At 37.9% G+C, this 143,593-nt stretch overlaps 9 protein-coding genes across 18 annotated transcripts in view; 6 read left to right on the forward strand and 3 right to left on the reverse strand.

Moving 5' to 3' along the window:
- ccdc28b (coiled-coil domain containing 28B) overlaps positions 1-4,637 on the forward strand; it is an 8,408-nt gene extending 3,771 nt beyond the window's left edge. The window contains exons 4-6 of the mRNA XM_067421165.1: positions 186-340; positions 2,668-2,690; positions 3,066-4,637. Coding sequence (XP_067277266.1) covers positions 186-340; positions 2,668-2,690; positions 3,066-3,120 — 233 coding nt within the window. The 3' untranslated portion in view covers positions 3,121-4,637. The remainder of the gene's footprint in view (positions 1-185; positions 341-2,667; positions 2,691-3,065) is intronic.
- Positions 4,638-4,780: 143 nt separating this feature from the next.
- Positions 4,781-7,976, forward strand: iqcc (IQ motif containing C). 2 transcript variants are annotated; one of them, XM_067421166.1, is made up of 5 exons: positions 4,781-5,164; positions 5,465-5,608; positions 5,812-6,097; positions 6,192-6,313; positions 7,765-7,976. In XM_067421166.1, exons 1-5 carry the CDS (start codon positions 5,123-5,125, stop codon positions 7,801-7,803), a joined length of 633 nt encoding a protein of 210 aa, XP_067277267.1. In that variant the 5' UTR covers positions 4,781-5,122; the 3' UTR covers positions 7,804-7,976. The 2 variants fall into 2 exon arrangements, with proteins under 2 accessions (XP_067277267.1, XP_067277268.1); XM_067421167.1 differs by lacking the exon at positions 4,781-5,164 and adding an exon at positions 5,275-5,329.
- A 1,199-nt stretch (positions 7,977-9,175) lies between these two features.
- dcdc2b (doublecortin domain containing 2B) lies at positions 9,176-15,436 on the forward strand. Of its 4 annotated transcripts, none has more exons than XM_067421155.1 (15): positions 9,176-9,311; positions 9,508-9,615; positions 10,210-10,408; positions 10,970-11,027; positions 12,031-12,101; positions 12,211-12,342; positions 12,452-12,598; positions 13,500-13,539; positions 13,792-13,830; positions 14,023-14,200; positions 14,301-14,410; positions 14,479-14,550; positions 14,626-14,802; positions 14,946-15,035; positions 15,297-15,436. In XM_067421155.1, exons 2-14 carry the CDS (start codon positions 9,537-9,539, stop codon positions 15,030-15,032), a joined length of 1,389 nt encoding a protein of 462 aa, XP_067277256.1. In that variant the 5' UTR covers positions 9,176-9,311; positions 9,508-9,536; the 3' UTR covers positions 15,033-15,035; positions 15,297-15,436. The 4 variants fall into 4 exon arrangements, with proteins under 4 accessions (XP_067277256.1, XP_067277258.1, XP_067277257.1 ...); XM_067421157.1 differs by having other exon boundaries at positions 14,629-14,802; XM_067421156.1 differs by having other exon boundaries at positions 14,946-15,012; positions 15,297-15,428.
- tmem234 (transmembrane protein 234) lies at positions 14,859-17,098 on the reverse strand. 2 transcript variants are annotated; one of them, XM_067421171.1, is made up of 6 exons: positions 16,855-17,098; positions 16,472-16,623; positions 16,293-16,359; positions 16,096-16,188; positions 15,892-16,019; positions 14,859-14,994 (listed from the first exon to the last, which is right to left on the reverse strand). In XM_067421171.1, exons 1-5 carry the CDS (start codon positions 16,904-16,906, stop codon positions 15,913-15,915), a joined length of 471 nt encoding a protein of 156 aa, XP_067277272.1. In that variant the 5' UTR covers positions 16,907-17,098; the 3' UTR covers positions 14,859-14,994; positions 15,892-15,912. The 2 variants fall into 2 exon arrangements, with proteins under 2 accessions (XP_067277272.1, XP_067277271.1); XM_067421170.1 differs by lacking the exon at positions 14,859-14,994 and having other exon boundaries at positions 15,491-16,019; positions 16,855-17,092.
- Positions 17,099-17,173: 75 nt separating this feature from the next.
- On the forward strand, positions 17,174-25,305 carry LOC137044839 (V-set domain-containing T-cell activation inhibitor 1-like). 2 transcript variants are annotated; one of them, XM_067421163.1, is made up of 4 exons: positions 17,174-17,496; positions 17,884-18,225; positions 18,557-18,832; positions 25,173-25,305. In XM_067421163.1, the coding sequence occupies exons 1-4, from the start codon at positions 17,460-17,462 to the stop codon at positions 25,295-25,297; spliced, it is 780 nt and encodes a 259-aa protein (XP_067277264.1). In that variant the 5' UTR covers positions 17,174-17,459; the 3' UTR covers positions 25,298-25,305. The 2 variants fall into 2 exon arrangements, with proteins under 2 accessions (XP_067277264.1, XP_067277265.1); XM_067421164.1 differs by having other exon boundaries at positions 17,884-18,156.
- Positions 25,306-28,730: 3,425 nt separating this feature from the next.
- On the reverse strand, positions 28,731-38,630 carry LOC137044838 (V-set domain-containing T-cell activation inhibitor 1-like). The gene is made up of 4 exons (XM_067421162.1): positions 38,283-38,630; positions 34,143-34,490; positions 31,737-32,009; positions 28,731-30,378 (listed from the first exon to the last, which is right to left on the reverse strand). The coding sequence occupies exons 1-4, from the start codon at positions 38,320-38,322 to the stop codon at positions 30,245-30,247; spliced, it is 795 nt and encodes a 264-aa protein (XP_067277263.1). The 5' UTR covers positions 38,323-38,630; the 3' UTR covers positions 28,731-30,244.
- A 16,423-nt stretch (positions 38,631-55,053) lies between these two features.
- Positions 55,054-109,438, forward strand: brf1a (BRF1 RNA polymerase III transcription initiation factor subunit a). Of its 2 annotated transcripts, none has more exons than XM_067421147.1 (19): positions 55,054-55,306; positions 57,365-57,582; positions 60,444-60,524; positions 63,174-63,347; positions 68,036-68,067; positions 69,106-69,178; positions 76,616-76,765; positions 79,546-79,639; positions 79,837-79,963; positions 80,227-80,266; positions 80,351-80,443; positions 81,669-81,929; positions 94,289-94,350; positions 94,553-94,634; positions 94,728-94,783; positions 94,877-95,142; positions 105,985-106,036; positions 107,025-107,184; positions 107,829-109,438. In XM_067421147.1, exons 2-19 carry the CDS (start codon positions 57,405-57,407, stop codon positions 107,864-107,866), a joined length of 2,019 nt encoding a protein of 672 aa, XP_067277248.1. In that variant the 5' UTR covers positions 55,054-55,306; positions 57,365-57,404; the 3' UTR covers positions 107,867-109,438. The 2 variants fall into 2 exon arrangements, with proteins under 2 accessions (XP_067277248.1, XP_067277249.1); XM_067421148.1 differs by lacking the exon at positions 55,054-55,306 and adding an exon at positions 55,681-55,766.
- On the reverse strand, positions 71,149-75,557 carry btbd6a (BTB (POZ) domain containing 6a). 2 transcript variants are annotated; one of them, XM_067421152.1, is made up of 5 exons: positions 75,351-75,557; positions 73,829-74,043; positions 73,557-73,647; positions 73,230-73,348; positions 71,149-72,541 (listed from the first exon to the last, which is right to left on the reverse strand). In XM_067421152.1, exons 2-5 carry the CDS (start codon positions 74,035-74,037, stop codon positions 71,509-71,511), a joined length of 1,452 nt encoding a protein of 483 aa, XP_067277253.1. In that variant the 5' UTR covers positions 74,038-74,043; positions 75,351-75,557; the 3' UTR covers positions 71,149-71,508. The 2 variants fall into 2 exon arrangements, with proteins under 2 accessions (XP_067277253.1, XP_067277252.1); XM_067421151.1 differs by lacking the exon at positions 75,351-75,557 and having other exon boundaries at positions 73,829-74,652.
- A 1,456-nt stretch (positions 109,439-110,894) lies between the features above and the next one.
- Positions 110,895-114,862, forward strand: ftr81 (finTRIM family, member 81). 2 transcript variants are annotated; one of them, XM_067421150.1, is made up of 8 exons: positions 110,895-111,016; positions 111,622-112,216; positions 112,669-112,770; positions 113,081-113,314; positions 113,406-113,562; positions 113,791-113,832; positions 113,912-113,953; positions 114,030-114,862. In XM_067421150.1, the coding sequence occupies exons 2-8, from the start codon at positions 111,626-111,628 to the stop codon at positions 114,533-114,535; spliced, it is 1,674 nt and encodes a 557-aa protein (XP_067277251.1). In that variant the 5' UTR covers positions 110,895-111,016; positions 111,622-111,625; the 3' UTR covers positions 114,536-114,862. The 2 variants fall into 2 exon arrangements, with proteins under 2 accessions (XP_067277251.1, XP_067277250.1); XM_067421149.1 differs by lacking the exon at positions 110,895-111,016 and adding an exon at positions 111,023-111,179.
- The last annotated feature ends 28,731 nt before the right edge of the window (positions 114,863-143,593 follow it).

Raw genomic sequence — 143,593 nt, forward strand, 5'->3', positions numbered from 1 at the left:
TGTAATTAGAATCAGTTGGCAGGCGTTGCAGTCTTATTTGTAGGGACATTTTTGACAAATGCAAAGGTGTGTAAGGGCGGAACATTTACCCCACCTAATTCATTAGTGAGTTAATATAGATTTCCTTTACGAATCTAGTAAGGTAATATCTCAGTTTCTATGTGTGTAACACGGTGTGTTTGCAGGTAAGGTGTGCTCCTTTGAGCAACTAGAGCATGTGAGGGAGATGCAGGAACGTCTGGCCCGCTTGCATTTCAGTCTGGACAGTCATGTGGAGGAGCTGTCTGAAGACCAGAGAAAAAACGCTTCGGACCGCAATCTCGAACACCTGCTTTCTAACGTGAGACATTATTTCAACTCATTTTATTATGCAGTCCTTTTACACATCAGCAAAAAGCTCAAGCATTTTTAGTGTCTTTTCAGTAAATTCTACTCCATTCGAACTCATCTCTGCAGCCACTGTGAGTTTGGGTCACAACCTGCATTTAGGAACGCCACATGCGCTAACCATCATCGCAAAAAAAGACGATTTTCAAAAAAGGAGAAGCATTAATGTCTTAGTAGTAATACAAATATAATAATGATGATGATGATGATGATTGATAGACAATGACAACATTTTAGCCAAATTTGGCAGACCTACAAACAAGCACACCCTCCCTTTGAACTTTTTTAAAATCTTATTTTAAATTCTAATCAAAATTTTAATCCGAAAATCACAATTTCATTGGTTTCCCCAAATCATACAGCCCTACTTTCTAATACATTCATACCAAAGCTTAAACCACAGACATTCTTCTCTTTTCACATACAAATTTAAATTTACAGTAGACACGCGCACACACACACACACACACACACATTAGTGGAATCTGGATCTAATGGATATGGAACACCAGTCTACTTGTTCTTTCTTCACTATTCAAGCACTCTGAGTGTCTCTCACACAAATAATCAAGGACTGGACACAATCATTTCCTGTATCTCAATAGAGGCCTGTAGCTGAATCTTCTATTATCCAAATCCAAGTGTTGCTGTCTGACTGAATTCTTTCATCAGCCTGTGAAGGGCTGGACAGTTACTATTGATAGTATTTGCCTTCTAGCTGTCAGCTCAGAGAGCCCAGTGTGTGTGAGAGAGAATACTGTATGTGTGAACTCTTTGATAATGGGTGGTTCACTCAGTATAACATAGAGTTATATAACTAAATCTTATAAAAAATAGTTCAGGTTACTTTTTACCTCACTTTTTTTCATTAAGCTAAGCTTGTTTTAGGACTATGAAGTCTTTTGCATTATGACCAACATTTTTTTTAAGCACATCACATCTCGCCTTCATTCTCCATAGTGCAATGTTTACATTTTTCTACAAATCCCGTTATTGATTCTCATTACTGTACTACTAGTCTTTTTTAATCTATTATTTTTTAATCAGCAATATTTAAAAGCAGTGTAACAAATACTACCATGGTAATATTTTACAATTTAAATAATACATATTTTAGTGATGCACAATATATCGGTATCGAGCGTTACATACAATGTTATCATTATGGGCCCGATAAGAAAATTTGGTTGATATATTAAAGCCAATAAATATGCATTATTCAGCTGAGACACTTTAGATCCGTACTGTTCGCCATGATGTTTATGAATTGCTTGAAACAGGATTGGAATCACTTCAAAAAAGATATGGGCTACATTAAATTATAATGAGATCATAATGGATTTTAATGGTGGGACTTTTGTTTTTGTCATTTTTTGTTTGTTTTGTTTTGTATATTTTTTTCAGGCCCTCAAAAATGATATAAAATTTTGGATTTACATTTATTGGCTAATATATTGTTTATCGGCTTTCAAATATAAAGAATTAATGACATCTGCCATAATTTTCATATCGATGCATCCTAACATTTATTTATTTACGATGTCAAATTAATACAATATTTATCTATTAATTCATCTATTATTATGTAAATGAAAATGGGAGACAAAACATCTTAATAATATTAAAAATAATGCCAAAGGGGAAAAAACTGAATGGTCCTTGGACAGACTTGGACATTTTTCTGAGATTCACCCATTTATTATAAAATTGATGTCCAGGAATTTACATAATTTTATAGGTGTTTATAACAAGAAAAAATAAAAGCAGAAATAAAATATTTAGGATTTATCAAATTCGTATACTGTTGGATATATTAGTCTTTACATGTTGTAACGGTGAAAGTATTTTCTGCTTTGCAGTTTGTTGTTCTTTTTAATTTTTTAAAAAGAACAACATGTACTTCACAAATTAGTTTTGCGCCTCATTTCGAAGGCTGCACACGAGGCGATCTCATTTAAGAAAAGTTATATTGCAAAGAAAGAAATTACCGTATTTTATACCTCACGAGGAATAATGGTCAATTTTATTAGGGTTACTTATCTGAAATAAGACATCCTTTATTATGTATTCAGCCTTTAAACATAACCTCCGGAGAAAACAGCCTTCGAAATGAAAAGCCGCGAAAGGCTGAATTCCTAAAGAACCCATCAGGATTTGCAATAGGTTGAAGTCTGCTGCTTTACTGATTCTGTCAGCTCAACATTATAGATTGGTCTTTTCAAAGCAGCAGCAATTATATAGATTTTTTTTAATGCATCTCTGTTTTTTTCCCTCTAATAGCTGGAAGAATTGAGCAGCTCCATGTATCCTTACACAGATCCACACTATGGTTTGTATGTATTGTATCTTGCAAAAGTAATAAAATGCAATGTTTAATGACTTTAAATCTTAATCAACTCTTGTCAAGTAAAATTATTTGTGAAAAATGATAAATTATGGTGTTTATCCAGAGAGGGTGTTCTCAGCTAAGCACTTAGTTTTAGTTTTAGTAAGAGCATGGATTGTGTTTCTCAAAACACCTTAGATCAGATGTGTCCTAATGGAAGCTAAATAGATTCATGCATTTCTATGTGCAGAAAGAATATTGGAGTCAGTATTCTTATATGTAATAGGACCTCCAGAGCTTGTGCATTAGATGTACATTAGCAGCGCATATCTCCTTAATGTTATTTAACCAGACAGAAACTCCATCTGGCAGAAAATCAAGACTTACCGAAGACCTCCAGCACCTGAAGCAGGAAACCAAACACAGCCGACCATCAAATCACTGTGCAAGCCCAAGTTGCCATGGCTACAACTCAACTGCAAGTTAATGAGCGCCATTATCGTGATCCGTGGCTAATGCAATGCTAAGGGACGGCAGCGACATCAAAGCACGTTCTCCATGTGAATGAAATTCAACAGCAAAACTATTCAAGTCTTAGCGTTTAAAAATGTCAATGATATTAAGCTAGAAAGCCATTTTTGTTTAATGTTTAATTTGGGATAAATAGGTTTTGAATTAGTTGATTTCACAGGTTCATTAATCACTGGTAAAGACTGACTTGGTTAAACAAGAACAGACTTCAAAAACCAGAGATCTAGAATTATTAGATCAACAGTAACAGAAGTGAAGGAGAAGATTAACATTACATGAAGGAGAATAGATTAACATTATTTATTAACGACATATACGTTATCAGTCAATCAGCACATACACAATGGATTTTCATTTTGTAGTTAGTCGGTGTTCTCTGGAATGATGTTGTAAATGGCTGTGGAGTAGCTATAAACTCACTCAGGACTGCTTGAGATCATTGATCTTAGTGCCTCTTCTCAGTGTCTAGATTACATTGATTGTTTTACTGTAAGGTCTTCATGGGACTCCAAATGATGGAACTGAGTCTTTTTGTAGATGCTTGTACATTAAAATTGAAGTACAGTTATTTCGAATAATGTTACATGCCATGTTTGTAAAGTAGACTTTTAAATAGCTATGTTGATATAAGAACATTTAGTATGTTGTTATTCTATATGGAACTGATGGAAATGTATAGTATTTGTGTGTTTGTTATCTTTGTATAAACTACACTGAAAACAATATGATCAGGCATGTCGAATTTCAGGTTTTAGAAAAATTGAGATTCTAGAATTAGAGAGGAGTTGGGAATTCCTCCATTTCTTCAAGATTGTATTTAAAACTTGTAGATTTGCAGTCTCCAAAGCACAAAACTGCTGTGAAAAATGTTACATAGTACATAATGTAGTACAAGCTCACTAACTATAACCCCGGATAAAAAGCCAGTCTTCCCATTTAACACCAGTTTCTTCTAAAACATCAGCACTACAAATGAACAGGTTTAGGGAAAAGTAAAAGATACACCTGTTTGATTTTTATACATATTTCATAATGCAGTAACTTCACTTCACAGCTGACCTCTGCTATGCCTACCTCCAACTATTTCAATAGAGAATCAATACTGTTGCAACTGAGGATAAGTATGTTTAAATTGATGTAAGGTTTGATTCATGGCAGGAATCTGATCCTGCATCAGCATGTAAAGGCTGTTTTCTCTTCCCTCATTGCCTGAGTCTAAAGCATTTTAAATAATCATTTAAAAATTACATTTGTATTATTTCTGTGAATTTCAATTATTTCCAAAAGAAAAATATGCGTGTGCTTCACTTTTTTTTTGCCAATGTCTTATCAATGCATAGAAAATATTTTCTATTTGTGTGCTTTAAGTAATAAAACTTAATGCAACAATTAACTCACTTTGACTTTGGACTTACTTGTGCAATTATGGGATCATCAAGTAATAGGTAGTGCAAGCAGTTTAATGAATTAAAACAAATACAAGACATGCAGTAGAGAGAGATTGTAGAGAAAGGGGAAAAACTCGAGAAACACCTAAACTATTTATTAATAATTAGCAAAATGGCATTATTTGCACAAACTGAAGTGTTGTGTTTCTTATTCACCTCTATTTTCACTAAATTGTGCTAAAGGGAAAAAAATATATTAAATTGGGAGTTCAATATTTTATCCAATATATTAAAAACGTATACATGTTGGGGTATTGGGACAGTAATGTACTGCAAAACAGGAATGACCAAAAAATAAATAAAACAGGAATGACCCTATTAACGAACCCTTCCAAACAGCGGGTGGCGATCGTGAGCTGCAATCGAGCCTGATCCTCGGTGTCTCTGTAGGGGAAGAAATACACACTTAGCCGTTCAAACAGTCGGCGCTATGAACGAACAGAAATTGATTCAGATATTAACTCATTTTCAGGTATTATTATTATTATTTTGATTCAGTTTGTAAAGTTACTGTGCACGTGTTCAATCATTTATTTAATTGTCTGTTGGATGAGTATCCAGGCTAGTTCATTTTTGTTTACAGTCGTTAATCGACATTTTTGGAGCAGGAGTGTAGACACTTGCCCTTTTTTCTCCAGTCAGTACATTAAAAACTATAAGATTACAAATTAAGCAAACATTTGTGCTTCATAAATAAACATGAGTATAGCTGATCTTAGTTTAGTCCCATAATGAGGAAAGTAAAGCTGAAATTGTGTTTCGTGTTTTCCAGGCTCAGTGTCGCGGTTATGTGATGAGGCAGGGTCTGAGTTTGGTTCAGACTCAGTTTGAGGACATCGTGCGAGAGATTGACGGAGGACTGGATCACCTGCAGTGGAGAGGACACATCATTCCCAAACCTCACTTTACTGACACTGTGAGCTTGTGTGTCATTAATTAATAATTTCTCTTACAGTTTAAAAACAACATGCCTTCGTTTTCACTTTTAATATTTTTCAATATCTTCTTGTGTAATTTACTATCAAAAACACCTCATCTGATGATTGATTGATTCCATGTATATCAGTTATGATCAATATTTACGTCATTGCATAATGATATGTATAATGTGATCTATAGGAAAGCCTATTGCTCCAGTATGAACGCACCAGGTTTCAGTGCCATGGCTTCCAGGATGACGCTGAAAGTGAACGGAAGATAGAAAATGAGGACAGTGAGAAATATCTCCCACAGTCTGAAATCCCGGTACCAGAGAGAGACGAAGCTCCTGAAATGGCCAGCAGAGACAGTTCTACACCTATGGAGGGTATTGTGGACAAGAGAGGAGAGAACCTGACAGATGATTCTACTACACTTTGCAGTGCTGTGAATTCAGATGTTAGTCACAGCATCTTATTTCAGACAGGTGCTGTGAGAAGAGAATTGGCAAAAAAGGATACAAAGATTTATTTTTTATTTTTTTACCACTTGAATTTGTGTTTGCGTTTTGTTTTTGGCAGGTCCAACTATGCGTTCAGTTTTGAAAGACACCGGACTCACTCCTGACTCTCTGAAGCAGCAGCGGAGCACTTTGGCCATGGAGCTGCTGTGGATCCAGCAAGCCATCAGTAGCAGAAAGAAAGTGAGAAAAGTTTTAAAAACTTAAACTTTAATTATATATATATATATATATATATATATATATATATATATATATATATATATATATATATATATATATATATATATATATATATATATATATATATATAAATATAAATTGTTGGTACCCCTGGTAAATATGATCAAACATGTCTGTAAAAAATTGATCTGCATTGTTTATCCTTTTGATCTTTTATTTTTTTGAAAATCACAAAAATCTTTCATTGAAAATCTACCAGATGTGTTTGGTGCACACTGGGATAAAAAGTACCCATGCCCACAGCTAAAAATACAGCTGGATCTTTTAATGTTGAGGGCCTATTTTTTTGCTGGAGGTCCTGGACATATTGTTCAGACACGTGGTATAATGGATTCTAGCAAATACCAACAGATAAAAAAATCAACCTGACCACCTCTCCTAGAAATCATATAATAGACCCTGATTGGATCTTCCATCAGGACAGCGATCCAAAACAAACATCAAAATCAACACACAAATGTGTTACTGACTCACTGAGCACAAAATGAAGCTTCTGCCATGGCTGTCCCAGTTCCCTGACCTGAACCCTATAGAGAATGAATGTGGTGAACTGAAGATGGGTGCTTGTGGTGAATGGGGTGCTTCTTCATTCAAATGCGCTACAACATTGTTTTTCTATACACTAGTCTGACGCGCAAAACCGTTTTGCTTGCTACTGCTAAAGTTTAGTTGCATACAGTAGTCCATAAACCAAATTATGTCCTCATAAACCACGAGTAAACACTCACAAATGTTGACAAGCCACTAAATATAGTACATACCTCAGAGACGGACGTCCTGCTGTTGCTGTTTCTCCTGTTCAATTTATTTCAGCCTCCAGATCCAATTCTGGATCATATATGTATTAACTGAATCTGATTGATAGCCATGGTTTATTTAGGGTAACGTTTTTTCTTTTCCACACTTGAGAATGTCACAGCTTTCTGACGCTATCATGCAATAGCTGCGCGTACTCGTGATTCTTTAGCTCCGCCCACACGATACGCCTCCATCCACTTGTCCTCGGATAGGACTCGGTACCGCCTATCTTTTATAAATATAATAAAACTAAAGACTTTTCGGCGATATGAAGGATACAGTACTATACTATAGGTACTCAAGACTGACATGAGATTGACCGAATCCCCCCCCCCCCCCCCCCCCCCCCTTTAATAAAAGGGTGCCAACAATTATGGCCAACGGGTTTTGGAGAAAAGCAATTTTGACCACGTGTTTTCAACAATTTTGATATATATATATATATATATATATATATATATATATATATATATATATATATATATATATATATATATATATATTTATTTATATATATATAATATTTACACATACATTTATAATTTGTGTGTTTTAGTCTACTAAGAAAATGTATCTGCTCTGCTCCTTTGCAGTATCTCACCCTCAAACAGAAAATGAATGTGTCCCACTGAAAGCCTGAAGTGGACCAACATTTTAAGAGAAGTTTTCTAATTTCTTTGTAAAATTTACAGCACAGGATGTTTAAGAATTGTTTTAAATCATGTTTATTTATTTTTTTTTGTACATAAATTTGTCTGCGTTAAAAAGAGATTGTATTTTTGTACAAATTACATTTCAGAAATAAATATAAATAAATATAATTTGCACTTGGTATTGATATTTATTTTTCTGTATCACAGTAAGCCACTACTGTTAAATTAATGGAAGATTATCTGTTATCCAAGTTTTTGGATGAAACTTGTACACCAAAGTTGTAAATATGTACAATATGCTATAAGAAGTATTATGTCATTTATTTTAAACTGAGTTTAGCTGCTTTCTTAAATTGTTGTGATATGAATTTTAACTCTGACAATTATTTTTTCCATCTATTATACAGATTCTTGATATCATTGTATTCCATATATCGCAATATAATCTCTCTCTCTCTCTCTCTCTCTCTCTCTCTCTCTCTCTCTGTCTCTCTCTCTCTCTCTCTGTCTCTCTCTCTCTCTCTCTAAATATATATATATATATATATATATATATATACACACACACACACAGATACATACATATATATATATATATATATATATATATATATATATATATATATATATATATATATATATATATTATAAATACATTTGGGAGAAAAATTCAATTATATATAAATAAGGAAATAAAAGTATAAAGACTTAATTTTTCAATAGATATATAATATAGATAAATATATTGTATATATGTCTTTATAATTATGTCAGCTTTGGAATTCCATAATAAATGCTAATTTCATGATTTGTTTTTTAATTTTATACAAATAAAATTGACTTGGCAACAGACTGAATTTCTATTTAATTACATTGCAACATAATGTTTTATCTGATGTGGCAGTTTACTCCAATAAGGCTTGCTCAGCTGTTTTATATTTATTGCAAATAATAAACGAAAGGTATTTTTTTCTTCATTATCTCTCCACAGAGGTTCTTTACGTCCCTGTGTTTAAAGGTTTCTGGTCTGTAGGTGATAATATAAGAGGCATAATTCTCCAAGGACAACACGTCACACTAATATTTTCGCGCAACCCTAGAGATGCCCTGTTATAAACTTATTTATTCGGGTAGAATAAAGCGATTCATTTTAACTTTTGAGAAATATAAGTAAAATGGTCTTGGTTGTGTAATTAATAAATTGAAGTAGTATTTCTGCTGCCCTCTCTCTTCCCCCTCCCTCGTCCTCTTCGTCTGTTGTTGATTGTAAAGCCCCACAAAGGCCGCCGCCATAGTTAGTAATGCTGTCATGGCAACCAGGAAACATTTTATTCTGTGTGCGAAAGGGAGGGATTCTGATGTGTTTGACTCTCTCACACTCAGAGCTTTACTAGAAATAAATAAAAAAACGAGCGCCACTGGAAGTAACAGACCACCAAATGATCTTGGCTGTGTTTTCCTCCAACTGGATAATATAAGTTTCCTTTGTAAGTATTTTTGTGAGTATGTGGATTTGCATGAGGATGCGAGTGCATCTCTGAGCTGTCAATTTTTTTCAGATCAAGTTTTTCTGTAAGGTTTGGATCCGTATTTCAGCAGTTTTGTTAACAAATGTATTTACATTTTGATCGCATGTGTAAATTATCCTATTGAGGGGTTAATCTCTATTTGTTTATTTTACAGGTGTGTTTTAATGTATCTAGTTTAGGATCATGGCATCCACTGGTGTTAGTCACCTGCCTCCAGTCAAGAGTGTGAAGGTCTACAGAAATGGAGACCCCTTCTTTTCAGGTTAGAACAGGTTCTAGAACAGATATTTTTTATTTATTTTTGTATAATTGCAGTATTCCACTGTCAAAGCACACACACACACACACACACACACACACACAGTTGTGTTTTTGTGAATTGTGGGGACATTCCATAGACGTAATGGATTTTACACTGTAGATTCTATCCCCTACACTGCCCCTGCCCCTAAACCTACCCATCAAAGGAAACATTTTGCATTTTTACATTTAAAAAAAACAAAACATAATTTAGTTTGTTATAAATTAATTTACATTATGGGGACCACTGGCTGGTCCCCACAATGTAGGTGATCTCAGGTTTTACTATCCTTGTTGGGATATTTGGGCAAATGCGAGTAAAAATCTATTCTATATTCACCAGTATATCACTAATTGCTCTTTACTGAAGGATTCATTTATAATTTCATGGCTGGTAACAAATATGTATGGTTGAAGTTTTCTAAAGAAAAAAAGAATATATATATATATATATATATATATATATATATATATATATATATATATATATATATATAATATATATAAGTATGTGTCATTTCATATATGTGTGTATATGGATGTCTTTCTGGATCAGGAAGGAGATTTGTGGTCAACCAAAGGCAAATCTCTTCCATGGATGCATTCCTTAATGATATCACTCTCAGTATCGGAGCTCCATTGGCTGTTCGAACTCTCTATACGCCACGCTACGGCCACCGGGTCACGGACCTCACTGACCTAGAACAAGGGGCACAATATGTGGCTGCAGGGTCTGAGCGCTTTAAGAAACTGGAGTAAGTGTGAATTCATTTAGAATGAAAATATTCTGAATTATTCTGTCCTTTACTTTGAGGGAACCATTTGGTCTGATCCACATTTAACTACTTCAGCCACATTTATCAATGTATTTTATTACATTAAATATCAAAACTTCAAAGACAGTGTTGTCATTATCTAAAACTAAAATGAAAAATAATTTTCAATAATTGAAACAAAGCTGAAAATTAAATAAAAGTTTTAGATGAAAAGCTAAAACTTAAGTATTGAAATAGAATATATATATATATATATAATAACTTGTGAAAATGACAAAAAGCACATAACAATTATTAAAACTACAATAAATATGAAAATATCTAAAATTACATTTATATATATTTAATACATGTATGTTTTAATATATTAGCTAATATATTAATAAATCTAAATATTCATAAATACTATATGTTAATGGGATTAATATAGGATAATGCATCAATAAACTAGATACTAGATTTATTGTGGAGAAAGCTTAATATTATGATAAATGGCTAAAACATGCATCATATTTGTTTGTCTTTTCTGTATGTTTTTAGTTATCTGAGTGCCGGACTGAAGAAAGGTCCAATGTTGAGAGCTGTGGAATCAACACAGGTACATCAATTCAGTTCTTATTACTGATTTGTTGCTTTTTAAATTTAATTAAGCTATATATCACATTTGCACATTCTAAAGTTGATATATGTTATTACGTGTCAAAAATCATGTTTGTCTGTGTACTGGTGTGTTATGTTGTGTTTTATGTTGCTGTGGATGTTTAGCTAAAGTGTGTCATAAAGAGGAGGAGAGGGAGAAAGGGGTGTTATTGTCCCTTCCAACAATAGAAGGCCAGGGGAGACACGCTGTTAGTGTTATCAGATTAGAAAGCTTGTTAGGACATGTTTAAGTGCCTGACCCCTTAATGCTGCACATAGAACTGCTAAAACCACTGTTAAATATAGCCTTGAGAGCAGGGGACACTGACTCAGCGTCAACATATTTGATTTACATTGGAAAATCACTGACTGCACATTATCCTGCTTATTACACTACTTCCCAAATAAAGAATTGGACATGAAATATTGATGTGCACATTTTTTATAATCAATCATCATCTTTTTTTCACCCTCATGTTGTTTAAAACCGGTATGAGTTTCTTTCTTCTGTTAAACACAAAAGATATTTCAAGGAATGTTGTTAACCAGACAGTTGATGGTAGCCATTGACTTCCATAGTATATATTTTTTTGACTTCCTACAATGGAAGTCAATGGCTACTTTTAACTGTTTGATTACCAACATTCCTTGAAATATCTTCTTTTGTGTCTAACAGAAGAAAGAAATTCATACCGGTTTTGAACAACATGGGTGAGTAAATGATGACAGAATTTTCATTTTGGGTTAAATGATCCCTTTAAGAGGATCCAAAGTGATATGAAAGAAATGATTGAAACTGTGTGGGAAATTAGTTTCCTGAGAATTAATTTACAGTTTAATGGTCACTATACAAATATATTTGACCTTAGAATGCTGCGATTGATTAATCAGAATCAAGTATTCTCATTGTTATAGACAAAAATAATATAATTGTCAATTAATAATAAATACTCTTTTCACAGAATAAAGCACTTGTCAGACCTAATGTATCTGCTAAATGGAGGAAGGTCATCACTCTGCCCTGCATCATACAGTGAGAACTCAGACATTTAAATGCTTTGCCTTTTCTCTGTTAATCCAGTTTTTCTCATGTTTTCAGAGAAATCCTAACTTATTCTTCATTCTCCATCTCATATATTCAGTGTATTTAGGAACGGGGACCTCCTCAGTCCTGCCATGCGTCTGATCATTCCCAGACACATGAAGAAAAATCTAGAGCAGATCCTGAGCCTAATTTCGGAAAAAGCCATGCTTCGCACAGGAGCTGTTCGCAGGTGATCAAAACAGACATGCTGTATGTTTTACGATGAGCGTATAAAGCAAGTCTTCATACATGGTGAGGTTGTTTTGATTCCCACAATCATTTCACCTCTGATCTCTCAGGCTCTGTACTCTGGAGGGCTTCACTGTGACCTCCACAGAGGAGCTGGAGTCTGGGCAAAGCTATGTTGCTGTTGGAACAGAGAGATTCAAGAAACTCCCATATGTAGAGGTCCTGCTAAACAAAGCAACAGGCAGCAGCGCGGACAGGTGATGATGAGGGTGGATAATTAAGATAACAATACTCTTATTCTTTTGCACATACACTACTGTTTAAAAGCTTGGGGACGGTAAGATTTTAAAAATAATAATTATATAATATTTTTTTGAAAGAAGTCCCTTAAGCTCATCAAGATTGCATCTATTTGATCAAAAATTTAGTAAACTAATATTTTGAACTATTATTACAATTTTAAATGCATTTTTTCTGTGATGGCAATGCTACTCCAGTTTTCAGTGATTCTTCAGAAATCTTTTTAGTATGCTGATTTAGTGTATCAGGAAACATTTCTCATTATGAATGTTGAAAACAGCTAGACTGGGTAAACCCAGGCTGATCTGCTGGCGATTTGATTTTGCTGCAGCTCAGGTTGGAAATCTATACATTCATTTCTACTGCTTCTCTTACAATTTTCCGGGAACCGATCAGACTGGCTTATCCACCTGGCGTGCTATTGGTGGGTTTAACACAATGACGAATAGAGAACAGCCTGTTGATCACACCTCTTGTGGTCTGTTTGGTTGAAGGACTATCCAATTGCATGTTATTTGAATTATGCCCATTGATGCCACACCTCTTGTGCAGAAGAAAATATAGAGCAGACTCCCCAGACCAATGTTCAGTCTTAAAAGATTGAGCTTGGTCTGGTGATAGCCAGACAAGAAAACAGTTGTACTGCTTAACATCTTGTTACAATTCTTTGAAATAAAACATTTAAAAGAGCAGTATAAATGTTTGTCTACTGTCACTTTTGATCAATTTAATGCAATCTTACTGAATAAAAGTATTGTTTTCTTTGTTATTATTTTTTACTGAGCCCACACTTTCGAATTGTAGTGTTAAGTTTAAATGAAACCATGTTAAATAGGATCTGTCTGTCTTTCACTGTAGACATTTTGCAGGAGACAGAGGATTACAGAGAAGAATTGAGGTAATATTTACACTTAATACAGTGGGTTGGGGGGGTATATTACAAATCATTATAAATATATGATTTTTTCCCTCCAAAGTTTATTCCCAGGTTTCAATTAGATCGATTTTGACTTTTTAATGTGATACTTGTGGACCGACGCTGGATATTTCAGACTAATGATTAACATTTTCATAAGACAATTTGGTCTATTGAAGTTCGTTATTGTTCTCTTATGACGATCCGACTGAGAGTAGAAAGATTTTTCCCCAGGACAGCCACAGTGACTCCACCCTCCTGAATTCACCTGAGGTAAAAAAAACAAAAAAACAATCGGTTTTCTTTTTCTTTGTGTTTCCCTTTTATACAATGTACTTTTTTAAATCCACAAATCTTTATCCGTGCTTTAAACTAGAGCATCATTCAACCGAACCCAAAAGGGCTTCAGATCGTTGACCCGCATTATTGAAAATAGCGTATCTTGTGTGAATGGTGTCTGCTTAGAGGGAAGGCAGGCGTGTAAAGTCCACGGGAGATGAGGTGGAGCGAGAAAGCGCCCCTCAGCTGGTTAAGAGGAGAGGAAGGAGAGGAGAAAGAGAGGAGAACTCTATTTTCTACGCCAGACCTGTGAGAGTTCGCAGACACCCACCCACACACAGACCCCCACCTAAAGCCACAGCAGGTGAATGTTGAACAAAAAAATACTTACTGAATAAAATGTAACTCCCTTGTTTATTTACCTGTTGCGGCCTCTTTTGTGCAATATTTTTTAATTGTGTCAGATGAGCAGAGTGTGTTTAAGGCCTCTAAGAGAAGTATGAGGGAGGAGGTTAGAGGTGCTGAGGAGGTCGCAGAGGATGAAAACACAGCTGTAGAGCTTCCCATTGACCAGGTACACCTCTCACTTGTTTTGCCCCATCTCATCTCATCTAGTCTTTTCTAAAATTGTTACAATTTCAGAGAGAAGCAGATATTGTGGAGGAAGAAGAGCTTCATGAAAGAAATCAGTTTGACCCAGACAGTACAAATCATGTAAGTGTGTGATATGCACGTGAAAGTAGTGACAACTTGATAAGTCATAAAATAACACTATTTGTTCCAATTAAGAAGCATTCAGGTGAACTACACAGTCCATCCGCTGATCTCTCCAATGAGAACAGAGAGGAAGAGTTTGTAGTGTCTGAGAGGGAGGCATGGGATGACACGTCAGCTTTGCAGAGAGAAACACAGCGGGGATACATGTCCAGCAAAGAGTCCCACCACGATGCAAACAAACATGGCGCTGTAAGACAATGTGCATTGAACATCTTAAAAGTGTTTTCCCTTAGGCTCGTGTGGATCTAAATCAGCTTTGAGGGATTATCATGTAGTCTCATTAAATTATGCAGTTTTTCTTCAGGTCTGCATAATTCTTTGTTCTTGTTTAGGAGTCCGACACACGGCATTCCAGATCTTCATCATCATCACTCAGGGTGTCTGAACATTCCCCACGAAGTAAAGAAACACAGAAATAACCAGTCAGTTTAAGAGTTGTAAACAATATATTTAATGCATTTAATGTAGTGAAGTGGTGCCATGTCTATTGGCCTGATGTCCAATTGCTGGTGGTAGCCAATAATACTTAATGTATACTTTTGTATAGTCTAATATCGATTACATATGGTGTAGTTTTTTTGTTGCAACCATACCATACATATTTAGTCATTATTAGAATTATGTGTAAACATTGATTACTTTAACCATAAAAAATTGTCTTGCTCTCTCTGTGTGTGTATCAGACTTGGGGTTCCCATGAGGAACAGACAGACCGGGATGCTGAGCACCCTCTCCAAGCTGAAGAGGATGATACACCTTCCCAATCCATACATATGCTCTGAACATGAAGGTCGCTATGAAATTGACATTATTTTGGTGAAATGATGGCATTTAAAATAATGTACCCTGCAAAGTAACAGTGATCACAGCATGCAGATTCACTAAAAAAATATGCTTTTTTTATTTCTTATTTTTAACAAAATATGACCTCTGAATGTAAAAGACATTTAAAATAAAGGTATTTAAACACTGGTCACTTTCACATTACTAATAAAAATCCATATAAACTTACGTTAATAAAAGAATATGTAGGCTACAAGTATGTTCCACAACCCACATACACTTAAGTCTTTTGTCTTTCCACGGTGGCAATTAAAGTGCAAAACATTTGGATTTCACCAAACATATTTCAGGTACAGATATAAATTCATACATCTTTTTCTCCTGTAATACAATTCTCCTGTAAAAGTTCACAAAACAGACTACACAGAAAAAGAAGCAGCACAGATATCGTTCCGGCTGGAACAGATCATTGGTCCAAGCTTTCTCCTCATTCACCTTCCAGTCCTGTGGCATGTTTTAGTGGTCACTTGTGTTGCGGAGCCCTGTGCCGTTCGTCTCGGAGACAGAACTTAGGACGCACACAGTCACTCCAGACATGATGAGTAACATTCCCAGCAGAGCTCCTGCATTGAGAGAGACAGAGTGAAAGACCTGTGTGACTATAGAAAGAGAGAGAGTGATGTTATTAAAGCTACTTACTCTTTCCTCCAAACTCTTCTCCAAGAAATTTACCCATTAGTAATGTGAACATAAATGTGAGGGAATTCACCATGGGCACAGCCAGAGATAAATCTACAACACAAAAACACCCATATCAACACTATTTACTCTCACCATGATTAAGACATAAAAAATTCTGAACACAAGTAGTCAATACCAAGACATGTATGTCTCACCTGTAGAAGCGAGAGTGAAATAGAACACTACTGATCCACTTTGGTTTAACAAGAATGGCACCAGATACTATACACAAATAATATATATATTAAAAAAATGTAATTAAATATACAGAAATGATCCAATTATAAGCAACATATATTGATACACACTATACATGCATAAAATAATCACACACATTGAGATTAAGAAAAAGGAATTTGATCTCAGTCAAAAACTGGAGCAGTTTGTTTTCCCTCTGAACCTCTTCAATGCCCTCTGTGCCTTTTTTCAGGAACGGGTTTGTTCCTCCCCACAAGATCGCGACCAACAACAGACAAAGCACTTCACCTGGAGAGAACGTTTATGAGATAAACATACAATTCAACACATAAATACATTTATTTAAAAACAGGACAGCTAAGCAGACACACTTGTGGAAGACACTGGCTATTGCTGAATTCAGAACCATACTGTAATAGAAAATATGGTAAACGTAGCTACGAGTAGTATACTAAAATGTGGCTCCGAGTTCAACTCATCTAAACCTTTGTAAAACAACAACATACATGACCGTCTTACCTGCTGACACCATTATACTCTTCTCCAAGTAAAAGAAACTACCTCTGCGCATGCGCGCATTGTCGCTGTCACAAAACCTTTAAAATAAAAGACCTTAGTTAACATTGCATTTCATTAAAACCTGTGCAATGTGTTTTTCTTCTTTTGTAAAGGTATATTTTTGATAGTTTCTGAAAAAGTTTCGTTTAGTTTTATAAAGTTTCGTTCAGTTTTATTGAGACAAAGGTAATTCCGTACGCAGCAGCTCTTCTGCCACCCAGCCCCGGCTGAGGGGGCGTGCCGCGCTCGGTGACGGACGTGCAGTGTGCAGTGTGGGACATAGCTTACTGTACAACACACTGAGTTAATATTTTATAGTAGCTAATATAAATACACGCTAGGTAACTTTTTTTCAAAAGACTATTTCATGTTGATTTTTACAGGTCCGTAGCACGCTGAAGACTAGATTGGAAATACTGATATATATATACTCATTAAACCCCTTTTAATGAAAAAATGGATATGAATTTAAGCATGCATGCCAAGGTATCTCTGCAATAACAGCAACGTTTAACGAAAAAAACGGTCGTGCTGTTGCTACAAAAAACAAAAGCCTCACCTCAAAGATGTTTCTTTTGTGTTTGCTGTGGATCATAGGTGCTGGTAAGAAAAAAAAAACAATTTATAATCTAATGTTTTTACATGTATATTATGAACCTTACAACCATTAGTTTTAAGCAGTTGCATCTGGCAGCATAGAAATTAAAATAATAGTAATCCGTGGATTAATTATTTTTCATTGTAGGATGCATTACAATATTTGTCAAAAATATGTTTTATGTTTATTTATTAACTAGCCTACTTTGTTAAAGTGAATCTCTCGAGTGAGATCTCATTAAGTGCCATGCTGTTGTTGGTGTTTTTATTTTAGCCTATAGTGGTCAAAATAATGATTCAACCCTGAAAACGAGCTACAAAATCTTTGTTTTTAGTTTTTGTAAATAACAACATATCTTACATTAAACTTAAAGCCAGACCACATTCTTTTAGTCTCTTTTAGGGTGAATGTTCCTGACAGGGGTTTGGTGGCAATCCGGGGTTGTCCAGCTGTACTGGTCTGTGAGTTCACACCTGATCCTGACCTGTCCAGCCTGGTTGTTACCTGGCAACGGGGTTCACGTGTCGTTCACAGCTTTTATTATCAACAGGACCAGTTGGACCGCCAGAGTCCAGAATACCATAATCGGACATCGTTGTTTATTTCAGAGCTTGGTAAAGGAAAGGCCTCTCTTAGAATAAATTCAGTTGGACCTAAGGATGTGGGTCAGTACCTGTGCCATGTGAGCAGTGCTAAAGGGACTGGAAAAGCTCAGATAGAGCTGAAATATGGGGGTATGCTGGATTATAACAAAGACTATAGAATATATTTACCTTAAAGGACTTTATGCCTTGTTATTATTATAGCTTGGCAATCAAAAGAATGTTTCTGAACGTTACAATATAGTGACTTCAGTAACTGACATTTAATTATCTGTAGCCTTATTTGAATGTGTGCCAATTTGTGTAGTCAAATGCCTGTAATATAATGTCCAACAAATTCAGTCCAGAGTCATGGAGAAAAGGACATTCTTTAGGACGTTTTAAAAAATGACTAAAAGTTACTATTGGTGCATCTTTGCTTTCTGGGGATACTAAACTTAATCTCCGATTGTGTATTTCTCAGCTCTTTACTCTGAACCTAGGTTGAACATTCATGTGAACTCCTCAACTGTGACGGTGCAGTTTGAGACAGACGGATTCCCCAAACCTGAGGTGATCTGGCTGGGAGAACACGGCCAGAACCTCAGCTATCATCTGGAGCTCCATGACCAGACAGAAGATGGGCTTTATTTCGTTAAGAGCAGCTATAAGGCGCAGAAGCCAGTGGGTAATGTCACATTTACATTGAAGAACCCCCTCCTGAACCAGAACCTTCAGAGACCGGTGACCTTCAGCTATGGTAAAGACCCTCTTTCACGCTGAACTAAGAGTATGCCAGAAGGTTATCACTTTAAATAAATAAATAAATAAATAAGCATATGAAATAAATTCTTCTATTAGAATTTATGCTTTTATTTCCTAATTTACTGTTGTGGTCAGAATTATTGGCACCCCTGGTAAATATGATCAAAGATGGCTGTAAAAAATAATTCTAAAATAAAATAAAAAATCTAACCTTTCATTGAAGTAAAAGAATGGAAAGTTGGGGGAAAATTACACTATGAATTTTTTTTTCTCCAAAACACATTGGCCATAATTATTGGCACAACAGGATTTTCCATTTTTATGAGTAAAATATATCTGAAGTATATTCCAATTAATATTTTTTTTTAAAAAATTAGCACACCAGGTGACTGTCTAGCTATGGTGTCTTATTTCACAGTTTAAATATGAGGAAACACAAAGGCCAAATTCCCTTAATCATTCATCAAAATGAGTGAAACCAAAGAATATAGGAGGGTTTCAAGAAAAAAAACAACGTACTCATTCATTTAAAAAACTCCAGTTGTTTATATTCAGTTATCAGATAAGACTGGAACTTCAAAAGTGACCTGGTTCTATTGTCAGATAAAACTATTAAAAGAGCTTTTTTGGCAGCAAACCCATTAGATATGCTTGGTGCAAACAGAGATAAAAGTACCCCACGCCCACAGTCGAATATACTGCTGGATCTTTAATGTGGTGGGCATAGTTTTTTTTTCATTTTTTCTGGAGGTTCTGGACATCTTGTTCAGATACATGATATCATGGATTCTAGCAAATACCAACAAATAAAGAATCAAAACCTGACGGCCTCTGCTAGAAATCTTATAATGGGCCGTGGTTGGATCTTCCATCAGAACAGCGATCCAAAACAAACATCAAAACTAACATGTGTCATTGAGCACAAAATGAAGCTTCTGTCATGACCATCCCTGTTCCCTGACCCGATACCTATAGAAAATGAGATGAGGAAACTGGAGCGAAGCACCAACATGGAGCTGTGAATCTGAAGGATCTGGAGAGATTCTGTATGAAGGAATGGTCTCTGGTCTCTTGTCAGGCGTTCTCTAAACTCACCAGGCATTATAGAAGAAGACTCAGAGCTGTTATCTTGGGAAAAGGAGGTTACAAAAAGTATTTAATAAAAGGGTGCCAATAATAATGGCCAACGTGATTTAGAGAAAAGCATTTATTTCATAATGCGATTTACCTATACATAATTGTATTTCACATTTATATATTTCCACATTTGTTTATGTATATATGAAATTATGTCTACATTTCTTTGTCCGTATGGTAATGGGGGGGGGGGGGGGGGGTTACCTCAGGAAAAGCAATCAAGCTCAGAGTGGCAGTGCTGAAGGCAGTGCTTTGTGGATTCAATTCCACAAAAAGTGGAAGTATATCAGCCAAAATAGCTATGAATGTCCATAATTAATGTAGTAGGCTGTATATAATATGTTCACAGTCTCTATGAAAGTGACATTGAATAAGTGCTGTATGAATGGATTTAAACACAGTGAAATGAACAGTGGCGGTATTATCAAATTTAATTTGTGAATTTGGAGCTTTATGAATTCATTCCAATTCTGCAGGCTATGTCCGTCCGTGTGCATGAGATCATGTTTATTTTATTTTTTTATTGAAGGAGTTAGTCAACATACAGTAAATCAATGAAAGTTACATTTTTCTTCCTCCTATTTTTACTATGACAATCCCCCACCCCAAGTCCCAAACATTTCTTCCCCATGCAGTGTAGGTACAACAAAATACTATCTGGTTACAAAGGCTAAATAGAATTTTTTTTATTTAAAAGTTATTTTACTTTGAAATGAAAATAACATTGGAACAAAACTAATTAAACAACATTGAGGGGGTAATTTATTTAAATCAATCATTATCTGTATTTTAGAACAAAATGTTTGCAGGGTTGAAGGGTGACAGTGTAAAAAATGAATCATGGGTCTTGTAATTTTCACACAAAAAATTAAGGTGATAATTAAAAATGGTGTGCATTTTTTTCTTAAGAAATATGGTTCAGTGTTGTAAAGAAATAAAATCAAGAGATACACTCTCCTAATTTTTTTAAGGAAATGTAAGCAATTTTAAGGCTTGAATTGAGGAACCGATTAAGCTAATAAAATTAAAGGTCCACTGAAATCAAAATTTAAGTTTTTTAGCTTTTAGTATGACTGTGTTAGCCTTAAAGTTATAGCTGGTATGTTCCAAAACTATGACAAAATTTGCATTTAGGAGATATTCAAAATTTGCAGTCTCCCACTTCCATTTAAATGAATCTCAGATTTTGGTGACATCATCGCAGACTTCACTTTCTCGTCAAGTCTTCTGTCCAATCAAAATGCTCTCTAGAATTTAAAGCCCGCCCCCTTTACTGCAGAAGCGGCGGCTGAAATCGGTCAGTTGTTAACACACATTTAGTAATTTCTACATTGTGAAAGGCACATAGATAGCACACTTTTTATGATAGGAAACGATTCAGTGTAAATATGCTTTCATTTGAGGCGTATAAAGTCTGTTTTTCAAAGCGATATGAAGGAGATTATGATGGTAAACAGTGTTAGAGGAAACTGGCTTTACCAAACAGAAAGGTCCGCTCTTGCGCTCAAAAAAGTGGAGGAGCTGCTAACAGCTGAAGCCGTTTCAGGGGAAATTACAACACATTGAATAATGCGGCGCGTTTCAAGGCACTTCAGTGGACCTTTAAGGAAAATAAGATTACTTGTTTATTTTAGGAGATTCAGCTCAATTACAGGTCCTTCTAAAAAAATTAGCATATTGTGATAAAGTTCATTATTTTCCATAATGTAATGATAATAATTAAACTTTCATATATTTTAGATTCATTGCACACTAAATTAAATATTTCAGGTCTTTTATTGTTTTAATACTGATGATTTTGGCATACAGCTCATGAAAACCCAAAATTCCTGTCTCAAAAAATTAGCATATCATGAAAAGGTTCTCTAAACGAGCTATTAAGCTAATCATCTGAATCAACTAATTAACTCTAAACACCTGCAAAAGATTCCTGAGGCTTTTAAAAACTCCCAGGCTGGTTCATTACTCAAAACCGCAATCATAGGTAAGACTGCCGACCTGACTGCTGTCCAGAAGGCCATCATTGACACCCTCAAGCGAGAGGGTAAGACACAGAAAGAAATTTCTGAACGAATAGGCTGTTCCCAGAGTGCTGTATCAAGGCACCTCAGTGGGAAGTCTGTGGGAAGGAAAAAGTGTGGCAAAAAACACTGACGAGGTGAAGAGGTGACCGGACCCTGAGGAAGATTGTGGATAAGGACCGATTCAAGACCTTGGGGGACCTGCGGAAGCAGTGGACTGAGTCTGGAGTAGAAACATCCAGAGCCACCGTGCACAGGCGTGTGCAGGAAATGGGCTACAGGTGCCGCATTCCCCAGGTCAAGCCACTTTTGGGCTACAGAGAAGCAGCACTGGACTGTTGCTCAATGGTCCAAAGTACTTTTTTCGGATGAAAGCAAATTTTGCATGCCAATCGGAAATCAAGGTGACAGAGTCTGGAGAAAGACTGGGGAGAAGGAAATGCCAAAATGCCTGAAGTCCAGTGTCAAGTACCCACAGTCAGTGATGGTCTGGGGTGCCATGTCAGCTGCTGGTGTTGCAAGTATTGAGTGCATAACTGAACATAATTATTTGAAGGTTGACGTTTTTTTTTATTTATTAAAAACACTTTTCTTTTATTGGTCGGATGAAATATGCAATTTTTTTTTGAGATTTTTGGGTTTTCATGAGCTGTATGCCAAAATCATCGGTATTAAAACAATAAAAGACCTGAAATATTTCAGTTGGTGTGCAATGAATCCAAAATATATGAAAGTTAATTTTTATCATTACATTATGGAAAATAATAAACTTTATCAGAATATGCAAATTTTTTGAGAAGGACCTGTACGCAGTTTTTTTAGAGACACCATTGTTAGTTTCCATCATGCTTTGCATATGGCTGGAAATGGAGATTAAGATTGAAATTAAGTGTTGTTTAATGTGTTTTTGAGTGAAGGGAAACATCTGTTAATGTATAATGTTCATTTATGTTTGACATTTGAAAGAATTTCTGTTATGTTGAAGTTTTTACTGTTACCATTGTGCAGAGGAGTAGAGCTTGGTTAGGTTGTGATGTAAATAACTGCAAGTATTAATATTATTATTATGAAGAATGTTGCTTTGTTCAGTGAGTAACAACTTTGATGATGCCAGTGCAATAACAAGTTTGTTTCTGCTTGTGCCAGCATCAAACAGATTATTAATTGAATAACATAACTGAAAGTCAAATATAAACAGGTCATTTCCATTTACTATATATATATATATATATATATATATATATATATATATATATATATATGTGTGTATATATATATGTATGTATATATATGTATATATATATATATATATATGTATATATATATGTGTATGTATATATATATATATATGTGTATGTATATATATATATATATATATATATATGTATATATATATATATATATATATAATTTTTTATTTAAATAATATAAATTTATTTCAAAATCAACTTAAATTGAAAAAGCACATTCCACTAATAAGATTGAATTCATCATAAAAACTACTTAAATATTATGTAGTTGCCATCATTTTTTTAAGTAGATAGTAGATACTGTGTAATATTTTTACAGTGCGTGTAATGAAATTGTATTAAATTACAAAATTAATATAATTGTTGTATTACTGAGGTAAAATGTGTAATTCAATTGCTTTGCATTGATAATGTAATCCAAACCCCATTTATAATGGGTAACTTGTAACAGTAAGCAATTACATTTCCAAAGTAACCTTCCTAACACTGAGTGTGTGAGAGACTCAACACATTCTTTCTGTTGTGTGGCTGTGGAATTTATTTGAATTGTCATTCCAATTCAAATTCAACTTCCTGTGGGGCGGAGTCAATTCAATTCAAATTGAATTTAGGCCAATTCTGAAATTCTGAATTTTGCACAAGCCTGACATTTAAAAAGAGAAAAAATCATTTAGCCATTCTGCGAGACAAATTACACTATATGATCAAAACATCAAATAGCATCACAACATGAGTGTGAGCAAAACAGAGATACATTTATGGAAATTAAAAGTTAACAATTGGGTAATTCTTTCAGATTTTTAAAATATGACAGAATGGGTTCCCATTTGAATAAAACCTGTCCACAGATCCCCTTAGAGTAAATCTGATCTTTTCTAATTTGAAAAAGAACATCACATCTTCCAGCCAGATCATGTTTATTTTAAAAAGATTAATATAGACTGTCAATGAAAAAAACAACACTTCTCACATTACCTCAAAAGAATAAAACTATAAACTAGTTTTGCTAGGGATTGGTGACATTATAAATCAAAAGATCTGTTGTCTTAAGAGCTCTTTCATAAAGACAACCACAAGAGGAAATTAACTCAATGCCTGTTTATTGAACCAAGAAGAAGACCGTCATAAAAAGAAGAAATGGAAACATTGATAATCCCATCGGTTTTTATCACAAGGTTTATTTGCTCAAGCAGTAGAGAGAAAAAACAATATCAGATGAAATTAACCATACTTAAATATGCTAACATGAAAACAGTTACTGAGATTTCTTTAAAAAAAATAGTGTGTGGGAAAAAGCAGCTATCAGCGTCAGGTTACTCTCAATGGTTTTGTTGCAAAAACTCATACAACTAGTTCGGTTTGAAGACCTAGTTTGTGCAGTAACTGTCAGTCGTGTTACTTTGTGTCATTGATTTGAATGTAGACGTTATTATCACATTTAATTAAGAAGGCAACCAGAAACAACATTTTCTCAGGTCAATATATTTTCTTTTGGACTGATTAAACAAACATTTATGAAATGTATCACTTTACCTCTGTGTGAGCACAGAGTTTCGTCTCTACTGGATATTCAGTTCACCTGCTGCTCAGGGGTGACTTCAGCTGTTCAATACACAAGCTGTCTGAGTCCTTCTTGTTGTTATTGAATATATTGAGCTTGATTTCACTGTACTGTTACTGTAAATACTTTTTAATAATAATTACATTTTGAGGTAGGATGCTTAATATTCAGCAATATTGTAGATTTGCCTGTATTGACACGATTGGATGAGAACCGAGCCAGATGATGACATCACTGTTTTCTCCAGAGCTGAATTGAACTCAGTCATTTCACAATTGGTTAACTTTACAGTAAAAATGACACTATTGTTTTTTAGAGCTGATTTACAGGCTGTTACTTTCCTGATTCTTTGTTTTATCTTTTCAGTTTCAAATGAGGCTGGAGATAGAAGCTGGAAGATGGTGGCAATAATTTCTATGTCAATAAGTGTCATTCTTCTTGCTGTTTTGCTGTTTTTACGATTTAGAAAACCAATAAAACTCTACCTGTGAACCTCCAATCTCTTGCCATCATCAATGACTCTTTCCCAGCTAAACCATCATTTTTTCATAGCTTAACTTTTTTTAACAATAAAAAAATGAACAAATTAAAAAAAGGAAACTGATTCAAATTGTTCCAATGACAAAATTCTTAAGTTATTTATTGCCCTAATGTTGTTTCTAACACTTATTTTTTATTCTTGTTTTGTGGAACAGAGGGGTGTTACAACCTAACACGGGGTTATTTCAACTTTCCACACATGCCAGGATGATGAAACTTAGTGTATTTACTCATTGCCATATCAACAGTATATAGAGGGAAAAATGTGCCAAAATTAAAAATCTTTAGAAGATATCACTTCCACAACATTTATTTAACCATAGCAAAAGCACATTTCTTAAGTTTATTTTTCATCTGTTTTGTGTTTATTTAAAATAAGACAAATTGGATATTATTGTAATCTTATATCTATTATTTAACAGTTTTAAGATCATTCTTTATATTACAATCTTTATATTCTATACTTTGGAATATAAAAATGTGAATAAAGACTAAGTCTATGTTCAGAAATTAGTCATTATAATTTTGAACTATGCTGTATAGTTGTGTTTTGCATTGTGATTGCTGTCCATTATTTTATATAAAAAAGTTAATAATTGTATGTTATTGACAAAATATTTTAGTTTGTCATTGTATTATATCAAATAAAACTTTAAGCTGCCATATGGTCATGTTACAAAGTACCCCACCTATGGGACATGTTATAACATTTCACTTCCATTCTTTCGGGGTAAATTAAGAAAAAATATACAGTCTTGTTCAAAATAATAGCAGTACAATGTGACTAACCAGAATAATCAAGGTTTTTAGTATATTTTTTATTGCTACGTGGCAAACAAGTTACCAGTAGGTTCAGTAGATTGTCAGAAAACAAACAAGACCCAGCATTCATGATATGCACGCTCTTAAGGCTGTGCAATTGGGCAATTAGTTGAATTAGTTGAAAGGGGTGTGTTCAAAAAAATAGTGTGGCATTCAATCACTGAGGTCATCAATTTTGTGAAGAAACAGGTGTGAATCAGGTGGCCCCTATTTAAGGATGAAGCCAACACTTGTTGAACATGCATTTGAAAGCTGAGGAAAATGGGTCATTCAAGACATTGTTCAGAAGAACAGCGTACTTTGATTAAAAAGTTGATTAGAGAGGGGAAAACCTATAAAGAGGTGCAAAAAATGATAGGCTGTTCAGCTAAAATGATCTCCAATGCCTTAAAATGGAGAGCAAAACCAGAGAGACGTGGAAGAAAACGGAAGACAACCATCAAAATGGATAGAAGAATAACCAGAATGGCAAAGGCTCAGCCAATGATCACCTCCAGGATGATCAAAGACAGTCTGGAGTTACTTGTAAGTACTGTGACAGTTAGAAGACGTCTGTGTGAAGCTAATCTATTTTCAAGAATCCCCCGCAAAGTCCCTCTGTTAAAAAAAAGGCATGTGCAGAAGAGGTTACAATTTGCCAGAGAACACATCAACTGGCCTAAAGAGAAATGGAGGAACATTTTGTGGACTGATGAGAGTAAAATTGTTCTTTTTGGGTCCAAGGGCCACAGGCAGTTTGTGAGACGACCCCCAAACTCTGAATTCAAGCCACAGTACACAGTGAAGACAGTGAAGCATGGAGGTGCAAGCATCATGATATGGGCATGTTTCTCCTACTATGGTGTTGGGCCTATTTATCGCATACCAGGGATCATGGATCAGTTTGCATATGTTAAAATACTTGAAGAGGTCATGTTGCCCTATGCTGAAGAGGACATGCCCTTGAAATGGTTGTTTCAACAAGACAATGACCCAAAACACACTAGTAAACGGGCAAAGTCTTGGTTCCAAACCAACAAAATTAATGTTATGGAGTGGCCAGCCCAATCTCCAGACCTTAATCCAATTGAGAACTTGTGGGGTGATATCAAAAATGCTGTTTCTGAAGCAAAACCAAGAAATGTGAATGAATTGTGGAATGTTGTTAAAGAATCATGGAGTGGAATAACAGCTGAGAGGTGCCACAAGTTGGTTGACTCCATGCCACACAGATGTCAAGCAGTTTTAAAAAACTGTGGTCATACAACTAAATATTAGTTTAGTGATTCACAGGATTGCTAAATCCCAGAAAAAAAACATGTTTGTACAAAATAGTTTTGAGTTTGTACAGTCAAAGGTAGACACTGCTATTTTTTTGAACACACCCCTTTCAACTAATTGCCCAATTGCACAGCCTTAAGAGCGTGCATATCATGAATGCTGGGTCTCATTTGTTTTCTGAGAATCTACTGAACCTACTGGTAACTTGTTTGCCACGTAGCAATAAAAAATATACTAAAAACCTTGATTATTCTGGTTAGTCACATTGTACTGCTATTATTTTGAACAAGACTGTATACACTGTATTAATGAAACAAAACCACATCATTGTACTAGACGTGGGAAATTAATGTGGGAAAAAAAATCAATTATCTGAACCCTAAGTAGATTTGCACAAACTGAGAAAGTCAAACAGTGTTCGGTTATGCCTCGCTCTCCCCTGCATTTTTGAGATTTGTTCATAGAACAAAAGACAGTGGTATCCAGTATTGTTTTGATCTCAATAACTCATTGTATTTACAATACATTTTTCAAAATATTTGTTCCACAAAAGAAAAAAAAGTCATACCAATTTAGAATGGCATAAAGGGCATACATAATGACAACTTACAATTTTGTGTAAACTAAAACATTTGATAACCAGGAAATGAAGTAAGATAATAATCATATGCCCTTGTGAAATTATATTCCTGTGGGTTGAGTCAGATTACCTTACAAAGATTAGTTTCCATTTTTCAGTTGCCTGGAAATAGATAACTTTTCCCATTTGTTAAACTATACATATTTAATCAGAATACATTTACAGGTGAGCCAAATGGACTTTGAATTTTAGCACTTTTATCCTCCCCACAAAACACACAAATACTTTTTATAGTCCATAATTATGCTATACTTGTGTAAAACAGTTAATCAAAGCTGTTGCCTAAGCTGTCGTCATGGGAGTATCCTCCCTTATTAAGGCTAGTCTACAGATTACATAGTACTATGAGTAGTACTGCATGGAATTGCTGTGTAAACAATGACAACACCAGACAAAAATCTGTTCAAAGGCGAACAGTTGATACTGTTAATACTGGGTTCCTAAGGGATTCTAGAAGGACGCTTAAAGTACAACAGTTAGAATGTGTGTATAATGACATGTGGCTTTAAACACATTCGAACTGTTCTAAAATACAAGTAAAACACCATTAAATTAATCCACTACACCGTGCACTATTTTTTACGGATTGCAGTAGGTAATGTGGAATAGTTTAATCTAGTACAGAAAGTTGTACAACTGAAAAAGCCTACAATAGCTAGTAAATAGCCTACATACTGTTCATTCAAGCATGATGTTAACAGAAAGTCTTACACAAGAATGAACAAACATTTGCTTGTGTTTCATATGGTTGGTGATGTAGTGTATGAGCGCACAGTGCAACAAGTCCAAACATGCATGGAAAGCATTGAAAATGGCTACGGCAGTGCACTTGTGATTCCACAGCTATGCAGAAAGAATAAAAACGTCCTCATGTTTTAAAGAAAAGTGGCTTGATTCAGTGGTGGAAATAACGGATAATGGGCACAGCATGGTAACAAAACATACAGTTACACCCACCAACACAATTATAGCGTGCAAACTCCAAACACCCCATTTTAAATAGATGTGTGTGTTTTGGGTTTCAGAGATAACTATAAAAGAGTTAGATAACTATAAAAGTGTTCACATGTTGCCTTGAACATACTTAGCTATTAGATCTATTTATTAAGTTTTGTTTAGTTTAGTTTTTTGTTTTTACAAATTGAAGCATTTAAACTGATATACCGTAATAGCCTATATCAGCTTAAATACTTCAATTAGTTTTTATATTATAAAATAGGCTGTTATAATTAGTATATTGCAAGCCTAATAAATAAATAAATGATCTCACAAGGGGATTGTTTAGGGATCCTTGCCATTAAAAGGTAAACAAAACAAAAACCTGATATAGAAAATATTGGAAATTCCTAAGCAATAAACAAACGTTTAAAGGGTTATTTCACCCAAAAATGAACTTTATGTCATTAATGACTCACCCTATGTTGTTCCACACCCGTAAGACCTCCGTTCATCTTCTGAACACAGTTTAAGATATTTTATATTTAGTCCGAGAGCGTATCTATAAGTGTATGCACACGATACTGTCCATGTCCAGAAAGGGAATAAAAACATCATCTAAGTAGTCCATATGTGACATCAGTTAGTTAATTAGAATCTCTTGAAGCATATTTTGGTCCAAAAATAACAAAAACTACGACTATTCAGCATTGTCTTCTCTTCCGCATTTGTTTTCAAACCTCAAATAGATCAATGATTCAGATTGCGTGTCAAACTGCCAAACTGCTGGAATCACGTGACACTGGCGATCCGAATCATTGATCGATTCACTGATTCATGACCGTTTGAATCTTTATTTGAGGTTTGAAAACAAATGCGTTAAGCAGTTAAGTGTAACAGCTTAATTTTTTCATATTGGCTATTATATTATTATAAATAATTTAACTGTTTTGGGGGAGATTTTTTATAGTTTTTCTTGGTAAAGAGGATTTGTACAGTTAACAGCACTGTATAAAAATACTAAATAGCTACTTTAAAAAAATATATATTTAATATATCACTAAGTTACATCAAGGGTTAAATAAAATAGAAATGGCACATTAAAGTTAAAAGTTATAACTGCATGATGAAACTCTTTGTGTTTACGTATGCTGTACCTGTCTGGTATAAATAATGTTTTTGCTCAGGAGACCAAAATGTCCGCCCAATAGAGAAACATTTTGCTCAGCGAGAAAATAAATCAGAGGGAACATTGCCTGGAAGATCTCCATTTGGTTTGCTTACACACTAACCAAATGACAGCAATGAGCAGAAAAACACAAAACACAGACAGGACAGCTGCGATGGTGCCTTGATTTGTAGTTATGTCCTCATCTGAAACAGAAAAAGAAGATTTAAGATGTGGTAAGTGCTTCAGATTGTCAATTGCATTGTCAGGATGAATATTATTATACATTATATCTCACAATATAAAAAAGCATTTATACTTCAAAAAAGGCTTCAAAAGATTTCAAACCCTAGAATGCGATATATTGGAGGTGCAATATATTGGTCATTCAAAAGACAACTAACCAAAACCATACAGGCTAATATATTTGTGAATAAACAAATTAATGTTGTTTAATTGCTCATGCTATACATTTTTGGTCATATTTGCAAATGTAATATGAAGTAATATTAATATTTAATAACGCAATTAAAGTATCATTGGTACAACCATTGATATCTTACATGATATCGTTTGTCTTAGTGTGGACGGAAGGCCAAAGTGTAGAGAAAAAGATGCATTTTTTTTAAATGTCTTAATGTTACATGTTATCCAGTATACATTTTGTAACTTCAACTCATCAGCTTGTAGTACAGACTCTTTGAACTGCAGAGGCAATTTCAACACTTTTTCCATAAACTGAATACGGAAGACATTTTTTTTTTTTACACAAACACATCAATTCACTTCAGAAGGCATTTATTAACCATTCTACTCTAACAACATTTTATTTAAACTCTTTCAAGGACCTATGCTTGTTTTCACAGACTTTCCAGGCCTTGAATCCATGTATGTAAAATTTAAGTAGGCTACTTTCAAGAAGCATGGGAGCTCTGAATCGCATTGATTGATCGGCATGATGTTCCAGGAACTTTTACTTGACAAACCATTTAAAACAATGAATCCTTCTCAGTTTAAATTCACAACTGTTAATTGCCTTGAGGTTTCGGAATGGGTGTGGCAACTAGCCAAAAATAACATTCTCAGTTAATATCACAGCAGATTATTGAACTTATTTTACCAACACCCTCTTTAAACACCCACCAGTCTTTAAAGTAATTACCTAAGTAATATAATATTTAGGTAAATATAGTTTGCTGTGTGTTCTTCTACATTGGGCAAAGTGTACATGTGTGTCACCTCTATCACTCACATAAACCGTTTAACACACACCTTTCTCATATATCAGTTTTTATCAGCCATGCAATTCCAATGCTCTTACATCAGCTTTCTTGCATGAAAAAAGTCTGCAGGCGAATCAATTGAATCATTGTCTTACTCTTTTCGTAATTATTTATGGTGTGGCAAGTAAAAAAAAATCCAATGGAGACAAAGGAGTTCTGTGTTGAAATACCAGTTAAATTAAGACAACAAACATGTGAAGTCAAACATGTCTTGAATGCATAGAGTAAGGGATGACATACCTCTAACCGCTCACACATACTTTACAAATAGAAAGGCATACCATAACGGAGGAAAACAAGTCTCTGAAGGTTCTGGTTCAGGAGGGGGTTCTTCAATGTAAATGTGACATTAACCACTGGCTTCTGCGCCTCATAGCTGCTCTTAACGAAATAAAGCCCATCTTCTGTCTGGTTGCGGAGCTCCAATTGGTCAAGGCTCTGGCCATGTTCGTCCAGCCAGATCACCTCAGGTTCAGGGAATCCCTCCGTCTCAAACTGCACTGTCAATGCAGAGGAGTTTACGTGGATGCTCAACCTGGGCTCAGAGTAAAGAGCTGAGGAAGAAACACATATTCAGCTGAGTTGTATTGAAATCAAGCATATAGCTAGCCTAGAAATCTAGCTGCACCCTAGCGGCAGCAAATCTAATCTGCCCGCGAGTGTCGTCTAGCAACTCTCAATACCCTTCAGAGCTGTAATCGCCAAACTCTTGCCAGGCCAATCACATCGTGTATAGAGTCGGTGGGCGGAGACATAATGAGGACGGCCGAATTGCATTTGCGTGCTTCTAGTAAACACAGAAACTGGCGAATGGCCGTCTTTCGAATCAGCTTTGACCGCGACTCTGGAAGACTTGGAGTTGAGCTTTTCTCTGAGAAAAGAACAAAGAACGGCACAGAAGTCATTCTTAAAAAGGGAAGATGTGTTCGGAGTTTTGCTGACCGGATACGGCGAATGTTTAATCTATCAACAAGCTCTGTTTCACCTTCATTGCTCTGGTTGGTGTAGCGCTATCCTATTGCGTGCAGAGGGAGTTTGAAAGACAACCGTTTATCCCGCCCCTCGGATTGAGCCCTGTCTATGGTGAGTTTCCAGACCAAACATCTTGATGTGGGTTTTGGCTTGTCAGGCTAGCATATAGCGTCAGTTCAGGTCACGTTAGTCAAACTCACATCAACTGTCTGTCAGCTGATCATGTGGTCTACCTGATCTATGTGGAATACGACGTCTATCACAGCATACACCCATCTATTTTGCAAGTTCTCCCACTTGGAAATCATGGAGGGGTCTGAAATTGTCATCATAGGTGCCTGCTTTAATTTTATTTATTTTTTCATTTAATCTAGAAATTAAATTAGAATAAGGCACTATAGGGCTGTTAACAATCAAATTAGTTTACACAAACAAACACAAATTACAACAGCATTAAATAATGTTATAAGATTGTTTTAAATATATTTAAATATACAAATAAGAAATGTTGGAAAGATAAAACTAAACCAACAGTAGGTGGCAGCAGTAACCATCTTAATGAGTGAGTCACTGAGTCATTTAAACGATTAAGTCAAAAGGATGATTAATTCAAGAATGAGGCAGTCGTTTATGAATAGGTCTTTGAATCTTTGATTCATCCGATTCATTCAAACACTGAATTGTTCAGTGACGCACTGTTGCCACGAGATGCGTTATGGTTCTGCAGTGATCTTTGTTTGGAACTATTTTTGCAGCTGAAATCTAACAAAAACAGTCAGCATCTAAAAGAGCGTCAACAGCGTAGGCTACCTTGTTATCGTCAGTTCATTATACTATAATCCACTATCGATCGCCACTTACACTGAATGAATGTAGAATCATTCTTACATTTTGGTAATTCCCTAGTTATTATTTGATGTTTTTTTATCAGGATACAGTCGGCCAAGTAAAATTCTCTTTCACTTGCCCCTTCAAAAAAATCCACTTGTCCCAGACAAGGTTTCGCTGCAAACTGTGTGCAGCCAATGGGCGTATAGGCGCCACGTTTTATTTTATGTCACCATACTTGATCATTCAACTATTTGTGTAACTTTATTTAAATAGGAAAACATGGAGGTGTTTGGTCGCTTCTAACTAGATCTCTAGATCTCTTGTTTGGTACCATAGTGAATGAACTTGGCTTAGTGGGCTAAGCCAAGTTCATTCTTAGTGGGCTTAGTGGGCTAAGCTAAATGCTATCAGATCGTCACCGCGCGTCAGAGAGATTAAGTGCACACACTGAGACGAGAGAGGTATGTATCAACTCGTCTTAGTTAAGGGAATAACATAGTTTAATATGAAAAAGCTGTGAAGTATCCCTTTAAATGCCCTAATTGAACTAAGGCCTTATCCTGACTTAATCTAAGCATTACCTGTGAAACCAGGTCTTTATGTTTACTAGAAATTACACTTTTAAAATATATTTTAATACTTCAATGATCATTAAATATTCAAGAAACTTTTCATGACCATTGGAAACTACATTAAACACTGAAATTACTTTAAAAAACAATTAAAGAAAAAAAAGACTGTTTAGCTGTCATTTATGATCAACAATATCAATGAGCTGTCAAATATGATCAATTAGTAAATTACTTTTGGTGACTGAAGACAAAATTGTGAGCTTTTAGAAACATTGTACAACATATTCATTCCAATAGTCATCCTATGCATACCTCCATAGGTCACTTTCACCAAGGCTCTTCCTGTTCCCTTTGCATTGCTCACTATGCAGAGATACTGGCCTGCATCCTTCGGTCTAATAGCTGCAATTCTTAATGAGGCATTTCCTTTATAAAGCTCTGAAATAAATAATGACGTCCGATTGTGGTATTCTGGACTCTGTCTGTCCAATTGGTCCTGCTGATAATAGAAACTGTGGACAACCTTTGAGTCCTCTGATCTTTGCCAGGTAACCACCAAGTGTGAGAGGTCAGGATCAGGTGTGAATTTGCAACCTAGAACAGCTGGACGACCCCGGATTGCAGGCAGATGCTCATCAGGGACAATCACTTCAAATGAGGCTGGAAAGAGGCAGAATTGAAGAAACACTGCTAAGTAATCCAAACATTTATAGTTTAAAGGGGTCATATCATGAGAAATCAAGTTTTCCTTCATATTTTGATATACATCAACTTGATATATTACGAAAAAACAAACATGAAAGCTGACAGTGTTGTGGCAAATTCTAAGTCCCAATTGTCTTCAATATGTCAATGAAAATCTCACTGAGTCGAAGTTTCAGGTCTCAGGAAGGTAACCTTTGTTGTATGTTTTGAACTACAAAGTGAGATGTCAGCTGAACGTCTGGCCATCTCATTATTAGCTCACACTTTTATACAGTTCTAACTCATGATTCCATCGCAGGTGCATTACTCCCCACACTCTTTGCCACAGTTGCTCCATTCATAAACTTATCTAGCCTTCTTCGTAATGGTGGCCGACTGCAACTTGTTTTTCTTTCTCATTCAATAGGCATCATTCTATTTATCTTTCTTGATAGTCACCTCATAGTTTTTCCGCAATTATATACAAATGCCATTTTCTTCTAAGGGGCCGCTAGCAAAGTTACTATTGGTTTGACGTTAAATATGACCATGCTGACTCATCACCTGCATCTCACACAAGTATAATCTTCCTTTGTTGGCCCTTCTTTTATTTTATTATTTTTTATCTTTTTTGATGCCATAGTCTAAGTCTACTAAAAATAAATGAATTTCCTCTACAACATCAATGGTACCACAAAAATGTGCAGTCTCAAGCCCTTTACTAGCAGCTATCTATAATATGTGATCCTAGACGAGAAAACCAGTCATATGGGAAATTTATTTTTCAATTAAAATTAATGTATTATCTGAAAGCTTAATAAATAAGCTTTCCATTGATATATGGTTTGTTAGTATAGGACATTATATGGCTCATGTATGCATTTTACTACTACTAATACATTTTTTATATTTTTACGGTCGGAAATTTACAAAATATTGTGATGGATGGAACATGATCTTAATTACTTAATATCCTAATGATTTGAGGCATCAAAAGAAAAATCGATATTTTCTAAATAAATATATTTAAAACAATCTTATAACATTATTTTAATGTATTGTTGGCTATTGCCACATATATTTAGATACATTTACAATTGCTAAAAATGTGCGATTAAATTGCGATTAATCGCGAGTTAACTCATGACAATCATGCAGTTAATCGCGATTCAATATTTTAATCGATTGACATCCCTACAGTGCCCTCCACAATTATTGGCACCCCTGTTTAAGATGTGGTCACGGACTTCTAAAAATTATCCTTTTTTTTAAACAACATAGAACCAAAATGCAAAAAAAGAGAAAAATCCTACCTTTCGTTTAAGTACATTACTTAGGTGGTTAAAAAAAAAATCACAGATTTGGAAAAAAAAAAAAAATTGATATCATATCGTGACGTATCGTATCGTAACCCTGGCATATCGAGGTGCATCGTATCGTGAGTTTAAGTGTATTGTCCCATCCCTAGGGTACATATAATTAAATATTTCATATTTAAGTGTCACTTGGGGGATAAACGATTATAGAATGATACTATATATAGCCTTGAAATACATTTTATTCAACGCTGTATAATTATTGACTAAGCTTCAACCAGTGGGGAGTTTGGGGTGCTTTCTTGTTCATTTCATTTGAAATTCAAATGTAAACCCATTTAATAGGAGGACCATAAATTGTAAGAGATATAAAAATATGAATAAAGTTCAAGAGATCAAGGCTGTAAAAGAAAGAAGAACCATTAACGTCATCAACCTAGATCAGTGGTTCTCATTCTTAACCATATTTCGGGAAGCTCCCCAGCACGGCACATTCAGTACATCAGCTAATTAGTAAAGACTCCAAGAGCTTAAATGGGTGTGTCAGACTAAGTAGATAGTCATCGGGTGTTTCTCAAATGCGCCCTTCCTAGTCCAATCCTTCAAAGGCTTGTATAGAAGTAAAATAATGCCAAATGTTTTTGAAAAAAAAAAAACATGTTGATTTGCACTACTTGAAAAAAATATACATTGCATTAACCGTGCTTCCATTTTAATGCATTGTATTTTTAGGGCGTGCATTTTTATTGGGTTGAAATCCAACATGGTTGTATATTTATGATGTGACGGGTAGAATGCAATGTCAGGACACCGCCCTTAACTACATCATATTATATATATATATATATATATATATATATATATATATATATATATATATAAATGTGCAGTGTTGGAAGGGCCACGGATATAGACTAAAATATCTGTCAAGAAATGATGTCTATATTTGGCATTCTGAATTCACTATGGTTTGGTGTGCAGTCTTTAATGTTACTGATTTAAGTAACACCTTCTTCCTATTCTGCCTTAGAATCCCACTTGGAGCGGGCGGTTCAAACAGGAGGGGTTACATCTGTTTATCCAATTTGTGTTCACTGTTTAATTTCCTCTTGTTCACTCAGTTTTTGTCTAGTCTAGTCAAGGTTGTGTCCATTTTGCATGTTCCTGTTATGTAGAGTATGTTTCCCTGCCTTTCTGTTTGTATCTGAGCATCATTATTAAAGTTTATGTCTGATTGTCATCTTCTGAGTCTTCAGCCTGTTCCTGGTTCACTCGTACCGTTACAACTGGCAGCCTATGCAGGAATTTACTACTTTACCTACTTTAATCTTTCCCCACTATTGACTACATTTTCCGGCTAGCCATGTTTTCACTGTTCATGGGGGGCGCTATAACACATCTTCTGAAAGAGTAAAGAATCTCTTAATCAAAACACAATTTAAGAAGCAGAAAAAGTGACTGATTACATACACAAATGTAAAATAATGTGATCATCAAACATTAAACAACATTCAAAGCTGCCTAATGTTACCAAATGATATGGTGACCCAGGAAGGGTTAACGCGAATGTGAAGATTTGAGGGTGTTGATGAACATGATCATCGTTCTGCATCCCAACTGGATGTAGTCTTTGACAAAAATATGGTTCTCAGCTTTTGTTTAAAATGTTGTTGTTTTTTTATTATAAAAAGGATGCATGAAGCTAGAATAAAATGATTGACAAATAGAATAAAATGACACAAATAAAAATTATATTATTATATAATATTTTGATCTATATATATATATATATATATATATATATATATATATATATATATATATATAGAGAGAGAGAGAGAGAGAGAGAGAGAGAGAGAGAGAGAGAGAGAGAGAGAGAGAGAGCCTAGTGTACATTACAAGGAAAAATAGGTTTGCCTTTTAAGCACTATTTTAAACGTTTCTTGGGTTAAATTATATCAGCTTTTTTTTATATCAACTTTTTAAAATGTCACATTTAAAGAATTCTAGTGTTAAATCGCGTCTAAATATTTATTCAAAATCCAAAATCTAAAAATGAGTAAGAAGTTATGATCTGTAATATTGTTTTGAGCAACTAGACTAGATACATGTATATTTATTAGAGCCATGCGGCGTGACCAATTAGTAAGGAATACCTGAGGGCTAAATACAAGAAAACAGTAATGTTAACGATGTTGCATATCCATCACTCTGCATAATACAATGATAGCCAAGCTACTGTAAATATGATTAACGTAACAATCAATGCACACTGTGCTGTACTGTTTACCAAAAATTGCTGCAAATACCTACTGTAAAGATCTAAAAGTTTTTACCCACCTAAAGTGAGTATAGCTGCTACTTGATTTTAAATGTATGCATACAAGCGCTGTATGGTGAGAAGCATCATCAGACGCCTTGCCGATTTCTATTCATTAAATGTAAATCTTACCCACAAGAACATCCACTAAGCACAAAAGGAGCCACAGCATCGTCGCAGGGGGGTCAGGAACATGGTTTAAAATACCGAGGGAGTTCAGTGCATCGTTGATCGCATGCAAGTAAGAAACTAAATGTAGGCTATTGAGCCATATTCCGCTTCATGGTTTACGTGATCAGTGTTGCCAACTATCCAAGGAAAGTAAAGTAGCTAAAGCCTAGCCTAGAAATCTATACGCACCCTAGCGGCAGCAAATTTAATCAGCAGGGGTTCAGAAAAAAAAATCGACAGCTGGCAGCAGGAAACATCTATGGCAGGAAATACCTGCCCACGAGTCGTGCAGTCCTGCTCCAGTGTGTGCTCCAGGTGCAACCCCGCCTCAATCGACGTCATACTTTGGCACTAACCAATGTGGAGGAGAGGCGGGACAAATGCCACAACCACCAACCGGCGCTTCGAACAACGACTGATGTTTGACATCACAACACTGCAAGAGCGCTTAATACTGTTAATAATCAGGGATGCAATCTAATAACGTTTTCTTGACCTGGTTTTCTTGGATGCCTTCAGTAAATTTACATTTACAACTTTGTTTTTACCGATACAGACGAAAATGAAATGACTGCTTCAAACAAAGCTCAGCTTTGAAAAGAGTAAAGATACAGGGCAAGAGAAGGAGACTGGGGCAAAAAGAAAGAGATGAGACAGAAAGAGCAGGTAGCCCACTGTGCTAAGAATAGAAAAAGCATTAGCCTACAATATATTCCTAATTGCTACACATAATGTGATTCTTGTCTGTGAAATCCAGGCTAAAGTCTCATAATCTAATATTGAGATTAGGAGCATCAAATTTGTATTTCACTCATTGGTTATATTTTCACATTGATTTTTTTTTCAACACTTTAATTTCACCTTTTATTAATTTGCACTTTATTAATATTTTATCACATGTATTAAACATATGTAATATTTTATTTCCTTTATGTGTAAATAAGTTTAGCTATACATATGTTAATACATTTATTTGCAATATATGGGCATATTTTAATTCCTAAAATGTGTTAATATATTAGTTTTCTATATATGTAAATCTTTTGAATTATATATTAATGCTGCTGTTTAATATATTTTACATCATATATGTAAATATTTTCATTTTATAAACATCAATACATTTGTAATGAGAAGTCAAAATTCCACATTTTTCAGACAATGCAAAAATGTTGACCCAATGGATATAATCCAAATTTGTCTACAGGGAACACATGCTAAACAACAATAATTTGTGATTTTTATTTATGTTAACAAAAAGTAAAAGTACAGAGGGCATATTTCTGCACAAAAATAAAATTGTGCAAATACAGACTCAAAAAGACTTTAACTCAAAAATACAAAGCTTTAATGTAAACTTGGATTTGCAATGGGCCTGTCTCTTTCCTTTAATAGAGTGTGTGCGCTGATGTCACTTTCCCGTTGGGACACAATCCCTCAACTGGACTGAGTGGCAAAACTTCCTGGAGCAGGGCTGACTTTAATAAGAGAAATTGCAGAAAGGGGAGCAAAACAAGCTTCTTCTTTTTTTGCTGAAATAAATTAAATGTATTTGGATTCAACAGTGATTATTACAACTCGCCAACGAACCAGTGTTTGGCCAGGAATTGGATTTTCTGACATTTATTTGTACCTGATTCCGATGATGGGGAAAACATGAAGCAAAACCTGTGAACACTTTATCTGCTGAACAAATACTATAATAATAGTTTAGGTAGCTCTAATTTAGGATCATTATATAATCGTCATATTGCCCAGGCCTAAAAATTGTTAACGCAAAAAGGCATTTCAGATATAACATCTGACTTGATGTGTGGTCATACTTCTAGATGGGATTTATTAGTGAAATTAAAGTGTTGAGGACATTAATGTTTTTGCTGGTTGTTTAATTATATTTTGTAGATTTTTAAAGTTGGATAGCCATCAGCTATTACTATGAGCCAGACAATACAGAGTTCTGCACTGTAATGGTGCTCCAACCTATACACATTTGCTTTGTAAGGAAAACTGGGTTAGTCTATTTAACCATCCACCTTTGTAAAACACAAGGCTCATTACAATGGATATTTTTTAATAAACGCTAACAAAAATATAAATATTTAATTGATGAGTTGTCAATACAGTATATGACCTAGTATATGATTTTAGGCCAAAATATATCATATGTAACCTAAAATGTTCTGATGCCTGGATTCAGGTTGTTTCTGCGAATAGCAGCAATCTATTTGCTTGTCTTTTCTGTAGCTTTCAGAAGGTTGTACAAATATCGTTCTGATTTATTGTTAAATGTGCAATCAACTGTATCTATTTGTACCTAACCCTTTCCCATATTAGATGCGTGTTGTTGTTTGTTTGCAGCATTCACGCTGAACAACAATCCTGCCACTCAGTGTTTTTGCCACTCAGTTGGTGTAATACAGTTACACGCCGTCTACTGGGGCATCATGTGCATACTCTTATATTGGAACCTCAGTTCTACCAAACTGTTGCCTTCTCATGCCATTCTATGGCAGCATCTGAAACAAGAAAGAAGTTAAAAATGTTTCGATTAGTCAGTGCCCACTTGAGGTGGTTATTTGTACCTACAGTAAATGTGTTTTTTTTAATGCCCTGCCTGTAATGCATTTACATTTTACATTTAATCATTTAGCAGACGCTTTTATCCAAAGCGACTTACAAAAAAGGGGAGAATAGAAGCAACGAAACAAACAAGACCAACAACCTGTAAGAGCTGTAAGAAGTTTCAGTTAATTAGCACAGTACACAGTTGTTGTTGTTTTTTTTTGGACAAATAAACAAAAATGAATGGATAGTTAAGTGCTATTCTTTATTGGTCAAGTGCAATTGGAAGAGATGTGTCTTTAGATGTTTTTTAAAAATGGCTACAGACTCGGCAGCACGAATTGAGATCGGCAGGTCATTCCACCAGGTGGGAACGGTCCAGGAAAATGTCCGTGAGAGCGATTTCATGCCTCTTTGGGATGGAACCACAAGGCGTTGCTCACTCGCAGAATGCAAGCTTCTGGAGGGTGTGTAAGTCTGAACAAGTGAGTTTAGGTATATTGGTGCAGAGCCAGTGGTTGTTTTGTAGGCGTGAACTAGTGCCTTGAATTTGATGCGAGCAGCCATTGGCAACCAGTGCAGTTTGATGAAGAGAGGCGTAACATGCGCTCTCTTCGGCTCATTAAAGACCACTCTCGACGCTGCATTCTGGATCAGCTGCAAGGGTTTGATAGTGCATGCTGGAAGCCCAGCCAGAAGAGCATTACAATAGTCCAGTCTGGAGAGAACAAGAGCTTGAACCAGGAGTTGTGCAGCCTGCTCTGATAGGAAGGGTCTAATCTTTCTAATGTTGTATAAAGCAAATCTGCAGGACCGGGCTGTTGCAGTAATGTGGTCAGTGAAGTTTAACTGGTCATCAATCACAACTCCAAGATTCCTGGCTGTCCTGGATGGAGTTATGGTTGATGAACCAAGCTGAATGGAGAAATTTTGATGAAGTGCTGGGTTGGTTGAGAAAACAAGTAATTCTGTCTTTGCAAGATTTAGTTGAAGGTGATGCTCCTTCATCCAGTCAGAAATGTCTGTCAGACAGGCAGCGATACGAACACTGACTGTAGGATCTTCTGGTTGAAATGAGAAGTAGAGTTGAGTGTCATCAGCATAGCAGTGATAGGAGAAGCCGTGTTTCTGAATGACAGAACATAATGATGACATGTAGATGGAGAAGAGAAGTGCTCCAAGCACTGAGCCCTGGGGAACCCCAGTAGCTAGATGATGTGACTTAGACACTTCACCTCTCCATGACACCCTGTAGGACCTACCAGAGAGGTAAGACCTGAACCACTGGAGAGCAGTTCCTGAGACCCCCTTCTTCTTAAGTGTTGACAGGAGGATCTGGTGGTTAACTGTGTCAAAAGCAGCAGACAGATCCAGCAGGATGAGCACTGAGGATTTGGAAGCTGCTTTTGCCAGTCTCAGTGCCTCAGTTGAATGGCCGCTTTTGAAGCCGGATTGGTTGTTGTCCAGGAGGTTGTTCTTTTCAAGAAACACAGAGTTGATTGAACACAACTCGCTCAAGTGTCTTTGCAATGAAAGGCAGAAGGAATAATGCAAATTTATTTAGAGTTAAAGAAGTTTTACTCGTTTCCCCTTACAGATGCAGGTAGCTCGTAGGTAGAATGCGCATGCTCACGCCGCAAGCGTCTACGCCAATAAGATTTGCTGTATTATAAACCAATGAAATTGGGTGTCGCCCCGCCTTAATGTGTCGCCCCACCCCATCGTCCAGACTGCACTTGGGGTTACTCCCATAGACAGTAAAAGAAATGGACAGAGGGTTCCCATAGACTTCAACGGCGGAAAGTGAGGTCAAGTAGAAGCACTCACTTCCTGATGGCTGAGCGAACTGCGCAGGCTCAGACTGAGCTTGACGACGTAGATGTGACGTAAGCAACCTGTCTGACAGTTGCAGGTCTTCTAGTAGTTGTGGAAAGTAAAATCTGAATTACGTTGTTTAAATGTTTTGTCCTGTTGCTTCTGGCTCTCTATGGGCTTCTCCCCATTCTTCTCCCTTGACTTTATCAGACTTTATATCTCCACGTGCCTCCGACTGTCTCATAGACAGTAAAAGATTGCTTCTGAGCGTCTCCTCAGGTCTATACGGTAATTTCTCAACTGTGCGACAGAGTCGCGTTGTTTATGACGCAATCGTTAGCCTATTTGTACAAAAACAGCTCCTACGGGGAGATAGTGTAAAATACAAGGTAATGAAGCCTTTTATGCATTGTCGTGTTTCTTTAGAAATAAACAGATGTAAAGTTATTCACTGTCAAAGTGACTCAAAAATGAATGGGAGTCAATGGGATGCTATCAGCAGGTGATGGCTTGGTTAGCAATGGGTGGAACACTTTCCGAGTGCTAGATTACCCCCTTGGTTACTCCAGACAGTTTTCTCTTGAAGCCAATACGGAAGTGACTTAAACTGCAATTCATCGACTGGCCACTAGGGACACGCTCCAGAAGGGAGCAGAATCTCATTGAGCCCCATGTTAAAATGTCTGAATTTACAGCAGAAAAAAAAATGTTTACAGCCTGGTACAAATCGTGGTTTTGGTCTATACGGCAAATTTTGCCCTTCATGACAACTGTGAGGGGGGTGAGCTCATTTGTTTACATTACATAAAGCCTTAAAGTTCTGCATAATTAAGGGCATGCCACTTTGAGTGACAGGTGGATAGCCATTTATCCGCTGTCTGTAAGTCATCACGTCACCTCAGCTCCACCCACGTCCCGCCTCTTTTCCCATTTTCTGTTATCCGGGTGTGACGCGTGTCTCTACTTTGCATTTCAAAACTGCACTCAGAATCCTATGGGTGACATCACGGACACTATGTCAATATTTTTTTACAGTCTATAGGTGCAGATCCCCTTGTCTGTGCAACACTTCTGTCGCGCCGTGCTCCACTTTATTCCTATGGGTGACGTCAAGTGACTTTATCACGCCCGCACAACATTCTGGGAAGGCGGCGGTGCATACGAAAAAATGGTGTGCATCCAAAAAGCTGACCGGGTCCCATCTTTACACAAGTGAATCCAATAAACGTGACACGACTATCCAATAGAAGTAGAGCACATAGTGGATCTCCACATTATGAGTTTACCACTATGGGTGTGCTTTTGAGCCAGCAGGGAATAAAAAACAAACGACGCGCAAGAGACTTCCCCCAGTTTTTCAAAACTTTTAGCTGGAGTTCTATATATCTATTTCTATTAATTCGTTCAGTGAACAGTTTGGTGAATTTAGGCTTGCGAAAGAGCTCTGTTTCCACAGCGACCGATCCATGTGTACTTTCAGCTCAGTAGGGAGAAGTTTGGGGCACAGTACAAGCTCATTTGGGTGTACCGTTTCTATTGGCCGCGCAGGTAATCGTCACAGAGTGCAGCGGGAAAAGTTAAAATATTTTGAACTTTGACCACGGCATGTGCTCAAACTCGTCAAAGGTGCGCTCCACTGCTCGTGCCCTTTGGTCGGCGCAGCAACAAACCGTCAAGGAATGACGGCGCAAGCCATTTAAATGAATGGATTTCTTAGCGCTGTGGTGGCGTTGCCGCGTTCTGTGTGAAAGGCCCATTAGAAGTCGTTTGCTCTCGCTGTTACTTTGATGTCATATGGCGATCGGGCTGCACAGCGCCAATGCATGTCGAACAAGCTTTCCTTCAACAATGGTGAACGTTGAGTTACTATTGATTCACATGGCTTTACGACATCGTAAATCATCGGCATCAAAACACAGCGAATCCAACGCATTCATGAAGTTCGCAGTAATTTGTATAGACGCTGATTACAAACGAGCAGCAGCTTTTAGCTCCATGAGCTGCTATTTAAAAAATTGCGGATCTCAAGTTTGTGCTTATCTTGTTGACCCCAGCGCCTGACGTAATCGGTTCTTACTTCTAGCCCTGCATTTTTTTATTTATACATTTCTTTGAGCGTAGGGTAATGAGGAAGGCGGGTTTACCTCAGACATAGCAATGGAGCTCAAAGTAGGCGAGAGCGAAGGCAACAGTGAGACCTTGTGGTATGGCCGAAATACAATAAGTATAGCCTAGTGATGTTGCTACCGTCTGTGATGAAGGACTTGGATAGGTATATGGACAAAATCTTATATCATGGGTTAAAGGTGCACTATGTAGTATTTTTGCAGTAAAATATCCAAAAACCACTAGGCCAGTGTTATATTTTGTTCAGTTGAGTTCTTACAATATCCCAAATGTTTCCAACTATTTGTAAATTGTGAGAAATTGCAATTTTAACCAAAGACCCGGGACGTCTGAGAGAGTCGCCTGTCAATTGCATCATATCTCCGTTACTCTCGGTTTCCGGTTTTATTCTGCAGAAATAGGGCGGGCGCCCGGCGACTGTGTCCCGTTGTTTGCAAGGCGGGTGTTTGGGTAACAATCGCTTCAGCGGCCTTGCTCAGCTCCACAACACTCGGTCCTGCTCTGCTTCATACTACAGTAATGTTAATAACCGCATCCATGAACATGATTTCTTTCCGACTCCTATCCCGATTCTTTTCCACTGGCTGTGAGATGAAAACCACATGTCCCAAGATGCTGCGCTCAAACTACACCTTTGTTTTGAATAGGTGCCCTCTAATGGACGGAAAAGTTGCATAGTGCACCTTTAAGTCATATCATCCTAACTGTAGCCTACTGTGTTGTAAAATGGGCAAACAAACATCAACAGCATCTTCAACAGATCTGATAACAGGGACTCTGAAATGGAAGTGCTTGATATTTTCTCACAGAAAGGAAGCAGCGCACATACAGTCCCTGACAAAAGTCTTGTCGCTTATCTATTTTGTAGAAATACCTGATATTAACCTGACTTTTAATTAATCAATTGGTGTTAGAAATAGCTCAAATGAAAAGCTAAAACCCTCCCAAATGATGTTTAATGCACTGAAATAAATAATTTTCACAGAAAAAATATTTATCATTTAACCAAGACAGAAAGGTCAAATTTTGGCAAGACAAAAGTTTTGTCGCCTATACAGAAATTGAACATATTTACTGCAAATACAAAAATATGTCAGCAAATTAAGTTGTGGTGCTGTGAGATCCAAATGTAATATCTTGTATGACTTGAAGGCTTGAAGGACTGCATCCATGCGGTTTGACAAGGAATTTATTGACAAAGTCATCAGGAATAGCAAAAGCCCCGTTTCCACCAAAATTACCCGGAACAATTTGTACCAGGAACTTTTTTGCAGGAACTTTTCTTCCCCCCAGACCTGATATCTGTCTGCGTTTCGACCGCGATCTAAAGTTCCGAGAAGATTAGGCAAATTAGTCCAGTGATAGGACTGCGCGCGACTGCTCCTCAAGTCAGTGAAGGACATGTCTTACTGCAGTAATCATTTTTGTGTGTACCGATTGAAAGATGGACTATTTACATGAGACGTTATCTAAACCGATCTGGTGTTTACATGTGATGACTTTCAATCGCAATCATTTTGTCACATGCAGTTTGTCTGCCGCATCAAAAATGTCAACGCTGTTTTCTCCAGCAGCTGGAGTGTGTTCACTGTAGCCATAGCAACTCTTAACGGCCACCAGCACTAATACAGTATTATTTATAGCTATTTATTTGTTGTAAAGTGTAATAATCATCTCAGAAAAAAAATGTTCTGTCAGGCGCAGTTAAAGTAAAAACTGCTTGGGGCAATATACGCTGTGTCATTATTCCAACATTATCTTCATAACTTACGAAATAAAAAGTTTACCCCTACGAAAAATTAACTTTCCTCTCTTGTCAACATGAGCGCGGCGCGCTCTGTCACGTCATGTAAGGACGCACACTTAAAAGTAATCGGTCAGGTCGTTTAGGCTACACATACCTGTCAACTTTTGGGTATCAAAATCCGGGAAGGGGGGGGGGGGGGGGGGGGGTGAGATGTAATCCTCACATAAACCCATAATAATAATACATTTTATTTGTACCTGTGCTCTTCCTACCTGTATAACAACTTATCAAGTGGGAAATATACATAAATTGTTATTAGTTTGCACTGCATAAGTTATGAATTATATATAGATTAATCCTTATTAAAGGTACTGAAGTTATTTACTCAAGAGCAGAGCATATTTAGTGAGCAATTACTTTTGTTCTATACATTGTCATTAAGTGAATACTGTCACTTTAAAAGATCTTCCGCTGTCGCACATGATGAAGTCGCAGTTACAAAACTTATAAAACGTGTGACTGTCCCCCACCTGCTCCTCTTCAGAAAATTAAATTCGCTGTCCCATTGATCACGTATTTGAGGGTTTGGGTTTTTTGGCAGGAGTGCCTTCCGTCTCTATCGTTAGTTACGTCCATCATCCGTCTGTTTTGTTTTTCCCCGCGTTGTCACTCGTCGTCATCTGACCTCACACACCATAACCTCGCGACAACGGCCACCTAGGCTACTGCAGATGGCATGCAGCATATTCAGAAAGCTTGTAAAGCTAGATTTAAAATGACAACGTATATTATTATCAGCTATTACGGACACTGAACGTGAGATGACTGAGACGAACGTGGCGCGCGCCATCAGACAAGAGCGCAAGACTGATATTTACTGAATGAGACTGAACCTCGCAAGACTTTTAAAAATGCCCGTTGAAATAAAATGCTGCTTGATCTAAACCAATCAGCATGTTTAGCGCCCAAGTCCCGCCCTCGAAAGTTCCTGAACTTTGAAAAAGTACTACCTCGCGAGCAGGGCCGTTTGGAGGGGGAAATATTTACCCGGAACTTCATTTTGACCCTGGTTCCTGCGGTCTAAACACACGAAGTACCACCCAAAGTTCCTGGTTCCTGGGTAAAGTTCCTGCGGTGGAAACGGGGCTTAAGAAAGCAGTCTTGCATGCCTCCCAGAGTTCATCAATATTCTTTGGTTTCATCTTCCATGCATCCTCTTTCATCCTACCCTACATATGATCAATGATGTTCATGTCTGGTGACTGGGCTGGCCAATCCTGGAGCATCTTGATCTTCTTCGCCTTGAGGAACTTTGATGTGGAGATGGAAGTATGAGATGGAACACCGTCCTGCTGCAGAATTTGACCTCTTTTACGGTTGGGAATATAAGAGGTAGCTAAGATTACTTGGTATTTTAGACTATTGATGTTGCCTTCCACCCTGCCCATCTCTCGCACACCCCCATACGGGATGTAACCCCAGACCATGATTTTTCCGCCACCAAACTTCTTTTCTGGGTGAATCTCGGATTCATTCTGGCTCCAGTAGGTCTCCTGCAATATTTGCAGCGACTGTGGTGTATTTCAACAGAAGATTCATCTGAAAAATCCACCTTCTGCCATTTTTCCAGCGTCCATCCTTTTAGCAGGCTGTGGGCCTTGGCAAATGCCACACGGTTTTTCAGTTGTCTTTTGTTTAGTGTTGGCTTCTGGGCACTGATTCGACCATGGAGGCCATTTCGAGACAGAATCCGACAAACTGTTCTGGTTGACACAGGGACTTCAGGTGACCAGGTCTCTTTGAGCTCTGCTGCAGTGGAAAATGGGCTGGCCTTGGATTTTCGAGCCAACAAACGGTCCTCTCGAGCAGTTGTCTTGCGGGGTCTGCCTGACCTGGGCTTGTCAAAAACGTCTCCAGTCTCTTTAAATCTTTTTTTTATCCTCTGTACTTGATGCTGAGAAACATTGAACGTGTCTGCCACTTCAGCAGTGGATCTGGTCTTCAGCCTCTTGATAATCAAAACTTTAGTCTCAGGGTGAATCTTAGGCATGTTTGCAGAGGTCTAGTTGCAGTCGATGTGAAGGTCTAGTGTACTGGGGTTCTTTTTATACACACCTGAGACCTAATTGATCCATTATTAGTCACAGGTGAAGCTCATATGACAAGGTGACAACACTTATGTCTTTGCAAAAATTGACTCAATGGGCTTTACCAAGCTGTGAATATTAGAATACTTTTTGAAAGTTTAGTTTTTCACTGAAACATTATCACAAAAGCTGGTGGGATTAAAATGAGCCATTTCTTGTAAAAAAATCTTGATTAGAAATATATTTCAGCGGCACTTTAGGTCAATTTGTACACAAGCGACAAGACTTTTGTCAGGGACTGTATAGGCTACAGAGAAGTCCATGCAAGCATATTGATCAATGCATTTGAAACGAAAGCGGTGGTAGTCTTTAGCCTACTTCCATAAACTCATGTCCAGGGGCAACCTTCTATGTCTATGAAGAGGACAGTGTTTTATAGGTCAATTGTGTTTTGGAACAATCTTCCAGTTGGGGTTCGTGAGATCAAGGGAAAAAATGGTTTTAAAAAAAGACTAAGACTGTATTTGTTGTCAACATCATAATATTGTCTGGATTGGTTCAGTGAGGTTGTATTATTTTTCCTTTCTGTCTTATGTGTATTTACATATGATATATTTGGGAGTAATTGTGATTGTAATTATGGAGTTTTGTATGTATTGTTTGGACCCCAGGAAGACTAGCTGTCGTCTTGGCGTCAGCTAATGGGGATCCTTTTAAATAAACAAATATATTAGGCAATATATTCACATATATGGAATTTAATATTTATATTCACCAATATATTGCAATATATGAAAGCGGCAATCATTTGTATATTTTGCAATATATTATATTGTATAATACCATCAATATATTATTCCATGTATTTACAATATATTATAATATATTTTGAAGTAATATATTGGTAAATATATTTTCCTTTCATAAGGGATAAAACTAAAACAGACAGCAGGTGGCTGTTACAGGATGCATACTCCATCTAGTGTTCATGTTCAGCATTACATGTTTATATTGGCCCGGCTGGCGGGCGTCTGTGCTCCGGTGCTCACAACATGAATAGTCAAGTACACCAGCTTTTCTGTGTCCTCGTTCTTGCTACAGTGGCAGCAATTCAGTGTCGTAATGCGTGAGTTCAATACATTCATTTGATTCCTTAAAATACACAAAACAAAAAACAACACAACATGTTAAAGCAGTTCAGCTGTATATTTGTTTCTGATAATTTCTATTTAGGCCTATGCGTTATTTAAAAATATATATAATAGCCTATTACAATTAAATAGCCTAAATAAGTACATGACCATATGTTTAAAAAGTTGGCAGAGAAGGGGTCATGTTCGGGGGAACAACAAAATTGTTGGTAGGCTATTTTTTCGGGGCCATGAGTTAAATGCACAAACCTGCGCGACCATATAGCAACTATTCAGAAATGGAAATTACGAATGCATTAATATTTTGTTTTGAATTTCAGAAGTTGATTGAATATTTACAGGTTTGTATCTCGTTATTATTTTCAGAATAGTAAAGTGACATTTTAACCAAGTACCTTAGTGATCAAATATCGAAGCTATCTCTAATAGGCTACTTCAAAGATCACATCTAATTATTTATTGTTAAAAAAAAAATGTTTTACATTGTCTAGTAGAAAAAATTCTTAACACCAGCAAGCTCGTTTCCCAGAGACTGACTACAGGTAACGTGAGCACACACACAGCAACTGGTCCTGTGACAAGGGCCCTGTCCCAAATGGCACCCTAAACCCTCACGGTCACAAAGTATTGCCTCTTTGACTGGCAGGAAGAAGTCCGCTGCGTAACCTGCACCAGTGCGGGCTCAGCTGAACTGCGCATCAAGGGCGCATACCGACCTCAAAAGGCCCCTCTCGAGCACCCTTCTGAGACCTAAAATGACAAATGGGACACCCTGGGGTCTCGTGGACTTAATGGACACGCGCACACAGCGGCCATTGTAAGTTTACAAGACCGAAAGTGCACATGAAGTGTGCCATTTGGAACAGGGCCAAGGTAAACAGATAAAGTTTACCCAACATTATCCGTCTGCAATACCGGCGGCTGCACTTTCAGGACCGCATTTTTAGGACCCTATTTTTTGTGACAGAGTCACCTACCCAGCCTAGAAATCTAGACGCACCCTAGCGGCAGCAAATCTAATCTACCCGCGAGTGTCGTCTAGCAACTCTCAATACACGTCTGATCTGTAAAAGCCAAATTCTGGTCAGGCCAATCACATTGTGTATAGAGTCGGTGGGCGGGGCTTAACATAATGACGCTTGCATGCTTCTAGTAAACACAGAAACTGGCGAACGGTGGTCTTTCGAATCAGCTTTGACCGCGACTCTGGAAGAATTGGAGTTAGGCCTTTCTCTGAGAAAAGAACAAAGAACGGCACTGAAGACTTTCTTAAGAAGGGAAGATGTGTTCTGAGTTTTGCCGACAGGATACGGCGAAAGTTTAATCTTTCAACTAGCTTTGATACACCTTCGTTCCTCTGGTTGGTTGTAGCGCTATCCAATTGCGTGCACGCCGAGAGGGAGTTTGAAAGACAACCGTTTATCCCGCCCCTCGGATTGAGCCCTGTCAATGGTGAGTTTCCAGACCAAACATATTGATGTGGGGTCTGGCTTGTCAGGCTACCACCTACCAAGTCAGAGAACCGCAATCCCAAGAACACATTTCCAGGACCCTAGTTTTGGAGAACCGAAACAAGGGCCACCGAGGCAGTATTTTGACCAATTTTTAGAGGTTTTAAACAGTTAAATTTAAACACACACAAAACCCAATTTGTTTATGATGTAAACCGAAGAACTTGATGGACAATGTCTTCACTGACTAGAGAGAGAAAGAAAGAGAAGTGAATGAAATAAGAAAAATTGTGTTGAACTTGTTGACTTAGTCACCACAGAGCACAAAATGATTGCGATTGAAAGTCATCACATGTAAACACCAGATCGGTTTAGATACGTCTCATGTAAACAGTCCACTAAATCTTTCAATCGGTACAAAAAAATGTCATCATTCTTTGTTCATTTTTGCGGTCGCGCAAAAATGATTACTGTCCGTCACTGACTTGGAGGAGCAGCCGCGCGCAGTCCTACATCACCAGACTAATTTGCCTAATCTTCACGGAACTTTAGATCGCGGTGGAAACGCAGACAGTTGCAGGTTTGGGGGGGAGAAAAGTTCCTGCAAAAAAGTTCCTGGTACAAATTGTTCCGGGTAATTTTGGTGGAAACAACACAAGCTTTCATGCAAGTTTAAACGAATGTGCTAACAATTCATTTACAGCACTATCGACTGTTTAGCAAATCACGATCACTTCAGCTGCGTTACATTTCCAATGAAATGCATCACGATTGTTTTTTAATGTTAAAATAAAAACTGATTCACATGTGATACTCACACTCTGATCGTCATCCATCTTTGCTGGTCCTCTAATTCGCTAGGTAGCGTTGTCAATAAAGACCAGGGTCCAAGAAATGCAGTCCTAGGAGTGCAGCCCTGAAAATGTAGCCTCTGGTTGTGCAGGCAGATGCTACTCAGTTTACCCTATAGTCCAGGTAACTCATTTTGGAGCCAAAACTAGAACTAATTGTAAAATAAGTTTTTTCAGCTTAGATCTGTTCTATGAGGTGTCCAGAAACAACATACTAAAAGTCCTAAGAAATCCTAGTTGAGGAAATATGTTAAATTCTCATCAATCCAAGATGTGTGCCAGTAAGGCCAGACAACCCCAATGGGGCTATTTTTTTTCCTTTACTCCTTTCAAAGTAAGACTTTATACAATGAAAGTATCCATGAAAAGTAAAAATGTTGTATTACAAGTTTCTTTGGAAACAGATTTGAATATGTAAATGAGCTATACACTAATCGAATAAAGACTCCCCAAAATACCCACTGAAAAAAATTATTTCACAATTAGTCTGTCGTAAAACGCTATTTTGCCTGGACTACTATGGAGGGGAATATTAACATACCATTTCACATCCACAAATTAATACATCACTACATGACTGCTGAAAAGGGTAACATCACCGGTGACACTCAGAATCCTTACTTGCTGCTGTGACTCTGAATCAGGCAAAAGAGTCACTGAGCCAAAAGAGAGAAAAGGTTGGTAAGCAAGAAGCCAAATCATTTAGCTCTAGTACACTGTACTAAAGACATCTCTGACACCCCCAAATACATCTCTGATTTGGCAACATGAGCAGAAGCCTGAAATGGTTCTGAGCTCTCCTCTCCTTAACTGAAAACTGACTTTTAGCGTGAAATGTAGAAGAAAATACGTTACGATGCTTCAAAACAAACTCATCTGCTACAACAGCTGCATCAGCCAGGGCTTGCACTTTTTGATCATTCAACTGGAGAACAACATTGTCTGGGACACAAGCTTTAAAATCCTCCAACAATATTAACTCTTTGTTAATTTGCTTTTTTGCGTGAGATCTAAACTTTTGGCGATAAGCTTCTGGCACCAACTCATATGCATATGCCTCCTTGATAACCTGTTTAGTCGCCTCTCTAGGTATTTTAATATTAAAGAAGACTGCAATGAAAATTAAATCCCTCTTACGACAGCGATTATATACCTCCCAAGTGGGAAGTAATATAAACGAGATTAAGTCAAAATCCATAACTTAAGCACTAACTTCTCTCACATCAAAAAACATACTTAAAATAATAAATTTTCCTTAGGAAAAACAACGTTGTTGGACCTTTTTACAAATGACATCAGAGTTGGCGTCATTGTTTCGTTTATTATTCTGTAGCCCCTACCATTAATTACAGACTTTCCAAAGTCTATAATCATGTACTTGGTCTTAGTTATTTTTAAATTTAGGCCCCAGTTTGAAACAAAGTCCTCCACCATAGAACCATACAATGTCTCCTCATTTGCTAAAAGGATCACAATAAGAGTATCATCGGTGTACAGTATTTTTCTTCTGCTGTCTAAATTTTAGTGCAAATTTAAACGTACTAACATTTTATCTTTAGGTTATTGATTACATTTTTTTTATGTAATCAATGTAACCTATACTAATATTGGTATGGCTAGCTAGCATATGAGATTTTATGGCTGCAACATTGTCGCATTGAATTGCCCCTGCCCTGAGTCACATGGCACAATGTATGCACTTTGTTTGTCTGTGTTGAAATACTTTTCTTTTAGAAAATGAAAATATTTCACTAAATCTAAATGTAAAACTACATTTAAAAAGAGTGTATTAAAATAAATGTGTTTGTTCTAGTAAACACATAAATCATCATTAGACGAACATACGTTCTTTGTATAAAATAATGTGTTTTATATGTGTTTGACAGAAAGTGTGAATATTATCCTCAGCTGAATAATGTATTTGAGTAAAATATATATTTAAATAATTAAAATCAAGTTACCACTAGAAAAGCTACTTAATCTTCTGCAAAAATAGAAAATTACTTTTGCTTTTTGAATGATGATGTCTGACATCTAAAAGAATCTGATCCATTTACACCATAAATAAATAATAATAATTACTTATTATTACTTTGTTGTAGGCTTTTATTTGAGATAGAGTGGGTTAATTACTTTTTAATTAGTTACAATTGCCCCCAAACGTTATTACATAATCACCCAAGGGGCCAATAACATCTTTGGTTTTCTTGCATTTAATTTAATATTATTCCTTGTCCTTGTTAGTGATGATAACATATCAGTATTATTAAATAGTGCACCTATATTTGTTTAATTTTTTTTGACAAGTAGTCTTTGAGTTATTAAGGAAAATAATAATAATAATAACAACAACAACAACAACAACAATAATAATAATAATAATAATAATAATAATAATAATAATAATAATAATTATTATTATTATTGTTATTTACAAATGCCCACAATTTCAGTTTATTTTTAATACATTTGCAAAGTTATCAGAAATTGTTTTTTGCTTTGTCACTGTGGTGTAGTTTAACATAAAGCAGCAACATAAATTAAGGAGTTTAAATACTTTTGCAACCATTGCATTTATAAGTAGGCTACATCTAAAAAAAAGTATTATCTATTTTTTCATATTATACATAGTCTTAATTCCGCATGTTTAGTTTTATTCTCTGCACATGATGGGTATTTTGTGCGTAATATTGAACACAACAAAGTTGCACGCTACGTTTACATATTACGTCAGTATGATCATAGCGTTTCAGACAGGGAAAACCATCCATGAATCACCAAGCTATTAAATCTTATATATCGTAGAATTTTTTATTTAATGGTTTTTTAATTAATAATTGGTTTGAAAAAGAACAACAGTGTGTCTAATACGGCGCCGTTGTCGTTCACAATATGTTATAATGGACGCGAGCAGTTATGACACCCCTCCGCACTCATATTGGTATGAGCCGCATCGCACGCTGACTGGAAACATGTGGCTGACTGTGTTTTTTGGATAGTGGAGCCTGCCGGTTTGTTATGTAGAGAAACATATAGCATCGTTTGGTTTATAACCCAGTGATACAGTCTGTAACACGACTGAAGATCAAGAATATACAGTTGTCACCTCGACAGACAGGAACTAAAGGGCCTTTACGGGCTTTCTGGATCAGACAGGTGAAGCCTGCGATTCGTTATCTTCCGAGCCGCTCGAGGTAGGTTAATCTTCTCAATTTAAGTAACGTTAATTCATTAACCAACATCAGCATTTGTTCTTACGGTTATTTGACAGATTTCTGGGAATTCCAGATTTGCTTGTAAAGTAAGCAGCTTGCCACATTGGAATGTTGCATGAGCTGATGCGGAGCTGATTGCCTGACATTGATTAGAAGAGAGTCACCTCCAATGACCCTTTAAGGTCGTGTTCATTTAGGATGTGATGTGTTTGACATGGACTCTGGGCGTTTATATCTGTACCGGGGATGTCTGCAACGTGGGCTTGTTGGTGATGTAGTTCGCCTGTCGCCCTTACAGTGGCGGTGTTGCGCAACTTTTGAAATGAGAATTCAGTATGTTTTCTTTAGGCCTGCCTAGTTTAGCCAAAAGTTAAACACTGGGAACCACAGCAACTGCATAATACACACCGATCAGGCATATCATTATGAGCAGTGACAGGTAAAGTGCATAACACTGATTATCTCTTTATCACCTGTTAGTGGGTGGGATATATTAGGCAGCAAGTGAAAACGATGTCCTCAAAGTTAATGTGTTAGAAGCAGGGTAAATGGGCAAGTGTAAGGATTTGGGTGAGTTTGACAAAGGCCAAATTGTGATGGCTAGATGACTGGGTCAGAGCATCTTCAAAACTCCTTTTTGTGCTATCATTTGTGCTATTGTGTGCTACCAAAAAAGAAAAGTTATTTTATTCTGTTCCTGGTCTGCAGTGGTCAGTATCTATCAAAAGTGGTCCAAGGTAGGAACAGTGGTAAACGGCATCAGGGTCATGGGCGGCCAAGGTTCAAGGCTGGTCTCTGTGGTCCAATCAAACAGACAAGCTACTGTAGCTCAAATTGCTCAATTTGTGAATGCTGGTTCTGATAGAAAGGTGTCAGAATTCACAGTGCATCACATTTTGACCCCTGGCCACAGCCGAAAGCAGAATCACAACTGGACCATGGAGCAATGGAAGAAAGTGGACTGGTCTGATGAGTCATGTTCTCTTTTACATCATGTGAATGGCTGGGTGCGCTTTACTGGGGAACACATGGCACCACGGAAGAAGGCAAGCCAGAGAAGGCAGTGTGATGCTTTGGGCAATGTTCTGCTGGGAAAACGTGGGTCCTGCCATCCATGTGGATGTTACTTTGATACATACCAACTACCTAAGCATTGCTGCTGCCACAAAGCAAAAAAAAAAAAAAATTCAGAAAAGGTTTAGGAGCACAACAATGAGTTTGAGTTGTTTAAGGTGTCTCCAAATTCCCCAGATCTCAATCCAGTCGGAATCTGTGGGATGTGCTGAACAAAAAAGTCTAATCCATGGAGGCCCTACCTCACAATTTACAGGGATTAAATGATCTGCTGCTAACATCTTGGTGCCAGATACCACAACACACCTTGCTTCGGTTGTCTAGTGGAGTCCATGCATCGATGGGTCAGGGTTGTTTTGGCAGAAAAAGGGGCACCAACAATATTAGGAAGGTGCTCATAATGTTATGCTTGATGATCGGTGTATAAAAGATGTTTTTGTTTTTTTTGTTTTTTACTTTTTGATGCCAGGGATGTTATGACAACAGTATATTTTAGATTATATATTAAGATTATAATATACATGTTGTTTCCTATATTAAATGGCTTTTATAATGTCACTGTACTAAGGCCAAAACAAATAAAAAACATTTTTTAAATAATTATTAATAAATGCAATTGTAAAATCTATCCTAAGAATAGTAATTTACATTATTACAATATTAAAATGTTCAATCTTTTAAGATAATAATAAAAAAATTGGATTTGGTTGGCAGTCAATAGAGTAAAATAATTGTTATTAATCCAATTATTTAGAAACTGTATTTCATTAACTACAACCAATACTGAATGCAATAATTATTAGTTAATAGTCTCAGTGAATGGTCAGTCAGACTGTGACACTTTGAATGACCCACTGCTGTTTTCTTAGTTCAGCTTAAAGTCTGACCGTGACAACTATGAACTTTGCCTTTCACCTCATATGTGGCTCTAAGATTCACTCGTATCTTTTTTTATGCATTTAGAGATCATTCCTCGTATTGTGTGAGCTGATTGGTTGTGACCATGAGGAGGTGTAAGAATTGTGGGGGGACGGACATTGATGTGGACCAGGCACGGGGTGATGCCGTGTGTATGGGCTGTGGTTCTGTGCTGGAGGACAACATCATCGTTTCCGAGGTAACCTTCGTGGAAAACAGTGGAGGAGGATCGTCCGCCGTAGGGCAGTTTGTCGCTGGTGACTGTGAGTGATAGTCCATCTACTCCACAGATTTTTTTTTTTTTTACTGAATTAGTTTAATTTGTTTTAACATATTAATGAGGGAATACTTTTTGTGTGCTTATGAGCTTAAAATAATTTGTTTTTGTGTGTACCTGTAATGAAAAGCTGTATGATTTCATCTTCTCTCAAATTGTCTCTCAAAACTTCTCTCACATCCTCAAATTCTTCCAAACCTGTATGAATGTATGTCTTCTACTGAACACAAAAGAAGATATTTTGAAGAATGTTGGTCACCAAGCAGTTGATGGACGCCATATTTCCATACTATGCAGGGCCGAATTATCCAATGAGCATTATGAGCACTTGAGGCCCAAGCGATTGAAATTTAATTTTTTACATTTCTGATAACTGATAAGTGTGTATTGACACAAAGTGCCTGTCGTCTTGGCAAAAATTCACTTGCAACTTAACATGTGTAGTGGCGGAGGTCGTAGGGAGTGTGGTGCTTGAAAGGAGCTTTTGATGTGTTCTAAACTTGTTCAAATCCTTCTTTTCAAAACTTTCTCTTCTCCCTTTTCCCATTACATATGAGATTTAAAACGTATAGCCTAACATAAAGGTCTCTAATGTTATATTTTACCAAAAAAACTAAAATAAAATCCGTGGTATGGCTTTGTGTCTGCCTGTATAAAGCAGCATAAGACAGTGATTTAATTAAAGGGAGAGTCACCCAAAAATTTAAATTCTGTCATAATTTACTCACCCTCAAGTTGTTCCAAGCCTGTATTGACTACCATAATAGGGGAAAAAATACTATGGTAGTGGTTCTGAGGTATTTATATAGCGCTTTCATATGTACTACTGTACACTCTAAGCGCTTTACACTCATGTCAGGGTCTCTCCTCAAGCACCACCAGTGTGCAGCGACGGCAGCCACAGTACAACGGCGCCAGTGCGCTTACCATACACCAGCGATAGGTGGAGAGGAGAGAGGGTGAAAGAGCCAGTTCAGTGGATGGGGATTATTAGGAGGCCATGATTGGTAAGGGCCAATCGAGGGAATTTCGCCAGGTTACACCCCTACTCTTTTACGAAAAGTGCCATGGGAATTTTAATGACCACAGAGAGTTAGGACCTCGGTTTAACGTCTCATTCTAAGGATTGTGCTCTTTGACAGTACAGTATCCCCATCACTATACTTGGGTGTTAGGACCCACATAGACCACAGGATGAGCATAACACCTTTTCTAGTAGCAACCTATTTTTCCCAGTTGGTATCCCATTTAGGTACTAACCAGGCTCAACCCTGCTTAGCTTCAGTGGGAAACCAGTCTTGGGCTACAGGGTGATCTGGCTGCTGGACAATGGTTGCTCTATCTGCTTTGTTACAAACATTCTTCAAAATATCTTCTTTTGCGTTCAGCAGAACAAAGAAACTCATGCAGGTTTGGAACAACCTAAGGGGGTGAATAAATGATGACAGAATTTTCCTTTTTGAGTGAAATGTTTCTTTATTGAAGGGTATTAGTTTTTTTTTTTTTTTAAACTTGAACTGCAGTACTGTCTTTGAACACCTGATGGTGGCAAAGTTTCTTTTTTAACTAATGTACAGAAGGTAGGTTTTATCTCCTGCTTGAACCTAATAAAACAAGTTTTGGAGTGCAGACCTTTTTTTTGCATTTTTAGCTAATGATAGGTTTTAGCACCTAATTAGCTGCAAGAGCACAATGAGTGTTTTGATTTAACTGTGCTGCAATGTGTGTTATGCGCAACAAACTTCTGTATTCTGTAAAACAGGTTGCATCTCTTTCGGTTCAGGTCGTTTGTATGTGCTTTGTTAAATATAGAGCTGTTTTACTCGTGTTGCCTTCAAACGAGTGAGCAAAGATGACCAAAACCAATGCCCATCCGAAATGCAGATTGATATCTAGAAGTTTTTATTTTATTTATTTTTTTATTTTTATTTAATTTTTCTTCTTTTTATTTATATATATATATAAATTAGCTAGGTTACCTTAAAAGTCTTTAGATATTATTGTCAGTTCATACTGCTGTTGACATTTTCTCTGACAAGCGGATGTAATGGGATGTAAAGTTTTCTAGTTTGTTTAGGGGCTTTATTCAACATAAAGTCTATAAAAACTTTGGACCCACCTTATATTAAGTGGCCTTAACTACTATGTACTAACATTTTAATTAATAATTTAATATACAACACACTTATTGTGGACATGTTTTACATTATACTTACATTTTAAAAAATACCTGCATATAATTACATCTGTAATTAATTTCTGTAGTTACCTTTAAAATTACACTGTTGAAACTTTCCTTACGCCTAACCCTCCTCTTAAACTTACCCATACCACCACACCTGTCCCTAACTTTACCCGTATCCCACCTCAATATCAGCAAAATTGTTTGCAATACAATATTAACACACTAAGTGCATTCTGCTTATATTTTGAAGTAAGTAAATAGTAGTTAAGGCCACCTAACATAAAGTGGGACCAAAAACTTTTATAGTGGAAGCTAGCTTTCAACAGCTCATTTTGAATATGTGTTGTTTTTACCTTTCTTCTAAAATAATTACTTTTATTGGGTATTAGGTAAGATAAAGAGTACTAGGCAAGGCAACTTTATTTGTATAGCACACTGTACACAATGGTAATGCAAAGTTGTTCACAGAGGCATAATAAAAACAAACAAAAAATATTTTAAATTCTTTAAGAGAATAAAAATATGGATGAGAAGAGCTTGTTTAAAACAATTAAGAACAAAACCAATAATATTGATAAAAGAACATATGTTTAGCTATGAAAAGTATATTATTCTCATAATTACTCAGTGTTACTAATATATTTATGTTTGCTTTGTTGTAGCATCTGGAAATGTGCCATCATTGGGAGGAAACTTCCACACTGGGGTTGGGAGGGAGTCCAGAGCTGCCACGCTACAGAATGGTGAGTGTTCATTCATATACAGTTTTGCCATTCATGAAGAATTCATATGTCCTTCATATAGCCTTCATTTTCGCTTCATGAGTCAGACAACAAACATAAAGCATAGCCCCTTCGTGTTCCAACATGACTGCGCACCAGTGCACAAAGCGAGGTCCATAAAGACATGGATGAGCAAGTTTGTTTGGAGGAACTTGACTCTCCTGCACAGAGTCCTGACCTGAACCTGATAAAACACCTTTGGGATAAATTAGAGCGGAAACTGCAAGCCAGGCCTTCTCGTCCAACATCAGTGCCTGACTACACAAATGCACTTCTATAAGATTTGTCCCATAAACACACTCCTAAACCTTGTGAAAACCTTTTCAGAAGAGTTGATTGTGTTATAGCTGCAAAGGGTGGGCCAACTCCATATTAAACCCTAAGGATTAAGAATGGGATGTCATTATAGTTCATATGCATGTAAAGACAGGCTTCCAAAACTTTTGGCAATATAGTGTTTCTGTAAACCCTTAATATGACTTTCATTAGATGTATATTATTGTGATGTCTGTATTGTGCTTTTTTTATTTAAAGTGCCCAAGTTTTTTTGGCTTTTAGTATGAAATGTTAGCCTTACTGTTATCAATAAACCAGTTTGCATCAAAACAATGATAACATTTGCATTTAAAAAATGTAAGCATTTAAAACGTGTAGTCTCTCACTTCCATCAATATACATCAATGATTTTGATGACATCACTCTGCACTTCAGCTTCTCATCAGATTTTCTGTCCAATCAAATGCTTTCTAGAATCTACAGCATCCAGCCCCCAAATAGTTGCCGAAGCAGCAGTTAAAATCATGGTGAATGAAACATAATGCAGTATATAGGGAATCGTGAACGATTCAGACAGTGTAAATGTTCTTTCCATTGGAGTGAAAGAAGTCTGGTTTGATGTTAGTGTCACGCGTCGCGTACTGCTGAAGCACACAGTCTGCTCCAATCCAGAGACATGATAGCACAGAGCAGCAGATCATATACGCAAGTCGGCGCGGACAAGAAAATGTATCGCACCCATTTGAATACTGCAAAGCCATAAAATGCTATATTTTAGAGTGAGATGGAGGAGATTAGGTGAAAGGGTTAGAGATTAAGAGGAAACTGCAGCTTTATTGAGCTCAACGACTCTGGCCAAGCTGTGATATAAATCAAACACTATTGTCTATTTTAGAGGAGGAACTGTTCATTTATATCCTGCCCTGTCTTCCTGTTTAATTAAATCAACACATTGAATGATGCTGCGTGTTTCAACACACTTCAGTGGGCCTTTAAATTGTTTAGTATTTCAGGTTCCTATGAATATGAGATGGTACTAAGTATCACTTTAAAGTTACAACTTGTACGATATTGTGTGTTTCAAATTTCAATATAATATTTAATTTCATTGAATTACATGATTGAGCAAGATAGTTGTGAAGTATGTGCGTTCTGTATTTATAAGAAAGGGGTATTCTTTAGAAGCTGTGTGCTTGTGTAATGTGGTTTCAAGTTAAGCGTGTGAAGTTTGTTTTAGCCAGATGGTAATGGTTGTTTTTGAAAGAGGCTTATTAAGCCTGAGAAGTCAGAAGGTGTGGTCGGTTTATGTGCTTTTGTGTAGTAACCCGATGAATCAGTTTGGACAGACAACCGTATGGTCTGTGTGTGTGCTGGTAGGGAAATGCAGAGGCCACTTAATTGTGTGTGTGTGCGGGAATGTACACTTGTGATTAATGGCCTCATGTCTGCATCGAGATTTATACTATCTGTGTGTGGTGAGAGAACAAAAGTTGCTCTGTGAGATCTTGAATCCATATAAACAGACCTGCTTTCAGCTTGAAGATGCTCTCCTCCCATTTTGAAGGGCCAAACAGGCCATCCACAGCAGGTGCTCATATATAATGTAACTAGACCTTTACTTTGTAGTAACCATGTTGAAACCCATAATTTCAGTATGTGTTTTGATTATCAGTTTTTGGTGTAGGAATATCTGACTATAGGAATAGTAGAGATGCGGTATGAAATTTACTAATAGTTGACTGCACATTAAACTAGGATTGGAAATTGTATAAAAAAAACACATTTCCTTTAGATTTCACTCTTGAAGGCGACATGAAATTAATTAATTAATCTATTTTCTAAATGTGTGTTGTAGATCTTATTATGAACGATTCATCCGTGCATGCGTTTAAATGTTACTCTTTTTTTTTTTTTTTTTTTGACCATGGACATTTTTGATCAAAATCCCATAACTGGACATGGAAGCAACAGACTTCTCTCTGTGGTGTATGCAGGACTTCAGTTATTTTGAAAATTTTTGAAAAAACATGGAAACCAGGAATAATCTATGAGGCATTGGTCTTCCTCTCTGTCTGGTTTAAAATAATGAATAGAAGTAAAATAAAATAAAATAAAAAATAATACTAATCAGCAAAGTATATCAAATATTATATGTTTGTTAGATTTAAACAAACAGAGTTGGACTGGTAACCTAAAGTTTGTTGGTTCAACTCCAAGAAGGTGCAAACCAGGTGCTTTTACCATTTGTGTGTTTCTACTATTAACTTTCAAGGGACTAAACCTGCTCTAAATATGCTTTGAAAAACTGTGGTGTTTTTGTTGTGTTTTATTTAGCTAAGCGACAGATAAACCATCTTGGTCATCAGCTACAAATGAATCAGCACTGTCTGGACACCGCCTTCAACTTTTACAAGATGGCACTCTGCAAGCATCTGACCAGAGGACGCAAATCATCTCATGTCATCGCCGCCTGCCTCTACCTCGTCTGCCGGACAGAGGGAACACCTCGTATCCTTATGGCCATGAGGTGATGGAAGCACTTCGAGACGAGAATATAAAAAGTCTGTAATTGAGGGTTATACACCATTAATGGTAATGTAGATAAGACGTTCATATGTTTTTGCTGTGGGTTAAAGGCACTGTATGTAAGAATGACAGCTGTCATTGTTTGCCCCGCTCCTTCCTCAGACTGGACGCTCAAGGCAGTTTCACACCACATGCGGGGGTTGGCAGAGTTTCAGCCACTGTCATTTAATCTTGAGTACATACAGAGTAGTATTGCATTCTTCATGTCTCAAAAAAGTCTTTAGTTTTATTAGATTTTAAAGACAGATGAGCTGTACCGCCTCTTTCCAAAAACATCTCCGGGAGGCGTTCTGTGCGTGGAGCCAAAGAGTCATGAGTGCACACACGCATAACATCGCCTCATAGACTCTATTCGTTCCGGTTAAATCACAAAATAAATGTACACAAACATGTCCTTGCTCTAGATAAAGAATCACTGATGAACACCTTTGTTTTTATTGAGGGAAAAAATATATTTTCTTTTCATCACCGATCCAATACCAAACATTCGGAGAATCGGCCAAGACCGATTCCGGTACGAGAGTTTTGTTTAGAAATTCAGTGTATAATTTCTATACCTCAGTTTGTGTGTTACTCTTTTGCCAATAAACAGTGGACCTTTTAGCTGCAAAAGTTCGCTAATGTGACCATCTACTTTTATTGTCCCTGCAGAATGTACAGTAGTATGTATACTGTACAAATACCCAGATGACCTGGTACATTTGTTAATTGCTTAGTTTACAATATAACCCACTGCATAAAACTATTCCACAGCGTGGAGCTAATCTCCCATTTCCAGTGTGGTGAGTGAGCTGAGAGTAATTACAGCTATGATCTCTATTTTGACTAATTATTTGATTGAACTAAAAGAGTTGCAAAAATAACAGTTGTCTTTTTTATTTCCATGATGATAATTATATGCTACATGCCAGCTACTTGACAAGATCATGTGATGGCAAACTACTATTTGAAACATTTAAAAAGGTATAATGGTATAATTACACAGGAAACATACTTTATTCTGCAGGGATAATAAAAGTAGCATGTTAAGATGCAGCCACATTAGTGACATTTTGCAGCTAAAAAGCTCCACTGTCTATTGGCAATAATTAACCAGTTCAAACAGAAGTCACTTTTAAACCAGCCAGCTTTCTTTTTGTTAATGCTGCAAATTCCCAGGACCAACTTGAACCCTTTCCAAAATCTGCCTGGGAAAACTTTCCGGATTGGGTAGATTCTTCTTAAAATTACTGGATTTTGCCTGTGAAAATTAGCTTATCAATGGTAAGGCCGGTTTTACACTACGCGCGTTAGCAGAGTGTAAGCAGCTCTTTTTTTTTCCGGCACCCATGTTATCAGATTCTAACCTGTATGAAAAGAAAATTCTGTCTGAGAACTTTCATTTTTGGGTGAACTTGGCCTTTAAGAGCTGTATACTATGCTGAGCATTACTAGCAAACTTACTAAAACTTACCACTTACTAAATGCTGCACAGTATATATTACCTAAAGGCCCGTTCACAACAATGATTATAATTATAAAGATAACGATAAAGATGTAGTTCTAAAAATCATTCTCAATATTAAATATTAGCAGAGTTCAGATTGCATTCCATGGAAAGTAGACGAAGCGGTACGGAAGAAGAGATGTTGAGCAAGAGAGGCACTGTGAGGGTAGATGATCATAGGTGTTAGTCATTCGTCTTGTTTTGGTCTCCTCATGTACATCTGTCTGCATTCAACACCGCACACAAACACTCACAGCGTTTGAAGCTTAGTCATATAGCCTTGTTTCTACTGTGTGTGAACACTCATGATCATTTTTGTAATAAATCCTACACTCACACTGACTCACTGAGTCTGAGTCTGACTCAGGTTGTTATCTTTAATGTGTATGTGTATAAAATAATTAGCCTCCTGTTTAGCCTTCTTTTCAACAACCTCATCTGGTGTCCGAGACGGGATCTTGCTTCTAAATTAGTTGGCTTTTTCATGGTGTTTGTGTTCAAAGAGAGAAAGGAAAAAAAGTCAGGGTGTGTCTCTCAGGAGACTGCATCAGGCCTGTATTACACACAAAAAAGTCTGGAAGACGATTTAGTGTATTATACTTTGTGTTGTTTTCTGCCAAGCAGTTTGTGCACATCCTTCAGCATTTTGCCTAGTGTGGCGCAAGTTCAAATCTTGAGTCCAACAGTAGATCTCTCTACTATCCCTCACTACCAATGATAAAAGCAAGCATTGAATAGATCTAAATAAATGTTTTAAATGCTGTATAGATTTGTTTTACTTTTTAATTCAAGGTTGGTATGAATGTGTTGTCTTTATGGTAATAGACGTGTCCACCAGCGTGAGGTGCAGTAGGTAACATTCACATGTTCCCGGATGGATATAACTGTTATATTCATCTGTTATAACTTGAATGCCCTATGTGTGAAAACACTTAAGTAAGAGGTGATTTGTTTTCAAATTTCTTCTGCCTTTAACTGTCTGAAAATGCCACCACAGTAACACTCACATTAGTGTGTATTTAGATTTTCATGTATAATGCTGCTCACTTTCACTTGTCCAAAAACAGTTAAATTTAGGCAACAGAATCTTTCCGCCTCTCTGAGATTATGCAACGTACGTGTTCAGTCAGACGTCTAGTTCGGTTACATAAGAACTCATGAGAGAGCTTTCCCTTTCTGCCCTGGAGGAAAAGGGGTGTGTGTGTGTGTGTGTGTGAGAGAGAGACAGAGAGCATTGTTGGTCTCAATGTCTACTGTACAAGGTAAATTTAGCCAAACAATATTTTACTTTATTTTTCAAACATCCGCCTTTGAGATGGCTATGGTTAAAACCAGACCATTCTCAGTCAGTAGTAACAGAGCAAATCTAAATTTGGATTTCCCAGGCTACTCTAAAACACCAGTCTGGCTGAGTTTGTAGATCATTGTAGTTGTTTTCCCTTTTTATCCTTGACTATTTTTCATATGTGTGTGTGTGTGTATATATATATATGTATATATGTGTGTGTGTGTGTATATATATATATATATATATATATATATATATATATATATATATATATATCTTTAGATATTATTGTCAGTTCATACTTGACATTTTCTCTGACAAGCGGATGTAATGGGATGTAAAGTTTTCTTGTTTGTTTATGGGACGTTCAACATAAAGCCTATAAAACCTTTTGACCCACCTTATATTAGGTGGCCTTTACAGCTATGTTCTAACATTTTAATTAATTATTTAGTATTTAAATTATACTAAATTTAATATAGTATAATTACTATATTAAATATAATTACTATGCTAAAAATTATATATATATAATTTTTTTATCACTATGTGACCCTGGAGCACAAAACCAGTCATAAGGGTAATTTTTCCTTTCTAAGATTTTATAAGAAGAATACATCAACTTTCCAGTGATGTATGGTTTGTTAGGATGTGACAATATTTCACTGAGATAAAACTATTTGAAAATCTGAGGGTGCAAAAAAATCTAAATATTGAGAAAATTGCAATTGAGGTATATATCTAATAATACATTTTTTTATATATTTATGGTAGGACATTTACAAAATATCTTCAAACATGACCTTTACTATTATCCTAATGATTTTTTGCATAAAAGAAAAAAAATGGGTAATTTTGACCCCTACAATGTATTGTTGACTATTGCCCAAATATACGATGTGACTGGTTTTGAGTTTCAGGGTCATGAATTTGTAATTCTATGTTGACACTTAAACCACTATAATTTATGTCAAATGATTAGGGAAAACATTTATACCTTTTAGCTAATTTTGCAATATGAAGGATTTCTCCCTGCATGGAAAGGTAAAATCCTAATGCATCCTAAAATGATCATTCATTTAACAGGGTCATCTATAATCCCACAATTTAGGATTATCTTTGTTACCCTGGCAACTGAAAATCCCACAATGACATTCTTTAATGGGATGTTTTAATACACTTTGTCTTGATTAGACAGGTGTGCTGGTCTCCATGGATACGGAGTACTTGGTTGCCAGGAGACGGGGATTTCCAGGGTTCACAAGGTGGTTCAGTGGAGCTCTACTCAAAGAGGGAAAATGTCAAGTAAAAAGACCAAATCTGACCAATATCCCTCCTGTAGTTTCTTGTCAGCCTATGTCTTCTCTGAGTGTCCCTATGTATATCACTGCACTTTAAAGTTGGAAGTTTAATGGAAGTTTTCAATGGAAGTAGGTTCTCAAATAAGAAAAATTGCAGGGCAGGATTTTGTACATGGGGAAATTATTGGATCATTGTTGGATTGTTGCTGTTTGATAACTGCTGCGGTCTCGGTCGGGTTGACGGGTTGCTGGAGGGAAGGGATTATTGTCACCCTCGCGCCAGTAAATGCATCATAAGTAATTTCTTAAAGTTATTTTAATTATGAGGGCACACATGAATAAAAACAAAACAAAAATAATGTGCAAGGATAAATCATTTAAAATAACTAGGTCCTCACAGATTAAATAGTTGATTTGTAAATAATCCAGTTCCTGAAACAAGTAGAGAATGGTAATGTCATGAGTTTGATGCTCAGAAAATGTAAAAACCAATGTAAATTCAATTCTGTATGATTTCTTTAATGCACTTTCTCAGACATGCTGCTTGACTTGAGTGACCTCCTGCAGGTGAGTTACTAACAACTAAACATGTAAACTCAATCCATCCCTATGATTTAGATTTTACACTGTTTTAGGTCAAGTTTGTGACATTATTCATGTGAAAGTGGGACAAAAAAATATTATAACATTCTGAGGTTCATGTACATTTTTCACTTACAACTTTTCCCTCAAAATTCTTATGCTGGTATAATTTGGAATGAGCAATTTTATATTCAAGTAAAACATAATGTAAATAGATGCAGTTTTACTAGCAATCCCAGACTTTTGAACCCAGTTATTTATAAATTGTGCATGTATTAGTGTGTGAGAGCCATTTTCTTCCAGCTGGTGTGGCCGTTTTATATTTTTACCCTCCCAGCTGTCCTATTAAACCCCCTCCCTGCCCCCCACACTTACACGCAGACCCTGTCCACTGCGGTATTTGAGTCATTAGGGGATTTTACCAGAGAAAGGACCCATAAATTCCTTTGGTCTCCCCCAGACAGAGGAGGTCTTTTGAGGCATAAGGCTGTTGCCGCCCCTCTCAGGTCAGGAGTGTGTGAGGGCCATCCTACTTTTCAGTGGTCGTGACCTCTGACATCAACCAAAAAAGATTCCTCTTTAATGCCTTGGGGCCCAGATGGACGAAATAGGGTGTATGTGTTTGTACATGTGCATTGTTCTTTATGGAAATATTTTTTAAATAATTATTAAGGTGTTCCAAGAAGATAAGTGTTGAGTTATATGATGTTTAAAGCTTGTTTTATGAAATATTCTGTTATTGTAGTTCATCCTCAAAGGATTACAGATATAGAGTTTGTGAGAAAGTGAAGACTATGTGGTGATGCTGGTACGCATCCAAACCCCAGAGCTATGAACTCTGCAACCTTCAGCATCTGTTAAAATACACAGCGTTATTACAAAGTCTTCTTGTCCTTTTATTCAGCCTCCTCACTCTATCTTATCTCTTACTCTCATTCTCTGTTTTATATATTCCAACGTTCTTTCTCTCTTTTTACTTGACCAAATATGTGTCCTTGTCCCACTCTTTCTTTCTTGCCCTAGGTGAACGTGTATGTTTTGGGGAAAACCTTCCTTGTTTTAGCCAGGGAGCTGTGCATCAACGCACCAGCTATTGGTAAGCATCAAATATCACAAACACAAGTGGCATTGGCGTTACCCATGATGCTTTGCTGCTCACCCAAATTATGCTAATAGTGTACTGTGTGAGTATGTGGATGGATTAGTGTAGGGCTGCTTTTAATACCCAGAGGGTGTTGCGCATCTGCAAATGTAAAACCTGAATTGATTGCTGGATTGATTTGTGTACTGTGTGATTGTTAGTTGCTTTCAAGAAGCAATACAAGGCAAACTTTTGTTATCTTTTACTTACACTTATGTCATCCCAAACCTGTATGACTGTGTTGTGTTTTTGTGTTGCTGTTTTGTTTTCTTTGGCCCAAATAATCAGTGTGGTCCAATGTTGTTTTGGATCATATTGACTTTCATTATATGGGCACAAAAAAACCCTGATGAAACATTCTTTAAAGGGGTCAAATAATGCCATTTTTGTGCAATTTAATATGATTCATTAGTGTCTAAATGAAAACTTTGTAATATATTTAATTAAAAAATTCTCATTAGTATTTAGACTTTAAATGATAATGAGCTTTGCTCACCTGCCCCTCTGTTCTGTGGGGCGGTTTCACACTAGACACGTGGAGTGTTACCTTGACAACAGATGAGGGTATATTTTGGAGAGAAAAAAATGTCAACGGGAGTCTCTGAGGAAACATCTGTGCAGTGTGCAATCATATTTGAACTGTAGTTGGACCCAAAAACAAGATGATGGCCCCAACGAAATTCGTCAATTAAGGCTCGAGCAGGACGTTTCTGAATGGTTGGTTAACGTAATGTCCCTATCTCTGTATGTACCGGCAGGGTAACGTTAGCGTAGTGAGATATGAATGCTATGTGTATACTGATGTATACATTAGTTCATTGACAGATTGATGTTACAGCTAATGCCATTAAAAACTTTTTTATCTGTAAATGTAGGCTTGTCAGTGATGTGTAAAGTTATCTATGCAGTGTAATAACCGTTACAACACGATTTTTTTTTACAGTAACAGACACCATTATAAACCATCTACAAAAGTAAGCTTAGAGTAGTGTTACCATGTTAAATTTATCACCAGCGTACACAGTTTGTAATGACACAATAACCATAATGCGTTGTTCATTATAAACGTGGGATTATTAATTATATTGAGAACATCATGCATAGAAAGCATGCTATAATGTAACTTACCCTGTAAACTTTAGCCGCATTTATCGTGAAGCATGCAAGCAATTAAAACGTTGCGCTCACTTCTTCTGAAGGTGCAGTAGGAACAAGAATAGCTGGTACTGATCCTTTTTTCAGGAGCAGCTTCTTAGCAAAACCTGCTGTATACTGACCCTTGTTTATAAAGCAGTCTGGTGAGAAATGCTTTGCGGCGTAAACATAAAAGCGTTGACATTGAGCGGGGGGAATATTCGAAAAATAAAACTCAGCCACTTCCGCTGAGACTTCAGCGGTTTGGCTTTAGGAATCAAAATGACTGCTGTGTTCATTATTACAACCAAGAACAGAACACCACAATTGCTTAGACGCCATTCTGCTCCAGCGTATCAACAATGGCAGGCTATGAGGACAGCTCGCTCAGGGCGGGTCTGTGTTGAAACGTTGCTGTCAGTTAACAATCGTGGGAGGGGCGTCCGATAGTGTGACGTCACACAGTCGAACGGGTAGATTTGAGACAGGGGAAAACATATAAGGAGAAAAAAAAAACACTGGATGGATTTTTATCATTATAGGATGGTTGTGTATAGGCACTGCCAATAGACGTTTCCGTACAATCAACTTGTAAAAGTGCATGTACCATTATATGACCCCTTTAAAATATCATCTTTTGTGTTCTGCAGAAGGAAAGTATTAAGTCACAGGTTTGGAATAACATGAGGGTGAGTAAATGTTCTTTTTTTGTGTGGTTGATCTCTTTAGGGGATCTCATTTGACCCAGATTAAAACATAACTGTGCTTTAGACAAAAGAAAGGAAATGCTGTTTGATGAATAGAAACCAATGTTTTATGATTTTTCAGGTCACTCAGCATCAAGCTGTCAACAAATAACCATTAAACAACAAGACAGTGGAAAAAGCTGTCTAGTTTCAAGTGCAAACTGCCCCACTGTACACAGGCAGATTATGAATAATTAGAAAGAAAATATGCTTAAATTAAATTGTGTGCTAAGACAATATGCTAAAAGAAATAAATACAAATTTAATTATATGCGAGACATAAAAAAAATCAGATCAGAGGGCATTGTTTGTCCTCCTTTAGGAGTGCCTCGAAGCTATTGAATGAAGGCAATTATTTGAGAGGGAAAATCCCCCTGCTGTTCATTAATGGATCAGTCAGAGTACTCATGCATAAAATATCAGCTCCGGAATCTGGCCCCCCTGCACCCCTGTCCCGTTAGTACTGTCAGAGGAACACTGAAACTGGAAGGTGACTTTCCCACACTGGACTTCTGTCATTCCTTCCTGTCCAAAATAACTTAGCTCACTCCCATCAAGAACGGCGCTAACGGTGTAGAACGCATCCTGCTCCACCTGTACCGGGTGCTCGAACCACACAGGGAACGTTGAGCTAGAACCGTCCGACACAAATTTGGTCAGGTTTTGTGCCAAAAGCACTCCCTGTCTCTTTAGTTCAATTCTGACGCTATATTCCGCCTTCCCTCCACTGGAGCCGTACAGACCAAGTCCAGCGATAAACACTCGCTTGTCCACGGCGAACTGAATACTGTCGCAGCGTCCGCGGTAGCGCCACTGGTTGCTTCTGTAGGCAGATGACTGGAACCGGTGACAGCGTTGCGACGCCAACCCCTTTCTGGTGGCAACTGGGAATCCCAGTGAAGGTTTCGTGGCAGCCGTGTACCAGAGAAAGATGTTGTGCGTTTCCTCAAGGGTTAAAATGTTTGACTGCGCGGCTCCGTCCGCAAATTCCTGCAGTGTCATTGAAGGCAAGCGCACAAGGTGCAACGCCTTTCCCAGCACGGAGCGCTGGTTCTGTGTTGTGAGGCTCAAGCCTCGTCTCCGACACTCTGCATCGGCCCATCCCAGGACAGCCTGGAACACCACCGCCTCCTTCACATTCAGCGTTTCCCTGCGCAAGATGCTTTCCAGTGTGGGCAGATCAATTTCAGAGAAACCTTCGGAGCGCAGCGCAAGCTCTGCTTGGGCGTCGATCACTTCCCAGCACCTCTGAGTAAGCTCTGGCTCTTCAAACAGATGACTCTGAGATAGCAGCACGCACGCATTTCGCGCCTCCAGGCTCGTCTCGAGGAAACCCACACATGCGCGAGCCAGCGCAGACACCAGGTATTTTTTGGCAGCGTAGAGCGTAGCCAGAACTGTGTCGGCCGACAGCTCTATCTCATCACTGTACATGTATCTGATAAAGAAGAGGTAGACAGATTGGGGTAAACTTTAAAGTCTGCATGAAACGGAAGTTGCTATTGTCTTTTCTCTCTATTGTGACACACATCTGAGTAAAATGGCTTCTCGAATGACAAAAAAATGTAGGGCGGGACTTGATTATGTCCATCGGGAATTGATTAGATTGTTAAATCATTATTGTTTGTTGCTGCGATCTCTTCTGAGTGACAGGTTGTTCTGCTCTCGTGTCAGTAAACACGTCAATATAGAAGAAATTTTGTTTTAAGGGGGAGGGGAAGTTATTTTGATTAAAGATTACGAGGGCACATCAGTTAAAAAATATAAGGATGTCTACTTTATAATATACACAGCAATATTCCATAACAAATTGTCCATTTTGAGGACAGAGATGTCCTTCCATACAAAGAGAATAAAACAGCTAGTTCATACTTAACCAAACTGATCTGTTTAACATGAACTTTTTATTGCATCGCTACTGCTTTAAATAGTGACTTCCAACTTTCCCAGGGAAAAAGTACATCATTCGCATTCATGCTCCAATAAACGATCTCTAATAGCGCTGAAATAAGAGGGTGACTCTTAAACCAAGACACCACTGTCGGGTGAACCCATCTGTGCTGCTTGGCATGAAAGCTGAGTCGCCCTGTTATTAATGCCGGATGTGATTAGTGAGTGAGTCTTACTTGAGCAGGATGAGAAACGCAGCGGGTTCCACATCTGGAATATGGATATCTGAGTCTCCTTCAGCGAGATCCCCGTAAAACATGGCACAGAAAACGGAGCTCCCCACCGCCAGCACATACTGAGAAAGGGAGAGGACAATCCGTCAGTGATTTATCTAGTCTTCCCAAGCGTTTCCTGCATGTCTCCCTTATCTGACACCTATTTCCGGTCTACTGATAAGCTGTTGGGTCAAATCAGGCTTGTTCAATTTGGGAAGACATCCAAAATATGTTATTGTAGCCGGGGAGGAGATGGGTTAGGGGAGAGGTGTGTGTTTGTGGACTCACCTTGTGGGCCGGGACCCTTTCCGATTCGCCAGGTGAACCAACAATGAAATGAACATCTGCCATATGTTCATTATTGAACATTAGTGCATTTCTGCATAAAGTAAAAAATAAATACATTTAGCCTTGGTGTTATTAAAATCAAATGTGTGTGTGTGTGTGTATGCATGTATGTACATGCCACTTTTTTAAAAATTTAATTAATACTATACAAATGTAATAAAACTAATTTAATGCATGTTTTTCATTAAGTATCAGTTGATTTAATGGCTTGCCTTTCTCGTAATGTCGGGTGCGCGGAGTGCCAGCTGGGAATCTCCACGTTGTTGTTGTTGATATTTTGCTCTGTGGTCGGTGTGGTGGCGACGGACGCGGTGATCTGCGCGACCGGCTCTACGCTCTTCTTCTCGGGCAGACTCAGCATCACGGTCCCGTTCTTCTGCATTGTGGCGTGATCGTTCACGGGGTATAATTCCGCTGCCATCCTTTTCTTCAGGGAAAGAGTTAAGATATTATAGCACACAGAAAGCCTGCCGGGGTGCTTGCTTGCCCGTTTCAACTTCTTTAACGTTTCGGGAAGCAAGAGTAAAAAAGTCACGCATTTCATGATCCGGCCATGATGGGACAGCCTGCATTCCGGCGCAGCGGGCATCAGAACAAAAAAACTAAACAAAAGTTTTTGTTATGTAGAAAGAAAGAAAAATCAACTAAAACAGTGGTCCGTGTTATTCCTGAATAATATCGCGTAATTTAAATGAAAACAAAAACCGCTCCACTGTCCTTAAACGGTCACATAAATATTTGAGATTTCAAGGATTATTTCATAGATGTGCCATCCTTTTTCCCCTAATCACATACTCTCTCCCATCCCACACCGAAAATCCAATCCAAATCGTGCTAAAATCACTTGGGACTCGAAACAAATATTGGAGAGAAAAAAAATGTCTCTAGTCTTAAATAATGGTCAGGTGGACGGTGGACCTTTCCTCCGCTGTGTCCGCACGGAATAATGAAGTTTGAGTTTATTTTGAGCTCTCTCCTCTCTCTCGTCTGACGTCAGCAGTGGAGGGTTGTCTCTCCTGTAAATTCTGTGTTGCCATGTCTGGGTATTATAAGTCACTCATGTCTGGAATTTTTTTTTCACATTCATGTGTTGTTTTTGAGATTAGTTGTAGTGTGTGTGTGTGTGTGTGTGTGTGTGTGTGTGTGTGTGTGTGTGTGTGTGTGTGTGTGTGTGTGTGTATATATATAAACAATTCTAATTCACACACACACACACACACACACTATATATATATATATATATATATATATATTGTGTGTGTGAATTAGTATTTTTTTCTAAAAGGATAATATTTATTGAAAGAAATATACTAAACAGATTGCTAGTTTTTCTTGAGGGATCTGGCAACCTTGCGTATGGCTCCGAGTCTCTATGGACTCACTGTGCAGTGATAATGATTTTTAATTCTTCAAATGTAATCTACTACAAATGCATGTTTATAACTTTACAATGTTAACGATCTTATAACGTCTCTTTTAACGATTCGAATCAAGAAAAGGTAGTTTTGCGCATCACATTTAAGATCGTCAGCTGTCATTTCGTTCGTCAATAATATGTTTTGACCTTTTCACTCACGATGCAACTTGGCTCTAACACTAAATGCATAACCTTTATTAAAATGCAATATATATTACAATGCTCAGCGATAAATTGTGACTCGCGCGCTGCAGATTCTGTAGGTCACACTTAACTGGTCTACTAAGCAAACGGTAAAAGATTTTGCGTATTCTCACCTCAATTTCTGTATTTGATGCGTTGGTTTGTTTTCATCACACAGCTGAGATTGTACACTCGACTCACAGCGATGTCAAAAGTTTTACTCCGGGTCGTGATAGAGTCAGAAACCGGACGAGGGCTGTACTTGTGGAAATACTGTAGTGCGTGCGACTGCTACCCGTTTTCCCAATAAAGTCCTCGCGCAGAATGATGCTTCTCTCTCCCTCCCCCGGTCTCTTCTTTTTCCCACAGACAGCACAGACGGATCTAAGCGGCTTATCTGAACACATGTTATGTAGTGGGGATTAGATCAGAGTTTTCCCAATCTTTCTTGATTTTATGTACCCACACATTTCCATCAGTAAGGCTCGTACGTACCTTTTCATCAACATTAAGCCAGAAACGTATTTATTATTTCTTACTAAATGTGTGTGTTTGCGTAATATAATTGGTGAAAATAGATCCAAACATGTTGCCCCCACTCAAACTGAAGCATTTTATTTAATGTGTGGTTTAAAAACTGCATTTAGATTGGTATGGATTTGATTGACTGAGGCGTTTGATAGGTAGAAAAACTAGGAAAATTCCTGTATTGTTGTGTAGAAGAGTGAGATATGAGTACATTCACCCTCCTCTTGGAGTCCTAACTTTTATACAAATCTGATATTTATTTATTTAAATGTACAGCTCTAGTCATTTTAATGTTATTTCTGTTTAATAGTTTAAAAAAAATCAAAATCACCCCCACAGAGCCTGATTAAGTACCCCCCGCAGTACACACATCGTTGATTGGGAATCATTGGATTAAATGGAAGATTTGCTTATACTTTGTTAGAGCAAGAAGACTTCTGATTTTTCCACACATCATCTTTTAAACGCATTATTGGAAAACTGTGAGAAAATTGGAAAAGTCCCTCAACCTGTCATGTTTCTCCTGCCATTAAATCAGTTTTGATGGTGTGAGAAACGTCTTATGTCAATGGCTAAAGCTTAATAATGGATATTCTCGTTACGCGTATTACAGTATTTTATGATATTTGTTGCATTATTATAGCTAATGAAACTCAATGTTATTAAAAGCCTTCGAACTGAACACTCATCAGTGGTTATGAGCCACGGTGTTGGCATTATCTTGTACAAACCCTCACACGGCACTCATTAGCAGCTTTAAACATTAGATATGACACGGATCGTTGTTGAGCTGAAAAAGCAACAGTGTTTGAGAATGTCTAGAAGATAGACCTATAGCTTTGTAACTTAAGAGTTTTTTTCCCCCGGACAGATCCGTGTCTTTACATCCCGCGTTTTGCGCAAATGCTGGAATTTGGAGAGAAGAGCCACGAGGTTTCGATGACGGCACTGCGTCTCCTGCAGAGGATGAAGAGAGACTGGATGCACACGGGACGAAGACCTTCAGGCCTCTGCGGAGCAGGTAACCATGGCAACCCTCCCCTAACGGTGCGACCTCTTTAATGATGTGAGCTAGTGAAGGGTTGCTTTGTTACATTATACATACACCATCATTTAGACATCCACAGTTGGAATGCGCGCACTAGAAACCCCTTCCAGAATTGAAAGTTTTCTGTCTGTCACAGAAAACATTTTAAGATATACAGTTTTTCAGTCAAAATCTGTAATTAGATCAGGTCATTCATTTGAAGCAGTTCCCAAATCACCATTCGGACTTGGATCAAAGTAAATGTGGGAAGGCTAACTCTTTTTCTGAGGCCTGATATTTCTTGGCACTGTAAATTGCCTCAGAGATTAAGTGCAGTTAAATTCTAATGCCTGTTCATCAATGTCATTTTTATTTTCTTGCACTTTCAGTCTTGTGTAAACTTTACACAGGCTGTTAAGTTTGAGTTTCGGTAATTAAGTTTTGAGAATAACTGATGACTCCTGCCTCTCAGCATGATTTTCTCTAACAACCCCCCACCACCCCACCCATTCGCTGCATAACCTGAATAATGAATCTCACATTAATCTTTCAGGAGCAGTGCTGAGAAAAGAGGAAGCAGAGCCTAAAAGAGTTTGTTTCGCTGTGAGAGATCAGAGACTTTAGAAAGAAAGGCAGATTGACAGAGAGACTGAAAGCATGTGAAAAAGCACCAGAATGAAGATAAACTGAGAGGCAGAGAGGACTGCTGAGTGTGATGAATGCCTCAAGCTTGTTGAATAGTCCTCATCTAGTAGCTGAAACACAGATTGATTTGATATCCTGCTGGATTAAACAGCAGAGGAGGAAAACTGCAGTTTTTTTTTTTTTAAGCAACATGAACCGGAGCCCAAGTTAGTGGTCAGTTATAGCTCGGTTCCACCGAGTAATACAGTACAGTATGATTCTTGATGGTAAACCCTGATCCCGTTTTTACCGCTAACAGTACCCTTACTTAATAGGGGTGATGTATGCTGGAAAGTAGCGATCAACGTCATTATTGCGTGAAGAAGAAAGCTAGACAGTAAACAACAATGGAGGACACTTCTCAGGATGGGGCTGTTTCTAACAAGAAAAGCGGTTCCACCGAGTTCACCGACAAGCTTTTATTGTGTTTCAACTGTATATTAAAAAATGTGTTGTCATTCCCCTTGAAGCATGCACAAGTGACGATTCTCTGTCAACTAATCAGCGTTCTTCTGCAGTGAGTCTAGCTCCACCCTTTAGGTACAGGACTTCTGTAGGTACCTCAGTGGAAGGGTGCCAAAAAAGTGGTACTATTCACAACTTCTGACAATTGAAATGAAAATAATTACATAATGTACTGTTTTGCACCCTACCACTCAGTGGAAACGGCCCATTAAATACATCTGACACCCCTGGACATGTAGGGGAGAGTGGGGTAGAATGTCCTTTAATCTGTCACAAGACCATATAGAAAGGACTCATCAGATACAGATGTTTGTGATTGAGAGGTGTTAATGAGAAAATTGAAAAGCATTTTTATGTTTTATATATACATGACAAAGTACATTTTCTACATGGCAGGATATATATAGATAAAAAAATGCAGTACTCTTCAGAAGTTTGGAATCAGTAAGATTTTTTAAAAATGTTTTTGAAAAAGGCCTTACCAAAGCTGCATTTTATTTTTATAAAAATACAGTTAAAACTGTGATATTATGTAATGTTATTACTATGTTTTCTATTTTATTCTATTTTAAAATGTAATTTATGCCTTTATAAATCATTGTAATATGTTGATTTTCTGCTCAGTGGACATTTCTTATAACTATCAATGTGGGAAAAGGTGTGCTGCTGTATATTTAGTGGAAACCTTGATCATTTGTTTCAATATTTTTTTTGTTAATAGGGTCAAAAAAGCATTTACTTGAAATGGAAATCTTTTATAAAATCATTAATCTCTTAACTGTCACCTTTTGATCAATTTAATATCTCCTTGCTGAATGAAAAGTATGATTTTTTTACATTTTAAACAACAAAACTTCTTAACGGTAGTTTATATTATGCATATTGGTGAATTTCCATTTTATAAAACAATCCATTTTTTTTGTTAAATGAAGCAAATATGTACACAAGTCGTAGTTGTAGTGTTTCCAGGGTAAGCTGTGTCAGTGATCATCTAATAGTGATCATACGTTTCACCCCCAAATGCAAAAAATGCCATTACAAAAATAACAACCATGATAAATTAGTGCATTTCATGGAAATGTTTTTTTTTTTTGGCTTATGTGAATAACATGCTACAAAATATATATTTAAAATATACGATTATGAATTAATGCATTAGGGAAATGATTATATTTGAATGTAAATTTGTATGTAAATTCAGTCATTTTGTTTCTCAAAGCAGTACAATCATTTTAGAGGATGACAGTGAACCATGATGTTATATTTTGTTTAATTACTTCATCTTGCAGGGATCATTAAGCTCTAAAATTCTTCAGTATCTTTTACATTCTTGCATGCTTTGCGGTGTTGGACATTCTTTAGTTTGTCCGGTAGTTCAGAAGTGCGTCTGGCTCTTCATGTTTCTTTAATGATTTAGAGTGAAACAGGCATTGCAGCATTGCAGGTGCATTAAATGTCTGTTAGTTCTGCCTGAGGTGAGTCAGTAGGGGAGCAGGTACAGTGGACGCACTTTTCTGAAGACCTATTAATGTTTCATATTTTGACTGTGTCTCTCTCTCTCGCTCGCGCCATTGGTTTAAAGTGTGTATGATGTACTTAAAGTTGTGTGTATGTGTTCCCTATAGCTCTCTTGGTTGCTGCCCGTATGCACGAGTTCCGTCGCACAATTAAGGAAGTGATCAGTGTGGTGAAAGTCTGTGAAGCCACACTGAGGAAAAGGTGTGTTTTGTCTTAAAAGAACTACAGTATCTCTATAAGCTGTGCTCATTTATTACTATTATTGTAATATGTAGCAATATCATTCGTATTATATAATTGCAGCTGTATCTGAGGCTTTGAGTATAGGCCCCATGCTGTCATTGGTCCATTTGAGTATGTTGTTGTATGTCTTGAGCCCTGGTGTTTTTGATTGACAGGCTGAATGAATTTGAAGACACGCCCACCAGTGAGCTGACTATTGAAGAGTTCATGAGGGTGGATCTGGAGCAGGAGTGCGACCCACCCTCTTACACGGCTGGACTTAGGAAGCAAAAGCTAAAACAGGTCACAAATCACTTTTAGTTAGAAATATGAATGTTTTTAAAATGTTATAGAGATGATAATTCTCTGTGATAATTCTCGAGTGCCTTGGCGTCATGCTTTTTTATAAGTTGAATTATCCCTCATCCAAAGAGCACAGAGATCAAACTTTATACCCCAGTTAGCGTACTTTGCGTCTTATGTTTTTAGAAATATATATATATTTAAAAAAGCCATTCTCTCAGTATGTTTTCACACAATCAGTCCAATTATTTTCTCTTCCTCAGATTGAGCTGGAGCTTGCAAAGAAAGTTGATGATATTGAAGGTATCTTGAAACATTTAGACAGGTTTTTATGCTCTAATTTTCATCATGAGTGTTTGATAACTCACAAGTATATGTGCTCTGCAGGTGAAATCTGTGGCTATCAGGATGAGATTGAAGTCGAGCTGGAGAGCTGTAGGCCCAAAGCCAAGGGATTTTATGCATCCTGCTCCAGAGAAGGTACAGTGTTCACACACAACCTCACAGAATAGTTGTCGCACATTTTTTTCAGTACACGTTCACACTTGCACTACCATTACAAAGTTTGGGTAAGTGAAAGAAGTCTCTTCACCATCGTCAGTTCACCATCACCAAGGCTCATTTATTTGATGAAAAAATGCTGATGGCAAAGCTGAATTTTCAGCATTATTACTCCATTATTTCATTGTCATGTGATCAAATGATCCTTCAGAAATCATTCTAATATGCTGATTTGGGGCTCAAGAAACATTTATTATTTTTATGGCTGATGAAAAGTTAGTTGTGCTGCTTAATATTTCTGTGGAAATTTTGATCAAAATCATGAATGTTGGATGATATAATTTTTTTTATATCTAAAACGTATTTGAGCAATTATTCGATAAGGATCCAGTATTTCAGAATGACAGACATTTTATAATATAGAAATATAGACCAACATTCATGACTTTTTTTGAAGATAAAGTGTATTGTGCATACTCTCAGATGGAAGCACATATTTAGAAAAGTGTTAGGATTTTTTTTTTAAAGAGTGATGATTAAAGAGTGCTGTTGTGTGGAAAGCGCTTGTATAGAGATGGTTTGTTCCATGAGAATCACAATTATTGGTGACTGACACCCAAAATGTTTGTTTTTTTTTCCTTCTGAATTTGTCTGTTTGGTGAGAACTGCTGCTCTCACAACGTTTTCTTCAGGAAGTGGAGTGTTACTTCCACAGAAATTCTGTTTACGTTTCTATCCAATTAGTTCCTTGTTCAGCAGCCCGCACAATCAGAGATCCAGTGCTTTCCATGCGTGATATGTCTCTCTCTAATGTAGTGATTACAAGAGGGAGCTAATTAAGACTGCGAGCGTGGGAGTGTTTGTGTATCTGAGTGTCTATTTTCATGCATGTGTGTTCACTTTTTGATAGTGTGTGTGTGCACGCATGTGTGTTTCTGCGGTCAGCTGTGTGTGTGTTTATATAATTACTTTCTTCCCCTGTCAGCTGGATCATAGCAAAGATCAAAATCAAAGGGCGAATGCATCTAGCTTCATGTTTTAATTATCAAAATAATTTAATTACAAAACTAAATGTACTTTATATGCATACATACAGCAATTTAATTATTTCTTTCTATTTCATTTACCTTTTATTGTATATTCCTGCAGTTGAGATACTTATTTTTTTGTGATGCATGTGTATTTTCTCTCTCGCTTTTCCCAGATGATATGATTTCCTTGGCATCATCCAGTGTCCTTGCTGGTGATGATGAAGGAGAGGACGATGAGCTGAGGGCAGCAGCGTCTCATCTGTGCAGTACTGTATTTGGAGAGGATGGAGGTGGCAGTCAGCAGGAGCGAGATGCAGAGAAAGTCTCTCCAACCAAACGGCCCTCGTTAGCATTATTGCTTGGAGCTTTGCCCACTGCGGCCAGTTTGGGCCTGCCCGAATCCATCACCAAAATTAGAGAGGAGAAGGAGAACGGTAAGTGTGACTCCACTTTCAAGGTGCATAAGACCTAAGACTCCATTTTAATTCCTCAGTTATGCTTTGTTACTGCATTTTTGCTATGATAACTCTGAGAGAGTACAAGCAGAGGAAGAGGAGTGGTACTAGACTGTCAACTTTGTGAAACATTAACTTTGATCCACTTTTGTTTAATTCACTTTCTATCAATTGTCTTTACACATTTTCTATTTATTCTTTTACATTCATTCTTTAGTTTACCCCTCTGGTCCTTGTTGTTTAGGGGTCACATTTAGCTCCTTTGCGGCCAAAAGTAACAGAGCCTTGACACTTTTTTTCTTTTTTCTTTTTTTTTCAGGAAAACCAATGGAAACTTTTTTGTTCAATAATATTTTGTATTTATTATTTAGAGTTTTGAGTGGATGCAATGATACTATGCAATATTTATACAATTTTTATAAATATAAAAATATCTTTTTTGTTTGAAATGTTGATTTGAAGTGTCAGTTTTTGCATTCGCTTTACTATAGTCAAACTTGAACACAGAGGCGGATATTTTATTACACGTAACATCAAAATTCAATGTAACAAACAAGTATGCTTTATCACAGCTTAATCAATCTGGGTCTAATTTGATTTTAACTTCTTCTTCAAGTCTTTTTGCTCAATTTTTACTTTTTTTTTTTTTTTACTCAAATTGTTGTTAAAGCCACACCAGTTTGGCCAATTCTGACCGAAGAGGCCCAGAGGGTTTTAAGAAGTGTGCAACTATAGTGACTCCTTTTTAAATCACTCGCATTAATCATTTAATCTACTTACATTCCACATTCATTGTTAAATCACACATTGTGCTATGTGGATGTGTAGGAGAAGAGGAGTGGAACTCAGAATAATTATTTTATAGAAAAGAAAATCACTTCTTTCAATTTATACCACTGCCACACTATAAGTGAGAGTTACCCAGCCTCTGGAGAACAGAACTCAAGAGTGACTTGTTTATCTGAAATGATTGCGTTATCTTTTGTGGTTGTTGCGTTTACACTATGTGAGAGCATTTGAGAGAGAGAATAAGACTTTGTTCATCACAGGCAGAAGAACTGCAGCTGGCAAACTCCTGGGGATAGTGTGCTGGCAGGTTGTCAGATTGTGTGATTGGCTGTGCGAGCAAGTTGTCATGTTTTCGATTGGTTGTGCTGATTGTGGATGATTTGTATGGGGCGGAGGAAGAGGAAGCCCCCCTCCAGTCTTTGAAGCACTAATTGAACACAGCACCTTGTCATTAGTGCCCTGTCTTTCATCCACCCACTATGGCCGGCTGTATGCGCGTTTGATTGCCCGCGAGACCCGCTCATGCAGTGTGTATTTTGGTTTGGTTTTTGACTGGGGTTCAGGAAAAATCATGACTCAGAGAGGAAGTATTTTTTAGTGATTTTGTTTTGCCAAGTGAATGCCTTTGAGAACTGTGAAAATGTAATTTGCTAATTTCGTCTCAGTGATGATTATGTATTGCAAACTGACAATATGACTCTCTCTGTGTGTCTGTGCACTCTTCTGTCTTGGTTCTGTCTGCTTCAGCTTTTTCTTTCTATTCTCTCTGTTTATTTTTAGGTGGGCTCATTGTTCCATTGCAGACAATAAGATGCTTGTTAGAGTGTTCTAGTTACTGTTCGTGAGAGTGAGATTGAGCTGGATGTTCTTATTTAAAAATGCAGAAGTGTTTGTGTGATGTGCGAGAATGTTGCATCAGAGAAGTGGGAGAACTTTCACTGCATCATTAAACTTAATGATATCAACACAATTATTGTCACCATTAGTCTTATCCATCATTATTATTTATGTTAAAGGATATGTTCACCCAAAAATGATCACACTTTGTTTTTTTCAAACCTGTATAACTTTTAATCTTTTGTGGAACACAGTAGAAGTTGTTTTGAATCAGTGACTATTGACTTCCAATTTCTGAACAAAAAACAATCTTCTTTTATGCTCAGCACAAAAAGTCATACAAGTGAACTACCCCTTCAATGACAAATTAATATTATCTCTTCAGTTTATTCAGTTTTTTTAAATTCATCAATTCTTTTACTCCACACTGTTTTATTTCCCCGGAAGCTGTTTAAATTATATAGTGTACTTCCTTTACACTGTACTGTACTATTGAATATCGATTTGTTAAAGAATGAAAATGTCTCAGATACAACAGTTTTTTTTACCTGGATTTTTTTTACAAAACTACCTGGATTTGGATTTTTTTTTTTATTAAGCAATGTATTTCACAGTGTATCATGCGTGTCCTCTTATTTGGTGTTGCTGTTAGCTTTAGGATGCTAGCTAATGTATTTTTTTTTTACATTTCTTATACTATAAATTCTGTAGAGCATGCAGATTTTGTATTATTTTGCTATCTTTTTAACTTTCTCGCTATTTCTCTGTGTATGCTTTAAAAAAATATGAATAATATATTATGAAATTTCATAATTCTTATCACCGATTATAATATGATTGAAAACAAAATGAAAACTAGCCTAAAAAAAGCTCTTTCCCGTGATAAAGAGGAAAAAAAGAATACATTAAAACAAAGACACAAATTAAATTTGTGAATAATTTTTTATACTTCTGTGAAAATCTTTACGCACACAAAATACTACATAAAATTTAATACAAAAGTGATTCAGTCAAGAGCAGTGAGAGATTTTCTTTAGTTGTTTGTTTCGCATTAATGACAGCAGGTAAATTTGGATGCTGTCACTTTAAGACTGTACAGATTCAATATACTTCTGCATTTTCTTTCTCAACTGTTTCCATTCGCTTAAGACGTCAGTGACTGTGTTTGCTTGAAAATACATGGTCACTTTGACACAGTTATGTGCAGTGATTTGTTCTCGAGACTTGGACTCTGTCCATATATTAATGGTCTCGGTCTCGTCATGGACTCGTGTGCACTTGAACATGTTAGGACTTATTTCCGAGTCCACTCGAGTCCCATTCAAAATATTTATGATTATTACTCTATGTTAATATTTCTAGTTAATAATTAATGTTTGACACTTCCAATGATGTGTGGTTTACTTAAGTGCAACACAAAGGTAGCAGGACTCAGGTCAGGAAGGATCACATGGAGTGAGCTAACTCTTAACTATGTGTGGAAATGTCTGCTACATCATCTGTTATTCAGTTTGCATATAAGAGCCACAAAGAGTTCATCTGTAGTAAGACTCTAAAAAACAAAAACTTCCTGCGATGTGTAAATTCTGGGGTACATCAATTACTGAAGCAAAGGGAGCGTCTAATTTTCATCGACATATGGAGCGAAAGCACAAAGATAAAGAACTAATAATGTCTGTATATATGCATAAAATATCAACATTTTGACAACTAATGCTTAGTAGTTTGTTCTTTGTAGAAATCTGCAAGTGACTTTTTACGCCCGCGCTCATGCTCGCACTTCTATTTTACTGTGTCCACCTGGCATAATGTAGTGATCGCGTTTTCCAGAAAGTCACATTGCTGCTACATTATTTGTCTCGACTGTTATTTTTAATATATTTACTGTTTACAAAGTAGGACAAAAGTGTCACAGAGAAATCCAAACCTTGTTTAATTAATAATAAAATGAGCATCTCCACCAAAAATGTCTAAGGTGCCTGTCCTCTCTACCCCCGGCATACTTCCCAAACACATAGACATATGAATCCATATTAAACCCTTTGGCTCGTGCCTTTTGGCTTATTTCCGTCGAAGAAGGTCAAAATCCTGGTGCAATATTATATATATAAATATTATTCCTCAATAGTGCCTGCGTGAATCGGTCGAATGAGGAATCTATGTAAATATATCTATGATTGCACCAGCAAGCTCTGGTCTCGGTCTCAACTCGGACTCGACCCTCTCTGAACTCGGACTCGACTCGACTCGGACTCAAATGAGCTGGTATCGACTACAACACTGGTTATGTGTTTTTAACTATTCAAGCCCAATTAGGTGAAAAAAAAGCACTCAGTTCAGTTCTCACGCACTCATGTAGTGCGACTCTCAGGCAGGGCTGAGCCTGTCTCTCAGAGAACGTACATATACTGAGATGAGTTCTCTTTCACTGCCAATTGTGCTTCAATGGTTTACAATTGCCTGTTTTTAAACCGCAATGCTTAAAAGCGCATGCGAACGATAAGCGTTCCTGACCACGCACCACAGCAACATCACAAGCCTATCCGTGATAGAGACGACAGTCCAAAATATGTACCAGTTAACAAATTTCTCCTGGTTTATCGTGTCTACCGGTAAATCGCCCACCACATATGGCAATATATTAAAGCTTTTTGCCTTGCCAATTAAGTACACTCAGATGAAACTGTGAGAGCAAGCACAAGCAGGCTATATACTGGTGTTCGAAGGTGTCCATCCTCTCCTTGTTTTTCTTTTTGACTTGTTTTTCTAAGGTCAGTTCTCTTCTGTGAGGATGTCAGAATGGTGTGTGTGTGTTTGTGGAGAGAGATCTGGTGCTGCTGTGTAATGCAGTGTAATTCTCTGAGGGGGCGGACGGCCTGTGATCTTAACAATGCAGCAGTGAGTGTGAGTCCAGATGGTCACTCACCATCCTCTCTGACCACACAGCAGGAGATACCAGCAGCACCCCTAGGTTTACTGTGATTCTATCTGTTTCTATTTTTTGTTTACTGATCAGTCAGTATATTAAGTTTATTTGTTCAACCTAGTTTCCATTCTCTATGCATAATGTTACTGCTCACAGAGTTTATCTGCAACAGAGAACTTTTTCCTCCACTCTCCATCCTTTAAATATCTAAATCTTCAGAGCAGGAGGAGAGAAGATACTTGTTCATTTACACTAGGCAAGAGTGGGAGGAGAGAGAGAGAGAGAGAGAGAGAGGGAGGCGAGGCCTTTCAAAGGAGAATGAAAGACAGAGTAAGTGTGTGAGTGACATTTATTCTTCTTGTTTGCTTTGAACGCATTCTCAAGACAGCTGTTTGGGGTTTGTAAAGGACAGATGGGCCAAAAGTGATGGCAATTTACATTCATAAGGCCTTTATAATGCACACAGATGTGGCTTTGTCTGTCTTTATAACAATGTTCATAAACACCATGTTTAAATCATGTCACAGGTTACATGGTTTGAGGTGTCTATTTGATGATATTGAATATTTTATTTAGCGAAGACCCGTTGGCACTAAAGACATTTGTGAAAATCAGTGTATTAAAACATACAAGATCATAGAAAACTGGAGTAATGATGCTGAAAATTAAGCTTCGCCATCACAGGAATTATTTCTTAAAATATAATAAAACAGCTATTTGAAATTAAAGGGGAGGTGAAACACTCAGTTTCAGTCAATCTCATGTCAATCTTGAGTACCTATAGAGTAGTATTGCATCCTTCATATCTCCGAAAAGTCTTTAGTTTTATTATATTTATAAAAGAAAGATAGGCTGTACCGAGTCTTTCCGGAAAAAACCGAGCGGCGTATCTTGTGGGCAGAGTGCTTGTGACGAGTGCAGCTACTGCACGAGAGCGTCTGAAAGCTGACATGGTCAAGCGTGGAAAAGAAAACGTTACCCTTAATAAACCATGACTATCAATCAGATTCAACTAATACATATATGATCCAGAATCAGATCCGGAGGCTAAAATAAATTGAACAGGAGAAGCAATTACATCAGGACGTCCGTCTCTGTGGTATGTGCTGTATTTAGTGGCTTGCTCCGTGGTCCAAAGTACTTTTTTTCGGATGAAAGCAAATTTTGCATGTCATTCAGAAATCAAGGTGCCAGAGTCTGGAGGAAGACTGGGGAGAAGGAAATGCCAAAATGCCTGAAGTCCAGTGTCAGGAAGTACCCACAGTCAGTGATGGTCTGGGGTGCCATGTCAGCTGCTGGTGTTGGTCCACTGTGTTTTATCAAGGGCAGGGTCAATGCAGCTAGCTATCAGGAGATTTTGGAGCACTTCATGCTTCCATCTGCTGAAAAGCTTTATGGAGATGAAGATTTCGTTTTTCTACACAACCTGGCACCTGCTCACAGTGCCAAAACCACTGGTAAATGGTTTACTGACCATGGTATTACTGTGCTCAATTGGCTTGCCAACTCTCCTGACCTGAACCCCATAGAGAATCTGTGGGATATTGTGAAGAGAAAGTTGAGAGACGCAAGACCCAACACTCTGGATGAGCTTAAGGCCGCTATCAAAGCATCCTGGGCCTCCATAACACCTCAGCAGTGCCACAGGCTGGTCGCCTCCATGCCACGCCGCATTGAAGCAGTCATTTCAGCAAAAGGATTCCCGACCAAGTATTGAGTGCATAACTGAATATAATTATTTGAAGGTTGATTTTTTTTTGTATTAAAAACAATTTTCTTTTATTGGTCGGATGAAATATGCAATTTTTTTGAGATAGGAATTTTGGGTTTTCATGAGCTGTATGCCAAAATCATCAGTATTAAAACAATAAAAGACCTGAAATATTTCAGTTGGTGTGCAATGAATCTAAAATATATGAAAGTTTAATTTTTATCATTACATTATGGAAAATAATTAACTTTATCACAATATTGTGTAATCAACGCACCATCCTAAATAAACCCGTCTCTTGCGTAATACCCTAAAATTTTGAATATTCCGATCTAATATGATTTCTGACCTGTAAGGTTGCCAGAATAATAATCATACACTGTTTGTTAATAGGCCAGAGGAGAACTGGCACCCCGACTGAGTCTGGTTTCTCCCAAGGTTTATTTTTCTCCATCATACCCTGATGGAGTTTTGGTTCCTTGCAACTGTTGCCTTTGGCTTGGCTTGCTCAGATGGGGACACTAAAATTATGATCAAAGTTATTCAACTAATTATACAAATAAAATTTATAAAAAAGGTTTTAATTAATCCTATACACTATAATACAGATCTGCCAACATTGTCGCTATATGATAAATTAAAACAAGCTGATAACATCACTGTTTTCTCCAGAACGACTGTACAGCCAAATCTAATTTTGTTGCAATACTGTCCTGTTTGACACTGTGACGCCGCTTTGACACAATCTTGATTGTAAAAGCGCTATATAAATAAAGTTGATTGATTGATTGAATATGCTTACTTTTTTAGAAGGACCTGTATAATGTGTATATATGTTTTCATCAAATAAAAAAAGCATTCACATTTTTTTAGTTTCTAGTACACAAATGTAGTATATTAAATATATTGCTAAACATATAGTTTTAACTTAAAATTAGTGTATAGTTTTAAAAATGAGTTTATAAAGCTGTGATAAGTCATATCAACATTATTCTAATTTTAGTGTAGTTTTCAACATCACCCTTATGATTCATAATGTTTTCGTTCCCTTCGTTTTTTTCCTGCTGTTTGATTGATTCTTGTTATCGTTTTCATCCATGTCACTCATTTATTGCTTTTTCTTCCAATGAAATGCAAGCACTGACAGTGATGTGATGTCATCTGACAGAGACGCTGCTATCTGTGTGAAATATGACATCATAAAAGTGTGACTGACTGACAGATGTGTTGAGAGGAAAACAACAAATGACTATGGGAGGCCCGATCCATGTGATAGACACGTTCACTGTACCGTTAACATGCACTGACAGAAAAATCTGTGTGCGGACCCCCGTGAGGATGTTTTCCTGTCAAGATTTAACACCTGAAGGGCAGCCGAATGTGAGCGAAAATGAGCGATCTCATGAATAAAGTCTGCTCAAATCTTTTCCTCTTGCTGTTACATTTACATTTTATTGTTTAAAAATGTGTCTAACCCTCCCCCAGTTTTGGTCTGTAGATGTACAGTAGAGTGTGAAAAAGTACATGCATATATTTTCTCTTGACATTTTCTCTCTCTCATTCTCTCTTTCCAGCCTCTGGGCGATATAGCTAGTTGTAGCAGGTGTGTGAGTGGGCGAGGGGTTTCCCCGGGGAAGTCACAGGGGCAAGAAGGGGTCAGTTTTTAATGGGCCTGTCTGCCCTCTTTGCCTCCAGAAGAAACCCCCCCCCCTCCTCTCTCATTCCATATCTCTGGATCTCCATTGTCCATCTTTTCCTTTCCCTGAGCTTCAGTGCTTGTTCTCCTGTCCCGCCAGTCAGTTTGAGTGACGTTATCAGATGATTACGTTTGATGAGCTCCTGCTTGTGTTGACGAGTGAGAATTGTCCATGGAGAGAAAGAAAGGAGGTGTCCGTCTACTGGTATCTTGAAATATCTATTTGTCTTTAGTTGGACATAGTGCTTGATTCTGAACAGGTGTTGGTGTCAGTGAAACCTCTGGAGACGAGGGGGGCCTTTGAACTCTTTCAGAACGCACAGGGAAACGCTAATGTCTGGGTGGACAACATCATTCAGAAATGTAGCCTCAGGACAGAGAGGTTTTTGGATTGAAGAACAGGGGAATATATAAAGAGGGAGAATGATTAGTGTTAAGTCTTTCATTTGTTTCTCTTCTCTGTAATTTGGTTGAACTTGGCTCCTTTTTTCTGCTTCTCATGTTTTTTTTGTGTGCCTCTGTTGTTTTCAGGTGATGTTAAAGGGACAGTTCATTCAGAAATGAGTTATTTTTTATTTACCCTTGTGACTTAATTTTCTGTGTGTAACAAAACTAAATTTGAAGACTGCTTTTTCTTTTTTTTTCTTTACAGTGAACAAGTGCAGAAAAAAGCCTGTGTTGGATCTATATATTGAATCACAATTGGGCCAGTTTACAAATTGGACTGATCCAGTTCTAGAGTTAACTCAGTAAATTAATTTACAACATGTAAATGAATATTGACTTAATATAGCAGTGTTTCTAAATCACGTCCCAAATTAAAAAACTGCAACATTCCAATCTATTCCCGTTGAACAAAATCAAGTCCAACCCAACATTTCACTCTATTTCACTCAGATATACGTCACAATAATAAAGAAAAGATTATTGAAATATCTTTTTTATGCCGACTTTGAATTAAGCTTCATATTGCCATTAATATCATCATATTATTTGAATAAATTGAAATATAGCGCACAAGTTATACCGGCTACATGTATTGTACATTTTCTTTCTTTTTTTGAAGCTTGAATTCTTTGGTGCCCATTCATTTTAATAGTAAGCAAAAGAAAGACGGGTACATTCTTCAAAATCGTAAATTCTGTGAACCAGAAGACAAAAAAATCCTTATAGTAATTTGGATCAACATTAGTGTGAGTAAATTATTTTTCACTTTTGCATGAGCTATACCTTTAAGTGGCGGTACTTCATTACCAAGTCGATGCTGAAAAACTAACAATATCAGTTTATTTTTCCAGGTTTTTTTTTTAACAGTATTCAGTCCCTAAGTGCTTTCTGACTGATATGCAGCTGCTGTCGAACCCTCATGCATATTCATATGTCTTCAGGTAGTGCAGCTGCTATTTAAATGCTATTTTTAGTCAAAATACTCTTCCTGGCGAGGTATACACAGTTTGTTAATGAAAACAGACTCTACCAAAAAAAAAAAACATTTCAACATGAACACAAAGTTAGGCCTAATGGGAAAGACAGACTGCACTGCTTGTTTTATTACGGTTTGGCTTCTCTTCTCTTTATTCATCATCTTGGATCCAGCTGCACCTGGTAGTCTTTCTCTGATGTGGTTTTATTTCGCCTGTTGTAACTAATCTCTGCTTTTCACGCTCTCACCACATCACACGTCACTCATGGCACAGAGTGTTATAGTGTGTGTGTGTGTCAGTGTGTGTGTATGTGTGTGTGTGCATGCATTGGTTGTGCAGTTAGTCTGTGCGTGTTCAGATGCGAGTGGCGAGAGGAGGTCAGGTTTCTTGACTCATGGGATCGACTGGCATTGTGGGCCCGCTCAGAGGCGAGAAAACCAGAGTTTCCCCCTCTGTTTTTTCTCCTAACCCCCTATCTTCATTACAACACATGAGAGGGATAGAGAGAGGGATGCTCTATAAAGCAAACTTCTGAAGCGTTGCCAACAATCTCCAGGCAGAAAGAAAAGAGTAAGGCTGGGGGAAGGGAGGAGCTGGGCTTGGAAAAGATGGAAGATAGAGAGGGAATAACCCTGGAAGTTGCTACTGTAGAGCCACTGGTTTAATGATCCCAGCAGCCCCAGTGGATTTTCTAGCAAGATTTGCTACAGGGCAGAAACCATAGAGAAACACACACATATTTGAGTTTGTTTTGCCATGTGATTTTGCTTGGGGACATTTTATGTGAAGGTTTTTGGGTTGGACTGATATTCTATGTATCTCCACTAACCTAATTTAACAACTGGCTCAGAGAAATGTTCATTGATGAATGGCAGCATGTGTTTCTCCTTAGGAAATTGAAACATTAAATACACTTCAATTATGCGGAGTAAACACCAGGCGAGACTTTACTCTTTTTCTTTTTCCAAAGCAGTCTGAAATAGATTCACAACACAGTTATTTTAAATAGTATGTGATTTCTATTTTGTAATTTTATTTATTTATATTTATAATTTAATTTTACAATTTAATTTTGTAATGAATTTTATTCTACCAGTTTTTTACGTGATTTTTACGGTGTAATTTTTGCACAATTTTTTTTAGACTTCAGGGCCCGTATTCATAAAGAATCTTAATGCAAAGATCTCCTAGTGACAAAATTCTAAGAAATTTCTTAGAAATGTGGGCGTTTACTCTTAAAATTAACTAAAAAATCCTAGTAAAGAAAAATTTTATTCAGAAAGCATCTTAACCCTTAAAAGAGGTCTTAAAGTCAAATTTGTTAGGAGCACGGACAAGGACTTTTAAGAGGGTTAAGAGTTTCTTTAGCAGCGGAGAAAATGGCAGAAAGACAAAGAGGGAGAAGAAATATGTTGCAGACTATGGATGACAGTGAGTCACGCTAACATCTCCGACACAGCGCAGGAATGCCATAGCGTCAGAAATTGAAGTAATCGCTACATTACGATATTTAGCAACTGGGAAAATGCAACAATGCAGCAGTGATGATTTGGGTCTGTCACAACCTTCTGTAAGCAGAGTGATCACACAAACAATTACAGCTCTTTCAGAACCTCATATTGTGTGTCAGTTCATTTCATTTCCACTGGACATTCCCACCTTGCAGGCCCAAAAAGCTGCATTAATGAATATAGCAGGCTTCCCTGGTGTTGTCGGAGTAATCGAAGGAACCCACATCCGAATTATTGCACCGTCAGAAGACGAGGACGTTTATGTTAATAGAAAGAGTGGAACGATGTTTATAATTCTAAGCCAATCAAATAATAAAAGGATTTATATATATATATATATATATAATGTGTGTGTGTATGAGTGAGAGAGTACGGTAAAATAGAACAATTTGCACTTGTAATTTCAAAGTGAAGGCTTAGAATAGACCCTATTCTTAAAAGCGCTCCCTTTCCCCCCTTTTTGTACAACCAACCAATCACAGTCTTCCAAAGACTGTGTCATATGTAGCAACGGGGTCAGCCCCGCCTCTTCATTAAGATAAAGGTTTTTGCATTTTCCTTGCTCAGAGTTGCTCTCAGATCGGTCCCGAATAGCTCTTAAGCTAAGATTCCTACGTAAAAGTATTTAAGCTAAGTTAGGAGTTTTCTGAGAGGACTCTTAGAATCTTTATGAATACGGGCCCTGGTATTCACAAAACATCTTAAGGCTTAAAGTAGCTCCTAACTTGCCGATTTAGAATAAACTCATCAAAATAATGGTTGTGTCAGTCCTAATTTTAGGACTCCTACATTTTTTCTCTAAGAGTATTTTATAAAGCATTTTAGCACTAAAACTAGCTCCTACATTTGTGAAACGCTAGGAGTAGTCAAGAGTCAAAGTCACTAAGACCAAATCACAACGATCCTATTGCTGTTGTGGACCTTTCTCCCCTTTCTCTCTTCCACTTCGCTTCCTGTATACTCCCTGTCATATCATAATAAAAATGCAAAAATGCCAACATTAATAAATATTATTTATTATATATTTTTTTAATCTTTATTTTAATATGGCATTATCTTTATTTTAAAATCTTTATTTTATATGGCAACATGACACATTCTACAATATTTCAATCACTGATAGAGACTCCTCCCCTATCAGCCAATCACTGTGGGCATAGTTAGTAGGCATGATGAAATCATCCATAGCAACAAGGTCAACCCCACCCTTACTCTTAGCTTAAGACTTCTCTCTATTTCTTAGTAAAAGTTGCTCTCAGCAGCTTTGTGAATAGGTTTTAAGAGAGAACTCTTAAATAAGAACTTTTACGGCTATTTAGGAGAACTCTAAGAGCTAGGATAAAATGTTTCGTGAATATGGCCCATGAAGATGTCTATCAAAAAAATAAAAAATAATAATAATTCCATATTCAGGTACAGTCTTTGTTTGTTTTTCTTTCATCAGATGAGGAGGCAGAAAACGGTGAGCTAGACCTGAGCGGTATTGACGAGGACGAGATTGATCGGGTAAGTTTTGGCCTCACTATGGTAACCACATGGTAATTTATCATTTGGTTCTATAAAGCTGAAATCTGAGAGGGAATTTCACATCCAAAAATAAAAAATGGAATTGCTTTAGAACAGAGTGGAACGAGATGTCACAATTTACGGCCTGTTTAGCTCGTCCACTGTGACCTGAGGGATGTTTTTTAATCTTTTTTTCTATTAGTATATCCTGAATGAGAAGGAGGTTAAGGTGAAGACTGAACTGTGGATGCTTCAAAATGCAGACTACCTCAAAGAACAGAAAGGTGGAGAAGATTGAACTGTCCAGTTTGTTAATTTTACCCATGACAGATTAAAATGGAAATCTTTTTTTTAACTATTTGTTTGTTTTTCTTCAGAAAAGGAAGAAAGAATAGCTAAGGAAAAGGAGGAGGGTACATATAAAGAGCGGAAGGTAACAAGGCAATAAGGCAATTCATAAATGACAGTTTTCGCTGTGAGGGTCCCAAATGTATACGGTTGCCTCCTTATTTGTGTCATTTCACAGCCTAGAAAAAAGTCAGCACGGAGGCGTGAGCCCATCAATGCCAGCACTGCAGATGAAGCCATTGAAAAGATGTTAGAGCAGAAACGCATTTCCACTAAAATAAACTATGATGTCCTGAAAGACTTGAACAAATCCAGCCCAAAAAGTCCCACTTGCCAGCCTGAAGAAGCTTCCACTGGAGCCAAAAGAACCCCCGTGGCCCGCCAACGGAAACCCCAACTGACTTCACCCAACATTGGCAAAACTATCAGCAGTTTTGGCAAGAGGTAAGAGTTGTAGGAGAAAGGTTTCTTATGTCTCGATTTTATTTCTGCTTTTCCTCACTCCCTAGTTTTTTTGGATTTATTTTTGCCTACACACCTAAAATCACACATTCTGCTATAGAAAACCATAGAAAGCTCACCATCTGTCCTAGAAAATTCCCACCATCATATACTATCACACACACACACCATATACTATCCAAGCATGATACGAAAAATCTTCATTTAAAAAAAAATAATTAAAAAATAATAATAATTAATTAATTAATTTTAAAAAAAAAACTTTTTTTCGCAAGTGAGGGACTGGACATTGATTTGGATTCTATTTTTTTTCTTTGTGTCAACCAAGATTGGCTTGCCCCCAGTGAAATCTTATTGCTAATAAAAAGCTCACTCCTCATAGCTGTAAATTAAACATCAATTATGATCGGATTGGCTGTTTTTGTGTCTTATTATGCAACATTTTGTAAAGGGGCAGATTACTTCAAATTGGAAAATGTGTGTTTAAAAAAAGTGGTTGCAAAATATGTTAATGTTTGTTCTCTGATTTAGTAATCCTGTGTCTTGGAGTGTTAATGTGGACAGTTTTAAAACATATCCACTCTTATTGATACACCCTGATTTTTTTTTTGTCTGCCTACACCCTTATTTGGACTCTTTCCTGTAACCACCTCAAGCTCTATAGCTAACTTTAGACCTACAGTTACACAATAGCAGGGTACATTACTGTAACTGTATCATGAACCCGGCTATTTTTTCTTACTCTATATCTTTCTGTTCACATAAACAGTTTGCCATGTTCAAACAGGGTGCATCTGCTACACTGAGTCTGCCTCCTTTTCAGAAACCATTAAAATTTATTTAAGGTGATGTAAAATATTAATTTTCCTTTAACAAAAATATGAAGCAGTCTATTAAAATTCCATTCTGCGTTAGTCAAGCATTTCCTAGATCATACGACTTTCTGGTTATTCTTACTTATAGCATCTTGCTGTACCTACAAATAGTATCATGGTTTTTAGTGGTCTCAAAATTGAATTTTGCTGATGGAAATGATCCAATAGGCAGTCGACTGGACATCTACTGTGGGCCGAACACCGTGCCTGAAAAACCTCCCACTTGGAAGAGTAAGCTTCCTCGTAGAGGGGGCTATGGCATTAGCGATGGTCTCCTGCACATCTGCTGGTAGACCGGCCCTTAAGACTGATGGCCCCTGGTAGGCCACACCCACAGTTTCCAGATCTCGGGACGAGGATTTTAGAAGATTGGCCTCGCTCTGTCTCACTCTGCACAAAACCACCGGGATCAGCTTGATGGTCGGGAATGCATAGAGCCAGGGGTGAGCGAACACATCCACTCCCAACGGTGCAGGAGGACTTGGAGAGAACCAAAGCGGGCATTGGGACGACTCCTTCGTAGCGAAGAGGTCCACCTCCGCTCTGCCGAACCGCTCCCAGATCTGGGCTACTGTGAGGATTTAACATCCATTCCCCTGACTTGAGTTTCTGCCTCGAAAAGGAGTCTGCCGCGAGGTTCAGAACTCCGGGGATATGGGATACCCTAAGGGACAGGAATCTGCCCTGGGCCCACAGGAAGAGAAGGCTCGCATGCCTGTCCAGGGTGCGCGACCGAGAGCCGCCTTGACGATTCACATGAGACACCACCGCCATGTTGTCTGTCCTGACAATGACATGGTGCCCTGTAAGGAGGGTGAGGAAATGCCGAAGGCCCAGGGAGACTGCTCTCAGCTCTAGGCAGTTAACGTGCCAAGCTTGAGTCTGCTCTGTCCAGATGCCGCACACTGGACGGCCTTCGAATACCGCACCCCAACCGGTGAGGGAGGCGTCCGTCGTGATCATCTGGCGACGGAAAACGACCCCCGTACTGACACCTCTTTGGAGAAAAGGAGGGTCTCGCCACACTGATAGGGCTCGAAAGCAACCTTGCGACGCAGAAGGCGTAAGAGGGATCCTGTAACTCGGATCCCCGCATGTTTCATCCACCAATGGAAGGGCCTCATGTGGAGCAGCCCCAGAGTAAGGACTGGGAGGCTAAAGCCTGCGGCATGTCCCTACAGAAACATGATGGCTGGGCTTGAAGCGGGCCAGACATGTCCTGATACTGGAAATCTGAGCAGGGTCCAGATGGGGCTGCATGACATGCAATCCAGACAGACCCCTAAAAGGCGGTCTGTTAGGATGGTAAGAACACACTCTTAATGGTGTTCTCTGCCAGGCATGTCCTAATACTGGAAAACCCGGGCAGGAGCCAGACGGGCCTGCATTGACACGGAATCCAGACAGACCCCTAAAAAAAGGTGGTCTGTCGGGATGGTAAGGACACACTCTTAACGGTGTTCACTCTTAGGCCAAGGGAACGGACGTGACGAAGCACAGAGTCTCTATGATCTTTTGCCATCTCTCTGGACTGGGCCAATAAAAGCAAAAGGTCCAGGTAGTTGAGTAGGCGGATGCCCTGGAGCCACATCGGGGCCTGAGCAGCATCCAGACACTTAGTGAACGTCCTTGGCGCCAGAGCAAACCGAAGGTGAGCACCCTTTATTAGAAAGCCTTACCTCCGAAGGTATACCTGAGGAACTTCCTGTGTCGTTGAATGACCTGAATATGGAAACACATCTTACAGGTCTATCGACACAAACCACTCCCCTGCACGAACCTGGGCAGTGTTTTATAGACTTCAGTGTCCACACCTTGAACCTCCCTCTGAGGAGGGAAAAGTTTAGACATCGGAGGTCTAATATGGGCTGCAGACCGCCGTCCTTTTTGGAAACCAAGACGTAACGGTTGCGGCAAAAAAGCCCAGCTAAATCATGCGAAGCGCCCAGGGTGACACTCCTGGAAAATGTTTCCACTCTTGGACGAAATGAGAAGAGGAGTAGTGAAGTGCAGTGGGCATACCTGATTAGGGTGCCGAACTGGGACTCCGTGAAGTGATCGTCCGGCCACAACGGAAAGCCGACTGCGTCCATATGCAGCGAGGAGGCTGCGATGACCAGAGTGGGAAACGTAAGGTCCACTGACCACTGGAGAGAATGAGCCGTGTCTCCTAGAAAACGGGTAGTGAAAAAGTCTCCATTCCCTGGCGTGGGAGTGGTCAGAGGTTGAGCCGACCCCGCCCCTCGAGACGCACTGGCGGCGAGTGTAAAGGGGGTGGACTCGGAGAGCGGCCAGGAGGCGGGCAGAAACGGAGGGTCAGGAACGACTCAGCGGAGCAGGAGCGGAAAGCTACTGCCAGGCCCCTTCATCTGCACTGAAGAGGTCTTTGTAGTTGGAAAGGGGTGACCATGAGCTCCCCAAACCGTGCAGGTGGGGGATGACTCTGGTCACGCCTGAAATTCCTTTGAACGGAGGGCGCTATCTAGGCTGGGAAGGAGAGGTGATAGAAGAGACTCTAGTTCTCCTAGGCATGAACTGCCTTTTTCCCAATAAATCCCCCTGAGAAATAGCGCGTCGAGGAGGAAAAACCTTCTCCTTGTCACGAATCTTAGTGAGGTTTAACCAAAGGTGGCGTAAACCGGCCACCAGACCACCCATTGAGCGCCCTACCGCGCGTGGTGTGCTTTTGTAGCCCATAAGGCCAAAATCCTTGGCTATGCGGAGCTGCAAACAGCCGAAGATGAGAGGCCAGTTAATGGCGGAATAACCGCGTTCCACAGAACCAACGAGAATGGTGAAGTGAGCGGCTACCGCATTAGAAGGGGGAGCGGAAAACGGCTGCTTTCAGGATCTGGAGAGCTAGTTGTGCAGATCGCTGAAAAACGACAGTTTCCTTATCAATGTGCGATACGCACTAGCACACTTAGAAATCTTTCATCGAGCTTAGAAGATTGCCATTTGTGGGAACATAAGGCCAATGAATCGCAAGCTTCTCAGTCACACGCAAAGTGCGTCGACGAGCTCGGAGTAGGCCGGGACGCCAGGCGGGAAAGCGTAGTCAAACGAGACAGTCGGATGCTGTCGTAAGCAAAGTGTAAGCCAAGCCGAAAGAAACTAACGTGCTAACGTGCTTCCGGGCTGGGGAACAAATAGTTTATTTCACGCATACAAGCGGAAAAACTTCGCTAAGCATGCGCGCTTGGGAGAGGAAGTAGGCCTCGCATTTTCCTGGCCGCCAGGCGGGAAAGCATAGTCAAACGAGACAGGCCCAAAATCCTCGGAGTCGGACGCTGTCGTAAGCAAAGTGTAAGCCAGGCCAGAAAAAATGGTCTCGCGTGCTTCCGGGCTGGGGAACAAATAGTTTTGTGCGCGCATACAAGCGGAAAAACTTCGCTAAGCGGCGGGGGAATCAAACAGTTTTAAAATACCTCTTCAAGAGGGAGTACATAGTGATATTGCGCGTGGGCAGGCCCATATACATAAATATATAAAATAATATATAATGTATCACTTACCATGCAGGTCATCGCTCGAATAGAGCGAGTGCACGGCGGGGCAACGACGAAACTCCATCATATACTTCACCAGTTAGGAGAAGCAAGTTCCGCCATCCATGGCCGTTGAAGTAGTGAAGGAGAAAGATGCTTAAATCCAGTTTTTAAGGGTCAGATAAATCGCACGAAGGGAGCAATGCTACTGCTTCGTGAAGGCAGAGAAATCTGGGGAGAAGATGGTGCGCGCGCCAGTATAGCTCAAAGGTGATGAGGTGGAGGGGGAGCACTGAATCATCAGCCAATGAATTGGCGTGATTCTATAAGGGCTTCAGACAATCGGCCCATGGGCGTGCCCCATATGCGTCATTATGCAGCATCGAAGTGAACCTATGAAAGAGAACTTCCTTGTTAGTCAAAGAAAGGCTTCTATTGACAGCTGGCTCATCAAACGCTCACAATTATGTGAGTAAAAAATATTTTTTTACATGTGATAGTATTGCATTGTTATAGATAATTTGATATATATTGATTGTGCACTTGTCTAACTTAACATAATTTAGCACGCTGTCACAGGCTGGAGAATCTTATTTGTGGTGTTGTTGGCTCATTGTGTTGCGATTCAGTATGTTCACTCTCTTGACTTGATATTTCCATGATGTAGAAAGTTTTTAATCATGGTGGTTTGTCTGACTCTGCAGTGAGGCTTGTGCATGGATGTGTGTGTGTATTAGTGATGCGTGGTTCACGGTTATATCCACCGACCGGTCAGGCCAAGTAATAAAAAAAATAACATCCAATTAATTACGGGTGAATGCAAAATCATTTTGTTTGTTTGATTAAAAACGTGCGAGCCCTGTGGGCGAATTATTCCGGTTGCTGTTTTCCCGCACGCTTACAAAACAATTCCTCACGTGTACTCATGGGGCAGCAGAAGCTCTTTTAAACATGCAAAGCCTATTCAATAATAGCAGTGGGCGTTTACTTCAAAGTCTTCAATGCAGCAAGCCCATAAAAACCCAGCATTTCAGGAGAGCAGCTCTATTACTTATTCATTATAATATTTTTGAATGTAAAAACTACGCAAACATCACACAATGAACAATGAAAACCCAGTTCATGACACATTATGTCAATACTTTGGTGTATGAACAGTTTAGTAATTCGGTACCACAGTACATATCCAGGTCCCATGGATTTATCATTTATCAATTATTTTTATAGTAGCATAATCATTTAGATGTACTCAAACCATCATCAAAACTTAAAATTCCTGTGTTAATTTTTTTTTAAATGCAGAAAGAATTAATAGTCTCAGAGAAAAAGCTAATTGGGGTCTCACTCATGACCCTCGGCTGGAAAATCTCTAGAGCTTTGTGGGTCTGCAAGTGTGAAAGGTCCTTATGTTTGTTTCTCTTTTTTATGTCCTTTACCCTTTTGTGCCCTTGAGCACAGGGCAGGTCTGTTAAGAATAGCCAAGTCTATGCTAAATTAACTGTGTGTGAGAGAGAAAGAAAGTCCCATGCATATGGTCAGTCAGAATAGCCTCCTTCTGCTCTATATTTAGTCTCTAAATGCTGGTAAGGAACACATTAAAGTTTAGAGCACATATTTAAAGTGAGGCCCAACTGTGGCCCACTCCCTAGTACCCTCCTTTTTGGAGAATATGTGTGTGTGCTCTACTACCGTGTACTTCTAAGTTGTCATTAGTCATGGATATTCTTATTCGTGGATATTTAAGGAGAGGCTCTTGGTGGCCCTACACACACGCGCCCCAACAGTTTGTCTTGACACACTAAGGGCAATGTCATGGAACAATGAGCAACTCTCTCTTTTCTCTCTCTCTCTCTTTGAGTGGCCAGTTTCCTCTGTGTGTGGTGTTTTTCTCGTTGATCGAATTCTTGAAGTGAACAGGATAGATCTTCTGAATCATTCATTCTGAAAGTAGCTTTTATGTTTGTTTTTTTTCTGAATGGAAAGGTGAGCAATCTGGACATTCTTTTAAAAGCCATTACACTGTTACCATGCCACTGTCTCTCTTCCAGCTTTTCCCTCTTCTTACTCATAACAGCCTGCAGTCTGTTTACTGAATGGATTCTACCTGAATGGAGGTGTCTGTATTATTCAGTGACTTGCCTTTTACCGCTCAAAGATGACCTTCCCTTTTTTTCCTTTCAGTTACTTATAGACTCATTCTAGGGTTTGGCAATATAGCTAAAAATAAAAGGCTTTTATGAATTTAACAATATTTAAACAATATTCAATATATCGGCCCCTGTATTAGGTTTCCAGTCCTATTTCAGCTGACCCTGAGTTTATCACAGAAACACCAAATTAGTGCTACTCAGTGTGTATGTGTGTGCGAGATGTTCCACTGACAGTAAAGCCATTGTATTCTGTTCGCTCCCACCCTATGTTGCACACTGAGGTATTGTGTACCGTGATACACAGACAGACACACACACACACACACACACACACACACACACACACACACACACACACACACACACAAACACACACACACACAACCTCCCTTGTCTGCTTCTCTGCTGCTTTTGTAGCATATTCCCGACATCCTCGCAATTACCTGAACATCTACCCATCTGTTGGTCTGTTCATCCCTCCATTCTACTGAACCTTAAATTTAATAAGTCTCTCACAATCTCTCACATTCTCTCACTCTCTCATCCGGAAATAGCTTGTATAATTGCCCCCTGCTGTTTTAACCCCCTCTCCCTGGCTCCCCTCCCTCCTTCTCTGGTCATTTCTTATCCTTCCAAGATACGCGCAGCTCAGCATTAATATAGAGCCATGGAGATTATAAAAGGTGTGTGTTTGTGAGAGACAAATGACAAAGGTTTTCATTATAGTTGGAAGTAGTGCTTTGTGAGAAGCTGAGATCCATTTTTGTGGTCTTTTGTTCTTCCAACACTTCAACATCCATACATGAGACCATCTCATGTTAGACATTCACACCTGGAGTGCCAGAAATCGCCATCTCACACCATCACACATCTGGTAATTAAACAGTCTCCTCCTCTCGCTCTCTCAGACAGCTGTTATAAACTCTATTCCCCAGTTTTTTTTTGTTTCTATCTTTCGTTCGCTTCCATCTCTCTTCCTCTGTGGTTCCCTTCTGCTGTCGGCTCAGTGTTTCTTTCTTAATCAGCTTACTTGCAGAAAACCTGCATCTCTAGAGAGGGAGAGAGAGAGAGGTGAGCTGTCTGCGAGATCAAAGAAAGTTGAGTTTTTCTCAAGGCTGAATTGACCCAAAAACGAGAGGAAGTTTTTGTCATCCTCGAGGAAAAGAGAAAGCCTTATCTCTGCCTGGGACCAAAATGTGCTTCTGAGATGAAGAGACCAAGTTCTTAGGCAGTGTTTGCTCATGCCTTTAAGCACTCAGCGGTAATAGTGTCAGCCTGATGTCATACTCTTTCAGCTCAATAAAATAAAGGCCTCTGTTGACATCAGCCATTTAGTCATACACTGAGACTGGCGCATGAATGAAGGGGTGATGCAGAAGGTCAGAGTAAATGCTGAACAGTTTAAAATGTTAAAGTTATCTTTGAAAAAGCAGTCAAGTCATCACAACCACAAAGCAAAGACTGTAATGAGGTCATACACACAAAGTACTAATGGTAAGAGGAAAAAATAGATATAACATTTATTTAGAAGCACAATACTTTAATGAAATTTCTCAATATTAACTATTTTTGAAAGAATTTTTGTTCAAATAAAATACTTTTAATTGAGTTAAGATTATGATTCTGACAAGCATCACAATGAATCACAGCTTTGAATAACTGTCACAGAAAGAATTACAATAATATTGTATTGTGACCCAGATATCAATATATCTCACCACCAGGGCCCTGATTCCCATCTCTGATCATTATTGTTGTGCTACGTGTTTGAATAATTGACCCAGTCAGTGTGGTGAACAATTTATCAGCCCTTGACGTAAATGTAAATCTGTGTGTGTGTGTGTGGAACAGACTGTTTCTCAGGAATAGAATGTTGTCACTGTGTTTTGGCTCTGACAGCTTGTTTTTATGCCAAGTACCGCACCGTTCCCCATCCCAGAATGCACTGTAGCCATCAATAGGACACTTGCATGCTGGGTTGTGAAGGACTGTCAACCGTGCTCGCATGTGTTACTGACTGAGAATATAAAGGAAAGAATCTATATCTGTCTGTCTGTTGTTCTGTCTGTCATTACATCCCTCTATTTTACTTTTTCTCAATATTTTTTTCTCATTTCTTTCTTTATATCTAGTGCCGGTCCTACACTTCATGTTATATCTGACTGGTGTATATTGACTCTGAAAATGACATTTCATCATGGGGCATTTCTAACAAAACACAGTTTACTAATATTGAACCTGGAGAAAATATTTTGTTGTTGTTTTTTTGCAAATGGATTGGTTTATCAAGACAATGTTACAAAAAACATCCAGTGCATCCAGAAAGTAATCGCAGCGCTTCCCTTTTCCCCCATTTTGTTGTTACAGCCTTATTCCAAAATGGATTCAATTCATCCCCCCCCCCCCCCCCCAATTCTTCAAACAATATCCCATAATGACACTGCAAAAAAAGTTTGTTTAAAATCTGTGCACATTTGAAAAAAATTAAATCACATGTACATAAGTATTCACAGCCTTTGCTCTATACTCTTTTGAAACACCTTTGGCACCAATTAAAGCCTCAAGTCTTTTTGAGTATGATACTACAAGCTTGTTGGAACGCTTATTTTTGGGCAGTTTCTCAAGCTCCATCAAGTTGGATGGGGAGCATCGGTGCACTGCACAGCCATTTTCAGATCTGACATCTCTGCTAGCCATAGCCATATAGCCATTGTAGTAAAGTGAAGTCACCAATGTCCCAATATGGTGCTGATTATGGAGCCTGAGTCTAAACAGTTTTGGGTGTGAAGTGAAGCCACGGTATAAAGGCCCAACCTACACTCTTGCAGAACAACTCAATATGTCGGTATGAAATAATGTAGAAAAATGTAGAAATTAAAGTTAAAGCTCTAATCTCCACTTGAAGATCCTACAAAAAGTATGTTGGTGCTTAGTGACTACTTCACTCAGCGAAGCTGTCAATCAAGATGTCACCCCCCCACCCCCTGTTTTTATAGCATCAACTTACACCAGCACGACAAAAAATAAAATCACAAAAACCAGCTTTGGAAAAATTAGATTTTGTATTTGTAATTGAATTGTTTCGTTTGTCTCGTGTCCCATTTCATTACATGGAGAGGGTGGGGTTTATGACCTATATTGGATCCAGCCACCTGTGGGTGATTTTAGAAATGATTTGGCTTCACTTTTCAGGCACTTGTTCGGCACCTACACTTGGTCAAAACCCATGTCATTATTTGCCACACTGCATTATGTCCAAAACAGTTATTAAATAAATATAAATCATTAATCGTAAAAAAAGAAATTTCATCATGCTTGAGAGCAAGGGGTCCCCCTGGTGGTTTGAATATAGGGAGGACCGGCAATTGTTATATTCTTCTTTCTATCCTCCTTTAATTTTATCCTCCTTTTTATCGATCATTCTCTTAGTCAGTCAGCCTGTCTGTGAGAGATTTTTGTATTTGAGTTGAGTTTACAATGCGAGTTTGAGTAGATTTGGGATGCCTTGTGGTTATATAAAGAGAACTGCTCCCATGACAAATGAATCTCTTCTGCATATTCAGATGTATCATCAGGAGAATCATATGATTCTGATTAGCGTTTAATTTAGTCTGCAGGTTTAGTGCATCATATCCATACCTCATTTACATATCTTACACTCTTTGGAATAATGAGTAAACTCATTATTCGAGCTGCTGCTGCATGTTGACTTGCAAATACTGAGATGTGTCTCTGGATTCTTCTATGCTTGTCCTGCCCCTTCTCCCCTCTTTCGCTCTCTGTCTGTCTCTCGATCTCCCCCCTTCTGTTGTCACTTGAGCTGCCATGTTTATTCCTCTGGGAATTTTACAGTGAGAGATTTGAAGTAAATCTAGACGGGACTTGTCCGTGTCTAGCACCACCTATGAAAATGTGCTAGTTTTTTTAATGCATTTTGTTTCTGAAAAATATAGTGAATACATTTATACTGAATATACAGTGACATTTCATTATAAAGTGGGGGTTCCCTGTTGGTCTGTAAACTTGTGCTTATCTGGGTTGATAGAATTTAAATTGCGTACATTTAGGGAATTCATTTAAATAATGTGTCAAGATTTGCATTATAATAAGTCAGTGACTTTTAAGCAGTGTAGTGAATTGAAAAGAACAGAAGAACTCATTGGATTGTATAATATGTATGTACCCTAATGTTGTGCCCCCTCTACCCGTACACCACCCAAAAAATTACTCTGAGCAGCTTTTATTGAGAAATATGCCATGTTCTCTTAATGATCTTGTCCGTCTTTTTCCTTCTATCTTCCTGTCTCCAAGGTTACAGCCCCTGGTGTGTGCACAGCCCACTAAGAAGCTGGCCCTCGATCAGGTGAGTGAATTCAAATCACCGTCCGTCATACTAGCACATCCTTGGCAGGTCTCTGGATATATTAAACAAATTTTCCTTAACCCTCAAATGGCCTCTGGGCCAGAGCTTCACTTAGTTTATCCCCGGTGCAGGAAAACTGCATTAAGTTGACCTAGAAACGGGTTCTTCCTTTTCATGTCTAAATTAAGAGAATTTTTTGATCCTCCGAGCTGCTCCTAGATCAGCGGTCTGCGTTGATACTCAGAGGCACCAGTTTGAGTCGGGTATCATAAGCTAATGTTCTGCCTCAGAAAGTGGGCCGCTGACGTCTGGACTCTGAGGAGGCCTTGATGACACATGCTCTTTTCTCTCGTCTCCTACTGATCCCTCGCCGTCGTTCTGGCCCGTAGACCGCTGGAGCTCTTCAGTGGCTCTGTCACTCCCTCTGGCTGTGTCATCCATGAGGCTTCATCTTTCTGTATGTCAAGGACCTTGATCTTTTCTCCTCTGTCTTGTTTTTTCTCTGTTATTAAGTCAGTCTGTCTGTCTCATGACAGTCTCTAGTCTTCTCCCTACTACTTCTTAACTTCTGCGAGTGTGTGAGTGTGAGTGTGAATACATAATCGCCTCCCTCTTTTGAACCCAGAGCAAAAATACTTCCTCCGGGGGTCAATACTCAGGTAGCTAAGCAACCTCTTGCCATCACTTGGCAACAGGAAATGAAGCTTTGTGATTGACGGCTTTCCTTTTGCCCCTCAGGAAAAGAAACGGTTCATAAATTCACTAACAATGTTAACTGTTAACTCTAAAGCTAACTTGTAAAGATAAGTATGATTCTCATTTTAAGGGCGCATTATGATAACTTAATCTTATTGTGCACAATTCATTGAAGCTTGTTATTGTTGCAAAGAGGAAAGTTATCAGAATTATTTTTAATTTTCAATCATTTTCACCTCACATTTTCCCTTGAAAAGATGACTTGTGAATTTCATGTTGACTTTTTCTCCAGAAAGGGTCAGGTGCTCCAGTGGCCACTCCTGCTGCCCCAACCCAGAATGCTATTGTCGTAGAGAGCGGACCAGTGGCGTATGAAGAACCTGCAGATGAAGAAGATGAGGATGAGGAGGACGAACACTGTGTCAGTGCCGTGCAGTTAATGGGCAGCACTGGTACGTGATGACAAAAAAAAGTCCTTGACCTATAGGATACATATTTAACTTCACAAAGACTTATTCATTTAGACCTAATAAGTCTTTTGTAAAATGACTTTACTTTATATAATATAATTGTATTTATTAATGTTGAATTGACATTTTTATATTCTCAGGTTTAATTTTTAATTAGTTTTATTTAAAATATTTCTAATTAGCTTTGATTTCTTTTTATTTCAGTTTAAGTAATTTTAGTGCCAAATGATTTTTGTTGTTGTTGAAGTTTTACATCTTCACATTGTTTTATCTAATATGTGTATTTTAATTTACTTTCAGCTTTATTTCAATTAATAAAAACTTTAAAAGTTTTAGTTAACAATAATAAGTACTGCCTTAAGGGGCTTTAAACTTTCTAACCCATTATAGTCCCTAAATATAAAAAAAGCTTTATTTTCTCAATAAAACTTAATATTAATATTTTTTTCATTAAGAGCTTTAACCTTACTATTTGATATGCTTAAAATATCATTAGCAAATGTTCATTAAAAAAAGTTACATCATGAATTTTTAAGAAACAATTTATACACATTGGCTCCTTTTGACATGTTAATGCTCTTTGTATGATTTTAGTAGTTCTAACCTTCCTGTGTTCCTGTTTACAGATTATGGCTATGAAATTGATGATGATGATGGCTTCTGAATCCAGGGTCCCTGTGGGAGCACAAGTGGAGAGGACACACTAACACTTAGCCTGCTGCTTATTTTGACCCCAAAACTCACAACCTCCATCTCACTACTCCTTGTGTTCGTGCTTATGTTTGCGGGATGAGAAGAAACACCGTGAAATGTACACACAGCAGAGGAGAAGAACTACAGCTAAACAACAACAAAGATCCCACCTTCTTGTGGTTGTGCTTTTCAAATGGTGCATGTTCTGAGCTCATGTGCACTAAGTAACTTAAACACCATTTAAACTTTCATTATCAGGAGTATGAGAGTTAATGGATGTGTGTATGATGACTGGGAGAGATGATTTTCTCTCTCTCTCTCTCTCTCTCTCTCTCTCTCTCTCTCTCTCTCTCTCTCTCTCTCTCTCTCTCTCTCTCTCTCTCTCTCTCTCTCTCTCTCTCTCTCTCTCTCTCTCTCTGTAGCCAGCTAACTGCATTACTGTGTGTTTTAAGGCTAATGATGACATATGATCTTGCACATCTAAAGAGATTAGCCTGCACGAGGCTCAGGCCTCTGTGTGGATAAACGTGTGCATGTACACGTGCCTTTTACAATTGCAGTATACAGGCCTGGAATAGTATAATATTTTTTAGAGCCAAAGTGTTATTCTTTAAACCAGATGTAGCTTTATGTGCTCAGTATTCAGAGTGGATTGCGGGTGTAAAATCTGATTAGTGACAGTGTTCAATTTTGCTCAGCTACTTGGCTGGTTTCCTGGTGCCTTTTTTAATTTTTATTAAATTATCCTCTGGTCCGATGGATTTTCAATTTGGGGCTAGTTAAAGTTTTTTTTTAACTTAAGAATAATGTTTAAAAGCTAGTTTGATGAGAATATAATTTTTTTTGATTTGACAGTTGCTGCTTTTCTGGTTTATGGGGATGAGTACTTGAAAAATTAATTCCAGAAAATTGCTGTTAAAATGTCATCTTATTACTGTTAAATATTAACAAAATGAAATATATATATATAATTGTTTTCAACATATAAAGGAGATGTTTACAGTGTTGGTTTGTTTCGAAATGGATTGATAGTTTAATATTGGTTTGTTAATGAGGAAGACAATAGGATAGTATTACTCATATCTGTATAGGAAAATTGGTGCTCTTTGAGAATGTTTTACTTTATTTATACTTAGTTCTCTCCCAGACTCAAAGATGAGTAAAATATAGAGTACACTATATATTTTTTTCTGTTAGAAAATGAATCACCACAACACACACAGCAGATGTCACTGATGCAAACCCAAGCCATTTAGATTTTGATAGCTTAATAATTACACGTATGATCAGATTTATTAACAGGGTATAACCGTCTTAAAATGTTGGAAAAGAAAAGAAAACCGTGATCTGAAATTGTTCTGATTAAACCATTGACCCCAACATGTATATTTATGAACTCTAGCTTGTAGCCTATAATAAAGGCTTGTAGTCCATGCGAGTTTTGGAACAGATTGGTTTGGTCTTGCAGCAATAATGGCGACAATATAACTCAAAGCAGTGTTCAGTAAACCTAATAGTATTTATGGACAAAGAAATAAAAAGTAATCATAATGGACTATGTCTTCTGTCTTTATTTTTCAGTGTGATGGCTCTGTGTTTTTATTCTTTCTTCACTATGACCTAAGACTTTACTGCCAGTGGGTAAAACTTTCTGGGAATAAGGCAATGAAGGAGTTGAGCATCTGTTTTTAGGTTCATTTGCTCAAGGCTGTTGTGTTTTGGTTGGCATAGAAACATGGACAGTAGCAACTAACTAGATTCCCTGGATGAGACCCTAAGTGGCCTCACTCTCAGCTCTGCAGGGCAAGGGCTGCTGGGAATTGAAGTTCTTATGGGTCATCTGTATTTACTAAGTGTAACGTGGTCTTGCCTTACAGGCTAGTAAAATCTCTGAGAGGAAAGGAACTCTGCAACAACAAAAGAAATGTGTTTTGTTACATACACTTCCTTTCTTTTACATGTCAGATACAGAGACTATACATTTTCAGTGTTTAGCCTGCCCTGCGATACTAGGTATATGATGGTTCTTCATCCTTTGGGAGGAAATATGTCTGGAGCTTTGATCAATATCCACACAGACCCCAAGTGCAATTAACGTGGTCAACTCACCTCTTCACACTTCTTTCTCTTTATCATTATCTCTTTTTCACTGCTCTGGAACCTATTATTCTGACCTTTCGATATCACACATGAGAAAGCAGTGCTGATCAGAGATCGGGCCTGATGAGAGAGATTGTGTGGGTTAATCTGTTGAAGCATGTGGGAGAGACAGGATTTCCCAAGATCGTGGGAAAGGTGAAAGAGAATATTGATTGATTTTGCTAATGAGTTTTTTTTTTTTTTTTTTTTTTTTTTTTTTGCCAGGCTGTTTAGGAATGTATCTAATAGTGAATATAGGCTATTAATATTTAAGAAAGACTCACACTCAGGTCAGTTGACTGTTCCCTGTCAACAAAATAAATGCAAACCAATCTTTAAGTAACCTTTTCTCCAAAATACTAAAATTTAGAGGCTTTGGGATTGCACTTCTTGTTACACATGTTGTTATAGGTAGAGGGCAGTGTTGTTCAGTGTAGAGTTAACTGTACAATAAATTATAAATAATATATATAGCCTGCGAATATATTAAATATTAATAAGTATTATAAAGTGTTTTCTCTTTTTAGAAAACAAAAGTAAAACTGGTCTTGAGTGAGTCAATCGCCAAGAGTGTATTTAATATTTTGTATAGCCTATTCGCAGAATATTTATCTTTATCTTTATTTATGTCAGTGAATTATGGAATTATGGGTATTGACTGAACATTAAATCGTGACAATCGGGCTAAATACGTACGCTGTTGATAACTCCAAAGGTTATGGCAAAATAATTTACTATTATTATTATTATTATTATTATTATTATTTCTCATTAAAATATCGGTATTACTTAATTAAAACGAATTAAAATCCTTTTAAATGAACCTTTACCGCCACGCTGGGATTTAGCCAGTGTCACATGGATGATGACGTACTCGATTTAAAGGAAATGCTTTAGAGTTTTGTTTCATCTTTCTCCAGATCTTATCCTACCGTCGCTTCTCTTCCCAAACGATTGGTGCCACCTGATTGTAACGTAATTTGTGAGTAGCCTACAGAGAGAAACACTTTTAATGAAAGAAAACGTATGGAACCTAAGTTGACTGAAAGTTTAAGTGATCAGTTAACGATAAATGTTTATGATTGGGCGCGGAAACATGGCGTGGTGCCCTCGTTGCCATGTGGAACAGGAGAAAGAGAGATGAGGTGGTTTTAATTTGAACGATTAATTCATCGTCATCATGTTTAACTATATAATTTAGTTTTACCCAAATTAATTTAATCAGCGCTTATTTTTGTTTTTGGTAAATTTATATTTAATTTAAAGGTGCACTCATTAACTTTACATAATTAAAAATGCCCATAAGAAATGAATAGTAGCTTAAAATATTCAGTCTTGTACATCAGATAGCTAAATGTTCTTATCAGTGCCTGGATTCATTGCAAAATTACTTGGTGCACATTTAGGGAATTATAACAAAGGTATAGCTTCTATCAGTAGCAATATTGCGTATTAGTTTACTCAATATTTATTTTTTAAAGTTTTTTTTTTAGTGACATTTGACTTAAAATTGAGGTTTAGGTTACAAGAATATAATATCTTCCTGTAACATCATCACTAACTGCTTTTCTGCTGTTTTCATAACAGTAAAATGGCAGAATCATCTGATGATCAAAATTCTTTCACCTGTCCGATCTGTCTTCATCTCCTGAACAACCCAGTAACTACATCTTGTGGGCACAGTTTCTGTATGAACTGTCTTAATGAGTGCTGGGATCAGGGCGATCAGAAGGGAGTTTACAGCTGCCCCCAGTGCAGGCAGACGTTCACCCCAAGACCAGCTCTCAGCAGAAGCACGGTGCTGACTGAAGTTGTAGAGAAAATGAAGAGGGAAACGCCAAAAGCAGGAACAGCCTCTCCTGTTCTCAGTTTTTCTGTGTCTGGGGATGTGGAATGTGATATCTGCACAGAGACCAAACTAAAAGCTATCAAGTCTTGTCTGGCATGTTTGGCTTCTTACTGTGAATCTCACATCCAAACTCATTATACATCTCCTGCATTAAAGCGGCACAAACTGGTCGATGCCTCGCCACATCTACTGGACCAGATCTGCTCTCGACACGATAAACTACTGGAGCTGTACTGTTGCAAAGATCAGCAGCTGATATGTATGCAGTGTGCATTGATCAACCACCAGAACCATAACATGACATCATCTGCAGATGAAAGACAAAACATACAGGTAGGGCTACTGATTTGTCTGCATAACCATTTTGTTAATATAACCAAGTTAATTTGACTATACATTCTATCCTACTGAGGGTCTGTCTGGTTTCTAGATATTATATGAATATATTATATAGCTATTATGTTAAAAAAAAATAAAAAATAAAAAAAACTCGAGAGTTGGTCAGAACCCATGACCTACTAATGGGTTTAAAAACACTTTTTAGTGCATTGAATAGCCAAGAAGATCAGATGTAAAATGTAAGAACATAAGTACTGTAAGTAGCCTACTTAAATAATAATAAGCACTGAGATTTTTATATTTATTTTGTATACATTTTGAATAGACACTTAATTTTAATTTGTGTGTAAAATATTACCTCTGTGCACCAAGCAAAATGTACTGTACTTAACAAACATAAAATGTTGTTACGTAAGCTTAATTTTACCAGATTATTTTAAATTCAGTCACAGGGAAAGCTGAAGAAAACTTTGGATACCCTAAAAAGGGAAATGCATCAGCGAAAAACAAAGGTACAGGATTTAAGAGAGGCCATGAACTCCCATAAGGTAAGTGCATTGCTGAACGTTAATTTTACCACACAATGTACAGCATTTGCAGCTATATGATAAGTATTTTAATAATTATAGTTATAGAATGTATAATCCACTAATCTAAAGTGTATTATTACAGTAAAATAGTACATTTAAAGGGAATTGTCCCTGCAGTGTCATTGGAGAAAGCAAGTCTTTTATATCACCAAGATGTTGTTGTTTTTTGGGTGTAACTTCAGAGCTAACATTGCCTAGGGGTTACAGTCAGAGCTGAATCAATGGGGTGTTTCTTACAGCCTAAAGTTTTCCCTCTGTCATCTAACAGCTCTCTGCACAGGCAGCAGTGGAGCACAATGAGAAGGTATTTACTGAGCTGATCAGCTCCATGGAGAAAAGACAAGCCAAGATAACAGAGATGATCAGAGCTCAGGAAAAAACAGAAGTAAGCAGAGTTGAGGAACTCATACTAACTCTGGAGCAGGAGATTAGTGATCTGAGGAGAAGACGCAATGAACTGGCGCAGCTGTCGCAGGTGGAGGATGACATCTATTTTATTCAGGTAACAACTGTGACATTAAACAGGCTCGGGTCTGCATCGAAAGTCATTGCTTGAAATGTTTTATTATTAATTAATTTTTTTCCATCTATAGAATTTTTCTTCTCTTTCCCACTACCAATGTTCAAATTTGTGCAACATCTCCATCAGACAACATTTGACATTCAAAGAGATAGAAACCGTCATCTGTGAGCTGAAAAGTCAACTGGATGATCTCTGTGAACAAGACATTGTGCGGATCTCAGAGAAAGGTGAGGGCACTTTTAAAGATCTTTTTTTATATCACACTATCATCTTTAACTTGATTAAAGTTACAAAGAAAATGTATTTAATTGTATTGTTTTTTATTTTCTGTTGAAAAATTAGGCAGATTTGAAGCATTGGTTACAATGTCTTATCAAAATAAAATTTGAGAAAATGCAGGCAGATTGTCATGATCATGGAATTTTGTTTTGTTTTTGTGTGTGCATCTTTAATAGTTCCCACTGTCCATATAATGGTGAATAATATGATCACAGAGTGTAAGTCAACATTTTTTGTTGTTCATATTTTTTGTTTTATAACGAACACACCATACACACAAATATTCTTTTTGTTTAGATTTGCCATCTCATCCCAAGACTAGAGAAGAGTTCCTTATATGTGAGTTGCTCTGTAGTGTCAATGTCAAAATATCATGCTTAAGTACATGTTTAATTTCTTCCTTTTTTTCCAATAGATTCCTCTGAACTGAATCTGAATAGCTCCTCAGCCTGTAATCAGCTCTCTGTACAGAACAAGTCTGTGTCAAAGCGTGGTTGTTTTTCATACTCTGCAACCCGTGGATGCCAAGTGTTGTGTAATGAGAGTCTATCAGGGTGCTGTTATTTTGAAGTACAGTTAGTAGGAGCAGGCTGTTCTATTGTGTTTTCATATGACCAGGTTAGCGGAGACACTGTTACGTTTGGCTCTAACAACAGATCCTGGAAATGTGACTTTCCAGCAGCTATACTTCGTGTAAAGCACAATAGCCAACAGACTAACATTAGCTTGGTCTCTAAAATTGGAGTGTTTCTTGATCAAGCGGCAGGAGCCTTGTCCTTTTACAATATCTCTGAGAAAATTACCCTCCTACACAGAATCCAGGCCACATTTTCTCAACCCCTCTACCCTGGGTTTTCACTTCAGGATTGGGGTTATGGCTCCTCAGTGACTATTTGTGGTCTTCCAAAGCAAAATAAGTAAATATAATCTGTTCTGCAAGAGAAATCTGTTCTCATACATCCTTTTTTCCCCAGGCTAAATTAGAAAAATTAATTGGGTGGAGACGTGGGCTGCTCCAATAAGTGATTTATTTTTATTTTAATAAGAAATTTATATGAAACTTGTTTGAAAACTCATACTATGGGATGTTCTACATCTGTTATTGTTTTTGTCAGATCCACTAAGGTGGTACAAATTGTACTCACAATCTACTTTCTAACATTTGCTTGACCAATTCCCTTTAAAATAGTGGATTCAGGTTGAACTTGCGTTGTGTATTGAATGTATTTGAATAATAAATTACTTTTTACAAACAGAAATTGTTTGTTAATGTTACAAAAGAACCATGAAATGAATGTAACTGCTCAGAACTGTCTACCTTTTTTTTTGCAGTATACAGTTTCATGTGTTGTTGCTTTTATCTGAAGTTGCATACAAATCAGAAATACTAACAAGCAATTAATAAGGAAGCTGTAACATTTTAAGCTTTAATTTACTTTTACAAAGTGGTATAAGACAGCTTGGAAGGTGTCGCCTGACTTTTGACCTCTTTGCATTGTGTGTGTAAGAGCTATACTGAAGTGTACTGTAATGGAAAATAGCAAGTACTATAGCTTGATAAAGATTGATAAAGACATTTAAACATCCTTTCTTCTGAACAGCACATCATCAGTCAGGGTGTGTAATAAGCGTTCTAGGGCAGGGGTTGTACCAAATCTCTGTGCAGTCAACAGTCTTAGATTCCAGCACATACAACAGTAGCGTGCACATTTATTTAACCAATCTTTTAGCTCTAAACTACTGAATGTGTGGAATTAGGTATTATAAACACTTTCCCCACCAACGGTTTAAAAAAAAAAAGTTGCCAGCCACCACCAGGGTTTTGGCCATTTTCACCAAAATGTAATAGTCCATAGAATATTTTGTTTTATGAATATCTGAGCATGCAATACATGTGCTGGTCATATCATTAGAATATCATCAAAAAGTTGATTTTTTCACCAATTCCATTAAAATAGGAAACTTGTATATGATATTCTTTCATTACACACAGACTGATATATTTCAGATGTTTATTTTTTTCATTTTGATGATTATAACTGACAACTAGGAACATATCCCAAATTCGGTATTCAGAAATTTAAATATTAGCTACTTAAGACCAATACAAATAAAGGTTTTTAGACATCTTGACCAACTGTAAAGTATGAACATGAAAAGTATGAGCATGTAGGCTAGCACTGTACTTTCTACTTCTTACTTTTTAAAAATAGTTGGGTGAGAAGTGTAAATATATACCATTCCAACACCCTAGTGTTAGGCGATCCATCGCGCCTGCACATGGTTCAAAGCACAAATCACAAACTGTGTTGCCAGATTGGGCGGGTTACAGCGGACGAGCACGCACTTTCAATCTATCAGCGATCAACAGTGATCAGCAGGCAGTACAGGTCCTTCTAAAAAAATTAGCATATTGTGATAAAGTTCATTATTTTCCATAATGTAATAATAAAAATTAAATTTTCATATATTTTAGATTCAATGCACACCAACTGAAATATTTCAGGTCTTTTATTGTTTTAATACTGTTGATTTTTGCATACAGCTCATGAAAACCCAAAATTCTCAAAAAAAAAATTCCATATTTCATCCGACCAATAAAAGAAAATTGTTAAAAAAAAAAAAAAAAAAAAAAAAAATCAACCTTCAAATAATTATGTTCAGTTATGCACTCAATACTTGGTTGGGAATCCTTTTGCAGAAATGACTGCTTCAATGCGGCGTGGCATGGAGACAATCAGCCTGTGGCACTGCTGAGGTGTTCTGGAGGCCCAGGATGCTTTGATAGCGGCCTTAAGCTCATCCAGAGTGTTGGGTCTTGCGTCTCTCAACTTTCTCTTCACAATATCCCACAGATTCTCTATGGGGTTCAGGTCAGGAGAGTTGGCAGGCCAATTGAGCACAGTAATACCATGGTCAGTAAACCATTTACCAGTGGTTTTGGCACTGTGAGCAGGTGCCAGGTCGTGCTGAAAAAACAAAATCATCTCCATAAAGCTTTTTAGCAGATGGAAGCATGAAGTGCTCCAAAATCTCCTGATAGCTAGCTGCATTGACCCTGCCCTTGATAAAACACAGTGGACCAACACCAGCAGCTGACATGGCACCCCAGACCATCACTGACTGTGGGGACTTGACACTGGACTTCAGGCATTTTGGCATTTCCTTCTCCCTAGTCTTCCTCCAGACTCTGGCACATTGATTTCCGAATGACATGCAAAATTTGCTTTCATCCGAAAAAAACTTTGGACCACTGAGCAACAGTCCAGTGCTGCTTCTCTGTAGCCCAAAACTGGCTTGACCTGGGGAATGCCGCACCTGTAGCCCATTCCCTGCACACGCCTGTGCACGGTGGCTCTGGATGTTTCTACTCCAGACTCAGTCCACTGCTTCCGCAGGTCCCCCAAGGTCTGGAATCGGTCCTTCTCAAAAAATATTCCTCAGGGTCCGGTCACCTCTTCTCGTTGTGCAGCACTTTTTGTACCACTTTTTCCTTCCCACAGACTTCCCACTGAGGTGCCTTGATACAGCACACTGGGAACAGCCTATTCGTTCAGAAATTTATTTCTGTGTCTTACCCTCTCGCTTGAGGGGGTCAATGATGGCCTTCTGGACAGCAGTCAGGTCGGCAGTCTTACCCATGATTGTGGTTTTGAGTAATTAACCAGGCTGGGAGTTTTTAAAAGCTAAAGGAATGCAAATGCAAAAGGAATCTTTTGCATGTGTTTAGAGTTAATTCGTTGATTCAGATGATTAGGTTAATAGCTCGTTTAGAGAACCTTTTCATGATATGCTAATTTTTTGAGATGGGTATTCATGAGCTGTATACCAAAATCATCAGTATTAAAACAATAAAAGACCTGAAATATTTCAGTTGGTGTGCAATGAATCTAGAATATATGAAAGTTTAATTTTTATCATTACATTATGGAAAATAATGAACTTTAGCACAATATGCACATTTTTTTAGAAGGACCTGTATACTGTATATATGCCACTTTAGCATAGCGATCACTTGAATATACAGCTACGACGAGTTATCGCGCTAAAAGCCTGGCTTTCGTGAATGAGCGCGTCTGCCTGCTCACACACGACGTAACAGTTAAGTAAATTATTCGTACTTTTTACCATTAAATTACCTTCTCACAATGTTGTCAGTAGGCCTACGATCTTTGAACGTCACAATATTACCAACAACGTTCCAGATATATATATATATGAATATATATATATATATATATATATATATATATATATATATATATATATATATATATATATATATATATATATATATATATATATATATATATAAGGATTCAGCGTTTGAATGAATCGTTTGAATGAACAACTCAATGACTCACTCATTAAGATGGCCACCTGCTGCCACCTACTGGAGGTTTAGTTTCATGTTTAAATATACTTTCCAACATTTGTTATTCGTCTATTCAAATTTCCCATTAATGTAGGCCTACCAGCTATTAATAATAATAAACAGCACTACTTTTTGTATAAACAATCATGAATTTAAAAATGCTTAGTAACTCTTTGTATTTGTATTGCATTTTCTGTTTTAATCCAACAAAACAGCGTCACAAACGCTAGTGTTCGATTTTTAACGTCACAGATCGCCGCATCAATTCTTAGAACGTTCAGTGAGTATATTGTTGAATGCAAAGACTTTTTGCTCTTTGTAGCGAGTCGGCGAGTGTGTGAGTACACTCTAAAAAATGCTGGGTTAAAAACAACCCAAGTTGGGTTGAAAATGCACTAACCCAACAATTGAGTTGTTTTAACCCAATGGTTGAGTTGTTTTAACCCAGTGGTTGAGTTGTTTTAACCCAGTGGTTGGGTTAAATGTTGCTTAAGACAACCCAATTGCTGGGTAAGAACAACTCAACCATTGGGTTAAAACAACCCAATTGTTGGGTCGGTGCATTTTCAACCCAACTTGGGTTGTTTTTAACCCAGCATTTTTTAGAGTGTATGCTTATGCAGGGTTTGGGGATCTGAATTTTAATCTTTTCATAACTCGGAGAAGAATCTGCTTAAACTGGGATGTTATTGTCTCGATTTACTGTATATTTAGATAAATAAATGCTACACAGAGGCGGTTTGTGTGGCTGATATCTAAATCAATAATGATCAAACCAGTATACACAGTTTTCTATGTAAATGTTGATCATTTATATTTCATTGACCATCCGATAGCAAGTACTGTATGCAGGGCTCGACATTAAGCCTGTTCATGTGCTGGTAAATCTGTCATACACTTGAAAAAATGTGCTTGTCCGAAAATAATAATAGTTCAAAACGCTGAATCATTCAGTAACACATTGTTGCTGTGTGAGACGCCTTATGTTTCTGCTGTGATCTTTGTTTAGAACTATTTTAGCTGAAATAGAACAAAAACAGCAAATATTGCATCTAAAATGTAAGTGACTTAATGTTAATGAATTATTGTCATTTGAAATCAGTGTCACATTTTTAGTTGTGATGGTATCAGGGTTGCCAACTTTTACCTTCAGGTTGGAGTGAGATTTTTTTTTTGGGGGGGGGGGGTGATCTATTTGAACTTATTTTAGTATCAATTCATATGTAGTACTATATAGCTTACTGTACATAATAAGGGAAAAATAGTTTGTCTTAGCACTATTTTAAACGTTTCATGGGTCAAATTAAATGTGCTCGCATTCATTAATATTCACTTGTGTGTGCTTATATAAGAATCATAATTCATTAAAAATATTAGGATACTAAGTCCTAATATGATGCATAAGTTATAAACGTTTTAAAATTTCACATTTAAAGAAATCTAGTGTTTAATCATATCTAAAAATGTATTCAGATGGAAGAGCAACTAGATTAGATATATGTAGATTTATTAAAGAGCCATAAGGCAACTATAATGGCACTACAAATTAACATTATTATTATTTTATAAGCAACAAAATACCAATTTGCCTCTTTAAATTGATATTCTATATTTTAACCTTAATTACTACACAAATTGAAATATAAATAATAAAAATATTAGAAGAAATATATTTTAAGTGGTCATTAATTGACTATAATTATTGCAAAAATAGTATTTAAGTAGCCTTCCAAAAGATCTCTTCAAAATATTCAATAAACATTATTGAACTAAAATATAGAACACTTATTTAATTGAAAAATAGTTATGGTGTATGGTCACAATTGACCATCAATATGAGTATGAGTGTCAGGGTTCTGTCACTTCGGTCTAGCTTTCTCTTGGTTTGGTGACAGAGTCCTGACACTCCTGTATTTTGTCTTGTCTTGTGTGAGAGCGCAGCCTTGAGCATGCTCGAGCTGCGTGCTCTTCTGTCCCTGTCATTTTCTGTGTGGGGCGTGGTGTTCGGGTCCCAGCACTTCTGTCTAGTTGGGTTTCGGTTTTGTGTTGGGATTCGGACATTCATGCTCCTTGTGTTTTGTCTTCTGTTGTGAGCGCACAGAATGAGCATTCGCTCGTTCTTGTGCACTCTGTGTGGTTGTGTGTGCGCTGTCCTGTCTGTGTTTTGTGTTGTGTAGCATGCAGCTGGTGTTTTACTTGCTGCATGCTTTCGTGTTGTCATGTTTCGTGTGAACATGCAGTTTATGAGTTTTCATTAACTGCATGTTCATGTCATGTTTGGTGTGAGCACATGTTCATGTGTTTCTTTGTCCCATGTGCTCTCGTCAATTGTCTAACCCCACCCACCTTGTTTCCTGATTATTGGTTCATTTGCCCCACCTGTCTTCTCCCATTACCCTCGTTTGTTTGCTCCCCATTTAATCTCCTTGTGTTTGCAGTCCTGTGCTGGATCGTTGTCAAACCTTCCTCGTCAAACATTCCTCCTGTTTTCCTGCTCCTGAAGTCTAGTCAAGCGAAGTCAAGTCTTGTTTTTCCCCCTTGGGGTAGTTTTTGTTTGTCTTGTTTTGTTTGATTTTTATAATAAAGAGCCCATTCTTCCTGCAATTGAGTCCTCGCTCCTTTTCCACACTACAAACCTTGACAATGAGTGTGACCAATTAGTAAAGAATACCTGAGGGCTAAATACAAGAATAAAATTAATGTTATCAATGCTACATATCTATCACTCTCCATAATAAAACGATCCTGTGAATATGGCTGACTTAATAATCAATGCACACCACTAAGCTGTACTGTTTAACAAAACTGGCAGCAAACATCTGTATAGTGTAAACTGTTGTGTATCCGCTTAACCCTGCGTTCACACCGCCGCCGGCGAGAGCATCAAAATTCGCTCTTGCCGCCCTGACAACGACGCTGTAGAAAGCTCCTGGACGTGCTGCCGCTCTGACGAAGATCGAATGTTTTTTCTTTTTTTAAACTGTATTTAAAGAGGCCGCAAATCAAACAAGCATGTTGATGGATACACTAACCACAAGTAGGGTATAAATTAACTTCACGAAATCATTTAAATGTGAAAGTAAGAATTAATTGCACACCCGCTGAACAACGAGCGTTCTAGCGCCTATAAAATAGTGTTGCGCGACTTCTTAACAAACTACACATCACTATGAATGATCTTGTCATAATGATAGGGAAACCCGCACAGCAATGATCAACCTTTCATACAAATTGCTTGGGAACTAATGTGGTCGGAACCAAAGTTTACAGGCCTGCGTTATCTGGATTTCTCTATAGCGGAGCACTTCTACATTCTGACTGGTTACCGCCTGTTGCCGCCGAACCGCTACATAGCTCATTACCATAAAGTTGAGCTGATTTCAACTCTCCTCGACGCCCAAATCGTCCAAGACGCGCCGTGCCGCTCTCGCCGGAGCTCGCCGCCCGGCTCCCATTGAAAATGAATGACTTCCGGCCAGCTTGCCGCTCTCGCCGCCGGCAGTGTGAACGCACAGTAAGCCATTCAAATGCATTGACACCGCGCTAGAACTATTGAGCGCTCATGAGCCACGTGATTGCGAGCGCCGGGAGATGAGAGCATGTTGCAACTCCGCTTTTCAGCGCCTCTGGCTTTAACATTAGTGCCAAAACGGTATTTATTGTTTGAATTTCGAATTAAAACGTAATAATAATAACAAAAAAGCTATAGGCCTAGCTTTGTTTAATATAAAAAGCAGGTTTGCCAATTTGGCGTGAGATTAAGTTGGGCAGCGTGAGAGCGTGACACCGAGCCTGAAAGCGTGTGTGTCACGCCAAATGCGTGAGAGTTGGCAACCCTGTGGTATTCTGGACAGCACTCTTGTTCGTGTGATATTGCTCAACTATATCAAATGTTATAAATATAAAAATTAATTTAGAATTTGAACTGTGTATGTTAACTAAGTTTCTTTGTGTGAGCGGTGCTCATTTGTTTTGTATTTTTCCTCGAGAGGCTGCGTGAGCGTCAAAAGCATCTTCCAGTTTTGTTATTGACGTTTTAATCAGGCTGCTTGTCCGGTCAGTCAAGTAAAATTCTCTTTCACTTGCCCCTTCAGAAAATCCACTTGTCCTGGACAAGCGCTAATGTCGAGCCCTGCTGTATGTATACTGTATGTCAACTCATCGCTTCCTTTTCTCTTTCTTTGATAGTATTTTACAGTTTTAGATATAAAAGTATTGTCCGCGTGTAGATCATCTTTCACCATCACATCAACATGAGTATCAACATGCCAACTATGCCCACCATATTTGAGATTACAGAGCAGCCATATGAGTACTCGGATGAGCTCATGACGGCCCTTGCTGCGGGGCGGTGGGGGGCAATCATGGAGGTTTCTGATCCCATCTCTGATGAGCCTGAGGACCTCATGTATGGGGACCTCATCTCAGGCCAGTGTTGGGGAACAGAGGAAGCAGGAAGAACTTCATGCCCCACATCCCGGCTCTTCAGTGCTGCATCTGGGAAGGCTCAGGCTGGAACTCTGGCTTCTCAGATACAACACTGAAGACCACCAAGAATTGGAGGCAGAAGACACAGGGAGCACCTGTTCCTGCTGAGTCGCACCAGGAGCCACATGTGCCTAAATCCCCAAAAAGAGGAAAACTCAGGATCCCTGATAATCTAACTAAACATCTGAAAGAGGCCTCTTTAGAAATTGCCAAGTCTCTAAAGAGAGCACCTGTGGCTGCCTCACAGGTGATTGCATGCTCCCCACATGCAACTGTGCAATCACCTGTGCTAACCAGACCCGCAAATGAAGCACCTGTGCCAGCTAGACCCACATAGGAAGCACCACAGCAGCAGAGAAAGCGGAGACCGAAAAAAGCAGCAGGAAGCACCTGTTCCCAATGGGTCCCCAAGTGGACAACTCGGGTCTCTCTGCATCAGAGTGAGGATTTAAAAAAGACCTCATTTGAAAAACCAATGCCCAACAAGCCTCTAAGGGCACCTTTGGCTCCCATGCCAAAGATCTTAGGTTGTCCAAAACTTAAGATTCCTGAACCACCGAGGCAGGAGCTGCTCCAACAGAGGACTCTAGCCCCTTCCCTAAAGATAGAACCTGTCTGTTGCACAGAGCTTACTGACACGATCTCCGAATGGAGACATGTTACAAACCTTGAGCTGCGGAGCAAAGAGCTCCTGAGGCAGCGTTTACAGAATGCACCAGCAGTTGTGCCTGCCTCAAGCCTCATAATCCGTAGGCCGCAGAGGGAGAATTGGAGGGAAATGTTGGAGCAGGAGCAGCAGAAGAACCCAAAGGGAGAGTCTGTTCTTGCCAAGAGAACACTTGTTCCACCGTGTTCCCCACAGCAGCCACCCGGGTCTCTCCAGGGAGCACCCATGCCCGGTTGGAGCACAGAAGCTCCTGTAAGTCCCGTCTATCTCTTGTATTGGCTTATTTTAAGATTTATTTAAGTAAGCACTACCTTAAACTATGCTACAATGTTTTCCAGGTCCTCTATTTAAAATCCTTTTATATTTCAAAACGATAAAAACATACATCTTTAGATTTAGTCTAAGAAGCACAAACCTGTCCAGTATTTCACGATCATATGTGCATCTGTTCCCTCAACAGGCACCTCGACAGAAATTCGGTGTGGAAAGTGAAAAAGCTCCACAGATAAACACTTCGAAAGTGAACCGGAGGACTCTGAGCAGCCTTCAGCCCAGGACCCAGCTGACCCGGAAACGAGCATTGGTTAGTCTCATCTATCTCTCAGTTTTACTTAGATTTAGAAATTAAACACTTCAATCATTTTTCATCATTTTTAAACAGATCCCTCATATCGAAATAATAGAAGCAAAGTGTTCTTTAGATTAAGAACCACTCATTAAATCTGGATTCTGTCTTTTCCTTCAACAGGACATTGCAGGTGTGGATTGTTCACCACCCCCAAAAAAAGCAGCGAATGGAAATCAAAGTCAAGGACCAGCTGTCAGATCAAGGCAGCATAGACCAAATGGATTATTTATGCTACATATTTACCAAATTTTGTGTTATTTAGAATATTTAAAATGTGTATTGTGTTTATACATGCCTTATATAAAATGCATGTATAATAAAAAATGAAATCTAATCTGTGTATGTATTTTTTTTGTCAATGACAACACACATGAATTAGCACTGGTGTTATAACAGATAATTTCATCTGCTGTTTATTACAATATTATTATAGTTTTTATTACTTAATCATTTTAAGGCAATGGATTTCCTCACTTTAATTCAAGTCAACCGATCACTTTTTACAGTATGGAGGGCCAGTATCCTGCAGAGTTTAGCTCTGACCCTTATTAAACACACCTGAAACCAGTCAAGGTCTTCAGACGTATTAGAAACTCCCAGCCAAGTGTTTAGGAGCTCAAATCTGTGGGACGTTTGGCCTTTCGGGAGCAGGACACTTCTGCATAAATGCTTCAGCTAAAAACAAGACATCTTCTGGATCTCTTTATTATTATTTTTTTTGTTACCTTTTTATGACTATAGAGAGGGAGAACCAGAGAAAACACACATTTTTGAAACTGTTGACAGTATTTTGCATTTATTGGCAAAAACAGAACAATTACTTTTGAGCAGTGCATCACAGATAAAAGTTAACAATAAACTACTCATCGTTTTATTACAAAATGGCAATGTACTTCATGTAATTGTCATTCCTTCCCTACATCCACACACACCAACCCATTCTCACTCCCAAGGCGTCAAAAACCGAAGCATGGTCAAGTGCCTTCTGCGTCACAATAAAGACGCTAAAGGTGCCCCAAGGCGTCATGTTTCGACGCGCTGGGTGTTCCATTCATTTCAGTGAGAAACCTTTGGCGTCATACACACACACACAAGTCTGAGTTTACCTATGTGGTGTGATGTGATAATTATCTAAACAGAAGACCAGGCGTTCTCTACGGTACTGACTGGATCTTTTCGTTAGAGAACTCCTCAGTAGTCCTGAGAATCATCTGTCTGGCCTACATTTACTCTTATATGTAAAGGAACAGAAAAACACTGACAGTACAGAGGGCAGAAATAATGGATCGTCTGCTGAGGAGATGCAGAATCAAGAGCAGCTTGATCAGAGAATGCCTGGCTGAATTTTTCGGAGTCTATGTTTTGATATTAAGTCAGTAATCCTCATATCTATATTTATAATATTTGTGCCATTAATGAGGTCAACTCTGTAAACTATTTAAATACGATTAAATACTACAGCATTTCATGTTTAATTCAATGTGTTGTTTTCCATTTCTTTGTAATTATTTGTGAAATTTTATTTTTGTGTGTGTGTGTGTGTGTGTGTGTGTGTGTGTGTGTGTGTGTGTGTGTGTGTGTGTGTGTGTGTGTGTGTGTGTGTGTTTTGTGACATATCAGCACACAAATGTGTACAATGACATGGGTATGACATATGTATTACAGAAGAGGGTGACTTATGAGGACATTTCCCCATGTCTTCACTTTTCAAAAGGCTTGTAAATCATACAGGATGAGTTTTTTTTGAAAATGTAAAAATGCAGAATGTTTCCTGTGATGGGTAGGTTTAGGGGGAGGAGCAGTGTAGGGGGATAGAAAATATGGTTTGTACGGTATAAAAACCATTACTCCTATGGAACGTCCCCATATGAATATTCCAATCTAATATGATTTCTGGCCAGAATAATAATCATACACTTTTTGTTAATAGGCCAGAGGAGAACTGGCACCCTGACTGAGTCTGGTTTCTCCCAAGGTTTATTTGTCTCCATCATACCCTGATGGAGTTTTGGATCGTTGCCACTGTCGCCTTTGGCTTGGCTTGCTCAGTTGGGGATTGTTGCTTAGTTCAACTAAATATGCAAATAAAATTAATTCATTATGTCTTTTTAATTTAATTCTATAAACTATACTGATCGGCCAACATTGTCGCTACATGATAAATTAAAATAAGCTTATAACATCACTGTTTTCTCCAGAACGACTGTACAGCCAAATCTAATTTAGTTGCAGTATTGTCCTGTTTGTCCAGGCTCTTGTCCATCTGGCAAGTAAAATTCTCTTTGACTTGTCCCTTCAAAAAATCCACTTGTCCCAGACAAGCATTAATGTCGAGCCCTGTAGGGCTTTTTTATATAGGCTATAAAAAAAAATAATAATAGGCAAATTACAAAAACAATAGTAAATAAAAATTCAGATACTGATATATATTTATTTAATATGTATTCATCGTTTTTTGATTAGCTAAAATTATGATAGACAGGTATTTAATTGGGCTGCTAAATGTATGGACGTAATATTCTGACACATATCCAGTTATTACCCACCTGTTTACGTACACTTAAGCCATAACCGACTGTGTTTATGCAAGATAATCCATGCGATGGACATTTTGCAGTTTGACATCTGTGTGCGCGTGTATTTGAATATCCCGGAGCAAGGAGAACTGAATGCGCGTGAGAGAGAGAGAGAGAGAGAGAGAGAGAGCTTTTGTTGAATTTCATTCAACGTGGTTCCACCTATCTCGCCTATAGTTAATCGATAAAGAATTGTAGTTAAATTGTAGCTAATTTTGTGATACGACGGTCTTGGCATTTAATTTGGCTGTAAATTATATTTTTCCTGTGGGAGTGGCTAGTGGGAGTGGCTGCCGTATCCGCCACAGCTGAAATCTACCCGCATTTGGCGTGTTGGCAGGTGTTAATGTCAAGAGTGGTTTCAAAGAAATTCATAATGTTAACTCTTTCCATGCCAAACATGGAATTTTAAATTATTTTTTTTGAAAACGCTTCCCGGCCAAACACAGAATTGTCCGTGTTAGAATCTAGGAGGCGCTATTATGCTCAATCTGAGGGGCAGGATAAACGGTTGTCTTTCAAACTCCCTCTGCATGGCGTGCACGCAATTGGATAGCGCTACAACCAACCAGAGCAACGAAGGTGAAGCAGAGCTAGTTGACAGATTAAACTCTCGACGTATCCGGTCAGCAAAACTCAGAAGACATCTTCCCTTCTTAAGAATGGCTTCAGTGCCGTCCTTTGTTATTTTCTCAGAGAAAAGCTTAACTCCAAGTTGAGGTCAAAGCTGTGTAGCGACTCAGGCGAATCAAACACAATCGCCAGTTACATTTAACAAATAGGTTTTGAAAGTTGTGCTGATGGACAGACCTTCCCCCAACACAACAGCTACCCTGGAAACCATCTGATAAGATGTTTTATGGCCGGAAAGAATGTGGCCACATGAAGTCTTATACACAAAGAGTTTAAGACACAGAGCTTTTGCCTCAAATTATAGACAAACCATCTATAAATGAACATGCACCCCAGGACATTATATGAAAACACATAACTGTCTTGTAAAATGTTTATTCTGTATGGTATTTTGCATCTTTTTGTCTTTGTCTTAACAAAGTACTAGTTCAGATAACCTCATTTATGTCATGTCTCCTATCAAATTAATGCTCACTTCACGACTTACACTTCCATGTATATCACTTATTCAGAAAATGCAGTGTGTGTTTGTTGCATTAATTATAGTATGAAGACTCAGAGACCCACTGAGTCGAACTTTCAAACAAAGAGCTATAAATTCTGCTGAGGAATTTCCCGCCGGGAAATCCCAACACTCTCATTGGTTAAGTCTAACCCTGGAGGGTGGGACTATTTCCAGACCTTAAAAAGACCAGTGAAGACAGGCTCTGTGCTCCTCTTCTCTTACTCCGCTCTCTTCACTTCTCCTCTCTCTCCCTGTGGGAGCCAACACCCACGGGGGGGGGGGGGGGGGGGGGGGGGGGGGGGGGGCTGGCACTTAAGCCATGCCACCAATGCAGGCCCTCCAAGCAGGCCTCATCTCTTCCAAAAATCTTCTCTTCTACAATCCGATCTTCAAGAACATGAAGCCTCGCTAAAGCAAACAGCCGCTTCCCTCCCAACCTCGGAAAGGACCGCCGGACATGCAGGACATTTGAACTCGGAACGCACGCGCACACAAGCGAGAAGCCAAAACGAAACCAAAAAGAATGCAAGTATTCTATTTCTTACTGCTGTAAAGAGGGTGTGTTATGTCCCCGTTGGGATAAATTAACTCCGTGAAGGTCGTATTTGAGGAACTGAAGGAAAGCCGTTTCTTACCCTCCCCCACTCTCTTTGTCTCTCTCTCTCTCTCTCTTTGTCTCTCTCTCTCTTTCATCTCTCTCTAACTTCAGTCTATTCATTATTCTCTTTTATGTATTCTTTCGTTAATATCTATATTTCTACTATCTTGATGCCTATTTAGTATGTACTTTCTGTGTGAATTGTAGTGTTATTTTTAGTCTGCGTTTATTAAACCTCCAGAAGACATTTAATGAGTTGAATCTGTTATTCTGCCACATACACGAAGTCAATGAAACTTGCGATCTAAACGTTACCTAACTGCTTATGCTACTATGTTAGTAAAGTAAACTGTATGACCATTTGAAATATTGAACTTATCCTGATCAGTAAAGTTAATGTTTCTTATGCGCTCGTAAAGCAGTAATCCCTTTATTGAGAATTGATTTGAAAAGTCTATAACTAATTTGCAGGACAAACTTAGTAGGATATTTTCAAGAAATTTCATTAAAGGGTTACTTGTATTTAATTAAACAATTTTCCCTATCGGAAAATTTTAATACGTAATGAACAACTGGCAAATTATATTCATAAATTCATGAATATTGAATATTAAATCCCTTTTGAGTTAATTATTCCCCGAGACATTAAACTCATAAGGCCTAGTTGTTACAGCTGATTCGAAAGACCGCCGTTCACCAGTTTCTGTGTTTACTAGAAGCACGCGCAACTCGGCCGTCATTATATTAAGCCCCGCCCACCAACTCTATACACGATGTGTTTGGCTCGACCAGAGTTTGGCGTTTACTGCTCAGAAGTGAATTGAGAGTTGCTAGACGACATTTGCGGCAAATTAGTTTTGCTGCCGCTAGGGTGCGTCTAGATTTCTAGGCTAAAGATGCATAATAACGCCTCCTAGATTCTAACACGGACAATTCTGTGTTTGGCTGGGAAGCGTTTTCAATTTTTTTTTTTTTAATTCCATGTTTGGCATGGAAAGAGTTAACATTATAAATTTCTTTGAAACCACTCTTAAACAATGCCTATTAAAGGGGTGATGAACTGAGAAATCAACTTTCCCTTGAGTTTTTAATATATAAAAGGTCATGGTAATATAAGAATATCCTCTACGTTTCAGAGCTGAAAACTTGCTTGTTAGTCAAAGAAAAGCTTTTATAGACACCAGGCTCAGAAAACAATCTTGTGCTTTTGTGCGTCATAGCGTCTAATCCAGTAGCCCCGCCGACCGACTCATGGAGGTGATCGGCTTGGGCTGGCCAACAACAATAAACAAGCCGAGGAAGATAAAGATATTGCGCTATTCCTCGTTGTGGAAGAACACAGTTGCTGCATAAGCTTCCTTTGGATCCTAATATTAGGAATGTGTGGTTGAACTTCATTTTTAATGAAGTTCCAGCTGACGTGGGGAAGACAGTGGTGTTCACTTCAGTTCACTGTGGAATCGTTTGTAAACAAATCTCCGGTCGATGCTGGATTTGGATCCGACAGGAATGGTGCAACACACTTGTGTGAGAAAACGTAGGGCGGACGGGCGGCGCGCACGTGTGTGTGTGTGTGTGTGTGTGCGCGGTTCGCACTTATTATCGACCGATTGTGCAAGCTATGTGTAAAAATAATAGTCCAATCAATCGCGGGTGGATGAGAAATAAATCATTGTGTTTGTTTGATAAAGATGTTTACGAGCCTTGTGATCGAGAAAATCATTCTGATTGCCGCTTTCAAAACAATCTCTCCTCTCCCTCGTGAACTGACAGGGCCAAGAAGTCTGTGGGCGTTTACTTCCAAGTCTCCCATCAAAAACCCAGCATTGGAGAGAGCCTCAAAACCAGTGAAAATAGCATATTACTTACTGATTATGATGTTTTTGAAGGTTTCAAAAAATCTCTGTTTGAAACCTGAATTGCAGTTATAATTATAGTAGGCAGGCATAATTGATTTTGAATCATTTTCGACCAAAAATAGTTATGGACTGCAAAAAAACCCAAAACAGATTCTACTAGGCCTATATCTTCACATTATGGATTTTATGTATTGTGTATAAAGAAAATCATTAAACATATATATTATTCTAAAAATTGACAATAAAAATATTTTACAAATAACAATTTGCTTTAGTATCATGACAATATAAAATGAGAATGAACAAAATATTTTTATGTGGTTCCTCTACAACAAAAAGTTTGAAGGAGATGATGTAGAGATGCAAGCAAAAAAAAAAAAAAAGACAGACAGAAAGAAAGAAAGAAAAAAAACCCTTACAGGGGTAAATCAAGAGGATATGTAAAACATGCGTTTACGTACAGCTACACCTGCTGGTCAAATGGAGAAATAAAACTTATTGTGCTCTCTCTCTCTCTCTCTCTCTCTCTCTCTCTCTCTCTCTCTCCCTCTCACACACACACACACACACACACACACACACACACACACACACACACACACACACACACACACACACACACACACACACACACACACACACACACACACACACACACACACACACACACACACACGATCATTCATCTTTTGTGAGGTTTTCTCTTTATCCCAAAAGTGCCTGTGTGTAGAAATCTGCATATATTATCATCTTTTCATATTCAAATAAGGCCCACTAGTCGTTAAACCCATGAGGGGTTAATGATGAGAGAAAGCTTGTTAAGGCCAGGCCAATTAAGCTGCAGAAGAGCACTGTGTAAAGCAGGGCAATTAAAGACTAATTAGGAAGAATTTTCTTAATTAATTCCAAAAGGGCACATGTGTGCGAGACCTCCCAAATTATGGTTACTGTTATAAAATCACAGACTGTGCATAAAAAACACACATACTTCCCCATATCTCTCACTCAGTTCTCAGAAAATGGGTCACCATCAAAGAGAAACTGGAAAATAGAAGCATAATGAAAGATTTCTGCATTAGAATTAACCACCAGAGACTTGCACTTCATTGGGATACAACAGAGACTGATATATGCTAAATTAATATTTCAATAAGATAGGATGAGTGTGATATTATTTGACAAAATACAGAACATCTCAAAGCTCAATGCATGATAAATTCATTTTAAAAACTCTGTGGAAGTCTAAGGACCAAACAAAGTTTGTCTCCAACCATTGCATTCGGCCTGACTGCACTGCAGGCTCTGCTCTGGCTGTGCTGTGCGCGTTCATGTGTTTTGGAGGAGGTGTGGTTTTTGGAGACGCTCTGAAAGGAGGGAAGGATGATGTTTTTATAGCTAGCTTGCTATTGCTAGTCTCTCCGAAATTTCCTGCCCTACCTTTAAATGTTAAAGTTGAAAATGAAATCGTGATTGGCAACAAATGATTCCATTTTTGCATTATATTTTTATATACTTATTATTATTCACAAACTAATTTTATGCTCCCTCAAGTGGTGATGAAGGGGATCGCCGTACCATATATTTCTGGAGGTAGGCCTCCAGTTTGTAGCACAACAACCTCAAAACTTTCAGACCGATTGTAAAATACGAAAAAGAAAAGAAAAAAAAAATACAGTATGACTACATCTGACCTACCTTATTACAAGTCATTGTCATTTTACATTCACAGATGTGGTCTTGAAAGCGTTTGTGTGTGTTCCTCTAGAAGACGATGCTAAAGATAATGAAGGGTGGATTTACATTATTTATGGTATTTGTGGTAGATATATAAAATAAGGTTTTGTGACTATATTTGCATTTAATATATCATATGAAACATTTTCTGTTTTCTGAGAGTGTGCAATGTGACACATTTGTGATCATGAAATCATTTATCATACAGACAGTGATTTACATCGTAACACTGCATTATTATGTGGTCAGGTAATAATTGGCTTCTGCGTAAAAGACTGACCGTAATACTGCGTTATGGAGCCAGACAATTTAAAATCCTACTTAAAAGACACTTCTCTGTTCACACACACTATTAAGTTAATCCATATCCAGACGTGCAGACACACATGCACTGAAGGCAAAACAGCCCTATTATTGCAATACCCACCTTCACAGATCTCTCTAAGCACTGAGAGACACTGCGTCTGTTATCGTGAGGTTTTAATGAATGATACTGTAGTTCAATAGATGTATAGGTGGTGAGTGTTTGTCTTTGATGCAGTTTGGAGACATAATGTCTAGCAGTGTTGAAGAGCAGTAATGCTCAGGTAACGGTTGAATCACCATCATCAACCTGTCCGGTGTGTGGGCATGTCATCTGTATACACCTAAAAGAAAAGCAAATGATCCCTACAGACAGCAGATCTGAGAAGGCCCTGGACAATAATATATATATGTATGTATATATAATATAATATAATATAATATATATATATATATATATATATAATTGGTTCTCGACTGGTGGTTACTGGTGATATAAAAAAACAATGCTAAATGCAAAAATAATAAATTGGCACTAAGCATGTAATAATGTATGATTAAGATTGCAAAATAAAGCTTATAACACAAAACACTGTTACTCAATTATTAATGTTTACTCACTGTAAAAAAACAAAAAAGTTGCAGATTGCAAGACTGACTGCACAAGCTCTGATGACGACACAGCTGATCCACGACTGTCCGGATTCACCGCATGACAGCGATCACGTGTGTTCGTGTTTATTTTCAAACCTTTTGTCCCACTAATAATAATAATAATAATAATAATAATAATAATAATAATAATAATAGATTTTATTTATAATGCACTTTTCATTCCGAAGAATCTCAAAGTGCAACAAAGGGAGGGGGGGGGGGGAGATAACAAAAAAAATGAATAACAAGTAAAAATATAGAATACTATAAACAATCAACCAACACAGAAAACAGAACAGAAACAGAGCTGATGGTGAACAGAAAACAGCTGATGGTGGAAGTCTCTGTTAGCTCCGCAGCACACCTTGGTCCATCCACTCCATGTTTTAAATTTCTCCCAGCGGCAGTGTCCTGATGACATCGTCGAGGCATGACAGCTGAAGACCAGATGATGGGTCGATTCAAACGATGGGGATCGCCGCAGCACCATGCAGGAGGCAGAACATTTTACCGGGCACTTTTGTGGACACACCGGGGTCGGCGCAGAAGTCCAAGCCGCTCCACGGCCGCAATGCAGGACGGAACAGTGGCGCAGCCGAGAAGCGGAACATCCCGTTGACGCCGATGACGATGGCCCGGATGACGCTAGCCCGGTGCAAACTTCAGCCACCATGCAGCTTAAGCCCAAGGGAGACCACCAGTGAGCAGTCGCGGCGAGAAACATCAAATGTCCTCCAAACCAGAACCAACCGCAGCAATTCAAACATAAACATTAGAGAAGCGGTGGAAAACGGTGAATGGCGAACAACGTCCTCTCAGTGGCTGCCAGCAATCAGCAACAGCCCCAATTGTAGCTCTGACTTTTAGACTAGTCACAAACATAAGGAAATAAAATAAAACCTAAATCTAATAGTACATTAAAGGGGGGGGGGGGGGGGGGGGGGGGGTGAAATGCTGTTTCATGCATACTGATCTTTTTACACTGTTAAAGACTTGGAATCCCATACTAAACATGGACAAAGTTTCAAAAGTTAAGGTGGACGTTTGATGGGAGTATTTCTTTGTCAAAAATACTACTTCCGGTTAGTCATAAGTTTCGGCAAGTTTTTTTCGATCATGGGTCCACTTGACGTTAAAAGGTCGGAATTTCCTTGTATGGGCCTTACGGACAATTCTACCGGAAGAGCGTGAGAGAGAGAGGGAGAGTGCGAAAACAACAGGCTACGCCCATCAAAGCGCTGGCTCGTTGTTACGTCACAGACGATGGAAATGGTGTGAGGACTCAAGTGCAGGAGAAAAATGATAATTTATTGTCAAAATAAAACAAATACAAAACAAAACACCCACGAGGGGGCTGAAACACATATTAGAACATAAAACAAAAACTCAAACATACCAAATAGAAATCACAGGAGGAAGGGGAGACGCAAACATGAGACAAGGATCCAACACAGACTACGTTTACATGGACAGCAGTAATCTAATTATTGACCTTATTCTAAATAAGACAATATTCTGATTAAGGTGTTTACATGAGTTGCTTTTAGAGTACTCCGTTCATGTTCCCGTTTTACATGTGATAGAACATAGATCGATTATGGCACGTCATTACGTCCCCAATGCCACGCTAGGTTCTCCAACATCCAATCATAGTGTGACTTTGGCAGGTGTGTTAATTTTATGGGCTCAGGAAACCCGCTAACTTCACCTGCGGGTGTCGCTGTTGGACAGTGTTACTTTACATTAAGAAGTATAACAAAACATGCGTTTTATAATGTTTTATATACGTTTTATATATGTTGATTTATTTTTGTAATATTATGTATTGTCTCTTTCTGTTTTTTTGAAGAGACACTGCCCCTCTTTCATCCTTATTGACAGCCTACATTTAGAATAATATCTTTGATTAATGATGAAAAAGGTTTAAAAATCATGACTCTTTGGATTGTTTTTCCTGCCGTCGAACCACAGGCGTTCACTGAATGACCCATCTGGTTTGCGATTACAGATACAAACTTATTGTATTTTACCTTTGCAATGAGCATATTAATTACAACAAAAATAAAAATAAAAATATAGAGACAGGACGCAGTGTTCACAATGAAGAGTCAAGTAAAACACACACCGCCCATAGCGACGCTTTATGGCAACGACATTTCAGACTGACAGATCCGTAAAAGATAAACGAGACTTTTCCGCCATTTGTTCCACATTCCACTGTTTTGTACACATTGTTATATTAAGTATAATTCCAATTATGTTTTATTGGCCACAATATTATCGATGATTGTTGAAAGGGGCACTTTTGATTAATTTTCAAAAAGGGCAGAGGCTCCAACCCACGAAGCCTCCCCTCTGCACTTCCCTGTTGTGCGTTACGTTATGTGTCCTGTCACAAAATGCGGTGAAATCTCCGACATGACATTAATAGTTAGATTAAGGTGTGTACATGTCTCCGATAATGCGACTAAAATAGGCATACTCCACATGTCTTAATCCGATTTATGTGTAGTTAGATTATGACTTTAATCAGATTAAGGTAATTAGAAATCGCTGTCTACATGGTAGCCTCTTAATCAGAGTATTGTCTTAATCAGATTAATATCGGAGTATTGTTGTCCATGTAAACGTAGTCACAGACTGACAAACACAAGGAGCTTATAAGGGGAAGAAATCAAGAGGGAACAGGTGGGAGAAATCAACACTAATCAGATAACAAGGGGGAGGGATCAGACAATGACAGAAGCACAAAGGCCATACTGACAAAACCCACATGTGCACACAAGACAGGACAGGCATGTGACACTCGTAGGCTGCGCTGCACAGGTGATGTGACTTCAAGAAATTAACAATGTCACCAAAAAAGTGCGTTTTTGGTTGCCAGACCAAGACAGCCCTGTACAGATTGCCAAAAAACCCCGCGTTAAGGCAACAGTGGATGGAATTTGTTTTTCCGGATTAGCAACTGAGTTCCGCAAAGGTTTATGTCTGTTCACTGCATTTCGGTGCAAACTGTTTCATAAACAAGGCCCAGTTCGACGCCGGATTTTCCGATCGCCTAATGCTGAATGATGGAGCAGTCCCAACGATAAAGGTCCCAACGTTAGAACCGCAGGCGGTGAGTAAGACTGCTTCAAATGTCTGTGTTTTTGCCTATGCTCATCAAGTAGCCCAAACATGATCACGTATAGTTAATTGATCAATGGAGCATGCGATGTGTAGTGCGTGTACATTTGTTTAGCTGGCCACTATATTTGTAACTTTATGTTTGTGTATTGTAAAAGCACTCCAAACAACAATACACAAAGAGTGGGGAAAAATTATATACTAAATAAGCGCGCTTCTTCATTCAAATGCGCTACTATTCCGTGTCTTTCTATGTAAACACTAGCCTGCCGTGCAAAACCAGTCCGCTTACTACAATTGTCTACACAAACCACGCGTAAACACACACACACACACACACACATACACACGTGCACAACTGCACTTCCCACATGTACACCTTCAAAGAAAAAAAAATACAACGATATAATTCAAGTATAAATATACAATAACACAAGTCGCTAAGCATATTATATAGTTAGTGTATAACTTGTACCACATAGAGACGTCCTGCTCTAGTCGTTTTTGCTGCTGCTCCTGTTCAACTGCAGCCTCTGGGTCTGATTCCGGATCATAGATGTATGGCTGTATCTGATTAAAAGCCATTTTTTTATTTTGAATAAAGTTTTTTCCCGCTGTTAGGGATGACACAGCTTTAGGATGCACTCAACACAATAACAGCGACACGCACGTCATTATTTAGCTCCGCTCACACGACACGCCCCCACCCGCTCGGCTTTTTTCGGAAAGACTCGGAACAGCGCATCTTTCTTATATAATTATTAAAAAAAATAAAGACTTTTCGGAGATATGCAGGATGCAATGCTACTCTATAGGTACTCAAGATTGACATGACACTGACTGAAAGTGAGTGTTTCACCCCCCCTTTTAACATGATTTGTGGGTGGAGAAGCGGCGAACAGACAACGCCAGCGTCCTCTCCCCACGTTGCCTAGCAACCTCAAATCACTAATGCTCACAAATCATTTATTTATAATAACAGTAAAACCTCTTTTCATGTAGTCGCGATATTATATTGTCATGTTTATCAAACTAAAACTGATAAAAACCACACTTCATTGATAGTGTAGGTTTATGTTGAACTTAATTTTTGTCCAAACAGACAATTTATTAAGCAGTACATAAAGTATTGAATGGAAATGTCTTCTTAAACATCTGTGTATTTGAGAAATATTGCATTTATTTAACTTAAGCTGTGATAATAGTATACAAATATAGCGTGAGCGGTGTAGCCTACTGCAAGCGGTCATGGTGTTAATGATAGTGAGCTTCAGTGCTCGGACTGCAGAGAATGTGCTCAGCACTTTTTCAACGAAAAAACGCACTTTTCCTTTGACCTGGAGTCTAATAAAAGTTAATCTGAAAATATGGTAGTTTGTGTAGGCTATAACTGCTCTTTCAGAGTAATGTTATAGTTAACCCTTTTCTTTCCCTATTAATGTTAATTTTGACAGCCCTAATAATTATGTGCTCCTCCCCACCTGCACGCGGCTATACTCTCGCAGACCGGATGCATCCAGCCGCAGCGGATGTAGAACACACCTAAAGATTTACCATTCTCATACATCATTGATTTCAAAATTATTTGGTATTTTCATCAAAATAATCTATTATAGATTTTGTTCAAACTTGTAAAACGTTTTTATAGAATTGACAATTTTTCCATTCAGCATATTATGGCATGTCAATAATTTTTGCATATATATATATTTTTAATAGATGTCCAAAAGAAAAATTGGGCCATGAAACAAAACCATTTAACGACAGTTTTACACTATTCTTAGAATAGAATAGAATAGAAAAATAACAAGAGTTGTAGCAACAAATTGCCTTATTTTAAATAGCAGTAGTTACAAAGTGTTTTATCTGCTGTATTAAACTGTGTGATGAAAGCAAAGCACATAATGATAAATATTCTGACTGAGCGATGCGTTTACGATGTTTATATCAAAACATTGGTGTGTTTTCCACATACTAAATGAAAGTATGACTCCTGACACCACACCCATGCATACTTGGTGAATATTTTCTTTCAAATCCATCATTTTAAAACCATCATTTTGCTGCTATAACAGCTTCCTCACTTCTGGGAAGGTTTTTCACTGCATGTCGGAACACAGCTGTGGGTTTTGCTACCATTTAGACACAAGAGCATCTAGAAAGCTTAGGCGGTGATGTTGAGCCTGCTTCACACTATTCACCGACCGGGGCTTCAGATCTGAGCTTTAAAATGTTCAAAGTTTGATGCACAGGGTGAAAAGGAGATGAACTCTCATCGAACTTCTGCAACAAAGTTGGAAGCACAGAATACAGATTCTTTTAAGGTAGCAGGTTAATTTGATCATGACAGCGGTCTTTTGGCATACCACCAGCTGGCACATCATCATCACAGTTCATATGACAATAAGAAATGATCAATCACAGACCAATGTGTTTATCTTCTGAGAGGCAAGATCCTCCGGGAGCTTCTGAAATACAAACCACCGTGAATCTGAGCAGCGCCAAAGATCTGAGGCGTCAAAGACAAACAGATCAGGCTCTTTAAACTCTTAACAGTCAACAATGTTGACTCCATTTAGAACCGAATCCAGAACCCAGAGCTGTGATGTCACAAAGAGCCCTCGGAGAACTCTGGAGTGTTTCGTGCTTACAGTAAACAAAGATAAGAGCCATTCTCATCTTCTCTTGTTTGACTAGAGTTCTGTTCTGCTTTGATTGATAAGATCTGCCCAGGCATTATTTTTGGCATGGGGACAAATGTGAGTGTGCACTTTGTAGTCTCCTTGACATGTAGAGGCCAGACTTCCCTCCCCCTAAAGCTTTCTGTCTCCGTTTCTTGGAAAATTAATACCAGAATCCTGCACATGAAAGGATTATTGCCCCACATATAAAGGTTTGCCCTCCAACATCATGTCAAGGTTCAGGAATTTATATCATTCATACAAAAATGTGGAATGTGATTTGGCATGGGATTGTACAGGCTGAGATTTACCATGGAAGAGGGAGAGTGATATGACCTTGAGTCATGATGTGTGTTTTTCCTGTGCTGCTAAACTGAGCTGTGAAGTGTTTGCGACAGTCTGGAATGTCTGTGGAATTCCCCTCGAATCCCCTGCATCATGCAGTACCTTTGACAGATTTATCTACAATGAAGTCTCTCAACCCAGTTCTCCTCACTCTCTCTATTGTAGGAAATGTTACCTCATACAGAAAAATAGCTCTGTGTGAAATACAATTGCACAGGATCTTTCCCTCCCCAAGAACAATTCCCTTGTTCCTACTCGAAAAAACTTGAGGATATGGAGGAGTGCACAAGAAGTCATTAAAAAATCTTAACAAGTCTTAACAAGAGAGGAAAACATGTTTAAACACCAGGTAATAAGTGAAAGTACATGGCCTTTAAATGCACGGCAAGGCTGAAGAGGAACTTAATTCGGTCCACAAGGTATTATAGATATCAAAATAAGTATATCCTGAATATATATGATATTTCAAGCAACCAGAATGTGGGTGTGAAATTGCAAATATATGGAAATTCATAACTGTTTTACATTTTGTCAATTTGCGGTTAAGTTTGTACAATCTCATTCGTATTTTTGTCATACAAACTTCCATTGATAGTTAGGTTAAGCGGGTGAGCATTTTGTTCCTAAAAATCATGATTTTCCTTGTTTCAAATCGTAAATTTTTTTATACGAAATCGCAAACATTTTTAACACAACTGTGTAATTTGAGATTAAAAAAAGCTTATCAAACTAAGCCTTTGTTAATAATGGTTCAATAAATCCATGTTTTGGAAAATTTGTTTAAATAAATTATTAAATTACCTACTCATAAAGTAATTTGTCTTCACCTACTGGTAAAATGATTTAACCTGCAGAAAGTCACTGTAAAACAGTGGCCCTTAACCTTTTTTGCCCCCTCCTGTCCAACACAATATTTCAAGGTCACCTTCTCTCATATAAATAGACAGAAAATAACCTGTTAAGCCCATGAACCTGTTAAGCCCATGAAATGTGGTTCTTCAGAGGTTCTTTGGGTGTGGTTAAGGTGCTATATAGCACCACTGCAATACAAATAACAAGTTAAGTCCCTGTATATTTCTTTAAATTCTGTATATTTTCTTTTTAGTCTATTAGTTTAGTTGGGGAAATCATTAAAACAACATTAAAATACAGTATATTTCCTAAAGATAACAAGGTTCTAAACATTTTGCCCCTAAGACTTTTTGACCTCCGAAAAGCATTAGTGATTTAAATCAGCTTTTGCCATTGTTGTAAATTCTCATTCATAGCAAATTTAGGAGAGTGAAGTAACCTATCTAAAATCAATGTGGATGGGAACAATGCAATGTGGTGGTAGGCTATGCAACAAAACAGTTTAGATACTGAGAGCTATTTAAATTATGTAGAAGAAGGAATATAATTGGAGAATGAGGGAAAGATGGTGAATGGCTGTAGTCTTTGAATAAATATACCTCTAATGATATAGCACCATTTGACTAAGGTTCTGTATAGCTCTGCCCCCTTTTATAACACTTAGGTTCCCCTATATGATTACAAGCCAATCAACCACTTTTAAAGGGATAGTTCACCCAAAAATGAAAATTTGATGTTTATTTGCTTACCCCCAGTGAATCCAACATGTGACGCCAGAGCGAGTATATTGACCTTCCTTACCGGAAGTAAAGCGGGTTCCAGGCTGTTGGATAAAGCGTTCTATTTGAGGTAAAAAATTATATATATACGGCTCGATTTCTCACACAAACTGATCGTTTTGTGTCATAAGATATCAATGTGTCGTCATGAACCACAGGGCTCTTTGTGCATGTTGTCTAAGCATGTTTTTTTTCTTCCTCATAGAACGGTTACCCATTCACATGCACGGTTGGAATTAAAAATCTTCATTTGTGTTCTACTGAAGAAACAAAGACGCCTACATGTTAGAGGCACTGGGGGTAGGCAGATAAACATCTAATATTCATTTTTGGGTGCACTATTCCTTTAATGCTGTTTTGCCCCATTTTTATTTAGAGTGTATTTGTTTGTTTTTTACCTTTATCTTCAGATTTTTTCACTAACAGAAATGTATTGATAGTAGGAGAATTGGTATTTTAACCAGGACTGCGTGTTCTTTATGGCAATTATGGAGTGGCTAGAATATGACTTGCACTAAGCTTTGTGACGCACTTCTGTTTTTAAATAGAACAACTGATTTAATCAGGGTTAAGTACATTTTTAATGTGCTGTAGTCACCTAGTTGACTAAACACCACCTAAAATGAGTGTCAAGAAGATTTAAAGAAGAAGAGATATTCTGATTATTACTGACTGGAGCAGACTGTGTACGCTGTGGCGGTTCATGGGACACTAGCGCGCAACCAGACTTCATTCGCACCAATGAAAACATATTTGCATTGTCTGAATCATTCCCTGTCCCCTATATAGTGCAGTATGTGCCATGCATGAATAAAATAATAAATGTGTGAACAAGTGACTGATTTCAGCTGCAGCTTCAGCATCTGGGATAGGATGCTGTAGATTACAGAGAGCATTTGATTGGATAGAAAATCTGATGAAGTGCAGGGGGATGTCATTAAAATCAACCCATATTGGCGGAAGTGAGAGGCTGTACGTTTTGAATTCATATTGTCTAAATGTGGATTTTATACAACTCTGCATAGCCTTACGTAACGTGCTGATGACATGATGTATGGAAATACGTTGACAGGCTGATTTTATGGTCCTGTGCCTTCCACAGATATATTTAGACCACTTAATGATTGCTAACAGGATATGAAGAGACTTACAACCAGTATATCTGAAAATCCCCCCCCCCCCCCCCGCCTTTAATAATTATAAAAATAAAATAAAAATTATTGAAAGGGAAACTTTTGTTTTTATTTTAATTGCATTTTAATTATTTTGATATACTAATTATGAATGATTGAAGTTATGTCATCCTGTGGCCCTCTTGCTGAGGTCCCCTAGTGGGCCCTGGCGCCTTTGCTTGCTTTAAAAGCCCCATCAATAATGCACAGACCGTCTGTCTTAAACTATCAAACAGAGACAGGTGGAGTGATAAACAGTGAAAAGTCCCCGTCAATAGTATATCTAATACATAACCCTCAAAAACACACAATAGAGAATATTTTCATGTGTAGAAGGTCACAGTCACACACAAGGGGTCCTTAGGGATTTCTCTGAGAAACACATAATCCATGCTCAACCAGCCCTGCCTATCTCCTTCTATTCAGCACTGTATATAAGCAACACAATGTCTCATTGTGTGTGCGTGTGTATGTGAGTGTGTACTCCTCCCTCTCTTACAGCACACTAATGCAATGAATGATTGGCACAGCTGACTGAGCTGATAACAACTCCATCCTTTACATACCCACCCACTGCTAGGCACGCACATACCCGCCTGAGGTTAACCCTCGTGGGCCACAGACCTAAACACTGCCTGGCATCTATTCCCAGAAGCCTGGATCAAAACCACAGCCGGGCTTCGAAAACTGGCCTATGTGGTGGGGTCACATAGCTGTCTAATTACTAGCAGTTTACAGTCTCAGGCTAGATCTTGTGAAAAAAGACTTTCAGCATTTAAAAAATATTGTTAAAAACATTAATTGAAGGTGAAGTGTTTAATTTTTGTCACTAGCGGCACTAAACAGAATTGCAGTCTGAGCACCAAGATAAGGCAGACATAACAACTTCTGCAGTAAGTTTGGGGTGGAAACTGTGTATTTTGGTTTGGTTCCACTAGTCGCAGAAATTCCCATAACCATGAACTTAGGTTAATATGCTTACAAGCTGTATCAGAGTTTAGAAGAGATTGGGGTATGTTTTCATGATATTTACAAATATTTACCTGAGTACACTCTAAAAAATGCTGGGTTAAAAACAACTGGGTTGTTTTAACCCTGTGGTTAAGTTGTTTTAACCCTGCAATTGGGTTGTTTAACCCAGCAGTTGGGTTAAATGTTTGCTTAAGGCAACCCAAGAATATACTGGTAAACGAGCTCTGACGAGGTCATATGATGATGGTATTAAACATCTGCTCAAACTGAATCCTTCCAAGCTCCAAAAGGTAATGAAATAGGTTTTATTTTATTCTTCTGCAAGTGTTACTCTAAAATCAGGAGTTTTATATATTATCACGACAGGTAGAGGTCTATCCATGTTAAATATAGATCTGGGTCGCTAACGACCTGAATATGTAAGAATGTTTGGTGAAACAGTCATGCATTTAAGGGTTAATTGCATTTTATTTAATTACATTTAATTTTATTTAATAACTTTTATGTCAAAGATACAGGAGACACATAGCAGCCAATACAATCTGTTGTTTAATATCTGCTTGTATTGCCTCATGACTGATGAAAAATTTGCTTTGTGTGCAGTAGAATTTTGATGCATCACAATGCATCGTAGAATCGAATTGAATCGAATCGTTACCTGGTGAATCGTAATCGAATCGAATCGTGAAGGCAGTGCCAATGCACACCCCTACCAATTGCTGGGTTAGTCAATTTTCAACCCAACTTGAGTTGTTTTTAACCCAGCGGTTAGGTTAAATGCTTGCTTAAGACAACTCAATTGCTTCCAACCCAACTTGGGTTGTTTTTAACCCAGCAGTTTTTAGAGTTTAGGCTACACACAACATGTAAGTAATTCAAGGTGTGCCTTGTAGCCTATTTTCCAAAAAAGCATGATCCACAGCTGTGAAAATGTAAAACTAAAGAGTAAACAAAAGGATCTAAATCCTTTCAATGCAGTCACCTTTTTAAAGAACTGCATTTGGTTTCCATACATCAATCAGAACAGGGCAA

The sequence above is a fragment of the Pseudorasbora parva genome, chromosome 17, assembly GCF_024679245.1.
Source record: "Pseudorasbora parva isolate DD20220531a chromosome 17, ASM2467924v1, whole genome shotgun sequence".
Taxonomy (NCBI): domain Eukaryota; kingdom Metazoa; phylum Chordata; class Actinopteri; order Cypriniformes; family Gobionidae; genus Pseudorasbora; species Pseudorasbora parva.

What these genes read in the sequence shown, in the direction of transcription:
- iqcc (XM_067421166.1), top strand. Translation starts at nt 5,123, where the DNA reads ATGAACGAACAGAAATTGATTCAGATATTAACTCATTTTCAG. An exon ending in AGATATTAACTCATTTTCAG is followed by an intron (nt 5,165 to 5,464) that starts GTATTATTATTA and finishes CGTGTTTTCCAG; the next exon opens with GCTCAGTGTCGCGGTTATGT. An exon ending in CCATCAGTAGCAGAAAGAAA is followed by an intron (nt 6,314 to 7,764) that starts GTGAGAAAAGTT and finishes GCTCCTTTGCAG; the next exon opens with TATCTCACCCTCAAACAGAA.
- dcdc2b (XM_067421155.1), top strand. Translation starts at nt 9,537, where the DNA reads ATGGCATCCACTGGTGTTAGTCACCTGCCTCCAGTCAAGAGTGTGAAG. An exon ending in CGCACAGGAGCTGTTCGCAG is followed by an intron (nt 12,343 to 12,451) that starts GTGATCAAAACA and finishes CTGATCTCTCAG; the next exon opens with GCTCTGTACTCTGGAGGGCT. An exon ending in GATTACAGAGAAGAATTGAG is followed by an intron (nt 13,540 to 13,791) that starts GTAATATTTACA and finishes ATTTTTCCCCAG; the next exon opens with GACAGCCACAGTGACTCCAC.
- tmem234 (XM_067421171.1), bottom strand. Translation starts at nt 16,906, where the DNA reads ATGCGCAGAGGTAGTTTCTTTTACTTGGAGAAGAGTATAATGGTGTCA. An exon ending in TCCTTTTTCTTAATCTCAAT is followed by an intron (nt 16,360 to 16,471) that starts GTGTGTGATTAT and finishes ATTTGTGTATAG; the next exon opens with TATCTGGTGCCATTCTTGTT. An exon ending in AGAAGAGTTTGGAGGAAAGA is followed by an intron (nt 16,020 to 16,095) that starts GTAAGTAGCTTT and finishes CTCTCAATGCAG; the next exon opens with GAGCTCTGCTGGGAATGTTA.
- LOC137044839 (XM_067421163.1), top strand. Translation starts at nt 17,460, where the DNA reads ATGTTTCTTTTGTGTTTGCTGTGGATCATAGGTGCTG. An exon ending in GCTGTGGATCATAGGTGCTG is followed by an intron (nt 17,497 to 17,883) that starts GTAAGAAAAAAA and finishes ACATTCTTTTAG; the next exon opens with TCTCTTTTAGGGTGAATGTT. An exon ending in ACCGGTGACCTTCAGCTATG is followed by an intron (nt 18,833 to 25,172) that starts GTAAAGACCCTC and finishes TTATCTTTTCAG; the next exon opens with TTTCAAATGAGGCTGGAGAT.
- LOC137044838 (XM_067421162.1), bottom strand. Translation starts at nt 38,322, where the DNA reads ATGCTGTGGCTCCTTTTGTGCTTAGTGGATGTTCTTGTGG. An exon ending in GGTGAAAGTGACCTATGGAG is followed by an intron (nt 32,010 to 34,142) that starts GTATGCATAGGA and finishes TTTCTTCCTCAG; the next exon opens with CTCTTTACTCTGAGCCCAGG. An exon ending in ACTTGTTTTCCTCCGTTATG is followed by an intron (nt 30,379 to 31,736) that starts GTATGCCTTTCT and finishes TTTCTGTTTCAG; the next exon opens with ATGAGGACATAACTACAAAT.
- brf1a (XM_067421147.1), top strand. Translation starts at nt 57,405, where the DNA reads ATGAGGAGGTGTAAGAATTGTGGGGGGACGGACATTGATGTGGACCAG. An exon ending in ACTTGAGTGACCTCCTGCAG is followed by an intron (nt 68,068 to 69,105) that starts GTGAGTTACTAA and finishes TTCTTGCCCTAG; the next exon opens with GTGAACGTGTATGTTTTGGG. An exon ending in ACGAGGACGAGATTGATCGG is followed by an intron (nt 94,351 to 94,552) that starts GTAAGTTTTGGC and finishes TTTTTCTATTAG; the next exon opens with TATATCCTGAATGAGAAGGA.
- btbd6a (XM_067421151.1), bottom strand. Translation starts at nt 74,205, where the DNA reads ATGCCCGCTGCGCCGGAATGCAGGCTGTCCCATCATGGCCGGATCATG. An exon ending in CACCCGACATTACGAGAAAG is followed by an intron (nt 73,648 to 73,828) that starts GCAAGCCATTAA and finishes TACTTTATGCAG; the next exon opens with AAATGCACTAATGTTCAATA. An exon ending in AAAGGGTCCCGGCCCACAAG is followed by an intron (nt 73,349 to 73,556) that starts GTGAGTCCACAA and finishes TCCCTTTCTCAG; the next exon opens with TATGTGCTGGCGGTGGGGAG.
- ftr81 (XM_067421149.1), top strand. Translation starts at nt 111,061, where the DNA reads ATGGAACCTAAGTTGACTGAAAGTTTAAGTGATCAGTTAACGATAAAT. An exon ending in ATGAAAGACAAAACATACAG is followed by an intron (nt 112,217 to 112,668) that starts GTAGGGCTACTG and finishes TTTTAAATTCAG; the next exon opens with TCACAGGGAAAGCTGAAGAA. An exon ending in AGGCCATGAACTCCCATAAG is followed by an intron (nt 112,771 to 113,080) that starts GTAAGTGCATTG and finishes GTCATCTAACAG; the next exon opens with CTCTCTGCACAGGCAGCAGT.